The sequence below is a fragment of the Amblyomma americanum genome, chromosome 1, assembly GCF_052857255.1.
Source record: "Amblyomma americanum isolate KBUSLIRL-KWMA chromosome 1, ASM5285725v1, whole genome shotgun sequence".
Lineage (NCBI taxonomy): Eukaryota > Metazoa > Arthropoda > Arachnida > Ixodida > Ixodidae > Amblyomma > Amblyomma americanum.
This window is the reverse complement of record NC_135497.1, coordinates 300,038,960-300,183,138: the sequence shown is the minus strand read 5'-3', so window position 1 is coordinate 300,183,138 and position 144,179 is coordinate 300,038,960. Positions and strand designations below refer to the sequence as shown.

The 144,179-nt window shown below is 47.5% G+C and overlaps 2 protein-coding genes and 1 non-coding gene across 4 annotated transcripts in view; 1 reads left to right on the top strand and 2 right to left on the bottom strand.

Moving 5' to 3' along the window:
* LOC144115288 (UPAR/Ly6 domain-containing protein crok-like) overlaps positions 1-18,573 on the top strand; it is a 52,700-nt gene extending 34,127 nt beyond the window's left edge. Inside the window, exons 2-3 of the mRNA XM_077649612.1 lie at positions 2,159-2,320; positions 11,111-18,573. Coding sequence (XP_077505738.1) covers positions 2,159-2,320; positions 11,111-11,319 — 371 coding nt within the window. The 3' untranslated portion in view covers positions 11,320-18,573. The remainder of the gene's footprint in view (positions 1-2,158; positions 2,321-11,110) is intronic.
* Positions 7,948-8,021, bottom strand: TRNAP-CGG (transfer RNA proline (anticodon CGG)). The gene has a single exon. It is a non-coding gene; the product is annotated as a tRNA-Pro (tRNA).
* Positions 18,574-55,665: 37,092 nt separating the features above from the next.
* LOC144115287 (uncharacterized) lies at positions 55,666-126,706 on the bottom strand. Of its 2 annotated transcripts, none has more exons than XM_077649610.1 (9): positions 126,008-126,706; positions 99,685-100,537; positions 98,789-98,954; positions 94,700-94,817; positions 91,545-91,726; positions 69,893-70,066; positions 68,757-68,879; positions 58,909-59,211; positions 55,666-57,007 (listed from the first exon to the last, which is right to left on the bottom strand). In XM_077649610.1, the coding sequence occupies exons 1-9, from the start codon at positions 126,013-126,015 to the stop codon at positions 56,985-56,987; spliced, it is 1,950 nt and encodes a 649-aa protein (XP_077505736.1). In that variant the 5' UTR covers positions 126,016-126,706; the 3' UTR covers positions 55,666-56,984. The 2 variants fall into 2 exon arrangements, with proteins under 2 accessions (XP_077505736.1, XP_077505737.1); XM_077649611.1 differs by having other exon boundaries at positions 69,893-70,063.
* Between the last annotated feature and the right edge of the window lie 17,473 nt (positions 126,707-144,179).

Genomic DNA, 144,179 nt, shown 5'->3' with positions numbered 1-144,179 from the left:
TCCTTATGCGCTAGTGGGTCAAATGGATTTCGCACAGCAGAGTGCGCTCTGCATACTGCGCGTATTGTCAGCCGCTGTACGACCGACGCTGTAACCTTTGGTTTGCGGTGTTTTCAGTCCAAAGCGTATACTTGCCGGTTCTGTCGTATTGCAAGTTCGGTAACTTCGGCAGATACGCGATGCAAGTTTGGCGCATTTCAATATCCGCTTCGCTTGAAGTTGTTTCAAACCGTTCGGACAACTCATGAGCGGTTATATGTCATTACGGACTCTTGCATACACAATAACAGCACGCGTACACAGTGTTTTAGTTACAGGAGCGCAATAAAGTTGATCCGTAGCTTACGCTGCTTACGTTGGCAGCAGACACGGAAAGTTTTAATATAGGTATTTTCCGTTTCGGCTTCAAAAGCAAGCGCCTATAGGTGCCACTTTCAGAGCCCGCAAAAGAAAACCACTAGTGGCTAACAGTATCCGGGTTGTGAAAAGAAACAGTTCGTGCTCGCTCTACAGCTTTTATTGTATTATATAACGTGTGTTGCATGCGATGCCACGAACTGAATTTTTCTTTTTTTTTTTACTGGCAATATCTCATGTGGTGCGATCATTCGAGCCCTGCCAGCGCACCAATTCCCAGCTTGCCCTTGCCATGTCAACATAATGACGCCTCTGGTTTTGCTTATCGGGACGTCCGAAACGCTAAACAACTGCAAGAGCAGGATAGGCTTACTGCTTAGGCTTTATGATTTGAGCAATATTAGACGCAGTGAAAAGCTGATGCACCGTTTACTGCCAATTAGCGTCAACGCAGCGACAAATGACGAGTTCGCCTTGAATGGAGCTCGCATCCAGATTTTACGGTGGATTTTTTTTTCAAGTGCGCGAGTAGATCCTCGGACATACGTATAGCCGGGCTATTATGGGAACGGTCAGACAGTGATGGCGTATGGTGAAGTACGGATAAGATCAAGCACGCCAGAATGAAACTTTCCAATATTGCCAACCCCGGCTAAGGCGTGATCACCGTCGAGGATCACATCACCTTGGCAACTTGAGCAGGGCGAATGTGTCGTGGCATCGTGTTCTAAGCGCTTTGTTGCCTTACCGACAGACTGCAAGAAGCGGTCTGCTGTGCCGGGAATTCGTCTGCATCCGCAGTGAGATTAGATGGCACCGAACGGCAACAGAAGGTGCCGCCAGAAGGGATTTCACCGAAATCCCAAGTTCTATGACACATTTTGTTAAGTGTCCATACGTAAACGCTCGAACGTAGACAATCCGACTTGCGCAAGCTTCCAAGCCTGTTTTCTTTTCTGTCACGTGTTTGCTTGCTTCTTTCTTTATTATTCCTCTAGCAGATTCAAAGCTCCACCGTTTGCCCTGCTATGATAGCCCCGAGGTAGATGTTTAGACCGTTGTGTTTCGCAAACGAAACTTCTCTCGTTAACCTGTCGGGCAGTGAGACGATTGTCCAGGGGGGCGGCAAAGTGTATGCTCTGAAAAATGTGTCATGTGTAGCCAGCGGACAATTTTTGGGTATCTTTTGGAGGAGCACGTCTTGGTTTTGTTTATTTACGCAATGCAATTCTTACATTTCTTTCATCGACAGATAAAATGGGGATCGATGAGATTTTCGCACTAAACATTGATCGCTGAGAATCATAAAATGCCCTTGTCAGCATGTTAGAGAACGGAATGCCATTACGTCACGTCTATCGGCGAAAAGCTTTTCCGTTGGTTTCTTTTGCTCGAAACAGTAGTCACTATTACAGATAAACAGCGATGAGATAGTCAGAAATTTGCATGTACGCATCGCAAAATTTAATGCCGTTATGTCAGCGTCACAAGTCGCTCCCAGCCTGGCTACTTCCACTTAATGGTACATAAACCTGTTTATACGCAATGTGCGAAGTGCAGCATGAGTTCTGACTCTTCTTAACTGTCCTGAGCACGTGATTTTTGAAGCCGGCATGCTTACTTAAACGGTACCAGGAGAACAGTGTGCACCATGTTAACTTACTGCTTGATTTATTGATTCTATTTGCAGTAGATAGCAGAGGCAATCGCCTCGTTACTGAAAAGAACTAGTAGACGTGACATGCATCGTGAAAATTATTTCCGAGTCTCTTAACGGCGCTTTCGTGCGTACCGTGTCCAGGCTGGGCCATCTACTGCTGGCGCTGCAACTCGGCCTACGACCCCAACTGCGCCGACCCATTCAACAACATCACCTCGGACCTTGTGAACTGCGACATGCGTGTCAAGGACCACCTCCCTCCGGGATCCCGAGCGCAAGTCTGCCGAAAGATCGTTCAAAAAGGTGAGTGCCGAGCGGACCTACGGAGGGAATGTCGCCGAATGCCGTAGAATGAGAATCTATTCCGAGTCTGGGTTTTAAAAGGCTTGGGGCTTACTCTTAAGATCAGGTTTTCGGGCGCTAGGATTTGGGGATGAGAGTTGGCGCGTAGGCCTGCTGCTCGCATTCCTATACGACACGAAACCGTTCAGTGCCTTGCACTCGGTTCTCTTTATTATGAGAATTTTTAGGAAATGAGCGTATCTGAAGGGATCATACCGCCGGCATGACCATAGTGGAACAGCTAGTAGGTGTCAATCTCTTAAGTTTGGTTTCTCGTGAGTGCTTTCCAATCGTAATCAGCAATCTGCTGGATACACTTGAAGAGAAAAAGAATCTGCTGTGAAGTGAAGTCACATATTTGCACTGTTTTTCATCGGTTTCTACGTGTGCCGCTGCTCTTAGTTGTTTTTCGTTTTGCATCCGAAGAACCCCGCGTGCTTATGCGTCTCTGCTTCATTAAGTTTGAAGCTGTTTAATTATCACCACGCGAGAGAAAGAGTCGACGTGGGCAACACTTTTATCCCTTCCAGTTTTTCGCGCGTACGGTCTTCGAATTTCCACCGTGTTCGCTTGTTTTGTCGAAGGTTCAACGTCGCGGCCTCAGCATACTATTTATGTGCGAGTAGTGGCGTGAGGCCGCAGTGTTCTGTTGCAAATTCTGCCCGCCGCTAAGTACATTGGACCTGGAAGTACAATCTGCGGGTTGGGATCGTATTCTGCCTCCTCAGAAATGGGTTGTTGTAAATTGCGCCATTCACCTGAAAAGTTTTCTTTTCAATTCCGTATTTATGAAGCGTCTGTGTGTGAAAGGGCAGTATAATAGCCATTGGGTTTACACAACTTCATCTGGTACAACCAACGTTTTGTGCTCATTTTAGAATTTGGTGTAATGTGTAATGTGAGCAGCTATATCAGTTTTAGCTTACATGAGCATGTAAACTAGGACAGTGTAGAAACTGCAACTCGTTGAAACTACATCTGTTGATCAAGTTTGTTGGAGCCCCGGCCATAGTGCGCGCTGTTCCGCTCACAATGGTTCACTGAATGTGCTGTGTATTGTATGGTGAATAAAATGTGCCAGCATAAAATGAAATGCTACTGAAGCGGTGGCATTGTGGTAGAGTACGCCACCTTCCAGTGGTAGCAGGTGACGTGTTACATGGCATATTTTATTCACCACACAATACACAGCACATTCAGTGAACCATTGCAAGCGGAGCAGTATGCTTAGGCCGAAGCTCCAACAAACTTGACCAACAGATGTAGTTGCAACGAGTTGCAGTTTCGACAGTGTCCTAGTTAATATGCTCATGTAAGCTAAAATTGATATAGCTGCTCACATTACTCATTACACCAAATTCCAAAATGAGCATAAAACGTTAATTATACCAGATGAAGTTGTGTAACCCCAATGGCTATTGTATACTACACTTTCACGAAAAGACGTTTCATAAATACGGGGTAAAAAAACTTTTCAGGTGAATGGAACAGCTTACAACAACAACGCATTTCTGCGGAGGCAGAATATGATCCTAGGCGCCCAATGGCAGTAATGTAGGTTGACGAATGAGAGTATAGTACTGCTTTCAAATATCTTAACTTTTTTGCAATAGCTTCTGAAAAACGACTTGAACAAAAGTAAAAGTGCAGCAACACAGCAAACATCTCCAAAAAAAAAACAGGCATAACAAGAATGATACTTGGGGAAGGCACGTCTACATGTAATAACACTGCATGCATATTTAAACTTGAGCGGGATATCATTTCATTTAAACACCTAAATAAGCAAGGAGAAACTGATGTACCTAACAACCTGGAAACCCACAAAAAGAGTGGTTTTACAATACAATAGCATGAGGCAACACAGTGAATAAAACTCACAAAAATTGACCTGCTCATCCCACGCACCTAGCGAGTCAAGACTTAGCATTATGCATCAAGGTTCTCCAAACCTTTACATATAGTGCACAGTCTCAAAATGGTGTGCAATGGAAGAATTGTCCTCGCTGGAATGATCTATCAAGTTATCATGCTACCTGGACAAGCTGCAGACGATAATCTGGAAGAGTTTGAAACAAGAAGGCTTCCAAACCTCAACAAAAGGATGGTGAAATCCTGTTTCGAGCTGACCTTAGCTGGGTGTAATCTTGTCCCCCGATGGTTCTTCGACAGCCCCGCTAGACGGAACAAGTTTGGCGGTACCTGTGGCACGGGCTCTAATTTCATCAGCGCTGGCTTTGCGACCCGTGGCCATGACTCCATAAATGCATCCAGCCACAAACACCAAGCCACCACCAAAGAAAGCAGTCAGGCCATGGCACAGGGCCACAAGTAGCACACTGATCACTTAGCTAGCGAGCAAACCAAACGACGTGGCGTTTGTAGAAAGTGCGAGTTAAAATATGCAGCGAAAGCGGAATCACGGTGGAAATTGAATTAGAAAGATTTTCAGAAGTTGTGAGTTGCGAATTTAATGAGGACACTATTTTCTCTAGAGGCTTGGTGCGCGTGTAAAAGCAAATTCTAATGCAAGTTCATTTGTTTTCAACCGGCATGATTTAAAAATTGCGCTGCACAATTCCTGCGTCGTACCAGTCTTTAACTGAAGCGGATTAGTATATAGAGCTAGTGTGTTAGTTAACTTGCCTCTTACTTTTTCATTTGCCGAAAGACCTCCAAAGAAGTGGCTGATATGTCTCATCTTTCTTTGGAGTGCTTGTGTTTGCAGTGCATTCAGAGAATGTGCCTATAGGCCAACATCGTGTTTACAAACAAATGGAGAGTTCGCGGCAGCCGGACTTGCCTGGGTGTGAAAAGTAGGCTTAGCGCCCACAGGAATACTGACTGTTGCGTAACTCAGAAAAAAATATAAAAACAATTCTCTCGGCCTAACCGCTTTCTTGTTCCAGCTCCAATTTTGCGTGGGATACTTGACGGTCACTTTTGTTCTAAACTTCGTTTGGATAGCGTAATTGCCTGATTCGGTCAAAATGTCCATAGTCTGCGGTGACGGCGGACTTAAAGGGCAAGCTTTCGCAGCAATCGTACCCGTGGAGCCATCTGTGCCCACCGAAGGAACGAGCACTCTACCACTGCGGCTGCGGCGAAACGCATCGTGGAGAACGCGGCTGCGCAGTTGGTTTGAAAGTGCTTTCTCGGCCGCTCATTAAAATTGGGCGCAGAAAATGCTGTTGCGTGCAACTGCCCCCCTCACCGCACCTTGCGTTTCTCGCATGAGTTTCTCCGCAGCCTCTCTGCACGGAAGTGGGCTCTTCGTCTGGAAGGCGCATGATGGCGCTACCGGCATCATTACTGCGAAAGCTCGCAGTTTTGGTTCTCCGTCTCCACAGACGATGAAGATTTCCGATTAATTTTGACTGAATCAGGCAAGTACTCCACCCAAACGTAACATAAAACAAAACTTACCCCCAAATTCTACCTTTGTGCGAATTTTGAGTGCTAACGAGCGGGCGGTTAGGCCGAGGGAATTTCATTTTCGATTTTTTTATGATTTACGCAGCAGTCAGTACATGGAAGCAAACGTTTGCAAAGCAGTTTTTTGATTTCACAGTGAACCTATGAAGTCGTCTCTTCGAAGCTTGGCGTCGTGGACAACCAAGTTGAACCAAACTTTACCAAAGAAGACGGCGCGACAGACTAAGACAAAGGAGGCACACAAAACGACAGGACCGGCATCTCCTTTACGTGCCTCCTCTGTCTTCGTCTGTCGCGCAGTCTCTTTTTGTAATTCTATTGTACCAACTAGCCCATACAAGAGTTGCACTTGACCACCAAGCTTCTCGTGCAGTCTTGTGATTTATGCCGTGCAAGATACATTCCCTCACAAATGCTGTCGTTCAAGCGACAGCAAGGTTTACATTGAAGGCAGCCCTCAAACAGCACAATGCACCTACCGCGCGCTGTAGCAGACGACTGACGCCGTCATTACACACATAGGCGGCGCTGGCTGACGCCGGAGCCGCAGGCGGCCTGATGATGTATCGTCTGTTGCGCCGTCTGCTACAGTGCGTGGTTCTCTTTCGTGCGATTGCCATGGCGTTTGAGAACTGCTGTTTCCAGACAATACTGTCTAGGCTGTCTAGTTTGAGCGACTGTAATAATGAGCAAGTGAAACGCACGCAGCAATATGTCGGAATACACGAGAAGCTTGCGCGATTCCGCGGGAAACATGCAGTGGATAGAGCGCGTTCTGGAGATATAAGTCCGGCTTCACAACGCACATTTATTGTGCCGTTTTAAAAAGATGGCTTCGAAGTGACGTAGCATGCTTACACAGTCTTCAAAGCACTCACCAACTGTTAACAGCCGCCTTCACAGGTACTCTGTGAAATGAGAAAAATCTGAGTTTTGCTTACATAAGGCGCCCGTGTGCTGTGCGATGTCAGTGCACGTTAAAGATCCCCAGGTGGTCGAAATTATTCCGGAGCCCTCCACTACGGCACCTCATTCTTCCTTTCTTCTTTCACTCCCTCTCTTATCCCTTCCTTTACGGCGCGGTTCAGGTGTCCAACGATATATGAGACAGATACTGCGCCATTTCCTTTCCCCAAGAACCAATTATTATTATTACTTACATATGTTTCAAAGAGCCGCTCTCTGGTTCCGTACTGCCAGCCGGGAATCATCTCCACGCGCACGTAACGCGGAATTTCAAAAAAAAAAATACATCGCCTTCGAAATGACGTTCCATACTTGTACACTCACTTCAAAGATGAACTTTGTTATTCTTGACGAAGGGATGATATCACAGGTGCACTGTTAAAGCAGAAATATGCTTTGAAAACTTTTGATTTCATGTATTCCTATGGGCGCTAGCCCCACTTTTCACCCCCAGTAGGCTCCAGCGTCCGCAAGTGCCCCCTATGTTTGCAAACGCGGGGTTTGTCTGTTGGTTCAATGCTTTATAAGTTGGGCATGCGTTTTGTTTTGGGATTTACTGTGGACTGAGTATTTATGTGGACCCTTTGATTTGCTCTATACAATATAAATACGACTTGAACTCAAACGCGTTTCCTCAGCTGGGCCGATATTCGGTCTTCGACCTCTCACCGATTGGATAAAGTAGCGGAAGCAGTTCTGGAGCTCATTTGCACCACAAATAATCGTAGGACTAGCCGTCAAAATAGTAACACATCAGTCGCTGTCTAAATGCGCGCGATGAGGCCACTTTATTAATTGCTGTATATAGCATCTACACAGAAGGCAAGGCTGTATTAATTGGTAGACTCGGAGGCGTGTCAGTTCTGGAACAATCGCTTTTGGCGTCAAAACAACTTGAATGGCACCGCAGTTGTGTAACAGCTGCGCTCACAAGCAGTGACCTTTTATTCCTATATATATATATATATATATATATATATATATATATATATATATATATATATATATATATATATATATATATATATATATATATATATATATATATATATATATGCAGGAAGCCAACAGTCACCGAAACCATGGTGCACAGGAGAATGTTTCTACTGTGTTCTTAAATTTTTTAATGCTTCGATTAATCTGTCGCTTAAAGAAAATTAAGTATAAAGCAGCAGAAAAAACAACCATGCCGCCGGTGGGATCCGAACCCACGACCTCCGAATACCGCGTCCGGTGCTCTTACCAACTGAGCTACGGCGACGGTTGTCCAATCTGCTGCTCTGGTGGGTATTTATGTTTATTGGGTGTAAGCGAACCTTGAGAGTGTTGAAAGGGTATATATATATATATATATATATATATATATATATATATATATATATATATATATATATATATATATATATATATAGTTTGTGACTATGTTGTGCTTTTAGGGCCAAAAAAATGAAACGGCCTAGCAGCTACGCAGGGATTCAGGCTTTAGGTGCCCACGCGCGGCGACGGAGTTCCGGACAAAAATGGCGTGACTGCACCACTGCACTTCTTGTTGCTACTGAGAGCCACCCCTGGTGCTTCACTCAGTCGGAGAGCACTTCGAGTCCCTGGGGGGATGGAAGTTACAGTGTGGGCCCTGAGGACCATGAAGCTGGCCAGTATCGCATCTAGACGGTAGTATGTAGACGGCAGTAAGGAACACTGCATGTCGCCAGAGGCGGTAAACGAGTAAGTTGGAAGAAATATGACAGGGTTGGAATTAACCAAGTGATTTTGTTAAGCGGCGTGTGTTAATTGTGGTGTGAACTGATTTGGTGAATGATTTATTCGAGGAATGTCTTAGGGACTTATGATAAAACTTGGCAAATATTGACCACCACTGGTGCTGCCACATCGAACCTGGCAATGAAACTGAGGGAGCGGAAAGCAATGTCGAGTGGTGCATATCTGCTAGCATTCAGTAATGTCGACCTCAGAGTGACGCCCACTAGTGTATCCGTGTGTGAGCGCGCCCTCTGAGAGCCGCTTTATTTTTCACAGTGCACTTTGTTGGTTTTTGTACTCTTTACCTTTAAATAATGGCTTCACAATCATTGGTTACCTTGAAAACAATTGTTTAGCTCTGGGTGATTCACTCAGCGTCTTTCTTTAGTTTACCATTATTCCCTTTCGTTTAAGAGGGGGAGTAATTGCGTGATTCTAATATCCGATAATTTGGCAAAGTAGAATAAAAAGTATATGTAGCCACAATTTACGTCTGCTCATTGTTATAGCAAATATGTCTGTTCCAACTGTTCTGATGTCGTAGGTAGCAAAACTGGGTTTTCCCAGAGCTGCCTCTTTTCAACCTCAACAAACATGTTTCACGTGCGGTTTAAAAGGACATACCACGTCCATCGCTGTGGTTAACTGCGACGCGGGTGATCGCGTTTTACGCAAGTCTGTGCATGGCATAAATACCTAAGAAAGCAGTCGAAGGGGCAGCTGCTGCCGTAGTCAAGTTGGTACTGCAGCCACGCTCGACATGCTGATCGTGTATTCGTGTTCCATCGCGGTATGTCTTTTCTTATATTTGTCAAATTATCTCCCATCTCAAATGATTGCTTGAATTATCTCCCTCTCCATTAAAAGGAATAATAACAATAATGTTTTCTTACGCGTTCCTTGGTTTCAACGACAGTTTGCTACTTTCGTACGCATCGTAACGAGCCCCTCATTTCCCTCGTTCTTGTCGGCCCACCTTCCTGCACTGCGACGTGAAATGTAGTGCAGAGCCAATGGCTTCTGGGGTTGGCTTCTCTGCAGCTGCAATGCTTGTCACGCCAAGCATGCGCACAGCGTGCTTAGATAACAGGGTTACGCGAATGGCGCTGCTGCATATTATGCAACGGGAATGAAAAAAATAAAACGGATCACAGCGTCGCTAACGGCGCCGGTGACTTCATTTTCTGGATTACCGACCTCGGGTGAGTAGGTTGTGGACAGAGTGTGTGTGTGTGTAGGGGGGGGGGGGGGGGGAGACGCAAAGCTGGGGAAGAGTGCAGTAAAGCGTGCGTTTACGGCTCTGCGCGGCCCTGGCCAACGGTGCGCCTCGCTGTGCAGCCACAGAAGACCAATGATTGACCTGTTCGTCCGTGCTGCTGCCGAACTCTTGCGCCCTGCAATGGTCTCTCTCGCGTGCTGTGGCCCAAGCGCGGCGTGTGGCCTGTTCGCTGGAAAGTGTTGTTCATTAGCTTAGTTCTGTGGCTCTTTTGAAAGTAACCTTAGTTTAGCTTCACTGCATCAACGCGCTATTTGCGGGAAAGCCCATTTTTGAAAAGAAGGAGGAGCGCAGTTTTGCCGCGGTCTTCGGACGAGTTTATTATAGTGTTTGGTTATACTAAGCGAAGTGAACCGACCGCTGAACGACAAGTGAACGCTTTTGATGGAAGCATAAAAAATTACGTTTTCAGAATGCATCATTCTGGCACAAATGTAGCAAATTTTGCCTGTGAAACTGCTCTAAATATTTAGAAGGCGCAGTGAATACTACTGTGAATAGCAGTGTGAGTAGAAACTGTGACAGCACTGTGCCTTCAGTAGGAATATACAATATCTGGCTTAAACGGAGATATGTGTGCAAGATGGCGTACTACTCAAGAGGTAGTAACCTTAAAGACTCAGAAAAATTAACAGGACTAAGCTGTTTTGTAAGATAATGACAACATAATTTCAGCTTGGGAGGCGGGAATATGTCTGGAGAAGCTGAAAACCTTTACAGTCTACCGAGCCTCTCTACTCGACAAGGAGCATATGAAAAAGAACAGGCAGATACGCCTAGTTTACGGCCATAGAAAAATTATGTACCAATGTTCAGTAAAAAAAAATTACTGCATTTCATGAACAGTGCTAAGTACACTAAAGGAAGTGCGAAGTTTTCAATATTGTAGAAGAAATTCTTTCAGCATTCATTTGAATGCTTTATAAGTATGTGCTTCGCTTCTTCAAAGTAATCAACAGTGTACTCGTATAAGTTCGATAACCTCTCGCTGCTGAGTCCCCCTGAAGTTATTTCAAGTGCTATGGTATTGTTGATATAGGTAAGCATCGGTACGCGGACACATGCAGTTACTGATATTATTTTGCGTAGTTTGATATAGGTGCTGGTTAGAGAGAGGCCTCTGGAACGTCCTGGATTTGTGTGTTCTTTTAAGTGCCTTTAATTGCCCCGGAAATTCGTTTTTGTTTTCATTTCTTCTCCTGTCGAGCTGTTTGTTCTTCGCGTATATATTCTTTTCTCGGATTGCTTGCTGTCTAGTGCCTCTCGTTTGCTCGCGTGTCTAAGCGTGCCATTTCCTTGCGCGCATTTTGCAGTGTACAGCGACTTCCGCACGGTGCGCGACTGCGGCTGGCTCAAGGACGAAAAGGAGGGCACCAGCTGCATGCGCCGGGCCGGCACCTTCAGCGTGCTCATGAAGTACTGCAGCTGCGACAAGGACGGCTGCAACAGCGCCCGCCGGTCTTCGGCCTCCTCCCTGCTCATGGTGGCGCCGCCGTTGCTGCTGCTGCGCCTCTTCAAGTAAACCGCCACCACGTCACTTGCAAACACACAGCGTCTTCGCTACGGGACTGCCATATGCGCGCGCCACCTACGACGACGACCAGACCGCTACGTGGCGTGCCAGAGCAACGCGTGCTGTGGCATGCCATGAGCTGGTGTGGCGCGGCGTATCGGAACGAGGACACAGTCGCACGATCTCGAGAGTAGGCAACGCCGCTCGGAAATGTGCTGTTCTTCCCCACTGAATCCAACTCTGACGGATGCCTCGATGCTGCACTGGGGACTGGGGCGCTCTTTCTCTCTCTCTCTAGGCGCGCTTAAAGCGCACCCGACTCGAAACATGGAGCCCTTCAACTTGGCTGAGCCGCAAATGGTCAAAAGGCGGCGTAGTCTGTCGTGAGTTTCCCCAGGTTAGCGTTAAATATCGCGACTAGTGCGGATGCCGCGCTGCTCTCGGCGACGGGCCCTGGTGCATGCGGACAGGCGCGGCGGCCATCTATAGTTGTGGGAGACCGTGTGCGTACGTTAAGCGGCTTGTCGTTCTGAGCGCAAGTGTTCAGCCTGCATGTGTTCTCGGACGGTTTTCTTCTGTTCTTAACTGCTTCTACTGACGCTGCCTCTCACTTTGCGACAGCACGCCGACAAGCAAGAAGAAATCTGAGCAGCAACGAACTAGTCCTTAGCACTTCTTCGAGTAAGCTGATGTATGGCTGTGAAGCACCTTAAAAAAGGTTTTAGGGCGCACTGCATAGGCTAGAGGACGCGTTGTGAACGAGGGGCAGGACTTAGCCACATTGTCGCCGCGTAAGCCTCAGTGTAGACCACAGACGTTCGTTCGAACGCTGATGCGTTGAACTATTGCGACCGGACAAAAAGTGTGCTGTGTTCTACGGCAAGCTGTCAGCGTGTTGCCTAGTGTCAAACATGGCGCACGAAGTGCGGGCCCCACGAAGAAACGAATGTTCACGGGAGGGTGCTGCAGTTATCCGCGCAGCATTGCTTCTCAGCAGTGCTGTCTGGATGGCGAGTTCTGCAGTTAGATGGTCTCCGCACCTCCTACACTCATTTTTCTTCTCTCGCCGAACGAACGCCCGACACTTATCTGCCTCAGCCTCTACATAACACCCTTCAGGCGAAGCCGGAAGGCTTAAGGTCTTGCCAGGTCTGAAGAAAAGCGTGGAGTCTGTCCTTCCTTACCGTGAATGATCCACCACTGTTTGGGTTGCACATGAGGCTTCGGGGCTAGGTTTGGGTCTCACGGTCGGGTCTGTCCTGATGAAGGGAACAATTTTGCCTGAAAACTGCCGTTCTGTTTCTCCTCTGGTGCTCCCTGTGCCGGACGATGAATCTCACAGGTATTCGAATCACATTCGAATGGTGTGAAATTCGTTCCCCGAATACTCGTTGCTCGATTGCCCAGGCATCCGAAAACGAAACCAACGAATCGTTGCAAAACGAAAGGGGCAATGTTGGCGAGAAAAAAAAAATATGAGAGACAGAATTCTGCGCCGCTTCGGTTTCCTCAGCTGGTGCGGCGCAACCTGCAAGACAGCAGTAGACTGGCGACCCTTTCCTATATTTAAGTGTCACCTGTTAATGAGATGGTCGCGGCAGTCGCTACGAGAGCACTTGCTACGCAAGTGCGGAATTTGGTTCTTCTTTCAGATGAGTTCACTATGCATACTTACAGAGGTACGTGCTGGTGTTGTCTTTCTGTACGCCCTCTAGTGAGCGCGGAAGCTTTTATGCCGCGTCCGGGCACACTCATCCTGTCAAGCCCCGCCGCCGCCGTGACACCCTTGCTGCGAAGTATCCCTTATGCATGCAGCATGCTTGCACGCTACCGCTTAACTGTCGCGGTTGGCTATTTCAAATCTTGGTTCATGAGTGGTTAGCAAAGACTTACGTCGTACAGCGATGCTGCGCGGTGACGGGAATTTCCATCGGCGTGGGAGCATCCTTCGCTGTGGACGTTACCGCTCAGAGCTGTATTTGGCGTGATATCGGGAGAATCTGTAAGGTTCCAGCCTCTTTCAAAGTCGTACGAACGCAGAGAATGATATAGGAAGACAAACTGCTTTGACTTGCTCCCGCTAGGGACGCTCGAGTTGGCCGTGGGGGTGAAAAAGAAGCACTCGCGGTGCAAACCGTACGTTAGCTTCTCGTCGGCTTCCTCAGGGCGCAGTTGCAAATCGATGCGCATTTTATGCGTGGGCTCAAAGAGTTAGCTCTTCAGAAATGCGCGCACAGTAACTTTATCCACTTGCGGTGGAAAAGAAAAGGTCGCTGGTCACTGGTCACTCAAAACTCCGGTAACCTGTGAGAAAAGTGCACAAAAGACTCAGGTTGCCTCCTTTAATTCCGAGCCCCATTAAAGCTGGGGCGACACCTGCGACCGAGGCTTTCCGGTAGAGGCGTCAAAGCTATTTTGAGTCTTCACGGCGTTCAGCAGGCTGGGACCTTCGGAACTTACCTTTTCCCGCGCGGAAGCCGCGAATGCGTCGGTATTGCTCTGCTTGTACATAGTGTGCATAGTTTGTGGAAGTTTACTTTTCTCAGTGTTCATAGAACGCAGCACGTTCCTGTGTGGCAGCAGCGCCGCTCATTGTAGATGGACGCGCAGGGAACGTACGTCATCCGTGTTAACGCCGCGATTGCTTTCGCCGTCTTCGTTTCGAGGCCGGCGCACGGTGCGCCCGCGCCAGCTTCCACACATGCTCACATCGCGCTGTAGTGCGGCTTCAATCATGTTTCTGCAAGCACAATGACATACGCCTGGCGTCGTGTAGATGGCGCCACTCGCGGTGCCCTTCTACAAGGAGCCGGGAACACTGACCCTGTGTTTACGCGGGTGTGTAGCATGCGAGTTCTTTGTGCGTTTTGTTTATTGCTGCTGCTCCAATCAATCTCCGGTCAGGGGAGACAAAGTTCACGTGCGTTCCTTTTCGAGTCATTTTGAACAATGACAGGTCTGTGTTTTGTTTTGCGGGGGAAGGGCTCTGTTGCCGACGTTGTGCTGTAAAGACTTAGGAAACACGTAAGCGTGTCATGTGCTGAAAACATTACAGCCTTGTACCTGTGTTTCTGTGTTCGCCGAGAGTTCTTCTGTGGTGTGTATCAATGTGTTGCTCATTTTTTCAGTAATGCATCGCCGATTATAGGACCAAACTAATGTAATCTTTTGGTGAGGACAAGTTTCGCCGTTCTAGTTCTGTGCACTGTGAGGACGGAAGCGTGTACGAGTCTTGTCGTTCTGCTTGACTGACGAGAATCTGAAACTTCTGCGTATTATTGAATGTGAAAAAAATGACATGTTTTCTTACGTGTCGTCTTTTGAGTCTTGTTGTATGCTAGTGACTGTATTCATTCGCGAAGTAACTGCATTCAGGGGGTTATCGTTCCACTAACGTTTGGTGACTGGGGAATGTCCGCTGCGTTTCTCAGCTTTCATTTCGTGTGAGTCCCAGTTCCTATATTTTTTCTTTGTATTGTGCGTACACAGTCCCATGTTATGTTGTCTGGACCATTACACACGCGCACACACACCGCCTTCACAAGCGCTGTTTCATTGTGAGCGTAACACGCCTAAAGGAAGCGCGATAGGATGTGAGAGGTTACGCACTGTGCATGACAGTACTAGGCGCATTCAGGCATAAGTGATCTAGCGCATTTACGAGTGATTTATTTTGTGCGACAAGACCACCATATGAGATTTGTACGGGTGTATCGTTCTGCTAGATAATCGCGGGCATAGCGCGGAACTTAAAAGTCTAAAACTCCCGTTGAGGTGGTTACTGAACTGATGTTCAGGATCTTTACAGAAGCACAAGCCAGAAGCGCTAAAGCTGCCCGAGTTTGCACACGATCCACAGCACGGCGTCCACAGCGTGCGACTGTGTGCGCAGCCGTACGCGTCCTAGCTCAAATATTTTGCAAGCATGCTGCTTTGATGGCCCGTAAGAATGTCACGAAAAGGCTACTCTCGAGGTCATTACACATAGCGCTTTCTCATAACATGACGCATTGGTTAGTACACAACGTTTACAGCGTACCGATACACACTTATTGCACGTTACCGGGGAAAATGTGAGGCCGAAGCTGGAAATGGCGTTAATTTGTCTCTCTTTTTTGCCTTTCGTGCGACATTTCTGTTCTGTGCAGGTATTTTCATAATCGCGTCGGTTCGGGCGCCGTGTGCGTGTCGCGAACTGGAGAGGCGTGGGACGACTGTGCAATAGCTATCGCGGTAATACATATACGCTCCGCATCACGTTTTTCCTTCAAGGTAGAAAGCGAACACGTGAGCGATGAGAGGGTAAAAAACGAAGTCAAATATAGAGACGTGACAGCATACGGAGAGGCAAGTTGAGTTAGTCCGCCAATACGTTTGTTTGAATGCGCGTTTCATAGTGTACGCTACTGTAAAGCTTCTTTCTTGCACAGAACGGAAACTAGGAGGAAAAAAAAAGTGCAACGCTCGAGATGCATCGGTTGTGACGTGCTTGTACACCTTACTCCGTTGCGCGCGGTCGCTGATGCGCATCGTGCTACGGACGTACGAGCTTTGCTAACAACCGTGGCACGAAGCCTGGAGTAACAAGCGAGCAGTGCACACTGTTCTCGTTTGAAAGAGGCCAACAGCCTGGTGACCGTGCGCCAAGTTGTCTCCCAACAACGTTCAAGTTTGACGTCTTTTATCATTGTTTTTCTTCTCTGTAAGCGAGAAAAAGTTGCGAAAAGCTTCCCAAGCCTCTTGAAATTCGGTAGGCGTACAGGTGAATTTGTGCGTCAAAAAAAGTTATGGTTAAATATGGAAGACGTCAAATTCTTGAACAAAGCAACCGAGACACGTAATAATCCTACCTAATCACTGCCCAGCTACCTTCGCGAGCTGACCCAAGTAAGGCGGGGTCTGTAGCCACGATAATAAAGCGATTGTGAGCACCTAGCAATATACGCCGCACCGTGCTTTCGTCAACTGCTTCACTAAAAAAGGTATTTATAGTCGATGCGTGTGGCTAAACGCGAAAGTCCTGAAACTGTTTAGTTTCCGCTTAGTTTTGGTCGCATAGCACGCCGTTACAAATGTCGCGCCTCAACGTCTTCGTGGTTGTTTCGTCGCACCAAATGAGCGTGTAGTCTTCTAGGGCAAGTTTAGGAACTCATCTCAAATAGAAAAGCAGGACGTTTTTTTTCCCTCTTGCCGAATGAGTGCAGAGGGCCAAGACGAAAGAAAAAGGAGCTGTCTACGAAATGTATTTGTGTTAGCTTAAACGCGGCCCATGTGCTCTGAATCACCAAGCGTGTAGAATGCCAGCTTGCTATAGCAGTTTTTTTTAGTAGTTTCTCAAGAGTGGATGCGTCTGTTTCTTTTCTTAGTATTTGTTTAACTGGATCGAAGCAACTCCAAATTATCTATTATACTTAGCTTCAGCATTTCGAACTAGTGTCGAGGCACAGGATAGATAACCGCGTACCGTAACCTCTGGATGCAGAAATATTGGCACTATTAGTTATAAACGTGAGGATTAGGCTGATGGTCGTACTGCTTGCACTGAGCGTAGTCTTGGGTACGTAAAAAAAATTATTGTTGTCGAACGTGCAGAGAAAAGTGGTAAAAAGATAGAAAAAGAAACGCACACACACAGAGGCAGGAGACATTCCTGGCCGGCGTTAAAGCAAACCTGCTAGGTGTAATTTAGTGCGTAGTCGGGTCATTTTGCCTAACAGAAAACCAACACCGAGAGACACCTTCGCTTTCCCACAAATGCAACAGGGTTATATTTTTGCTTTCGCAGCAGTTTCGTTTTTTTTTCACTTTATCTGAATCCGCTACGCTGGAAGGGCGACGCGTGTGCGCTCTCCAACAGTGCACTATGTTCACAGAACGAAACTGGTGGCATTTAAAAAGAAGTGCAAAAAGTACAAAAAATGAATGCTTCATTCCGTCCCAAAGTGAACTGCATACTCTGATCTCTGCTCCTGAGCTTTGAGTGCGTCGACGGCCTATCAGGACCAAACGTCTGGATTTTTTTTGTTACGATGCGCTACATCGTTGACACGCTCACGCAAAGTTACTTGCTGGTCTTGAGTTTCCTTTATTTTCTTTTCTTCTTGAGACGCGTGCGAAGAAAAAAAATATGAAATGTCTTCCCGGCGCTTCCGGCCATCACTGATCACACCGTATTTTTCTGTGCATGGCTTAAGCGACGCCAGCGACGAAAATTTCTCCCAAGGCTGCGACTTTAGCCCGAAATAAGGGCTCGGTCGATTGCATTTGGCGCACCGCGACATTTTGAGTGGTGAGACGAGTTACCAAAGTGCAATACAGTTTGGCACTTCTTTTGATAGGAATCGGAATATGGTCGCGAGGGACGCCTTGCTGTATGCGTGCGGATTCACTCATACCACCTGGTTTTTATGTTCTTTTTTTTATGCATAAAATACGCAAGTTCGACTAAAACAGAGCACAGGCAAATACACTGTGAGGTGCGGTCATTTTGTTTTTCAACATTCAGGCCCATCCTCGAAGGAAATGCATTCGTATTGTATACGATTTTCTGTTATCGAAGAATAGCAAGCTTACACACACAGAACGCGGTGGAAGTCCAGCGAGTAAGATGAGTTATGCTTTATTTTACGAAATATTCTTGACTGTTTTGCATTCGTGAGCTTCGCCAACTCGTCGCGGTCTAAAACCAAACGTCGGCAGACGTATGTCTCAGTCATTTGGTCACACTTGCCTAGGGATGAATGTTATCTGTGCATTGTGAATTTGACCATGTCAGCGCAGTCTAGCTGTTGTTGTAATTGTTACTGTATCGGAGAGGTGGGGAAACGCTGCACACCGAGTGCTGATGATAAACTGCAAACTGATTCGCGCATCGAACGGACCAGTTAAACGCGCAGTAGCAGTATCGAAGCTTGTCGCTTTTGTCAATGTCTCTTAATTTGTACATTCGTTTGTTTCTTTTCTGCTGCTGCTGTTCATCGCGTAAGAGGACTCAACAGAGGAAAAAAACACAAGTAAAACAAAACGCGCCTATTTCAGAGAATAGAATAACCAGAGCAAAGGGGTGGTACTATTTTTTTTTTTTGCTCATTTTTTGCAGCCGAAATGTCCTCACGGTACGCCACTCTCTTGTGTTCTCTGAGCGAATTCTCTGTGTGCTTATGAGGCTAGCAAAAAAAAAGTGCTACAAGTGCACAGCAATGTACCGCAATTTATGCTATCGATTTGTGTTCTGATGGTGTAATAAAAAAGTCATACATCAGCTTTTTTGGCTACTTCATTTCGAGTGTTTGATGGCGAGAGCTCGCGTGTGCGCTGAAAACTGCTCGCTGTTTTCTTGCTGTGTAATAAACATTTCTGTTTCTTTAATTTTGGGAATCCAAGGGAGCACGACTAAGAAACTTCAAGTCGTGATGGATGGTTTTATCACGCCAGAGAAGGCCACTTGATTGAACCAAAAAAAAAAGTTTTTCTTTGAGATATTTGCAGTTCGCGTAGCCAACTGGACCTGTGGTGATTTCCATTTTCTTGGCGTCTTCCAGGGGCACACGGGCGTCACTAATTTTGCATTCTGTCTGTAATTGCCGTTGGATGAAGGGTAACCTTGTATAGTGCAGAGGAATCGAAACAGAATACTGAAAGGTGACACCTGCTTTTAAGCTTTAGTGTGCACGCTAGCGACCATTTCGCTTCTTTAGTTAATCTTCATTTTAAAACAAAATATGACAGACTATTGAGGGTGGCAGTAACTGAAGGTCTAAAGACTAAAGCACTAAGCCATAGGTAAAACGTTGCAGCTGAATGTCTCGCACACTCACCATCACGAATGGTCCGCTGGTTTACATCGAATAAGGGACGCAGGCTGAGTCCTCTGGCAAGGAATGAAAGGAACCAACACGTGTTCTCTTGTGAAACGGCGTTGACGTTGAAGTCTCCATAGAAAAGCAGTAGTCGATCCTCGAAACACGCACGAATTCACTGCCGCTACCGGTGAGCCTTTCAAGGTGGTGAAGTAACCACCGAAGCAGCAATGCGTCTGCTGCCGCCGCCACAATTAAAACCAGTGCCCTCTGCGCTGCGGCTAGGATCTTTGCTAGAATACGTCGGGGGTTCTTGCCGAGAGCTGATGGTGATGATGTCGCGGTCACACCCTTTACAACTGATGGACATCTGATACCGGAGTCGGACCAGAATGTAAACATAAAGTAAAAAAAGTAAAAAGAACACGGACAGAGGCACGGACACCGAAACCGCGGTTTTCGCGAAGTATGCTTCATATGCATCTGTCGGTGTAAAATGTATTTTTGCGATGCATCCGTGTGCATAAGAAAGCGCTGCTACCCTTACAGCTGACGTATGCGCAATCCGTGTGCAGTTAACGTGCATAGAGATTCAGAAAGTTACGCTTAGTTGCAGCGCGCTGCTGGCAATGCGAGTTGTGCGATACGTGGGCTTTGCTTGTGTGGTCATGTGTGGTTACACTCAACACTCACGCTCTTTCATACCGAAAGGAGTCGCGTAACACCGCCGGGAATTTCTCATAGGAGAGCACACTGTGCAGCTATTGGAGAAAAATTTCTAATATCCGGAGGGGCACAAGCGAAAAATATTTGCTCCAAGGCACTTATGCAATAAAAAAAAAACGTTATTTGTGCATATGCATGCACCTATCGTTTGCTGCTTCAATCGTTCACTTGCGTATAACCCCGGAAACGTCCTGTACTATTTTTAAACTCACGGAGACGGCTGGAAGTCGAGCGAAATGCTTTCGGTAAAGTGTCGAATTTTCTTTAGGTTGAAAATTCTGAACTCTGGACATTTAGGCATTTTTAGCTCAAGCGTAGCAGTCACTTGATGAGAAAGCGAGATTTATTGAGAAGAGTGGTATGGTAGTATAATTACAAGTTGGAAAATTGGGCTACCTCTGAATGCCTGAAAACACTAAAGCTACGCATATATACTCAGGCGGACACATCAAATCAATACCGAAATTCCAAATCATTTTATCATCCACTGATGAAGCAGTGCGCCCGTAGGAATGGTATTTGGTTTAGAGTGAAAGCTCAGGTTTTGCGGTGAGGGATCTTTACCTGGCCTCTCTGCCAGCTCGCTCTTTGATTTCGGTTTTTAGAAATATGTTCAGAAGTGCGATTTCTTAGGCGCTCTGAAAAGCTCATATTTTTAAGGCAGAAAAGAAACGGTACTAGATACAGTCGGTATCGTGCGTGATACGCACAAAATTACAGGATTGCACATGTAGAATGCACCGAACCATCACTTGGGAAAAAAAATAACTAGGGAGACTCTGGAGTGAAATGCTAGTCTAACGCTTACATTAATTCGAGCACATACGCGCTGCGACCTGTGAAATACTATGGAACCTTCTGCGGACAGGTCTACTTAACGCTGCCCTGACTCTGGGCCGTGGCTGTGACTGCGCTGTTGCGATGCGCCGCCCTCTCACAAACCGAAAGCTGCCTGTGGGCACACGTTTGCCACGGGGCCTTCGCCGGTAAGTCGGAGGAACACCTTCGCCCGCTGCTTCCGTACAGCGCCGAAAACGACTGACAGCACGACGCGCTGCCGGATCCTCTGCCAGCGATGAAAAAAGTAAGTGGGAATCGCACCTCGCAGAGATCGATGCATATTTCACAGATGACATCTCAGACCTTTGGAAGGCAACGGCACATACCCAGTCTCCGAACGACAGACAGACAGACCAGAGCAGCGGCACTGCTCACATGCGCAACCAACATGATTCGCAGCTGTACAGGTACGTATACAAGCAGGTTGGGAAAACTTAGTTCGCTCCCCAAGAGCAGATTTACTCCTGCATCGCAGCTGGTAGGAGCAGTACGGGGATCATGCGTCGAGACAAGAAGCGCTTAGAAAAAAGGAGCGCTTCTCACTGATGCTTGCAGACTAACGTTTGCTTCTACACCAAAGGCATTCCATTTCATTTTGCCTGTACCTGTACGTCACAGGTATGGCCGTATACCACGCCGGGTGAACAGAACACTTTCCAGACACTACGAGGTTTCTCATTAAGCACTGAGAACAGCGCGCATCCGTCGACGCGAACAACAAAGCTATCGATCGGGCTTGGCCACAATTTCCCTCCTTAACCCCAGAATCCCGTAGTGATACCTCTGTGATGCTTGCTCTCGCAAAAATTTTGGGTAGAGCTAATCATCCGCGGCGTCTTCCAGCGCCTACTGCTCGGTGAAGCTCGACGCCACGAGTAACTTTTGCAACAACAAGGCAGACAGAGGTGATTTTATGCAGCAAGGCAGAAATATAATTATGGCCACACTAGTGAAAGCCAACAAATAAACTGAAGTAAAAAAATGCGTGAGTAGAGATTAAAGCTTTCAGTGTGTGGTGCGTCCTCTCTTTGTCTCTGTTGAAAGTTTGAGGTACATTACAGTGTAGCGTTTGCTGAAAACAAAAAATTGAAGAATGTGATAAAAAGAAACAAAGACACAAGCAAGGACAGCTATAACCTTTGCTTTCGTCACAGTGCTTTTGGAGGGCACAGCTGTCTCGCTGCAGTGCGACAGTGAACAGTGAATGCAGAGAGAATTCACAAAATTTGTCACCCCTTCCTGCGAAACTCGAGGAATTATTTGCTTGTATAGAAAGAAATATTGTATGCTTTTATGGCACGCTTACTTGAAATGGATAGAGAGACGGACGTGGTGAATTTAAGGCATTTAAAGAAAGTTGTCTTTATTTGCTATACAACAGTTTTACTGACGCGCAGATGGATACTTTAAAGCTACCTTGCTGCCATGCAGTCACTGGCAAACATTCCAAGCAACGGCAAAGTTAATTTCCTTCACATTCGGAACGTGAATCATAGAATTACCTATTTTAGTTTTTCTATAAAAAATCAATTCGTATACAGCCGGCAGGAATGACCAAGTAGGAGATTTTACTCTCAAGGGAATAAAAAGCAAATAATACTGTTTTTAGAGTCGAAGTGAACACTTTGCGATCGCAAGTACGAAAGCTAGAAAAATTAGAGATATAATTTCGACAAGCTCTGCAGACAACACACCTTGCTTGCGATATTCTGCAATAGGGTTGAAAATAGCTAGCTCGTTTGAAGTAGTTAAGACCACAACAACGTGAAGGTTTTTGATCCATTTCTTGACAGGAAAAAGACGGAATTCGGGCCGAGTCATAATAGGATTAACTCGGCGTTGTGGTTGAAGCCACTACAACTCTTGCTTCCCGTAAAAAAAAAAAAAGCAATGAGCTACTGTTATTGCTCACTTTCGTGCTTAATCGGTATACGGGTGCACGATCGTTCTAAATTTTCAGTAAAGAATCCAAAGCTCAGTGAAGCTCAGAATTGATGCTCAGTGTATTAAATAGGGCACTTTCAAAATTACTGGAAACGATTCGAATATGTTTGTATAATTGGCACAATGTTCGATTTAGGCTCGGCATAGTCATCTTAGACTTTTTCAGAAACAGAGCCGACTCCGACATTGCACAGCATGCTTCCGCCGTCGGCCTTGGCGGGATGTGGTGGCGTTCAAAATGATCATATATGGCCTCCAAAATTGGGCGATTCAAACCCTGTTTTAATTTTCCAATTTCCGAATCCATGACTCATACGCAGCTCTTTTTCTTCCCATTTAGTAAGATGTGGCGCTAATCTATTCGCTTTAGTCGTCTGTATAGTAGGGATCCGTGTTACGTGTTTTGACGACTGTAATTAGAACTCCATAAGTTATAGCGCACTAGCGCAGCGTCACCGCCAGCGCTTAGCGGTGTTCGCAAAAATACACGTGTTTTGCAAAAATATTCGTGTTAGATTGTATCACTATTCGATTCCTATTCGATTAAATTATAGTGACACTATTCTTATTCGAAACGTTTTTAAATATTACTTGCACACCCCTAATAATGCTTTCAGCTGCATTGAAGGACATGGAGCGTGGCCACTTCTCTGCGCAGAAAGAGAAAGAAAATAATGAGGAAGGTAACATGCCTTAGAATGTAAAAATGTTGGAAACGCATGAATTGTAGAACTATACGGCATACACTCTAGAAAATCTTTTTATATTTTTTTACGAAAATATTATCTCTTGAGTTAGAATCAGCTCTGATTGCTTGTGACTGTTCCTGCTTATCAGCACGCCCGAGTTTCTAAGTACCGGTAACATTTTTAACATCCGCAAAATCCTACATGCCTCTAGGCTGCAAACAATACTGTATTATTTAGTAAGAAATGGACCGCAGCGGTGACCAAGTCGTTTGAGCATCTGCCTCGTATGCGGGAGGTGCGGGGTTGGATACCTAGTTCCGCCGGGTACTCCTCGTTGGTACAAGAAATCTGAACGGAGATTTTGCATTTCGGAGAAAACCGAATATGCACAAATTCATACCTAGGCGGGGAGCACTGGAGGCCGCAGTACGTAGCATAGTAGTTTACCATGCTCACCGCTGCTTGCAGGCATTCCTCCATCTCTCCTATGTTTCCAGTAGTAGCCCAGATGATGATGTCATCGGCGTACAGTGCATGCTGAACACCGCCGACACCCGCCAGCTGTGCCGGGAGGTGTATCATGGCAATATTAAAGAGAAGCGGTGACAACACAGCGCATTATGGTGTGCCCCGTGTTCCCATCTCAAACGGGCCGTACTCGGTCTCTTGTATGAGTAAATAGGCCAAGCGGTCTGTTAAGAAATGCTTGATGTAGTTGAATGTACGAGGACCGCAGTTGGTCTCGCTAAGATGTTATAATATGAGGTATGTTTTAATATGCGTCACACTCGGGTGGTCTATTCTAGGCTCCAAGTCTGCCTAAGGCCAGGTCCATGTGACATGCTCTAGTGTAGGTTTACCTTGGCACCACGGACATTCGTTTGCATATTGTGTAGGGAAAATCTTGTGTAGTTTGTGCAGGTGCGGGTAGGTACCGGTTTGTAGTCTGCGCCAGTCTACCGTCTCCTCTTTAGTTACCCTATTGTGTGGGGCTGGGTAGCCCTCCACTACGGCACCCGTTCCTTCTTTTTTCTTTCACTGCCTCCTTGATCCCTTCCCTTACGGCGCGGTTCAGGTGTCCGCCGATATACGGGGCAGATACTGCGCCATTTCCTTTCCCAAAAAACCAATTATTATTATTATTATTCGAACCAGCCCACGGCGGCAGCGTTTCGGTGGAGGCGATAGGCAATAATAATAATTGGTTTTTGGGGAAAGGAAATGGCGCAGTATCTGTCTCATATATCGTTGGACACCTGAACTGCGCTGTAAAGGAAGAGATAAAGCAGGGAGTGAAAGAAGAAAAGAAGAAAGAGGTGCCGTATTGGAGGGCTCCGGAATAATTTCGACCACCTAAGGATCTTTAACGTGTACTGACATCGCACAGCACACAGGCGCCTTAGCGTTTTTCCTCCATAAAAACGCAGCCGCCGCGGTCGGGTTCGAACCCGGGAACTCCGGATCAGTAGCCGAGCGCCCTAACCACTGAGGCACCGCGGCGGGTCGAAAGGCAAAAGGCGTCTGTGTGCTGTGCGATGTCAGTGCACGTTTAAGATCCCCAGGTGGTCGAAATCATTCCTGAGCCCTCCACTACGGCACCTCTTTCTTCCTTTTTTCACACCCTATTTTATCCCATCTCTTACGGCGCGATCCAGGTGTCCGCGGATATATGAGACAGATACTGTGCCATTTCTTTTCCCCAAAAACCAATTATTATTTTTATTATTATTATTCCAACCAGGCCGCGGCGGCAGCGTTTCGGTGGAGGCGAAAGGCAAAAGGCGTCCGTGTGCTGTGCGATGTCAGTGCACGTTAAAGATAATAATAATAATTGGTTTTTGGGGAAAGGCAATGCGCAGTATCCGTCTCGTATATCGTTGGACACCTGAACCGCGCCGTAAGAGAAGGGATAAAGGAGGGAGTGAAAGAAAGGAAGAGAGAGGTGCCGTAGTGGAGGTCTCCGGAATAATTTCGATCACCTGAGAATCTTTAACGTACACTGACATCGCACAGCACACAGGCGGCTTAACGTTTTGCCTCCATAAAAACTCAGCCGCCGCGGTCGGGTTCGAACCCGGAAACCCCGGATCAGTAGCCGAGCGCCGTAACCACTGAGCCACCAAGGCGGGTGGTCGATCCCCAGGTGGTCGAAATAATTCTGGAGCCCTCCACTACGGCAACTCTTTTTTCCTTTCTTCTTTCAATCTCTCCTTTATCCCTTCCCTTACGGCGCAGTACGGGTGCCAGCTCAGATATGAGACAGATACTGTGCGATTTCCTTTCATCAAATCCAATTTTCCAATTTTCAAACCAGGCTGCGGCGGCAGCGTTTCGGTGGAAGCGAAACGCAAAAAGGCGCCCGTGTGCTGTGCGATGTCAGTGCACGTTAAAGATCCCCAGGTGGTCGAAATTATTCCGGAGCCCTCTACTATGGTACTTCTTTCTTCCTTTCTTCTTTCAATTCCTCCTTTATTCGTTCCCTTACGGCGCGGTACGAGTATCAGCTTAGATGTGAGACAGATATTGTGGCATTTATTTTCAAATACCAATTTTCGCACATCGAGCGCCTCGCGTAGAGAGGATGTGCCGTGCGTGCACAGTGGGTGCCCGGTCACTGCGGCATCGCCGGCAACGAAGAAGCTGACGACCTCGCGACCGCCGCACATCAACTACCTGCCAGCGATCTGCCCCTTGTGCTGTAGGACGTGCGTGTGGTCATCCACGACCATCTCCGAAAGAGCACCCCGACCCACGCATCGCAGGAGGTGAGCGCATCGCAGGAGGTGAGCGCATCGACAGTATCACCGGCTGTCGCGCACTTACACGGTCGCAACGTGTAATGATCCTCCGCGCGCGCATTGGCTGCGTGTGGCCCGCGGGAAACGACGGGAGCGTCACGGAATCGCGACGAGTGATGTGTGTGACGGATGCGGTGCAGTGGAAACACTAGAACACCTGCTCCTTCACTGTGCCGCGTTCGCCGAAGCTCGTCGCGATATGCTTGCAGCCTATAGGGCGCTGGGAATACTACCAGGCTCCCTGAAGACGCTATTGTGGCCGCAGGGCAGTGCGCGCACCCGTGAGCGAACCTTGGTGAGCCTCTGTGCATTCCTCGAACACACGGGCTTGACGTCCGTCCCGTCTGTTCTCCGTCAGGTAGTTACACGCAGTGACCGAACGCTCTGCGAGTTCTACCTTGAGCGATTTACAACTGGACGCCCCACTCCAGTTGTAGTCAACACAGTGCTGTGCGCGCGTGTTTTTATTGCTCCATCATGAACTAATCACGCGCACAACCTGGACACATTTCTTATTGTGTAAATAGTTTGTGTACATTACTTCTCCGCCTATCCTCTCCTTCTGTCCCCTCACCTCTTTCATTTCATTTCTCCATTCTGCCTGCTATCCTTTATTTTCGCTGCCCCAGCTCAGGTGCTTCAGTATCGATTACAGATGCCGGGGCTAGGAAAAATCTTTTCCTTCCTTTTTATTATTATTTTAATAAAAAAACCACTTACTAATACTACTTTTCTAACCACCCGCCGCGGCAGCTCAGTGGTTAGGGAGATCGTCTACTGATCCGCAGCTCCCGGGTTCGAACCCGTCCGCGGCGGCTGCGTTTTTATGGAGGCAAAACGCTAAGGCGCCCGTGTGCTGTACGATGTGAGTGCACGTTAAAGATCCCCAGGTGGTCGAAATTATTCCGGAGCCCTCCACTACGGCACCTATTCTTCCTTTCTTCTTTCACTCCCTCCTATATCCCTTCCCTTACGGCGCGGTTCAGGTGTCCAAAGATATGAGACAGATACTGCGCCATTTCCTTTCCCCCAAAAACCAATTATTATTATTATTAATTTTCGAACCGCGTATTGCTATGTAAATAGTGTATTTATCCCCTCTCCCCCTATCCTTTCTTACTGTCCCCTCATCTCTGTCATTTCACTTCTTCAAACTGCCTGCTATCCTTCATTTCCGCTGCCCCGTCTCAGGTGCCGCCGCCGTATTGGTGGCAGATGCCGGAGTTAGCAAAAATCTTTTACCTTCCTTTGTTTTTATTTTACATTAAACACTTAATTACTTCCAACCAGGCCGCGGCGGCCGCGTTTGGATGGACGTGAAACGCGAAAGGCGTCCGTGTGCTGTGCGATGTCACTGCACGTTAAAGTTTCCCAGGTGGTCGAAATTATCCCGGATTCTTAGATGGATGGAAAAAACTTCATTTCTTACAAATTGAAAGTGTTCTTCACCTTTACCGGTCACTGGGCGCCGTGGTCGATCCTTGGTCTAGGATGCCGCACTTGACTGCTGCCATCGTGGCTCGGCGTACGAGAAATCGTGGTGCTTCCTCGTCCGGGCTGGCTAGCAAGTTCTCCCACTGCGTCACACTCGAGTGTTCTATTCTAGGCTGTAAGTCTGCCTTAGGGCAGGTCCATGTGACATGCTCTAGTGTAGGTTTACCCTGTCACCACGGACATTCGTTTAGATATTGCGCAGGAAAAGAAAGTTGCCGCCACCGTCTGGAAGATGTTGAAGTAACGAGCCTTAGCTGTTTGGTTTTCTAGAATTGATATGAATGAGATTAAGCGAGGTATACCAATGGAAACATGAATTTGTACGTTTATTTTTTCATATGATAATATTGGCCGACATCTTGTATTTCTAAGTGACGTCACCAATCAATCACCAATTGGGTTGCTATATCGATTTACTATGGATCCGCCATCTTGAATTCCTCGGACTTCGAAACTTCACGCCGAAAGGTGGTGGTTGCAGACCCCAAGAAATCGAGAAAAGTGATGAGTAAGAGCTAACGCTCTTAAAAACCTAGTGCCATGGCGCTCTTTGGCCGCAGATGCCCTTTCGTCATAAAAATTTTTCATCATTTAGTAAGATATTCCTGAAGTTCGAATGCTCGCGGAATCCGTGTAGGCATTTTAATCTGGTATTCCATTTTTCTGGCATCTGAATAGAGAAAAATGGGGGCTGGGCATAATGTATAGATAGCAGTTTATTTCATCTAGCTAGTAAACTCCGCAATGATTTTGCATTTTAACACCGCGTCTGCCATTTTAGTACGGCATACGCACTCTTTTGTTGTGCAATGCGCATCAGGGCATAGCTGGTAAATACATTCTCTGGAGTAGTGAAATCCCTTGAAGTGAATGAATGAGTGAATGAATGAATGAAAAAAAAATTATTCGGGCTCTCACGTACAGTAAATATCTACTAGGTGGGGGAGCGTCGGAAAAAAGCTGATCTAATCAGGTTGACATGGCCCTCGGTCCGCTATTTTGCAAGAAAGTGCAAAAAGAGACAGAAAAGAAAAGCCCTCGGTGAAACACTTAGTATCGATTCTTAACAAGAAAAAAATTAACCGTGTCAGTAGTACAGCACAGGTAAAGACAATTAATTTGTTAATTTTGCAGATTGTTTCAGCGCTCTCATCACTCCTTTTTGATACAAACATTTTCGTTATGTCCGTCCACGACGTCGAACCTCGAATGATTTGGCCATGCCATGTTGTGCCGTAATATAACGAATTGCAAATTAGCATTTCATCAGAGAGCGTTAATGCAAATCTGAGCTCAGATAATGCTTAAGCTACAGAGGCGTTTTTGGTTGCAATGAGATAAGCACGATTATCTCAAAGTAATGAGCTGGAACAGAATACGCCCAACGATTTAAACCTGCTCTCCACGTTAATTGGCGTTGTTGCACATTCTAACGGGAGTGAACTGACAAGGTGCATTCTTCTGCAAACGAGAAGAGTCTTTTGTTTAGACGAGTTTACTTTAAAGTGGTTCTGGTCCGACAATTTGCTAGTTTTTGTAAGGTTGCATTAGCGGCGTTTACATGAATTTCCCGGTCACGACCAGAAAACAATATTGCCTTGTCACCTGCATATATAACGGATTTTTTTTGTGTGTACGCTCAATGTTTAATGTATTATTAATGTAGATGTTTAAAGTAATGGACCTAAAACACTTCCTTGCGTATCTCCTAATTCTATTGGCTTAGCAGGTCGTAAATTATTACCGTTATAGACTTACTGATGGTGTTTGCTCGAGTGATATTTTTGCAGCTTCAGTTTGTGGCCCCGATATTTGTAAACATCTCAATTATTGATAACCTAGCATGCGACACCGAACGAAAAGATTATATATCACGATTTTGTCTGGCGCTGCTTATGTACCTTCATCGCTTCGCTTGGTTTTGTCGGGAAATGAAATCCAAGCCAGGAGACTGCCTTTATCGCTGCTATTAGATGGGTTTTGCGCGTGGAGCGTATGCAGTACACAACGGATATTTCTTTCAGCGGTCAGCAACGCGCGTACAAGCGAGTCCACTCTATACAGGATAAAGCAATGTTCTTCGCTCCGTGGGCTCGTCATCGCGTGCGTGCAAGAGTGGAACAGGATAAATCAAACGTGCGTGCGTAGCGGACACAATGTAGTACAGCGCGCGACGATGCGGAGAAGGAAAAAAAATAGCACAGGAAAAAGTTGCCGTTTATTGAGCCGATCTTTCGCGCCGAGCAAACAGTCGCGACGGGGCCTTCGAACATCGAGGTGAATGGCGGGAATACATTGCCACACAATATCGAGGGCAGCCACTTCCCACGTGGCCGCATCGTCTCGATTCAGTGATGGTGCGTCCGAGTTGCGCACGCCAGCCAATTTCGAAGCAGGAGCGGCCGCGAGCAAACAGCGAGCTGGGTCGCTCGGTGACGTGGGTAGTTTGTTTGCTTGTGTTCTGTGCTCGCAGCAAAGATTTGACGACAACCTTGTTGAATAACGCAAAGGCTACCCGGTCCTATAGCGTTGCTTCATGCCGAGGACGACCGAATGTTTGGCAGCCATGGAGCAGCGACGTGTTGCACTGCCAGGTCAGCTTTATTTCGACTGCTGTGATTATAGAGTTCCGAGCATTTTTGATAGCCGAGAAAGCGACTAAGGATTTCCGGGGATTGGCTCGTCGATCGTAGCAAATCAGCTTGCTGTGATTGCTGCATAGAGCGGCAGAACCAGCACTGCGGCTTGCGCTGCTCATCACAAAACAAGAGTCATGGTCCCATGAACAGACAGACAGAGACAGACAGACAGACGGACGGACGGAGGGACGGACAGACAGACAGACAGACAGACAGACGGACGGACGGACGGACGGACGGACGGACGACAAACAAACAGACAGACAGACAGACAGACAGACAGACAGACAGACAGACAGACAGACAGACAGACAGACAGACAGACCAACGCACACTTATAAAACGTTGTTTTATGCTGAATATTTCTGGTCCGCAGTGATCAGAACGCGTCAGAACCTGAAGGCGTCAGCGATTGCAGAGGCTCGCGCTGATGGCCACTGCGGCGGCGTCATCAGGGGCACGACTCATGCATGACAGCGGCCAGCAAATAGGCCACCAGGCGCGGGGTTGTCAAAATAGGGCGCTCGTGCGTAAACTGTAGGTTTAGCCTACTTTGTTCGGAATGCGGGGAAAAAAAAAGGAGAAAGCTTACCCAGGAAAGTCGTTGTTACAGAAATGGTCTTGGGCTTGGACATTTTTTTTTTACTTACAAGTTTGAACTGAAAATTTACTGGTATGTATCGCTAGCGCTAACAAAGTTGATACCCACAGGCAAATCGGATTATCAGGAAGAAAAGGCCCCCATTTACTCTCAGCAACCGCTAAGAAATTGTAAAGTATTGGGGTGCTTGTATTCCGAAGTCAACATTCACTATCCGGGATCCTTGCAGTGTTGGCAGAGCGCATGATAGCCCGTTCCGGCGCTCATGAGATGCCTCCACTTGCGGTGAGTGTAGAAAGTGCATATTTCAGGAGCTGTGTCTGTAACGACCGTGCCGGCGAAACTGGGCGATCGTTCGAGGCACCTTGGTCGATTCCCATCCATCTTTCAGGACCAGACTTTGCAGGGAACCTTCCATCGCTCGCGAACCTTGTTGCCCTGTATGTCTGGGGCACGTTGAACTTAACATGGTTCAGCACAAACTTTCCCCCTTCGTGTCGCAATAAATAATAGTGACAATGGCTTTGCGATGAAACCGCTTGATTTGACTCCTGAAGAATGTTGTTCAAAGAAGGTGCGAGCGATACCACAGCCATCAAAGTGGATGCGAGACAGCTGATGGTTATTGCGCACATGAGGAATGGACTCTCAGTATATACATTATACTCCGAATGGGAAAAAAAATTTAGTAAGCGAAAGAAGACTGCTCTCGTTAACAAATGTAAGAGTGACAAATTAGATTACCGGCAACAGATGTAACACTGTCCGGGAGTGTAGCGAAGGCTGCATGTGTTGGCAGAGCTTTATTTTCACCTGCCTTCCTCTACCCAGCATATACCAGGTGTCCCAGCTAAATGTAACCAAGCTTTTAAAAAATACAGATATCCTGGCCGCGTGAAACCAACTGATGGTCGCTTGCAGTCGCGTGATCTAGTCGGCAGTATTTTTTCGGTCTTCAAAGTTAATAAGTTCAGCCTAATAAGCTAACTTTTTATTTATTGAAATGAGGAACAGAGTGTCAGTGGAAAAGTTGTAGATTGCTTTTAAAGACAGCTGACTGAAACGTTTGCAGCAAGGCACCGTTTACAAAAAGTAGTTTTTTAACTGCCTTAAGCCATTACTCGCACAATAAGAAAAAACTTTCACGTCACATTCATGCCACTTCAACGTACCAAGGCGCGTCTTACAGAACAAAATCCCATTTTTTCCGAAATACTCTCCCCTAAGAGCCTTTGCTTGCACATTGGGCCAGAGGGATGTGAGCCAGCAGCTGTTCACGTGATAGTATTCTTTTAAGGCCAAGAAATACAGCTATGTAAATGGTACCCTTATGGAAAAAGCGTTGCTAGCGGTTTTTCGAGACGACCTACAACTTTTCTATTGACACTTTGTTCCTCAAGTTAATGCGAGTAATCAAAAGATAGTTAATTAGGCTTAACTAATTAACTTGGATGATCGAAAGATTACCGCAGACTAGGCCACGCAACTCCGAAGAACCCTCAGTTGGTTTCACTGGACTCGGACACTTCGTCTTTTTTGAAAGCTTGGCTACACTTAGCTGGGACGCCTAGTATATATTCAGTGCACGGGACAGCATTAATAAATCAGCCAGACCTTCCGCGTTGCAACCAAGATATAGTAATGCATAAGGGCCGAGTTGAGGGTAGGGTGAACGAAGAGATAATAGAACCAACGCTATGGCACTTTCGCGATTGTTAAAGCATGGCGCTAGATAAGATGTGGAAGCTTGGGAAGTTCGTTCTACTTATGGTTTGCACTGAGTTAATGGCCTTTCAATTTGTCAGGCGCCTGAAATACCAGCATGTGAAATCACAATCCGATAAATCAGCGCTTACTACATAAGACATCAATACCTTATCCAATGACATCAGTTGTAGCAGCTAGGCAGCAAAAAGCGATTCGCTCTCACGGTCTACCGCTTTCAGGCTGTGCACATACCTAACCGGATGAACCAGCGCAACCCTCGTTTCAGCTCAGTACGTGCATAATATTTTTACAAGTAATTCTCGCCGTCATGCCGGTAAAGAAATCTCACGGAGGGAAGGAATTTGAACCTCAAAAAATGGAACTGCTGGTTGAGCGCGCTGCAGTCATCTAACAAAGGTAACGATCGCACTGTGGGAAAATTGGCATATTTTCCTTGGTCGCGCCGAAGCCGTACTCCAGTCACTGAACTTGTTGGCTTTGCAGCGAGCACGTAGCGATGCTGCCTCCCTGTCTTTCCTTCGTTTCTCATAGCGGATCGCAAATTCATCCTTCGAGGTGGTGCGGACGTCTTAGATAGCCATCAGTGGCACCTTTTTATCGCTTCAATTTTTTGTTCTGTCCTTTTGATTGCGCCGCGTATCTACTGGCTGCGGTTTCTGCAAACGTACATAGCTTCAATCGACGTACACTCCGTTCTCCTTTGCACGACTTCCAAGTTCATTCCCGCCTCGCTCAATTTCCCGGTTCCTCTCTCTGTAGAAAAAAAAGAAAAAAAAGACAGCCAGATAAAACGTTCTCGGCCAGAAGACATATGGAGCCCACGGCGGCACTCGCAATTGCGAAACTAGAAGTGTCGTTTCGAGAAGTATCGTACAAAGCTACGCGCGGCGCTCGTATATATACATTTACACGGACAACGATAGTAAGCTTCCTCACACACGGCCGGCCGGTAATTTCGAACTTGACCTTGCACCAATCGCCGCTCATACGCGCGCATTCCCAGGGCCTCCTCGCGGATTTCGCTAGCCTTGAGAAGTTAATTTGTCTCGAAAGCCGAGCGCGAGCTTCTCCCTGGCGCCTCTTTAATGGCCGCGACAACCGACGCGAGACGAGTGAGCGAATGACGCCGCTGCCTCCTCTCTCTCTCTCTCTCTCTCTCACACTATATATATATATATATATAGGCTTGCTTTAGCGGCCCCCAGCGCCACAAGTTGAACTCATTATCGCTCGTCGCCGAGTTGTTTGCATACGCGGCTCGTTTCCCGGCACTAACGAGCGCGGACGTGCGCGGGCACCCGTCGCGCTTGCACTTCAAGAACCTTTTTGTTCATTCGCTGTTTCCCGACGATTCCGCCTTTCGAGGGAAGGGGGGACGCTGCAGCAATTCGAGACGGCTCTATTCGGCCCGGTGCATTACAGCGACGCAGCGGCTTACGCTTGTTATGGTTTACTTATCTTGTGAGGCGCCTGACAGCGATGGCTTGATTAAAGGAACCGAGCGAGCAAGAGAGGGGGAAAAGTGTGGGCTATGGGGATGAGTACACTTTTCGGAGATGGCAGCGGCTAATCCGAGCAACGCATGTAGCGTAGACCTGTAGGCCTAAATGATGCACACAGCATGGGGCTAGTGTTAGACAACTTTTGATGAAGACAGGGTAAGTATGAGGGTTCATTTTTTAAGGTTTCGAGCGCGCAATTTGTAGTAGAAAGTGACAGTAAGAAGAGCGCGCTGCTAATGGCTCTTCGTTTGTAATGCTAAGCCGTTGTCACTGAAATATGGTGGAAACTATAGGGCTCGCTATGGGACACACCGCTCTTTTCGGGCCTCTTTTAAAATACAGGAACTATGTTCGTGCATTAATCCTCTAAAGTCGGAGAATATAAACCCTATATAGTTCAGATACTACAGCCCTTCACCAGTCCGTACACTGGAGTTTCTTTCTCTCATTTCGATCCCAGCTATTATGCAAGCTTAGTTCTGGACTCTGTGTGGCTGCGTACACCCTCTTGAGCTTTCAGCTTGCTTGCGCAAATAAACGAGTTCCGCTGCAAAAAAATGCTGAAAATCGTTTTGCCAACACTTAGAATTAACTTATATAGACGGTGTATTAGTTGTCAGGAATAAATGCTAAAAAAAAAATGTGTACAGTCTGCTGATGAAGTTTCCCTGCCAGCATGTCTTTCAACAGAGCGGAATTAAGAACGCATGTCTTGGCGGTACGGCTGGGTTAATTCGTTTGCACGCAATTGACAGCAATGAGAAAAATCCTTCTCAGTGTATTTAATGTCAAAAATCAGCCAATGGCAGCGATCACTGCGCGCCTTTGCTAGGCCCGTGGCCCGTCTGGTCATAGGCGCTTTGACCTGGGAACTTTTGCAGGAGGTGGCACCCATGTGTCTCACGAAGACGAAACTAACGGAGCTTTGTTAGGTAACTCTCCGTAATTTTATTTCGTAATTGACGAACCTAATTATGTAGCCCACCTGCAAATCTCTGCGACACACGGGATATTCGGTGTGCATTTCAAAGTGGGAAGCTCGTAATTTGAATAGGAGGGTTGAATTTCCAGGCTTCTCAACAAGGCACCTCTTGTCATGTACCGAATAAGATTGCGAAAAGCATGAAGAGTGGGAAAATTACGATGCTCAGGGGCGCTCCACACGTTGCCCCGCATTTGCGCAAACTTGGGTCGCACGGCGGTGACGACCTCTGGTAGAAATGCCACGTGCCTGGGCATTGTTAAACATGCAAATTGTTTGCATAGTCTGGCGCCTGCTTGGTGCTTTGAAACAACTATAAAAATAGACTTTCGGCGGAGACGTATCTTCAAGGAAGCAGCGCCATTAGAAGACGCTCCTTTGCTTTTTGCACCTCTTGAAGGTAAAAATAATATCGCATCTCACGAAAATAGTTCAGTTAACTCAATGCACTCCTCGATTCTCTGTTTAGTTTTTTAGCAACAAAAAAGAAATAAAGGAGAGATCGCTGGAGCAACCTAGAGTGAAAGAAGCATGGAGCGGATATGTCATATAGATTAATGACTTTTAAGGTTCAAGTTGCTTACGCACGACGGTGCTCGAGCTCTTAGTTTACATCGCTTGGCGTTAATTCCAGGAGCTGTGCCAAGTCAAGGAGCCTTTATAATGCGAGAGGGCGGCTCTAATGAAAATGCCAGCCGTGTCTCCGTAATGAGCACCGAGGCTCCCTTCTTGCAGGTGTAAAGGCTATATACTCCAAAAGATAACCTTGTCGAAGCATTGACATCATGTTGCGTAGACGACCTGGCTGGCAAGATATTAGCTGCCATTCTTGGAAAAATAAAGCGAACATAGTTCGAACTTGAAGAACATGAAGCCGAATCCAAAGAAACATGATGCCGAACTTACCCGGCACCATTACGAAGTTCTCCTTCCCAATGGGGCGCAGCGAAATAAATAAACAAAAAAACTTACCCTACATTTAGCCCCAAGCGCAATTCGAGCCAGCGCTGGCGCAAACGGTGCTGTTTTGTTTTCGGATGCCTTAGACCACTCGGCCATCGGCGCACCTTATACTCTTGCCCCACGGGTATTTCGAAGGCCATCGAATCGGTTGTCGATCGACTCAGTGGCCAAGCGAACATTTCTAGACGGGCAGCTCCAGTGGTCATCCAGTTAAGTCAATGGAATCAGCGGAGCAAGGCGGAACTGTATCGAGATTTCAAAGGCTTTGGAGCGGCTCCAGCGTGCACAATCGGACGAGAAGAGTTTGCAACAACGCACTGGCGAATAAAATCAGAGCAGTATAATCGCTGATAATTTTAGACCTTCAATATGCAGAACTTATTTTTCAGGAAAAAAAATATAGGCAGGGCTCGGAAATGCAGCAGTAAGCATATTACATTGTTGCCAGCGATATAAAAAAAAACTGTCGACACCAGCTTCCTCAGAAGTGCACGAAAGCTTTAGCCTGCAGTCACCGCCCCCCTATACTTCTCCGTGACAAAAACGTAGTCCTCTATTGAAGGTTTTTTGTTAATAAGCAAGGAGCTAACAAGTAGACAAAATTAAGCTCAATATCATTTTGATGCCTTTGGCTTATTTGATATAGTCAAACATTAAAAATCTGATTTCACTTACTTGTGTGATTTGTCAGCGCAGTAGTACCGGACGCCGCGGACCATGGCCCATTGCTTTCCAACTGCTGTTTTATAAAGTTGTATTTGACTGCGTACAGTATATAGCTGGTTCAAAACAACAAAATTTGTTTCCAGATTGATTAATATTACTGCAACGAATAAGCATTTTTCTTTTAACCTTTTCAGGTAAAACTTCTAGTTTGACTCCAAGCATGCCTATAAAATTATTGATAGGGACGATACTGCTACAACACATTGTTGTGAGATGATGAAAGCTCTCGACGGCGATTGAGCTTGCCGTGTAGTAGTGGTACTACTCCTTCGAGTTCGATAGCGATTTACAATCTTGAAGGCTCTTCACTCAGAAGTCTTCGAAAGCCCCCCTGTGCGAACACAGGACGAAGAGAGGAACGTACGACACAGGCGCTGACCGAAAACTGATGTTTATTCGAAAAGGTGCACACACATATAAATAGTCTCGCGGCAAGCTGTCAGCTGAGTCAACGTCAGAGGCGGTGTATAGGGCCGGAAAAAGCGATAACTTTTATCCCGCAACTTTTAGCCCAACTAGCCCGCAACAACACCCTCGTAAACTTCATTTCTTCCCCCATGTGACATGGGTATAAGAATTTCAGAAATGTTTATTGTTATTTCATGGTTTTACATCGCATTTTTTTATAAAGGAGGGGTCCCAGAACTGAGCGTTGTCATGCTGTCGCCATGTATATGCTGTTGAACCAAATGGGTCAAGAGGCAGAAATGGTCGCTTATGTCGCTAACTGGAGCTTCAATGTAACCACGCACGAAGATGAAAAGGTGGTAAAAGCGTCGCTAAGACCAATGAAGAGCGGGCGAGCTCTATGACGCGTTAGACAGCGAAAGCTGTCCAGCAAGAAATCGAAGCGATTGAACGCGGTAAAGGAAAGCAAACCCGCTGTAAAGCTATGAAAATCAGCTCATCACGGAGGCTCCTCAAGCAGCAGAAGCTGCATTTTAACCTGGCCGATTCCCGAGCGCGGCTAATACCATCAGTGAACCGTCATAGGATGCGTTACACCTTGTCATTTTCGCCCTGCCATTTTTATCCTCAAATTTTCGTCCGTCCGTCCATGAACACCACTAGAAATCCACCCAAAATAAAATACACACAAAATAACTTTCGATCCCACCGGCTTTCGAACCTATTTTCGGTGCGCGACCAGAAGTGTATGTGACGCTACAAATAACTCGGCTATCGCCGCAAACACACATGCGCGTGCTTCCAGGTGGCACTTTCACTTGCTGAAATTAGTTGTTTACGCTGAACGTTGCGAAGCGACCGCCTCGTACTAGAAAAGAGGCGCGCAGAAACGAAATACGGATCCAAGCGACACAAAAGTATTATCGACGTTACTCAAGCGCAAAAAAAAGAGGTTGGCCGCGTTGATGACAGAACAGGAAGACGGGGGAGGAGAAAAGAGGCTCGTGGGATAATACAGCCAGCCCCACGGACGCCACGACAAAGCAACTGCGCTCTTATTACATAAAAAAACGCGCAGAAACGAGGAGACACGCAAAAGCAATACCGGCGCTCTGACCCACGTTACAAAAAAGAGTCGTTGGCTCCGTTGATGAAAAAAAAAAGACGGACGAGGAGAAAAGAGGTTCCTTGCGGTAATAACGACGGTGCAACGAACGCCAGGATGGAAGAACACAGAATTTATGGCAGAAAAGCAGCATAAACAAAATAGAAGCGCAGCCAAGTGACACAAATTCGTTATCGAGGCTACTCAACCGCTAAAAAGAGACGTTGACCGAGTTGAAGACAGCAGAAGGAGACAGAGCAGAAAAAAGGTTCATGAGCTAATGTAACGAGCCCCACGAACTCCAGGACGAAGCAAAAGCGTCTTCATAGTAGAAAAGCAGCGCAAATAAACGAGGACAAACACAAAAGCAAAATCAACGCTACTGAACTTCAAAAAAAAAGGATGTCGAGCGGGTTGAAAACGGCTGAAAAAGATGGAGGAAAAGAAGTTCATGGGGTATTTCGACGGCCCAACGAACGCCAGGAACGAAGCAGCTGCGCCCATATTGCATAAAATAAGCATGTAGAAACGAGGGGAGACACAAAAGCAATATCGGCACTTTGAACCGCGAAAAAAAAAGTCGTTGGCCCCGTTGATGAAACAAAAGATGGAGGAGGAGAAAAGAGGTCCGTGGGGTAATGCATGTCGGCGGCGCAGTGAATGCCAGGATGCAGCAACAGCGTACTTATGACAGAAAAGCAGCGTGAAGAAACGAGAAGCGAAGCCGAGGGAGGCAAAAGCATTATAGAGGCTACTCGTCGGCGGCGCAGCGCACGCCAGGATGCAGCAACAGCGTACTTATGACAGAAAAGTAGCGTGAAGAAACGAGAAGCGGTGCCGAGTGACACAAAAGCATTATCGAAGCTACTCAAGCGATAAAGAAAGGCGTTGCCGAGTTGACAACCGCAGAAGGAGACGGACCAGAAGAAAGGTTCGTGGGGTAATGTAGCCGGCCCCACGAACGCCAGGACGAAGCAAAAGCGTCTTCATAGTAGAAAAGCAGGACAAATAAACGAAGAGACACAAAAGCAATATCGACGCTACTGAACTGCGACAAAAAGGATATTGGGCGTGTTGATGGCCGAAACTATTATTATTGATATTATTGACCGCTGAAAAAGATGGAGAAAAAGAAGTTCATTGGGTAAGACGACGGCCCAACGAACGCCAGGAACAAAGCAACTGCGCCCTTATTGCATGAAAAAGCGTGCAGAAACGAGGGGGGAGACAAAAGCAATATCGGCGCTTTGAAACATGACCATAAATAGTCATTGGCCCCGTTGATCAAACAAAAGACGGAGGGGGCGAAAAGAGGTTTATTGAAGTAGTAATTACCGCGCAATGAACGCCAGGATGGAACAACACCGCATTTATGGCAGGAAAGAAGCGTGAACAAAATAAAAGCGCAGCCGAGTGACACAAATGCGTTATCGAGGCTACTCAATAGCTAAAAAATGACTTTGGCTAAGTTGAAGACAGCAGAAGGAGGCAGAGCAGAAAAAAAAGTGCATGAGGTAATGTAACCGGCCCCATAAACGCCAGGACCAAGCAAAATCGTGTTCATAGTAGAAAAGCAGCCAAATAAACGAGAAGAGACGCAAATGCAATATCGATGCTACTGAACTGTGAAAAAAGGATGCTGGGCGTGTTGATGACGGCTGAAAAAGATGGACGAAAAGAACTTCATGGGGTAAGTAGACGGCCTAACGAACGCCAGGAACGAAGCAACTGCGCTCTTATGGCATATAAAGGCGTGCAGAAACGAGGGGAGACACAAAAGCAATTTCGGCGCTCTGAACCGCGAGAAAAAGAGATGCCGGCACCGTCGTTGATAGCAGAACATGGAGGAGAAGACAAGAGGTTCGTGGGGTAATGTCGACAGCGCAACAGACTTAATAGCTGAAAACAGAAACGAGAAGCGGAGCCGGGAGACACAAAAGTATTATCGACACTACTCAACTGCTAAAGAAAGGCGTTGCCGAGTTGACGACCGCAGATGGAGACGGAGCAGAAAAAAGCTTCATGGACTAATGTAGCCGGCCCCACGAACGCCAGGACGAAGCAGCTGCGCTCGTATTGCATAAAAGATCGTGCAGAAACGAGGAGAGACACAAATGCAATACCGGAGCCCTGAACCACGTTAAAGAAAGAGTCGTTCGCCCTATTGATGAAACAAAGACGAAGCAGGAGAAAAGAGTTTCCTTAGGGTAATAACGATGATGCAACGGACGCCAGGATGGAACAGCACCGGATTTATGGCAGAAAAGCCGCGTAAACAAAATAGAAGCGCAGCCGAGTGGCACAAAATCGTTATCGAGGCTACTCAACCGCTAAAAAGAGACGTTGACCGAGTTGAAGACACAGAAGGAGACAGAGCAGAAAAACAGGTTCATGAGCTAATGTAACCAGCCCCACGTACGCCAGGACGAAGCAAAAGCGTCTTCATTGTAGGAAAGCAGCGCAAATAAATGAGGAAAGGCGCAAAAGCAGTATAGACGCTACTGAACTGCGAGAAAAAGGATGTGTTAATGGCGGCTGAAAAAGACGGACGAAAAGAAGTTCATGGGGTATGTCGACGGCCCAACGAACGCCAGGAGCGAAGCAACTGTGCCCTTATGGCATAAAAAGCGTGCAGAAACGAGGCGATACACAAAAGCAATTTCGGCGCTCTGAAGCACGAAAAAAAGAGATGCCGGCACCGTCGTTGAAAGCAGAACATGGAGGAGAAGAAACGAGATTCGTGGGGTAATGTCGACGGCGCAACAGACTTAATAGCAGAGAACAGAAACGAGAAGCGGAGCCGGGGGACACAAAAGTATTATCGACGCTACTCAAACGCGAGAAAAAGACTTTGGTGGCGTCGATGAACATAGAAAAAACGAGAGGTCAGAAGAGGCGAAAAGAGCTTTATGAGGCACTTACGCTTGGCGCCACGAAGGCCAGGAGGACGCAACAGCGGGCTGCAGCTTCTGTCGCTGCAAATCGACAGCTGACCTGCCTTCACAAGCAGCGAGTGAGGGTTAGCGGAGCGACGAGGGGTGAGAATGGCGGCGCCCTTAGGTGAACATCAGTCTCTGGAGTAGCATTTGCTTTCCGACTGAACGAATGTTTACATAGCCCACCCGCATTCACGTGCAGTCGTGCGCGAAACTGGAGACCACCCGAATGGCGGCGACTGCGATGTTTCTGCATGCGTGGGCGCCGACAGGCCAGCATGTCTGGTCAGGCATACTATGCATATTTTGAAAACAGGCGCTGCACCGTGAGAAAGCGCCTGCACGCAGTTCTGTGAATTCGCGTGGTTTTCCCACTTTGGCGCAGGGGTGTAGTACTTAACTGCCAATGTTGCTTTACCTATTCTCCAAAAACTCAGAATAAATGGTTTCATGGAATAGCACCGAGAGCCAACGAAAACTGATGTGCGGATCTGATCAGACTGTGCAACACGACTTTCTGACTATGCACACGGCACTCGACGCACAGAACGAAAGGACAGAGCGAAAACAAACGTCTAAACGGCTACTTGCTGCTCCAGCTGCCCAGCCCGGTCGGGGCATAGGCCACGTGTCATGTGTGCCGCCAAGGGATGCGTACTATTCTCGGGGACAGCTTTCTGTGGATATGCAGCGGGAGCTACGAGCGCGCGCCGCCAGTTTAAACGCGTATCTCTCTCCCTCGTGAGAGAGGGATAAGAGGGCGCTTGTGAAAGCCTTGCGTCTCGCCCACGTAGCTTCCACTGCATAGCCACAGAAAGCTGTCCGCGGGTATAATGCGGGGTGGCCTGTATATGTTGCACCACACCATCGAGCTTAATAGCGTTTTCGAAATTCTAAAGCTCGTATGGCTATTACTAATGGTCAGCTACAAGTCTCTAATTATACCGGGTGTTTCAACGAACACTCAAAAATTTTCTGTAATAAGCTTTCGGGGTGAAAATATGGCTTTTGCGGCATAGTGCTACCAGTGTTGGCGGACACCAGAAAATCGGTTTTCATCTTTTGTAGTAAGCTGTTTAACTAATTTTTAATAATTAACTTTTTAAGTAGTAGAGTTAGACTCCTAGTTTCAATTAAAGATTCGTAGCCGGTCATTAGTAATAGCCATATCAATTTTTATAATTTCGAAAACGCGATTACCCTTGGCGCTGTGGCCCGACAAAATTTGGCTTTTTCCGACTAGTTACGGGCACTGGAGGGGTTGCTTTGCCTGCATGCTTTCGAGAGCGCATGGATTTTCGCACGATACAGCCAGATTTTGTCGAGCCACAGCGCCAATTGTAATCGTGTTTTCTAAATTCTAAAACTAATATGGCTATTGCTAACGACCGACTATAAGTCTCTAATTGTAACTAGGCGCATAACTATACTAGTTAAAAAGATAATTACTAAAAGTTAGTTAACCAGCTTACCACATAAGAGATTCACCGGTTTTCTGGTGTCCGCCAACATTGGTGGTACTATGCTGCAAAAGTCATATTTTTACCCTAAAAAGCCTATTAATGCAAATTTTTGAAAGTGTTCGCTGAAACACCTGGATATAGGCGCCTAACTGCCACAGTTAAAGCGTTTAATACAATTTAGTAGACCATGTTACTACCTAACATGAGTGACCTGCTTTCTGACGTCGGCCACCACTCATATTACTGCGCTGCAAAAGCCACCCTTATTCCTCAGCAAGCATATTTTTGAAAATTACGGGCCGGTTTCGCCGAAGCACCCTTATATTAATTAGTCTGACAAAACGCTGTAACTAGTCCAAGCACCGCAATATCTTTTTCACAGCGACATTCAATTTCGGGCACCAACACTCGTGCAAGCTTTCGAAGAGCCTTGAATGGGCCTCTTTGCCTCCTTCGAAATCGTGGATGCGCCGGTGTTCCTCCATTTCCTCAGACTTCTAAACTCGTTCACCGGATGAAATACGGTGTGACAAATGAGAGGCAAGAAATACAGCGACCACTATGTGCAATTTCTATGCCTGCGACGAAAAAACCGAAATGTCTTTATGCTGCATGGCACAAAGATGTCACCTAATTTTGGCATGCTCGTGACTTAATTCTTGCATTTTGATGAAGTCCCTGTTTACAATGAATACCGAGCCTTGGCTAGCACCCCACTACACATTCGCAGTTCGCTGGCCCTTGGCTCATTTGTGTGCACATCGTGTTGAATGCTGTCGCCTGGTCCCTGACATCTTCCGGCATCTCCGTTGGGAATGTCAGTTTGCATGAACTCTGGCGGGAGGCTGCCTACTTTTCAAATTTCTCAGACGGATCCCTCTTGCATTCAGAGGGAGCAAAAAGTGGAATACTGTGGCGTCTATCATGTTGGCAGTTAGAACGTAATGGAACAGCCACACATGTATGTGTGTTGATTGCAAATGAATTTCTGAATAGAACATTGTGAAATGTGTCCGTCATAACTGTACGCAATGACAGCAGAGTAGGAATTTTATATAACTGTTACATGCAGATATTTTGCTACTATATTTCTTTTCTTTTCTGAGTGCGCTCCTACACGGCTCTTGTGATCAGCTTCTGGGGCTATATGCCCCAACAGAGGGCGCAGGGTGGCTTTCCAGCTGCATCAACGCAGCTTTTTGTCCTCCTTTCTCCTTCGTTACTTATGTAGCCGTGAGAGAGTTAATAAAAGACTTCATTCATTCATTCATTCATTCATTCATTCATTCATTCATTCATTCATTCATTCATTCATTCATTCATTCATTCATTCATTGAAGTATGACAGGAACATACACAATATCAGCGACGACCTGACACATTCCTTCGAGTACCGGAGCAGTGCTTTGAAACCATCAGCGTCGTTGCAGGTTTGGCCCGTTGTTTTAGCGCTTCCGCCCTAAACGGCGTGCGGTTCTTAAACGTGACCTATGGCAGAGCCAGTGACTTACAGAATGGTGGGGAGCGTCCTAATTCCTCAACGTTGATCATTCGGCAAGTTAGCTGTTCAGGGCAAATTTTCTGTACGCTCACAGACACGTGCACACGGTGCTAACGCCAAGTTTGTGTTTTCTTTTTTTTTTATTTCCTACGAGTGGTGGCAGCCGCCCGTTGCGGCCATCATTTCATCCTCTAAAGCAACCCGTTGAATTCGGTTCGATCACTCGAAAAAAAAAAAAAGGCTCTTAGTAGCAACATTGCACACTCACAGTGTCTTCTGTTTATCCGGCGCCAATATCTTCGATTGTCAGACTGTAAGCGCCTGTCAAGGGCGCTTTGTAGTCACTCCTAGGTGTTGCATTTCACCTCAGGCCTCAATCTACACCACTAATAACAAAAGAAACCTGGAGAAGGGACTTTCACTTGCACGGACCCGAGCTGGAAGAGATGAACCTGCGGTGCTATCTTCGCAATGCCTGAGAAACAGCCCAGCCGTGTGCGTTCAGAAGGATGGTGCTGAGTCTGCCTCTTTGGCACTCCTAAGGACTGGCCATTTGAAGAACCCGGAGTATTTGCATCTGGTTTGACGGTTAAGCAATCATATATCCATGAAACTGTAAACAGCATCGCTACCTGAGTGTGTAGAGAGGTTTAACGACCAATTCGTAACTTTAAAGCAAAGCCCCCGTTTTCAAATTTCCTTTGAAGATGTTTAAAAATTCTTTTTAAAACTATTTTGCGTTAACTCGACACTTTCTGTTTCTCGGCAGACTTAGAGGCTATGCAGATAGGAGCAGTTTGGAGTCGAGTACTGCAAACAGCCGCATTCAAAAAATAGTTCCTCAAACGTCTAGTCTACGGGTAGGGTGTTTTTTGCGCCGCCTCAACAGCACTTCAACTATGTTGTCGCCTTAGATCAGGGCGCCGCTGACACTACATACTTATTTCTGTAACAATTCGCCGCACGGCTCCTCCATCACACCTCTCCAATTGCCGCCTCGATGGGCGCCACGGCACCCCTAATGCTGTTCCCACCGAATGCATGAGTTGTCCGTCAGGTAAATTTGAGAACGCAGTTTTCTGGGACAGTTTATGTAAGGTGACATTTGCGACTAAGATGCCAGAGGATATCAGATACAAGCTGACAGCTTGTGAAGACAAATGCGCTCAGAAAAGAGCGAGTGGCCGGCGAACTGCGAATGCGTAATGGAATGCTAACCGACAAGAGTCAGTCTTTCTCGTAAACAGAGACTTCATTAAAATTCAGAAATATCGTTCCGAGTGCTCCTAATTTAGGCGACCTGTTTGCGGAGTACATTGCGAAAACAGTATAGTGTCCTCGCTGGAGGAATGGAGTTAGCATGCCTTACGGTCGCGGTATTCCTTGTATCTCGCTTGTCGTAACAATTTCATCCCATGAATGAACTCGAAAATCTGGCAGAATACAGGGACGCCGGCCTCGTTGATTTCGGACCAGACAAAGCGGTTTATCAAAGCTATTCAGGCCATCTGCGATAACGATGTCATGTTAAACTAAATGCTCTTACAGAAAACGCTTTTCAGCGCTTAGACGAGTTGCAGCTTTTTTAGAGAGATTTGTGCCAGACTAATCAATGCTAACTCTCCTAAAAGGTTCCAGTGTATATCAAACACTAGATTGTATAGGACGTAGATTTCTCCTAATTCATATACGTCCTACATTGGCGATTGGAGAGCTCAGTAAGTAACAAACATATAAACTGGCACATACAACATCATCGACCGGTGAGCTTTATAGAGTTCTGTTGGCACTGCGGTTTATAACATCTGTACAATACGAGCGATAATTGGTAACCTTCAGTGACACACAGGCCATGCTAATGTGTCTCTCACAATAATCGGCTCAAAAGCGCTCCATTATGCTCGCGTATGGGGCGTTCGAAGAAATTGTCAAGTCTATCGAAACGCCACGTACAGTAGCCTTCAGATCTGCTCACCGTCTCATTCCTGGAAACTCCGAAGCTCACGTCAGTCAAGCTCATGATAATATCAGTTCTTACTTTCCATTCCTGTGAAGTGAAATGCAGCATGTTTGAAAATCCCTCTGCGTTGATGTGAGTGGAACAATGGAGTTTGAGCTAAAATCTAAAATTTGCAACCTTTATTGTATAGATTCGTCAAGACTGTTGACCGTGACCGGGAAGTGCCCATGCGAACCATTTTTATCTTTGAGGAATTCCAGTTCTAAAAACACATACAGTCTCAAAAATACATTTAGTCCTATGACTGACGTGATTCCTTCAAATAATTGAACGGTATCAACATCGAGCGCCTGCCCTGAAAGCTTGCCAGGCATTGCTCCACTTTCTGAGAACACCGAACTCAAGCTACGGGTTGTGATTCTGAGGAGCACACGTCTTTAACTGGCAGCCTCAGTGATTACTTTATCCCTTCATTTCCCCTTCACACCCTCTGTTCCCTTCTCTCAATGCATGCCTCTGAAGCACGACCCTTAGAATGGAATTGTGTCACGGTGGACTTCAAATCCCTCGTTGAGTTTAACGACAGCGATCGTGGGTTGAATTATAGGGCGAGTGTAACCTTACGAAGGTTTAATAGCAGCGAAAAACTTTAATATGGCGAAATCATTGAAAACGCTTCGCAGATGGAACCCCTTTGCTGGAATCCCATTGGGTGCGGTCACCTGGGCTTCGCACTTAACCACCCATCGCTCGCCAGACTCAGTCGGGTATGTCTGGTGGTCTTCTCATGAGGTGTGGGTGAGGTGAGCAGTGAAGAGAGGGATACCCTGGTAGTGACGGACCAGGTGAAACATAATGTGTCGGTCTCCGCAGAAGGCGCATGAAAGAGTGCCAGAGCTAAGATGGGTGTAAGAGAGTGGTATGGAGGGAAGCAGAAGTGCTTAGCTGCTACCGTTAAGAACAGTTTTTTGTTAGAGACAAAATATTGGATGTGGTGATGATAGCGTTGTGAATATAAGCGGTGGACTGCTCAGAAAAAGGAGGCAGAGAAATCTTCTTTCAACAGTATCTGACTGTGTGCGCTGTTTCACCAGAGGCCCGGTGGGTTAAGCATAGGGCAAAATTGTGAGTGCTCCCAATTCCGGAAAACTAGCATGGCCACTCACCCAGGCCAATCGATGGGTACTTGTTGCATGTGAAGGAGTATGACAAGTATCAAATTATTGTGCTGACTTTTATAGTAGGCAAAAAATGCGGTGCCAAGTGGGCCCGAGAAGTGCGCAAGAAAATTTTGCACATATCTGCGTTAGGGCGCCTCTGGTATGCATTTTATTATTTTATTTACGTCACGCTGATTGTCGTACTGAACCGAGTGATCTGAGCGCTGTGTGGCCACATGGAAAACCTCCAAGTCATGTATAACTGCAGTAATCACACCATGATGCGGGGCCGGTGCCCCGTAAGCGTGGAGGGTGGGTGCGCCCGTGGAGTCTACGCGGCAGATCTGTCGAAAACAGTGGAGGCAGCAGTCCCATCGATCGTCGCGCCGGTGAGGACACATGTTGCGAGGAATCGCGGCCACGAAAATTCGCAAAAGCGTGGAGGGTTAGAGACACACACTGAGTGCACAATTTGGAGCCGCGTGTAACCAAGCGCACAAAAAATCGCGCCGTTCTTGGATCGTCGACTGCAACCGGCGGAATTGAGCAGTGCATTGAGCCGCGTAAAGTTCATCCAGGCTATTGGTCTCGCCCGGAGCCTCCAACCGTAGTAAATTATAGGCGTGAGAACAGAGACCCAGCACAAGTCTGCTTACCCTGCGAAGGAGTTGCTCCATTCGACCGTCCTCTGTGCAAGTCAGACAAACGTTAGGGAGGTGGTGCTGTCGTCTCGAGTGATCTACACCCGTTTCTCTTTTCACTGGCTGGAGTGAATCGGCACTACATTCGAAGCATATTTATGAGTGATATGGGCATCATATTGCTTGGGTCAAGCTGCGATTAAAAGCCGAGAATACTAGCAACACCGATTCTAAGAACCTTTTTTAATGCTGTCGGTGTAGCTCGGGAGCAAGTATGTGACGTGATCGATAGCATGTCGTGCGTCTAGAATTTCATTTATATATCTCACTTGAAAATTTTTGCTGTTTCGCTGGGAACCACGCTTTCAATGTCACGGTCATTTCTTGACTCAGCTTTCTGTCGCTGAGCATATTAGTTCGTCTCTAGACGCCCATAGTTCTTTCCCAGCTGCCAGTAGTGGCTACATGCGGCGACACCAGGCAGGAGTTCTCCGCGCGCCACTTAATTGTCCTTCCTCAAAAGAGGACAACCGCAGCGAGTCCTTTGAAAGTCACCTGTAGCCGCTTCTGCTAATCTAAGCACAGCCTAGTTCGACTTCGTACGCATGACGTGACTGTATGATATTAAGGGTGCAAAGGCAGATAGAGGAATAGGATTCCACTTTTAGAAGCCACACAAGTACACGACTCGTGTAGCAGGAGTTGATAGGAACTGCTAGGAGAAGAGCACGCACGTTACTAGACGGCCGACATGGTGAAACAAGCCAGGATCGAAGAGCCGTATAAAAGATAATAGAGTGAACAAAAATATCGAACAGGAAATGTTTTTATACTACACGCTCCGTGCTGCGAATTAAATAAATAATTGCTCTAAATAACTTCTTACGTACAATCGCTTCTGTATTTCATCGTGCAGACTTGCTTTAAGCATGGCTACTAATTCGTGGGTGAGGATAGAAGTTTTTGCTTTATGTCAGAAACACACATGCAAAAAAGCGTTCTTTCTGGATGATTAAATAAGGTAAATCATAGCAGAAACATACGCATTAAGTTTCGAACAAAGAAAAGGAGACTCTTGCTACTTCCAGGCTTGTCTGTTCACACCAGTAGTGTCGACACGCGCCCAGCGTGTTGCCTCTGCCGTAGGCGCGCGCATCTTATCCGTAGCAGCAGCTCACCACAGCCCGTCATTTATCATCGACTATCATCCCCTTCGTGCATACCATGCATGGAACAACTCGTCTTCCATCAAAGCAACAGGACCCCGTCTGCCTTCCTCCTCAGTATGCCTCTTATCCTCTTTCTCCTTTCGCCTAGCTCCTCCTCAAAACGGGTAGTCGTGACCACATCAACAACACCCGCGACCGTCCATCTATCACTCTCCGCAGCGTGGACCTTCTTCCGGAACGGTACACACTCAACAAGCAGCGCACGCGTATCAGGCCTTTCATCTGGCCGCGCCATTTTAAAGCCGCCGCCTCGCACGCGCGCGCACATACGAGATGTAGGTCGCACATATCCGCCGACGCCGTCAAAACAATGCTCTCGGAAGCTGCGAATCTTGACAGGCCGCCTCCGGCCCGTCCGCGGCAGCATGCACGTGCGAGAAGCGGCAGGCGTTTGTCGCTGCTGCGATGCCGTGCAAGGCCCATTTCGCTTGTGCCGCTGCTGCGGAGGCGGCGTGACGCGAGAGCACACAAAGGTCGCCTGCGAGCAGAGAAGAGCCGACCGAGGGTGTCTGCGAGTATTGGGGAGGTCGCCCGGTAGTGCACCTACAAACCCAAATTCTTAGAGGGACCTCCGGCGCTTGATGTCCCGGTGGCAGTGGAGCGCGCGCTGTGCATTGCATTCCTCGAGCTGTCACTCGCTAGGCCAGCCAGCCGGCGTCGGTGCGGTTACGTCCTCCGAAGTCCTTCCAGTGCTGTCCGCTTGTTCTGCCTGCCAGCTGGCTGACGGACAGGCTAGTAACGTCGCTGCAGGAACGGACACGCAGTGAGCGACGATCGTATGATCGCTAAAATGCGGATACCCTTGCACGATCCATACCGCTTTACTGCACGTTGCGACCTTCTCGGTGTTGCGGGACTATAATATATGAACACGGAGAACAGACTTTTCTTAACGGCAAGTCATCACCCTTCGTGCTCGTGTCACGGTGATCCTGTCTTGCGCTATCCGCATCACGTTACGGCAGACTACCCCGCCGAGGTGGCTCAGTGGCTTTCGTGTTAGACTGCTGCAGAATAGAATCCTCACCGTGGAGGCCGCAAAACTTCATGATGTTTAAATTAATCCGGAGCTTTCCACCACGGCGTCTCGTATAGCCAGAGTGTCGCCTCGAGACTTTAAACGCCATAAGCCACAACCGTTAGAGAAGAGACGCGTCAAATGCGAGAACACCCATTACGGTCTTTTTTTACGGTACAAAACATATATAAAATAACAGCAGCTACAGTTTCAAGGCAAATCCACTGCGACCGTGCTAGGCAGCGCCATACAGTCGTGCGAAATGCGCTACTTCATCACGTGCTCGTCGGGTCCGATGCGAGAAGGCACATGCGCAGTCTAGTGAGCCTCCATGCTTGCTCAAGGTGCCTCTGGTGAAAAATGCGTGTTATAAAAAATTGACGAATGCGCGCAAAATTTTCGGCACACTGCATGAGCCGGAGGAGTCAGCTAAGGTGTGAGCGGGACCGCTTAATTGCTCGGCATTATTTCCCTTTAAGTATAACGCGGGACGTTCTGTGGTACTGCTGACAGCATTGCCCTTTGCGTTTTTGGATTTCTGTGAATGCCAGATTATGAGCACGTCACTTTAAATGTTTTAATCGACCAGAGTGAAGCAAGCAGAGCTCGTAAACAGTATTTTCAGCTTCGTTGTTTTAAGAGTTACTGTGTAGGTTTTAGAATTCGACGCACTGAAAGGTGTCGAATGTGTCAAACTTGGAGGTAAAGCATACGAAGTCTTTTTAGGCTAGCGTTTGAAATGGTGACGTGATCGGCAATTGAAGCCACCACTGCTTTTAGGCTTCTCCTCAGCGCACAGCGCCGAGTGAGGGGCGCATGACGACATCATCTGTGTTGTCAATACATTTCCAACACAGAAGCACTTGCTTTGAATGAAAAAAACAAGGCCACCGAAGGTAAAGCCCGTGAAGCGTTGTTTGGCTGCATCTAACGATGCGCAGCAAGGTTTGGGCGAAATCAGAGGAAATTTAAAATATCCTCGTCAGTGTCGTCATCATCGAGTTTCTCGTAACTTCTCCGTTGTTGTGAGGAGAAGCATAAGCTTTAGTCGGCGATTACGCCATCATTTTAAAGCTAGCGACAAAGGAGTTCGCATGCTTGACCTACAGCGTATATGGATTTGAATCCTTGAATAGCGCGGAATTCTGAAAAAGTGGTGCGGTTGCTCTTTAAAGACACCTCCGCCGGCCAGTTGTCAGCTTACTGACAGCTGTTACACTGTTTCCACGTCGGTATCAGCCGGGCCTCTACCTCAATGGTGCATTCTGCATACCATTGCATCGCACACATCACAGCGAAGAGTTGCCGTTGTCCCCCCCCCCCCCCCCTCCCTTCCACTACAGTGCCTCCTATCCTCATCTTAACTCTCGCGAGCTCGTGCGCCCCTCTGGCACTAGAACTACAAGCGATTTACAGAGCTGTCTCCACATTCCACATAGTTCCCCTCTACACCGATTCCCTCGCGGCCCTCACACAGCTTAAGACTGTTGTTCTCACATTCCAAACTGCACAATCCATCTATCAGCTCTGCACACAGTGTCCGTTTACTGTGCGCATACACTGGATTCACGGCCGTGCTCACGACCCGACCTGCATAATATTCACGTAGATAAAATGACACACCATGACACCTCAGACGACCCGCCACCGTGCCCTCGTCCTCCAGATCCGTTCTTGTTCCATATATCCCAATCAAGTTCTGCGCCAGCGAACACGCGCACTACTTCCTTCGTGTTCACACCCTCTTCCCCGTAGGCTTAATCGGGAGGAAGGCATGAATGCGCCGAGTTCTCGCAGGGGTAGCTCTGACCTCACCTGTCCGTCATCAGTGCCTTGACAAGCAGCCGCCAACGACTGACGAATGCCCTCACTGTGGTGCTTCAGTAGACCTGTGCAATGTGCGACACTTGTTGCGAATGTGCCCCAGTCACGACTTTGTGAGAAACGCTTCCTCAGGGAGGCGGGCCTTCGGTGGAACCGCGAATGTAACAGCGAAAAGTGGACCGCGGGCAATCGCTACATCGGCAGCCTCCCGGAAGAACTGGACGTGACTTCTTCTTTCTCCTATATTACCTTCCTCCTTTCTCAGCCTAGTCCTTGGGGCACACTTCTTCGAAAAGTAAAAAAAAAATGTGAGGCACTCTGTGCGAGGTGTACATTGCGTTCGCTCGGTCACTGACTTCTCTAAATGCACAGGAACATGCATGAGTGCTCGTCAGTCATGACGTCTGGAGTGTAATAGGTACTGTTCGGACTGACGTCAGCTTTGTATTGCCTAAAAAAAGGCCTGTAGGACAGATTATTAAAAGTTATTCGACTAATTCATTATATTACCGGAACACCCACCGAATCGCCGTTCGAGGCACCACCATTGTGAAGAAAACGAAGGATAAATAAAAATTCGCTACTGACCAGAAGTTTAAAAATGCATAGTTTTCCGTTTTCCTTTGCCCCTGCAGTATTGGTTCCCTTCTTCACTATGATTTAAGCACTGCCTGTGCTTAACCCTAACTCTCATTTCGTAAAATTGGCTAGAAATCGATCATTAATACCCCCCTCCTCATTTTTTTCCACCAGCGCAGATTTCTACTTTCATATCTCAAGCATAAAATCAGCAAAAAAAAAAAACAGATATTAGCGCTCTCAACAACTGAAGCTGTATTTCGGGGGTTTTCAACCTCAACTTTAGAAGACCGGCAGGATAAACGTTTTTTTTTTTTTTGCTCTTTTCTATAATGTAAAGCCATTTAAAGTTGCTGAATGCGCGATTGCAGTTATTAACTCACGTTTTTAGCAGCCATAATAGCTGGCTGTGCCACACTCATCAGTGAGGATCGAATCTATGTACACTCATGAACAAAAGTTTCCGGAAGGCAGGTTCGCGTAAAAAAAAAAATAGTTCTATGTGGTCGTGTAGAGCAGGTTCCAAAAAAGTTTGAAAGATATGGGCACAAGCTTGCACCATACTCGGGAAAAATGCAAGGTGACTTACTAGCGAGGTAACGTAGAAGTAAACTTTTTTCCATGAATCAGCGTCCCGAAAACTGTTGTCCACGACTGTACACATTTAACAGCCACGTTTTTCTTCGAGCCATCTACACTCGCGCCCTTCGAGCGCGGGCGCGGCCTGCCCTAATTCCGAGAGTACTTTCGGCGACGTCTAAAACATTCCTTTATTCCCAGTGCATTTACAGCATTTATTTCAACTTATTACTTGTGGCGGCTGCGCTTTAACGGGTTTGCAACTATTTACGTATGCTGAGCTTGCAAAATGAGCAGCAAACTTCTAAAGGCTTTACTCCGATACTCGATGTATGCACTGGAGTGCAGCGCGCGTCTGCTTTAGATACAGCGTCTGCCACTAAAGGCAATAACTAATACAAAACTAAATACATTAGTGACGTTGCAACAACGGCGCAAGGCAGCAAGTGCAGCTTACATCGCGTTAACACGAACCGCGAGTCACATAGCGCCGCTTTTGCAACAGCTTCCCAGTGAAAATGGTTGGCAGAAAGCGAATATCAGCGAAAAAGCTTAGAACGTTCTCAGCCAATAGAGCGACCTTTACTAAACATTGAGCTGTCTCAGAAGCAAATGTTCACTGTGTACGCAAGAAGCGTTGTTATTTATTCGGCATGTCCAAGCACGAGATGAGTTTACGCGTTGAGTGTTACAATTCCACGCAAAGATATCCCATTAACGTGCGAACGTTCCACCACAAAAGCGCCGTCCGATCGATGCCATTGCCACGACCCGAGAACACCTGGCGGGTGCAGCTCGTTTGTCGCTCACCGTTCGCCTGGCAGGTGCTTCGGCCTACGGAACAAACAATAAACAGCGGCTGTCGCTAGTGGAGGAATTCTTTTTCGCGCCTCTCAGCTCACGCGCTCGCTACAGTGCCTCCGATTCAGCAGGAAAACAGGCGCTGGCACCGATGCTTCCCGTACCACAGTAAACAGGAAGCGTTTCCAGAATACGCCGGCAGCTGCTGTCGCTCCCACAGCGCACGACCCGACGTCTGCGCGATCCCGACGGCGCCTGAAGGGGCTCGCGCGAGGAGAAAAACGAATCAAGAAGGAAATCCTCGATGCACAACGGGGGTAAAACGCTAAAACGGTGGACGGATCACGAAGCCGCTTGCCATCGTCACGGCTTAGTACCGAACGGCTTCGCGATTGTATAACGTCCAATTAACGACAAAACGAACAAAAACGGCAGTAGTAGAGTGGCCCGCGCGCCTCCGACAAAGCAGGAAATGATCGACCGGCTCTATTTGAGCGCTTATGGCTGTGCGCGGGAGCCGTTCGCTCTCGCCCATCCGTCGTGAGGTATCGCTCGGGGCTTTCCTGGGCCGCCGCGCATTAGTGCCACCGGAATCGCTCACTCGCGCGTCAGTCTCCGCGGCGCTGGTTATACACGAGCGCGCACCGCTAACGCCCGCGCGCTCAGCAGGCGGAAAAACAGGGACTGTATAGGTATAAACGCGCGGGTGTTATGAGCCGCGCTGGTGGTTGTAATGAAAGTCGATACCGGAAGTGAAAAGCGCTCTCGGGCCTTTTCAATCGAGGGGAATCTGAGGCGCTCGCGCTCTCTCCCGAGGCCTCGTCGATATTTCCGCCTTGTCCCGGCATGGAAGCACACCGACCGATATATATATAACACGACAGCCCCAGATATACGGCGGCGGCTGCAATGCAAGAATCGAGCCGCGTGCACGTCGTGTCGCCGCGAAGAAAACGCGGCGAGCTCGAGTATGAAAGATGGAAAGAAGAGGCAACGGAACAAAGAAAAGGAAACGCTGGAGAGAAAGAACAAACGGCGCACGTTCGGGAAGACAAAAAGAACGAGGAAATGTCGGCTCCGCCGCCGCTTAGTAACTAGAACTCTCATTCCGATTGTGCCTCCCTTCTCTGACCTCCCCCCCCCCTTCCTGCCACCTCCTCGCCCCCACCTTAACCCGGCTGATAGGTTGCGCAATGGCGACATGCTTTCGTGGAGGGTATGTCGTTGTTGCGCCCCCTTGCCTTCCCTCGGGGCCCGAATCGAGGACGACGCAAAGGAGCCCTCGCGCTTATCTGTGTTCGAGTGGGCTGCTTGGAAACGCATCGTTGCGTCAGTGAAATAAGGAAGCGACGAGCAGGTCGCCCGTGCGGTGAGGCCCCGAGTAAATTAAAAGCCGGGCGGCGACGGGCGCGAGTGCGGCTTTCTGGTCGACCACGCCGCCAACTGATTGGAAGGGTTCGATGACGCGTCCTCTCGAGCTGCTTTCACAACTGGCGACAGGCGACTCGCAGGGCACGGCCTCCTGTGGCGCTGTGTCGCGCATCAGTTAGTGAGCGTTAAACATCAGGCAAGCAGCTGTTAGCCGTCGACAGTCGCCGTCTGGTTCCTTGAGAGATTTTTCGCTTTGGGCCTTGAACGCACGAGCTAAGAATCGTCTGCTGCGGCGCTGTCAGCCGCGAATGACAGCGCCGCACAACAGGAAGGACACAGACTACTGAAGTATCACGGGCTTTTCATTCGTTTTTATTCGCTAACTTTACGACGCGTGAAAGGCACTTGGATCAGAGAGCAGAAATGACAGTTCGGCGCGCGATGCGCGCGCTAGATTTGATAAATAGGTTACTACGACTTAAATGGAAAACCATACAGAGAGAGAGAGAGAGAGAGTGCGAAGGCGGGCTTCCTGCGCTCTCTCTTTCCCTCGTTTCGCACGTGTGAAAGCTGCCACGAACACAATGGTCGTAACATGCACAGACGCTCTAAAGTAATTAGATTTAATCTTTAGTTTCATGAATGAAGTGTCCCTCTAACATGTACTAACATCCTGGTAAGAAAAGTACTTAAGCCAAGTGATTGCTCATTTCTGAGCGTTATACCTTTCGACAAACAACAAAGTGAACGTAGTTCTTTTTTTCTTTTTCAAACAAAATACAACCTGAGGCTGCTGTCACGACGGGTGCAAATATTGCAGATAGGCAGCACCTTGATGACTAGAGACTACAATGAGCATTCAAACCGAGCTTCGTTGCTCAGTTCAGATAAACAGACACAAATACGCCTCAGCTCAATGTAAACTTGCGAAAAGACTGAACCAGGAAAGCGCGATTTGTCTGCGAAAACGAAAAGAGAACAAGCATTCGTCGCGATAAAGCAATTATGCGATGGATCTATAGCGCGGCGCAATGAATTCAATTCTGCGCGAAGACCGCAAGATACCAGCGGAAGCTCGGTTTGGTTGGTGCCCTTGAAACTTTAGCGTCAGCCAGCACGGGAGCAACGTTGAATGCTGACAGGCCGAATTTAAAGCGCACATTAAAGAGAGTATTATCCACACTTACTTTTTTTTTTTTTGCGCTGCCGCTCTACATACATCATTCTTCGACACGCTGTCATTACAAACCGTTCACGACACCTCGGCGACGACTGTTAAGCGGACGAAGAGGGGGCAGCTTTGAGATGCGAGCTCCAAATTAAATCAGGCGTCGCGCTCTGAGTAGCGAGTATTTCGCCTGCAATTGTCCGGCGATGTCAGACTGCGGTATAGAGAAGCAAGTACAACGCGTTAATATCCACTGAGGGTAGGAAACGCGTGCCGCCAACGTGCCTCAACAACAAGGGAGGAAAACATAACAAGATTGAGAGAGATAAACACGAAATAATAAACTCAACAAGTCGCGACGCGGCAGCGATTGAAATCCTCGCGGTAGCGGGGAAGGGGACGGAAGTGGCGTTTGATTCGGCCGGACTGAGGTCCCTGCCGCCTCACGCCGTCGGCTGCCGCTGTAGCGTTGCCTGATCATCCGCCTTCGAGCCCGGGATTCAGAAGTCCGTGCCACCGTCTCCTGCACGTATCAAAGAAAGAAACAAAAAAAATAAGCAATAGATTCAAGTGGCAGTTTGTTTTTAGGCATGCCAACGGTGGCATACATGCATTCAAATGTAATGCGGTGTGCGTCGCAATTTTTGTATTGCTGTGTATCCTACGCGGCGAGTACCTATAAAACAGGGTCAATCAAATGGCTCTTTGCGCTAGCTCTATTAGTGTATTGTGATTCAGCGCAAGTGTCCGCACACTTGTATAGACGGCTTGAGCCGTGTACGCGTCGTATAATGACTCAGTTAACAACTACCACCTCCAGCTGGGATCGAGAAAGCTTGTCTGTTTCAGAACGCTTTTGCTGAGTGTGCGGACTTATTGTTTAACGTCCCATCGGGCGCCATTTTCTCTGCGCAGCGTTCTGCTGCCTTTCAGAGAGGGACAGAATCGGCGACGTGCCTTGCCTGCGGCGCTGGCATGCAGTGCTCGTCGTCCGTTTCGCTAGCCGCTAGATACAATGCCTGAGGAAGCGAGCGAAGCTCACAACAAAATGCGCCTGGTGGCACGTGAAATTGCGAGCCCGCGCACTCAGCACGCCCTGCGAGACAAATAGGCTTTCTCGAGCCCAGGTGCCAACGAGAGGGATTAACAACAACAACAACTGAACAACTCCCGGCTGAAGCCCGACGTGTGTGCGGACGTCTGAATGAAAGGCGCCTGCAGTTATCTACCCGAATAACCATGCCCCCTCGTCGCTACAGTGCCACCACAAAAAGGCGCTTTTGTGAGCCGGAAAACAAGCTTGGAACAATGTACAAGTTTTTTCGTGCTTCAGTACTTTTGAGAAGATTGAGGAAGCTCACGAAATATACAGAACCTTAGAACCATTGGTGAATATTGCAATAAACAGTGTTTTAAAAATGCAGATGCCATAGAGCGCGCTGCCCAATCTGTGCAGGGGCAGATAATTTCCCCTCAGTGCGCGCTCTGTCTTTAAAGAACTCTTCTTGACTCGGCTGGGTTCGAAAATTCATACATTAACAGCTTCATGTTATCTCAAACGAACACTCTGCGAAGCCACTAATCCAGCATAGAATCAATGGGATGTCTTGATCTTTTGTCGATATTCCAAGTGAGTTCTTCAGTTTAATACCAATAATTTTTTTTTTTACTATTCTGTTCGCTCGGTACTATCCTAAAGCAACATCCACATGCATGCGAAACACTACGGACGGCGAGATTTGCGCCAGTTCAGCAGCGAACAAGTATGGAGCATTGTCTGCCGTCCTTGCCCGTTCACTGCTTCGCGATCAAAAGCCATTGTTCTGTTGCGCCTTCCCCAAGCGTGCGGCGAGAAAAATGCGCGCGCAGCACGTTTTCTTCATGTGCTGTGAATATTAATCCAAGGGAAGGGAGCAACCCCAAGACCTCGTTTGCGGTTTTACATTTCCCGCATACCGGGCCCCTACGTGGACTCTCACCAGTCCACAAATGAGGTGCATGTATTGTCATAGATTATAAATGCAGAAGCAAACGTGATCGGCCAGAAGATCTCAGTTTTCGTCGCCTTGGTGTCCAGATATATTCTTTTATTCCCTATAGTTGGAAACGTTTCTGTCAAATTCATTGCTGCAGTTAATCGCCTAGACATACCGCTGTCTTTAGAAATGGAAGCCAACCATACAATTCGTTGTTAGAGGGCAAGATTTAATAAATGCCTATTCGCCGTTGCGCGTAAGATTTACAAGCTCCAGTCAAAAAACAAAAAAAAAACAATGCCCATGCGCCGATGTCCCTGAGCAGTTAGGGTACAAGATTCACACTGACGGGTGGCAGAGTTTCTCCGCGCCATGAAAAGAAGTGCATATAGCAGTGCCCCTACTCAGGCTCGCAGAGCATGGAAGGGGAGCTGGCGCAAGATCTCACCGGTGTTCTCCCCTGTCATGGCCTGGAGCATCCTGAAGGACCTGGACGGGATGCTTCCGCCGGTGTATTTGCGCGGATCCGGCTCGGCCTCCTGCTGCGAGGCCGGCACGCTGGGGTGCGGGAACACTTTCTCGGGCACGTGCCCCACCCCGCTCTGTCCCTGCGGCCCGCAGTAGCCGCCCGGTTCGGGGCCGCCCAGCTGGATCGTCATCTGCGTCGTCTTGCGTGGCTTGGGGCCCGCTTGTGGCTGCTGCTGCTGTTGCTGCTGACGCTTCTGGTCGAAGACAGAAGGGGCTACGGAACCTGCGCGGAGGAAGGAAAGCTGAAGCTGCGCTAAAGGTTGACGTCGAAGTGAAACAATTTTCATTTCATTTCATTTGATTATGTTAAAGACCCACGAGGGGTATTACATAAGGGATGGATGCATACATTTTGGTAAGCAAGTGTTAACACAACGAAATATGATTGGTAACATTATTGGAAAACTTGGATGAGCACGTGATGGCTGCGATGTCGTTGGGTAGGTCGTTCCAGTCTGCTGCAGTACGGGAAAAAAAAAATATTCGGCAAAGGTGGTAGTTCGGGCACGAGGTCGGGAAACTTGAAAAGTATGAGTGCGATGAGATATGCGGGCTGGAGGGACGATATGGGGTGCGCGGCCGAGTGAACTATGGAAAAATTTATGAAACAAGCAAAGGCTGGCAATGCGGCGACGAGATGATAAGGGCATTAGGTCGGATTCAGCTTTCAACGCTGACACACTGATGTCGTAAGAATATGATGAATGAATGAATCTTGATGCTCTGCTTTGGACTGATTCGAGTGCATTTATAAGGTAAGCTTGGTGCGGGACCCAAATAGGTGAGGCATATTCTAATTTTGGTCTGACAAGGAATTTGTACGCTAACAACTAACTTCACATGTTTAGGGACTTGGCGGAGATGACGTCTTAAAAATCCAAGTGTTTTATTAGCGGATGAAATGATCTTCGTAACGTGTGTGCTCCAGGACAAGTCGCTACACAAGGCAATGCCTAAGTACTTGTATGATAGAACCGGGTGTACAGGGACGTTAGCTATGACGTATGGGAAATGAAGTGAGTTGCGGAGATGCGGGAAGGACAAGATTTTACATTTCTGACGGTTACGTTCCATTAACCAATTGGCACACCATTCCTTAAATGCGGTTAAGGTCGTTTTGAAGAGATGTTTGGTCAAAAACGTTATTAACCTTGACATGCAGATGGTTTTTGTCTTCAGCGCGGCAAAGCAAATGGCTTCCGGTGGTTCGCGTAGGTTTGTGACGACACCTTTGCTATGCTCTTTCTGAAGAAGCTGCCGATATGTCTCATACGTCGCTGTAGCGAAGTGAGTACGAAGCCCGTGGAAGCGATCAGACACTTCGGGCATTGTGGACATTCATTGTCGCACGATACTTCGCACAATACAGCGGTAGACAAGCGTAGTAAAGGAGCTCACAACAGCGTCAGGTGCGGGTGCAGTGTTTATGGAATCATGTCGCAAAGTATGTATTAAAGAGAGTCTAGGTATTCTCTGGTGCTCAGCCCCTTATGATGAAAGAGGACTTTTGATCTTCCACACAGGTGCGAATAGTGTTTAGATATGGTCCTGCAGTGGCTAACCGAAGTATATTTTGAAAGTTTGCCGCGTATCCGGCAAGAATTTTACGCTTGTCTTTTTATTTCTTGAGTTTTCGCAATTTTTGCTGAGAAAAAAAAGACAACGGAAAGTATGCATTGCAGTCGAGATAAAACCTCAAGCACCCCCCCCCCCCCCCCCCCCTTCTAGATACAGGACAATAAATCCTGTAGCCCGATCCTCCAGGACCACTGAACGCGTTTATAGTAGGTTTATAAGATAAGCAATGCAAACGGCGCGTAGAACAACATTTGTTAGAAGGGAAGCATCTCTTGCATGTAATTTTATTTTTAGCCGCCTTCTCGACAGTATTCTTTGTTTCTCGTGCTCCAAAATCATGATAACTTATACACCTTTCGTTTTCTTTCAGGTTCTTATTTACATCGGAAGCGCCGACCTGAGTGATGAAAAGAATCGTGGTAAATGTTTGCGTTTGCTCATATCGACATCGTCAAGATGTCTACTGATGTCGAATGCTGCAAGCAGTTTCCTTCGAAAAACAAATTACCTGACAAGCCTTTCAAAGTTTACGCCGGTTTAAGTGATGGTTGCCAGGTCCTAGTGAGCAGATGTACCAAAGAAAGGAAACTTGGAGTAAATGCCGCACATTTTAGTACTTCGCTATGAATGGGAAGACCACGCGAATACAGTTAAACATATCGGGGTAACTGTACAATGTAGGAAGAAATGAAAACTTTAGACAGTAGCAGGTATAACTCTCGCGTTTAAAGCACTGTAAAAGCTATTCTAGCAGTCACCTAAACGATCTGATGAATATGCGGTTTCATTGCGGCCACAGTATTCTACTGACAAGTTTATTTATTTATTTATTTATTTATTTATTTATTTATTTATTTATTTATTTATTTATTTATTTATTTATTTATTTATTTATTTATTTTTATTAGTATTTCTTCAGGATCACACAGGAGAGGGTCGAATGAGATGTGCAAATAAAACAGGGTGAACAAAACCAAGATAAGGAATCCTGATAAGTTGCGCTGAATATATTCAAAGGGAACAAAATAGTGGAGTTATTTTCTCTCCAGTCACGCAGTAAACAAACGTGTGCGCAACCTCCTTTGTGTCGGTCTGGGTTACTGGTGGGATATAAAAGGCTGGGAGTGGTGTATTACTAGAAGAAAGAGTGTCAGTGGAAAATAAAGAGTGTTTTGTAATTGTACATGCATACATGTATCTCTCAAATTCTTTACCTGAATATATCGCAAAATCTTAAACACCTACAGAGCTGCGCTCAAATTTCGTATTAGAGAGTAAAGTAATCGTCCTTATTATTTTTGTATCTACGTACGTGGAACCATTTGAATCCAGGCACGAGAGATGAACTCAGAGAACCCTTTTAAAAAGGACGCCTCCGCGTTTACCGTAAGCGCCAGTGGGGCTCCGGAACGTGCGTGTATCCGCTGTCTTCTCTCGCAGGCATCGGCGTCTTCAAAAGCTTTAAAATCAGCTGAATTGTCTACATAATGACTTCTTCATCATTACAGAAATGGCTAAAACTGCCATTGATGTTCTGTACCCACTGTAGACTCAAGGAGTGGGGATATAGGACAGAGCAGAAATGGCATAATTATAATCCCCAGGGAGGGGTCAATTTTTTTTGTGACATTTACTCGTGTTCGCCACAAAAAAATATGCAAATTTTAAAGTTTTTCTCCCGCAATATCCCGACTTGCGACTGAATGAGATATTGCTTGAGCTCTAAGAGGCAACAAGTTACTACGCCTAGTCGTGGGCGTGGCGAATGTAACAAAATACCTAGCCGCAAACAATTCTTACATAGACGACACCAACACACGCCAATACATCACGTGAAGCGCAACACGGCGCCATCCATGAATGAAGACAATACTCTGTTTTTCCTGCCATTGTTTAGGTCGAAGAAAATTGCAACAACCCTCCTTTTTTTTTACAAAGAAAACTTTACCTGATAACTGCAATGAGTTGCTATTGCATCCGATTTTGAGCAAATTAACAACGACTACCATAACATGAACCGGAACGCAGATATGAAGATCTGCGTTGAAGGAGCCGCGGAAATGTCCTGGCCCTAAAATTTGATTGATGATGTTGATAGCATGTCGTCACTGAACCCGAATCTGACCAAACGAGCTGGCCTAAATTAGCTTGTTTTTTATACCATGATTAACATTCGCTTGTGCTTGGCTTAGTTTCGATGACTGTTGGCTTTCTTCATATCTACGTCATAAGCAACTCATTTTAACAACCCTTGTCTGCTCAGTAGCTCAACGAGTCCCTTGGTTCTGGCAGTCTTGATGTCATAGGTTGCATAACAGGGTTCTCGCACTGCTTCCGCCCTCGCTGCTCGACCGTGTTCTTATGTGACACTCGCGGTAATACAGAACGTACTACGTCCGCCGCTATGGACGAGGGTGGCGCTGGTGAACTCTCAAGGTTCGCTTACACGAAGCATAAATACCCCGAAAAGCAAAAGATTTTAACAGCCGCCGATGTAGCTCAGTTGGTAGAGCACCGGATGCGATATTCGGATCCCACCGGCGGCATGGTTGTTTTTTCTGCTGCCTAATAAGCAATTTTCTTCAAGCGACAGATTAATCGAAGTACTATTCTTCCATTGATTGACACTACAAATTAAAAAAAATAAATACAAACATTCCCATATGCACCTTGGTTTCGGAGACTGTTCGCTTCCTACATATGTTTCTCAAACCAGCCACTCATTTTACTTGTTTTGTCTTATAATATATATATATATATATATATATATATATATATATATATATATATATATATATATATATATATATATATATATATATATATATATATATATATATATATATATATATATATATATATATATATATATATATATATATATATATATATATAATGTGAGATGACGTTGACAGCGCTTTGCGGGCATTGCGCCCGCGTTTCGGTACAATGACGTTCGTGCTTAATTTGTCGAAGATACCGCGGTCACCATAACACACGTCTGAGCGGAAAGTAACCGGCGCATCCGAGTTCAACTACATACGAATGATTTCACAGCGCACGGCCGCCTCTCTGCGATCACCAATTGCTCACAACTCTGGCCATGCAAACGCGTGCGAAGCATCAAACAGTGGCGTCCACATTTCCCTCGCCTTCGCCCACAGCGCGCTTTGCAACAGACTGTTACAAGCAGCCCGAGTGTACACACAGCCAGGCGCCTGCACACTTGACCCCAATTGGCCAAACCACTTCAGTTGAAGCCGCTCTGGCCACCCACCACGAATCGTGATGGGTCCGCGTAAACAAGAGAACGGCCGCAGCAGTGTTCACCGCCCCCGCGATATTTAACGCGGCGAACGCTGAACACTGCGGAGACGCACGCGGCGGGGCGTTGTTCGCACCCGCACAAAAGAAGGCTGCGCGCAACAACGAACTCGTTGTGCCACGTCGCGAAAGGTGAAAAGGCAACGACGCGTTATTTCTGCCGGCCGAGTCAATGCGCAGGCACGCGCGGTTCCAGCTTACCCGAGTGTGTGAGGGCTGCAAATTACATAAAGACAAACTGCAGCGAATGGGAAGCACTAGAAAAACCGAAGAGACAGAACGGTCTTGGGTGACCGACATAAATGGCGCGCAGGCGCGGAGAACGGCTGAAGCGGCGGTCAGGCGCGAATAGCCTTCCCGATCAAACTTCTTGGACAGCTTGCTTCCCCCCCCCCCCCCCCCCCCCCCCCCGCTCCTTTTTCTTCTCCGGTTCAGGCGGTCGGAAGGGAGACCGGCGAACTGTGATGGGCGCCGTCCTTAGCCTCGATTCGCCGCCGCGTTAGTGCGCGCGCCGAAAGACACCCCGCTTGGAACGCGAAGCAAACAAAGAAGCCGTCTTGGAGAGAGCGCCGTCTTTGCGCGGCCAGAACAAAAGACTCCTCGCAGCGACTGTTTCCTCGCGCCGAGAGCACAGAACGCGGAAAAGCGAGCATGCAAACAAGCGGACCACACAGCCACGCGTACGGCAAAGGCAAATACGCGTGCGGGCGGCGCGGAGGAGCTAAGTGGCCGGGGCTTGGATTCAAGAGAAGAAGCAAAATAAAGGGAACGACACGAGAACGGAACGCTAACAACGCCGCGGACGCCGAGTGTGCTTTACTCTGTTCCTAAACTCGTCGCTCTTTTCTTTACACCCAGAGATCTGCCCTGAGGAAGTCGAGAGACGTTAAGCCGTGGCTGGCGCGATTTTGTTTCGTTGGGAGCGCTTCTGCGTCGCAAGGCTTTGGTTAAAACTATAGCGCCGGCGTGGTCGGTCCCTGTGGCAGCTACAGCAAAGGGAGTTCCTATTATAGTCGCTAGTAGACGTTTTTCATCGTTGGGTGTGGGCGTTTTGAGCATGTATAGGCAGCTGCTTTGCGTTACAGGTCGGCATTTTTTATACCTCCGCGGCCTCCCACGCATAATAAGACCTGTGCTCTACCGGCTGCGAATGCTATAGTCATTTTTTCGCTATATATATGAAGAAAAGTTAAGTAAGGAAAAGAAGGAAAATTTTGCCGTCCGATAATTTATGTTCCAGTCACAGCACACGGGCAGAAGCACCTGCTTTATTTTAAGCACGGCGTAACTAGAAAAAAAAAGCTCTGTAGTCTTTATTTTCGTTTCTACAATACATTTTTGTACACTTATACTAGTCGATAACGATTTCAAGCGGGAGTTGAACAGTGTTTTTTTTTTATGTGTTAGTTGGGTGTGTTTAGAAAAAACAGTAATCGAATTCCCGTGACAATTTTTGTTCCCAATAAACTTTTTATATGAGATGGGCAAACGTGTTAACACAAACAAAAGAACCTTATTTTTGGCGGAAAAAACCGTCGTAGTATTTCTTTTAAAATTTGTCTAATTGTAGAGAAACAATATCGTATTGAATTATTTGGTTCAAACTATGAAATAAAATGCATAATCCAGCCCATATTTCTTTCTGCTACCATTACTGGATATCACCCGTTAAAAAGATTAACAGTTACGAATTCAGTCGATGAAGTGACGGCATACAGTCTGGTCAGGAATCATGGTCATGAAGAGTACTGGTCACTGGCCAAGGCCAATAAAGATGGAAATTTTGACTTTTCGGGAGCATTACTGCTCCCATGTTCACTAGCGATATAGATATAGATATTGATATAGATAACGAAGAAGGGAGCCGTAGAGCTCCCGAAACGTCAAAATTTCTATCTTTATTGGCCTTGGCCAGTGACCAGTACTCCTTATCAGTTACGAATTCACTTCACACTAAATACATGAGGTGCCATTTTAGTTACCACAATGGCAAGATCTCAAGAAATGATTTGAAAGCGCGTTCTTGCTTGTTAACTTCGCTAATGAGTCAAAACATGGATAAGTTTGCTTTTTCGCGTCAATAATGCTGGATAACGGCAGCCATAACATTGCCATATTTATACGGTGTTTCAACGTAATTTGGCGCTGGATCATATTTATAGAACGCTTTGGTCCAACTTTCGAATGCTTTTTATCAAGTACCGCTTTAATGAAGCTTAGACCAAACATGTGCAAAATTGTATAGTTCTGCTTTATGCTCGTGGCACTCCAAAAAGAGCTCAGAAAGGCGCTTAATTCGCTTTCTGCTGCTGAAGAGGTGTCGTTTTCACCACTCACACACACAAAAATGTAATAGTAGTGACTATGAGGAGCTAACGGCCACATGAGGGTCGAATAAGACGGTTAAAAGGCTTTGACTTCTTCAACATTAAAAAAATAACTTTGAACGCAGGCCACAAAATTACTGCCTACAACAACACAGCATCTATCCCAGCGAGATCTATGCATAAAGGAAGGCAGAGCTTTTAAAAGAAAACAGTTAACGTTTCCACTTTGCTGCGTATCCAGTAGTTGGGTTAAAAAAGCAGTTATTGTTTTCCCGTCCATTGCCATGTCAGAGAACTCGACATGTCTCACGAGTCGGCACATAAGTGCCTGACTCTGTCCAAATCAGGTCAAACCTTCTCAACAATGTTTATATCTATGTGCAAAAGCATATATATATGGCAATGACAGCGCCCCTGCTTATTTTAAAAGCAGATATCAGTTTCACGAGCTCCAACACGAGAATTGCCAGGTTACAAAGCCGATGTTTCCGTTCACGGGGTGCTGCAAAGGATAGTGCGACGGCTATGTCGGACTAGTTAAGAAATACTGGACAACTCATTCTGTCTTGGAAACGAGAGCATAAAAACAGCCAGTGGCTCCGAAGGCGCTCTCGAAAGACAGCTAAATGAAATCAGCGTTAAGGACTTTCCTCAGAAAACGATAACAGCTTTCAGGGCCTTCCCCACCGCCAGCTTACCCACTTTCAGGACAGGACCGAACAATGGAAAAGAGCAAAGAAAGTGTGTGATAACCAGATTTTCCTCATGTAAAAAATGATATTCAATCTAGCTTTTTATGTGGCCTATACCACAGTTTTGGAGTGGATGCAGTTCAAGCCTAGTTTACGGCCTTATGCCGGACCATTAGTTGCGACATGAATGGTTCCCCTTCACTTCGTAACCGAGTTTACGGAATACAAGTTATGCGCCTGAACGATCTTTTTATTTGGAGACTTTCGTACTTAGACCAAGGTATCTTTATCTAATACCCTGAAAATGAAATGGTTAGCTCAGTGTGTGGAAACTTTTTTTGACTGACTTTGCAATGTAGGACAATCTTAACCATAATGCATTATATACATAATGGAAGAGAGCGTCAGTGAGCCAACGCGGGCTTCGAAAATTAATGCTCTGAGCAAAGAAACTCCAAAAAATATTATCGCCTTGTTGTACCCGAGCCAACTCTGGCTTACGTCTCAGCTCAAAATGGCTGACCAGTTTAAAGTTGACATTCGAAAAAAATCGGCGCCCTAAAATGCATGAACAATGATTTCTGTAGAGAGTCAGCGGTGATATAAAATTGAAACTAAAAAAGAATAAACACAAAAATATATTAAACAATGCCAACATTAAATAAACATTGAAACGTTCACCAACGGAAGGTCATAATACTGTTTCTTGTTTTGACATCAGCCATACCCTGAGAGAGTAGGAACCTATTACCGTTTGAACGCAATAAAACGGAGCTAAAAAGCTAAATAAATCTAAATTGTTTCGTGAAATTTTACCGTTGTACCAACTGAAATGGAACCGCAGGCTGTCACTGCGAACTAGAAATACGGGCCATTAGTATCTTTAACGGACAAATTCAGCAGTGGTAACTGAACTGGATATAGCCTGCATTGTGCATATTTTTTTATATTTGAAAACAAAATAATCCAACACATTATTGTTCCTCTAAAACTCTCAGGTCCTACATGTGTTTCATGGAAATTTTAACGGAAATCGATGAAGAACGCCGAGTTCTTGCTCCGTTATGTGCCATATTATTCTCCTGAAAAGTAACCTGCTTGGAATGCTTAACTTTTTTAATAAAGTTTGTTGTTTTTTTGCCGCAAAATGTCAAAAGCCAAAAATGTTTTATGTGGTGCCTCAAACAGAAAAGCCTTCATATGATTATGGATGAAATATTCTGGCTTGACCAAATACTTTGTTTTATTTTGTACGGATCCAAACTTGCGATATTGTTGCTTTATTAAAAAGAGCCAATAATAATAATAATAATAATAATAATAATAATAATAATAATAATAATAATAATAATAATAATAATAATACATCGCAAAAGCGATGTTTTCCATCTCTCGTGTTATACGATTTTTTTTCAAGTAAACTGCAGCATTTATTTTTGAAAAACTAACGTCCATTCCTTCGTGTAGCCCTATTTTTTCCATCGCATATAAAATTTAATTTAAAGCAAACAACGCTCTTCGGACCTCGATTACCGTCCTTATCTGAGCACAACCACCTACGTGTGCAATTTACAGAACACTTGTTCACAGTTCCTGACTCTCTTTTGTGCACTAATTAACCTCCTGGATGTGGGTACAGTAGCTGGGACCAACTTGCCTACCCACTCTTGATTGTTCGGCTCGTTCCGAGTGTCAGCCGTGCTTGATTTGTGTTGTGGTTACTTTTTTCCCCTTTTTAACTTTCTTTCTATGCCAAAAGTAAGAGAGGAACGAATGACCCGAGAAGGCGCTGCCTGCGGCCACCGACGTCGTTAACCTACGTCGGGGGGTGGAGGACGCTCACTCACCGTCGTCTCCGGTCATCTCCTGCAGCATCTTGAAGGAGCGCGAGGGGATGTTGCCTCCGCGGTAGCGCGGGTTGATGGTCGTGTCGTCCAGCTCCTCCGGGTGGTTGCAGTACTCGCGGATGTCTGCGCACGCCGTCAAGCGCCACTTAAGGTCAGTGTACAGGAAGACGCGCGCAGCAAAGTCCAAAACGAAGCGCCGCCGCAGCGCGTTATGGCGCAAACAGTGCCGCCGAAGAGAGAGAGCAGGCGAAACGGAGGGAATTTAAATGACTCCGTTAGCTTCCAGCCTGGACTGTTCCCGCTGGTCTACAGCTTTCTTGCAGAGCACATAAACAATTTTGGTGAGGAAACCCGTCATTTTGAACGCAGGACTTGCGATGACATTTACCGCCGCTCGACAAAGCTTTCCAGGCCTCCACACCCAAGACCCGAGGGGGCGTGTGAAGATGCAGCGACGCATTGTTGTCTGCCACTCGCTGCTTTTTAAATTAAACCTGGCAATGGGAATTCCCGCTATCGCTGGTGAGCTGGCTCGAAGGAATTGACGAGGCCGTTTTACCAAGAGACGGATTCCTGGTTATCCATGGGCACGTTGGCCTGGGAACGTTTTCGACTTACTGTAACGTTCACCGTACAGACAAATGCGCGGTCAGGCTTCTTCGGAGTTGTTTGATTTTCTCAACCAAAAGCAGCAGCGACAAATGCAACTTATTATGGGATCTATCTCGCTCTCCTGAACTGTACACAGAGGGCGTCCAAAATTTCAAGACGATGCGACGAACTTTCGCGGCTGTCTGACAGCGAACTGCAGCTCGTTTACTGTTTATGACAGCTAATCAGTTGCAGTTCGGTCTCACACAAGACGAGCAGGAACTGCCACGTCGTCGTTCGCATTAAGAGAAGTCACGCGCAGTGACGAAGCGTGGTTGCCACTCTCTCTCAGGGAGACCGGGGTGGAGACGAAAGATTCGAGGCTACTTTATAGGCCACAGCTTTGTGCGTCTTTCTCGAAGTGTGAATAGCGTGCATCCGTACTACTGGGCGATATCCTCGATGTCACGTTGCCTCCGAAATGTGACGTGCGGGTGAAGGGCACTGCTCGCGAATTCATGCACGGATGCTCAGGAGTGGCAGACCTGGGGGTGGCTCCTGCTGTTGCGGCGGGTAGTAGTACTGCTGCTGCTGCTGGTAAGGCTGATCGTCGGCCCCGGTCATCTTCTGGAGCACCTGGAAGGAGCGCGAGGGAATCTGGTCCCTCCGCAGGCCGCTGAAGCGCATCTCATCCTCCTCGCGTGGCTTGGGTGGCGCTGCTGCGAGAACGGCAGAGAAACGAGGCTTAGAGCGCCAGGCGTGTGGGCCAGTGAATGAGGAAGAGCGGGCGAACAAACGGTCTCAGTCTTTGAATGCATGAGTGACTGAGTAAGGCAGGGACTGATTGATCACGCGGTTTGATAGGCGCATGAACGAATGACGATGAAATGAGAAAGTAGAGGGCGCGAGGGCCGTTGTCGAGACTACGGTCGGGGTGTTTATATTGAACAAAAGTGGATAGCAAACGGGGCATGTTGACTGAAAGGTTAAAGACTGAACGTGCATAAAATAGAGAATGGTAAGGCGACAGTGAGCGAGTGACTGAAGGACGACTGGAATGACAATGGAATGGAGGAAAGAGTTTGTGGGAAAATCAGCTGTTGAACACCCGGTCGTGCTATTCGAACATAAGCGAAGTGTTCACCATCGAAAGACCCGATCCTGACGCAGGTCTTGACTGCGTGTCGAAAAAAAAAGTAGTTTTCCTCATCCCTGAAAAAGCAAAAACGGAATGTGCACCTGTGAGAGTTTTTTTTTTTCGAAATCTAGAGATGCTTTAAGCAAAAAATCAAGGCGACTGCAAGAAAATCTCTGAACCTCATCGTCTTTCCATTTATAGCGCAAATGGTAGCAATGTGGGCGCCGAGACCTACTTTGTTTTGAAGACCAATCATACGAATAGCGCCTGCGAACTAACTGCAGCACACGCGACTAGGTGAAAAGGTTGAAGAGTCAGCATACATTCGGGTTCATGGACGAGGACGAAAGGAAGACGCTAGACACGACACGAGCGCTCGTGTCGTGTCTGGCTTCTTACTTCCGTCTTCGTTTTTTCCACTACCTTCACCACGAATCCGATAAAACTCGCCCAACTTTCCACCTTATTACATACGGGTTCTGCACGAGCATATTTCAGCACGTGTAGAGTGTGTGCTTGTGGGCCTGGCATTGAAGACGTAACGAAAACTTGTAAATGCATCACGCGCTGATAGGTTCGCTCTATCGACGCTGTAGCACATCATGTTTGAAACTTTCACTCGCTATCTTTCCGTGTACAACAAGATACAAGTAGTACTTTTGAATAGCTAGAGATATTCATTCACTGAAACGAAGAGCTTCCGGACTGTAACGCGGCTATTTAGGCACGGATAAGCACTGCCGAAAAGAAGGCAAGCGCTTTACACGTACGATGAGAAGGAACGCGAGAATCTAACAAAAAATGGAGAAAGCGCTTGTCGACACGGTGGATGGTCCCCAACCATCAGTACAGGGCATGAATGAATTGATTTGCTCGGAAAACAGTTGCACAATACCCGGGTGGGGGGGGGGGGGGGGCACCTTAGTCTTTCTTCTGAAGTACGGGCAGCATAATATCGCCAGCCAATCAGGGCCTCCAAGAGAGGAAAATACTTCCACAAACTAGTAACTTAACCACCGTAACTTCAGCAGTGTTCGCGAAAAGTATTCCTTAATGGAGGTGCCCTCGTGACGCAGTCGCCAACAGAGTTCCTCCTTTCCCACCGCGGACAGCCACGGCATAAGCAGCCCTCCGCAAGAGATTGTCATCGTGACTAGGTTCCCTCGCGGCCCTTGGAAGTGTTTACACTCGTCGATCGATGCGTCCCCCTCCAACACGCTGCTCTGCATCAATGCACCGCACCACAATGGCGTATTGTTTTCATCCTCCGACGTGCGTTCAGGAAGCCGAAAGGAAGAACTGATCTTCCATACGACTGTCTCCGCGAGAACTGCCGGGATGAAAAGATGCTTTTTTTTTTGTTCCATCGTGCTGTCTGAGCCTGACAAAGACAGGAAACGTAGGGTATATGAAGACTTGTAAAGGAGCCAAAACTACAAAACCAGCAGATTTGAGACTTGCTTTTGTGTAAGCTATTTTAAGTCTGTACCTTTCTTAATTATGGCCTGCTGGTAGAATGATTTTTAGTTCAAGTTTGGCAAGCAAGCAGTATAGCTAAGACACGCATGCACTATCGGGCCCGAATCAAATGCGAACGCCTCCCATGCAGTGGACGCAGTCACTTCGTGTTTTTTTTTTAAAGTTTGCCTATAGTGAGAAACAAGAATGGCGCGTGTCTTCTCGCAGAAAGTCCGGCGGTTTGTACAGCCTTTGCGAAAAGTAACCAGGCTGCATGGCTTGCTTCTCATTCGAATAGTAGAGCCCTTAAGGCTTCCCTAAAGATAAAAAAGTTCTTGAAAAGTAAGGACAAGGGTTTGATCCCTACCACACAGAGATTTAGAGCTTGAGGGCTGGCATTATAGCTTCAAAATACGAATGAGAAACAAGCCGTCTAGCCTGGTTACTTTTGGAAAAGACTGTACTTTCATCAACCGGTTGGACACCATGTCGTGCTGCACACGCATACAAACGCACTAGGGCGTTCGCGTTTTAACCTGGCTTGGTAGTGCATATTGTGCTCGCGGTTACTTTCTCGTGAAGTACAGGGTGCTCATGTCTGTGAATGCGCTTCACAGCAAGAGCGCTCTTTGTTAGCACTTGTCCCAAAAAGCGCTTCCGCAGCCGTAGAAGCACAAACTTCTCAGAAGGTCATAATTTTTCCGTGGCGGTCTGGTAATGCTTCGTGGAGCGCAATGATTTCGAAATGACACCCGCCTTGCTTCTTTACCTGTGCAGTGTGCAGGGCTGTGCAGTGCGACAATTATAAGCCACCCTAAAAGTGAGCAAATACAAAACACACGGGCGACGAGCTTTTGTAACAAACATAAAGGCAAATATACTGAATCGAAGGCACCGGAGAATAAGACAGGGTGGCTAAGTGTTCCAACCATTACACCTAGAGTCATATAAACTTAGTGACAAGTCATGAAATTTGTATGCGTACAACGCGCGCTTCCAGTTTTGGACCTTGCCTGATCATCCATGGCCTTGTGGCTAGGCTCCCAGGTATACAAACAGTGAGCCGTGTCACTGCGATAGCGAAGGTCGACAATGCATATATACTCCTGTATATGCCCTCGATATATTTTTTCAAGCCACAATGCGTTTAGAAAAGAAATAATGGCTATTGCTTTGTCCTTCGCCGTGCGAGTCGGCCTTTTAAAGACGCCAGCCCTATCGCCCATCATGCGGCTGAATGCAACGCGAACGCTTCGCCCAAGCACGCGCATGCTGGTATAACAACCCTTGCGTGATTCGGCGCGTGTGAAGCGGTGCCGTACGCCGCGTGCGGGACCTTTCCTCCGGCTCCCACGTGCACGGATGCAAACACCGAGAGGTTCTGCAGACGTATCTGCCTTCACATCTACGGCGGAGGGCCGAGGGATAAGCAATGCATACGTGCTTCCACAGTCAACAAAGAAAGGGCTCCTGGATTAGTTTCGATCCCCCCTGAGGTTTTTCTTACTTTTCTTTCTAAGAGTTGGTCCCGAGATATCAGTTTATCTATTTAAACACGCAACCTTTCGCTTCCAAGCTAGCTCTTGCAGGTCCTCCTTCGAGGAGGTAGTCGACGGCGCGTAGCACAAATGAGCAGCGGAGAGCCATAGGCGACACAGCAGCCGGGCAGACGGAAAGATGAAAGTTGTACTTCCTCGCGGAACACAAAACTTTAATCGTTACATAGACCTAAATGATAAAGCAGCGAAGGGAAAAAAATTGTCCCTCGTTGAACTGCAGTTATCTCTCGGGATGAGCATGAATTTAACGGAACAGAAAGGAGCATTAATCAAAGCATGTGCTCGGGTGTGTGCGAAGCAGCCGATTCAAAAAAAGAAAGAGGACGAGAGAAAGAGGTTGGCGTCGAAAACGAGCTAAGCTTTTGATCGCAGGCATTAATTTCCGCCTTTTCACTATCCCCGCTGCCGGGCGTTTAAATATTTCAGAGCGTACATCTTCTGCTCGAACCCCTTCATATGTGATGAGCATCCGAGAAAGTCTTCGTTTAGTTATCATGCAGTTTTGTAAGCACGCCGACGACAGAAACAATCGCTTACCGACAACGCTGTCGAGAGGAAACCAAATGGCGGGTAGCCGTAGTTTTTCTTTTTTTGCCCACTGTTCTCCGCCACCGTCTGGTGGTGCGTAAGGGGATATCTCTCATCCTCCATCGCATCCCATTCGGCAGCAGGGCTCAAAGCGAACCTGTCGCCGCTCGTGCGACACCTAAAACGAGCGCATCGCGGGCATTTCGCGCAGCGAAATGCCAGCGATGCGTTCGCGCGAGCCCACACTCGACGCGCAAAAAGACGACGCGCGCCGCGCACTGTCGGAGGCGAAAGGGCGTACTCACTCCTCGTGTACGGCTCGTACGGGACCACGCGGACAAGCACTTTCTCCATACCGGCGGCTCGGCTGCTACTTCGCGCGGCACACTGCGTCGCCGCCCGCACCGGCTCCGAGGCGGCCGCCAGGAAGAGAGTAACTTTCGCCCGCGCACCAAACGCCCGCAGTGTCCCCCGCTTCCCTTCCTCGGCTGCTTTGCGGACCGGCGTGAGGAGAAAAAGCGAAAGCGGCGCGCGCGGGACTTGGCTCGGAGCGTTTGTTGCCTGCCGTCCCCCGCGGGCGCCGCTCTCCTTCCCCCTTTCCGCCGGGCGCGTTCCACATAACGGCGGAGCGGAATGATCGGCTCCATCGGCTCGACGACGCAACGCCGCGGGCGCGACGGCTGCGCTATGGCATGTGCCCATACGTGCACCATTGCGGGCTTCGGTCATCCTGCGGCCAGCCTCCGCTTACGGTTCCGCCCGCGCTCACATGGGGGAAGGAAAACTACGTTAAGCCTCGAACAGCGGGCAAGAAACTGGCACAGCTCGACACGCGAATGAAGCGGCCACCTGTGATTCGTTGAATTTACTCGGAGTAAGCTTTCTATGAAGGTGCTTCTCGCGAAGGCAGACGCTCCGCGGTTTCGAGATAAGTTCTGCGATACAAATTCTTGATGAATGCTGATACTTTTGCTTCGACTTCTTTTGCCGTCTGTGTAAATGCGGCAATTTCGTTAGCAGTAACCTCGCGGTTGCATTCCTAATAGAGGGCGGAAGGTAGACTTCTAAATTACCTATAGTGCCACATAGTCTTTTCTTTAGTTTCGAAAACGCAAGTTTGAAGTGTTAATAACAAGAACAGAATGCCATAAAATAAGGAAAAAAAAGCAGTTGTAGCGTCACCTGGAGGGAACTAGTACAATAATCCATTTCGATTTCCTTTCTGGAAGTGACATTTTAGTAGCGAAGTTCTGACATGAATTGAGTTGCAGTGCTCTGGTTGTATTCACAAAATTGCAGTAGGAAGTTTACAATTGCCATTTTAAATTGAATCATGCGCTACTGCATTTCTTATTCAGGTTTAGATCTGGCTCTGTCACTCCCAGGACTTCTGTTAGGAGACTCCGCCAACTGCGAATTCACCAAGCTGTAATCTTCCTCGGCACCCTTTTAGGCGCACTATTTCAATCTCTCTTTGTTGTTGTACAAGTTTCGTTATTTTATCCCAGCTCGAAGTCACGCGCCGTTGGCCGCGCATAGTCGGTCCTCTCGCGCCAAACACGCGCGCGAGAAAGCGTGTTTGTACTACGTGAGGAGCCTGAGCGCGCCCCAAGTCGAGCGAGCGCCAACTCTCTACGATGGACGCGCATCCGTTCTCGAAATGCAGCGCCTTGGTTTTCTATCCGTTTCAGCTGCTTCCCATAAAGCTTTCTTTCGTTCTCTCGGTTTTTTTTCTTTTTCTTTCCTTGAAGTATTTTTTTGGAGCGAGTTTCAGTTTACTCTTCTTTTTTTTTTTTTTGAGCTGATGGCAAAAATTCGAAATCTCTTTGGCGACATGCTCCGTGCACATTATGCGCGGCTGGAGCGATGACGTGTTATCGCTCGTTCTTGGTCAACCTGCGCCAGATTACGAGCCGCTGCAGACGCTGCGTGCGAGCCAGGTAGGCACATACTCGCTGCTAGAAAATGAAAGTATTCGTGTGCGCGGGCACGTCGGCTGCAGCGTAATGGGCACATTTATTCGCTGCAAAGCCGCGGCCGGAAGTTCTTTGGCGCTGGCAGAGCGAAGGTGGTACAGCGGCGGATCGTGGATTTCTAGGAATGGCAAACGGGAGCAATGGAGGACGCCCAGGGCTCGTGACGATTGCGGCTCTGGAGAGATGCGTACGCCTTGGCGACCGGCAGCATTAAGCCAGGACGTCGCAGATAAACGAAGAAGAAAAAGAACTTCAGAAGAGCCATAGTGCGCCCGTGCACACGATACCTACGCGTAACGCCCAAACACAGGTGCTAATTATCTGTTATTTTGGCCTTATTAAAAAAATACATCTGGGAAATTTTGAAACCTTCCTCTTCGCTTGCAGCTGTGCCTTAGCATCTGTGTGCAGCAGAGAACTAATACGTGAACCTGAAACCATAGAGTACAATTATAACTCAAGAAAACTACTGACCGACTTGATCGAAATATCAACGTTTCCTGCAAGTTCTGCTGAGAATTATACTGCTGGTGACGAAAATTTAAAGGCGAATCAGACATTCTTATCGATGTCGTTTATCTTTTTCCTGTCATTGGTTATTAAGAAAAACATATCAGATTTGATTGCCTATTGTGGTAAACCTAGCGTGAAATGGTGGTTAGCAGACGAAAGCAAGGAGAAACAAATCAACAGCGTAATGAAAATAACTCGCTATGATTACTGCTTAACTCGCTCTGTATAGGTACTATGGTCATCTTGCTAATCAAAACAAAATCGTAACAGAAGTGGAGTTTGATTACAACTGATAATTTATTGCGTTTACTTAACGATGCGCATCAAAGCGGATGGTATAGATATAAACGCTGTGCACTGCACAGTTGCGTGGGCTCAGATTTGTTACAGGCACGATCCTAGGGCGTGGCATATAAATGACTGTGGTGATCAGGGGAGACGCTTTACGGCTTGCAACGCCCGGTTGGGGCGTTCGGAATGCGTGCTTCGTTGCATCTGTGCTGATCGAATCTCGCGACGACCTTGCTGGACGATTACGATCGCGCTGCTGTTAGGACTACCTCTGGCCTTACAGATGTCTGCGTCGATAAAACGGCTAACCCCACTCATGATAATTCCTTCTCTCCTCAGCGGACATACAAGCAGCACTTCAGAAGACGGGACAACTCGAGCGTTGCTAAGAAGAAATCTTATCCGGATACAGACAAAACGTCACAATATGCGCTAATTCGCTGCTCTTGCACACTCGGCGGCCGACTACGAAACCCGCGCGACCACGCACCGGTAAAGGTCTGCTTCCGAGGTGAACAGCTGTAAGGCGAGGTAAAGTGCTCTGACCTTTTTCACGTCCAACCACCCTCTCCCCTCCTCAAAAAAAAAAATTAAACCCAGAGAGAGAGAGAGGGGGAGAGACCGTGGGAGGGGGGGGGGGACTTAAAAATATACTATGCGCTGTGCGCAAAGGTACCTTCTCTCAAAGACTGCAGTTCAATGTTCAGCAAGCGGAACCCATGTATGGCGAATATGACGGTTGATCAAGAGAGCCCTTTCTGGCCAGGTGCACGCATAGATGAGCGCTGGGTGTGAGTTTTCCCACCGCTGCCGTACAGGGAGTCAAAAGACGAAATGTGGAAGCACGAAGAGCGGCGCTCAGACAGTGGGCATTATCGAACAGATAGCAAATTTGCCTCCAGAAAGCTCCTCCAGAATAAGCTCCGGGAAATTCAGACACGAAAATGCGTTGCACCATTTGCATTTGCTCCTTACGAGTTCGGGTTCATTGCCAATACGGAGAGAAAAGGATACGGAGGCAAGATTAATTACAGCTGTCGACGATGCATGGCGTGTAAAGGACTCGGGTGCGTATTAGATGCTTGGCAATGCTTTTGCATTGTGCCTCGCGCATCTTCGATACGCAGCTGCAAATAGAGAAGCGCTGTAAAGAACTGCGCGTTATCCGTGATGCACAGCATATGCAGATATGTGGATTAGAGGCAATGACAACATTTGTCCGAAGGGTTACTCCGCGATGCATATGCGCCGCGCCGAGTCAGCGAAGAACGCCCATAGTACAGGCTGTCCCATTACCTTCGCGTGACTTCGTTGAGTCAGTGGGCGCCGTCAATGGCCGTCAGAAGAGAGGCGTTTCTGCCAGCATCGCCCCCTTTCGCTTTCGTGACATCGTCTATACGTCACCGAACGACAGCTAGCGAAGCTGACGACAGTGAACTGCTGCCTGCGGCTGCGCTTATACCGTGCAGCGGCATTTGACGTTCCGACGCGCACAACCACCGCGTTGCATGGTTCGAGTGCAAAACCGACGAGCTATTTTGCATCTGTACTAATTCGCAGCTGTAACTGAGCCATGCTGATGAAAACGAAAAAAAAAAAACGAAGCGGCTAACGACGACCGTGCAGTGGAGTCACGCATATGGGCCGAAGCTGTGGCGACACCAGTAGCGACGCTGCGCTTGCCAGTGCGTTTTGCCCATGTAGTATACGTATACGTCTAGCATGATCCGGACTTGGAACGAAGACCGCCTGTGTTGGCGTGCGAGTAGAAGCAGTAAAAGAGCGTGCTACTCATTAAACCTAAATAGAGCACTGATAACATACGAAAAACAAAACGCAATACATCATCGTAGAAAAAGTTTCAAATAAGAAGAGTGCAAGTCCACGAGCGCCGTTCGATTGTCTGCTCTCTCAGTCTCAGCTTCGCGCTATTTTACGCAAGTTCACGGCGCGCTCTCGTCTTTGAAGCCAGCAGTTTTATTGGCTAAGGCTGGCGTCAAGCTTGAACTGAACAGCGCCTAACTCACTGTGCAACTGTTTTCTTCGCGAACATGGAGGTCTCCCTCCTTTTTTTTTTTCTTCGTCAACATTTTTTACAGACATTGGTGTATTTGCGTGTAACGAGGGCAGCTGCGTGGAATTGGAAAGATGCGGTTTTCGTGCTCTCGACGATGCATTTTCAGCACGCTGCACGACCCATGCAAGTTCGTCCGTATACACTTCAAGATCATTTCCTTGCCGCTAAATGGCACTCTTTTTTTTCTGCTCGTGTTGATTGCCATCGCGAGTTTCATTACGCTGACAGAAGAAAAATTACAGCACAAAGATAACAGTAAATTATCTTATCTCAGCTTCGCAAGTAATATGAACAAGTTGTGTGTGTTTAAAAAAGAAAATTCTTGAAATTACATTTTTTTTATTTCCGTAATACCCTGCCCCGCCTCCATAACGGTTGTGAAATAGAAGCCAGCTGAGCTCCACAGGGTTTAAATTTTTGCTCAATTAAGGCCATGAGATAGCAAGCAAAACTCTTCTGGCAGCATGGCACAGGGGTTTTTGCCGAAGGCTATCGAAGACATGTAGTACCCTCATGTAATTAATACCTCTTCAATAGGGCCTTTGAAGTAGTAATAAATAAAGTGCTGTACCTTAAATACGCTGGCGGCGCACTATAGAATAGGTTTGGTTTATGGTTTATGGGGGTTTAACGTCCCAAAGCGACTCAGGCTATGAGAGACGCCGTAGTGGAAGGCTCCGGAAATTTCGACCACCTGGGGTTCTTTAACGTGCACTGACATCGCACAGCACACGGGCCTCTAGAATTTCGCCTCCATCGAAATTCGACCGCCGCGGCCGGGATCGAACCCGCGTCTTTCGGGCCAGCAGCCGAGCGCCATAACCACTCAGCCACCGCGGCGGCTGTCACTATAGAATACGGCAACTCTGACAACAAGTATTTGCGAGTATGTGGTGGCGAATGTCACACACGGGTCTGCCGCTCTTTTTGCAGCCACTCGGCTTCGAAGCTTACATAAAGGATAGGCGATTGTTACGAACTGGATAATTTGTAGGGCTTGCGCAATTACCGTTGCTCGACGGTTTTAATAATGGACACTCTTGGCAATGCAGGGTCAAGCTTCGAATTTCGCGAGATTATGACTCCGTTATTTTTTGCATGACTTCAAAACTTAATCAGAAAGCGAAGTTTGCTCTCTACGAGAGGGGTGGGGTGGTGGGGGGGGGGGGGGGGGACACGCGGATTGTATGATTGTCTTCAGGCGCAGAGCGCACGTGCTAGATCGACAGGACCGATCGATTCGCGACATCACCGTCGAGGATTTCCTTCACTAAACCCAATCATGCCGGTCCTAACGATCACTAACCTGGGAAAAAGCGGCCACTGAGACCGCGAAACTTTACAAAGTTAGCCCGTCGCTCCCGCGCATCGGAATTCTGCTTTAGTTAACTTGTTTCAGCTCATTCAGCAAGATACCGGCGTCGGTCGACCTTTTAACCCGCATAACCCCTCCAAGCCCGGAAGAGCTCGTCAATTACGTGGTTCAGTTCGTCTTCCTGTGCAGCGGAAGGCAGGGGCACCACAAAAGCCCGGCCTTGCGCACCCAAGTTTTCGGTTCTCGCTAAACAATCCGCACGGTCGGGCATGTATGCCTTCCGCCGCTCCGGAAGTCATCACCATTACGACCTCTGCCGCGGTCTGCAAAGGATCGTGAAACGCCGCCGCGTGTTACTTTTTTATCAGGCTGGCGAGAAAACGAGCGAACTACAGCGGACGCTTCCAAGGCACGTGGACCGCTGCCAACCAGTGTCCACTCCGTGTTCGCGCTGAGGTGAAGGTGCCTCTCGCAGGCCGGAGAGAGAGAGAGGAAATACAGTGAATTATATAGCGCGCATCGAGCGATACAAACGCCGTCCGCGTCGTAGTCCTTGCGCAATGAGAGCCCCTGGGCACGCGGAAAAGAGGAAAACGTACTCGCACCGGGCAGGCCTGTACGGTAAAATGCCACGCGTGTGCTCGGCGGCTTAGGGCAACCAGCGAGTGCGTGCCTAGATTGCTCTGCACGTAGGCGACGGGATAAGATTAAGAGGAGCTTCGCGGAAGAATAATTGGCGCCATGCGAGGTGGGTGGTGCGGCGCGGGAGCAAGTCGCGAACGCGCGCCGCCGTGACACTTGGTATTATTTACCACCCCTTCTTTTTGTCATGTTCTTTATTTGGTTTAGCAGCAAAATTGCTCGAATTGAATTTGTCACCCAATATATTTTTTCTTCTATGCAAGAACTTGTTTTTCCTCTGGTACCATTGTGCACGCGTTTGACCAAGCAGGAGCAGCGAGTAATGGACTAATTTACGATACAACTCGACGCAACTTTCTATTTACAGCACTTCATGTTGTTTTCGTTTAGTCATTTCAATAACGAGTTACAGGTAGAGTTGATGTGCAACAGCTTATGTCGTTATTAAAGATGCGCTAACACCACCACGACAGTTTGCAGATTAGGTACGCTTGCAGCGCGCTGTAGATTTTATTTAACAAAAACAAAGCCATTGTGAGAAAATGAATCCGGTAAAAAGAATGTAAGATATGAAGTTTTCAGCAAGAAATTCAGTTCAGATATCGCACATCGGGAGTGAAAAGTATCGAAGGGCAAACATGAAATATTTGTTTTACACATTTTTGTAAAGCCAACAATGCAAAGAAAAGCAAGGAGCTGTAAGTTTACCAATAACCGTTCACAACCGTTACTTGGTTATTTTACTGTCCGTTCTAGACTGAATGAACTAAAAGCTAACTCGGGATAACACGGAGAGGGTGCGAGGATGATAGTATATCACCAGCCGCGGCGAAGTAGGAACGCGAACCTGTACTGTGCGCAGCCGGGTGACGACCAAGAAGCTCTCTCTCGGATCCGACAGGTGACATCCAGCTGGCCTCAGGCGTCGCGCTCATTCCCCAATCGACTCTTTCGATAAATCTATTTCACGCTATCGTATGCTAACCGAGCTGATCGTAATTGGGAAATAAAAGTGGAGCCCACTTTGATGCCGATATTTCTATTAGTATAGTTGGAATGATGCTACTCAGGATCAGCAGTCCAGAGAGCACTTCATGATACGCCAGTGCAGCGACAGAGGACGGCTAAGCTTTCTCATGTGCAAGCGTAGGGCTAAAGACGTTCAATGACCTTTGCGAGATGGTGCGATGTAGGCTGCGCTGCCGCTTCTTCCGACAAACAGCGATGTCCGTCGTGCCAAGGCCCCAATCTGTACTCGCACGGGGAAGTCGCGTGCGGAGCGTATACTGAAGCGAAGAGAGGTTGTGCACTGAATTCATGTCCATGTCTTGCACATGAATATTCTTCGAAATAGATCGCCAACCTATCTGCCGCGGCCACTTTCTCGTATCGGCCACGTGAGGTTGCTTTCTCATCTTGAGGCATCCTGAGTCTGTGTTTAAAACAGACTTGCATACTTCTCTTTAGCAGCATCTGAAGTGACCTACCCAGCACGCGTGTGGTTCAGACACTGACAGCAAAGAAGAAGGGAGGGCGATGATGCTAGCATATCGATTTGATTGAAGATGGCGGAAATACTGCTATGAGGTGTACGGGGCTCTAGATTCGCCACGCACCAGTGTCTTCAGTGCAAGTACTCAAGGCTCGTCACTCCTGGCATAAGTAATGAACGACTTTGATTTCTCAGTAGCGAAGTCAGCAACTGGCGAAACATTTTTGTTGACCGGGTTGTGGACTCGGGACAACAGCCAGTCTAGCGGAGTATCGACTTTCCAGCTGGGACACTCATGATGCCAGCAGTGGCATCGAGAGGCCGATTCAGTCGGCATAACGAGGAAATGGAATGACGCCTTAGCCAAACGTATTGCAATGGAAACATCGGAGCAAATTTTTTTCTTGATGTGCCAACACATGCAGTTCTTCCTCCTCCGCAACACAGTTTAAATGCGTTAGCATTAGAACCCCCATGTCGGAAAATCTGTCCCTCCGTCTGTCTGAAGCCTCTGTTGGCAGGTGGCAAAGTGGAGGGAAGGAAACCCCTTTCTCAGGAGAAGTGGACGGAGAGGGTAAGTGGGACAGGGAAGACGATGAGAGGGCTTGAGGTGACGGGTGGCGGGTGAGGGAGAGTGGAGAGAGGGATACTGCGCGTGGCACACTGTGGATGCTGGGTTCGATCGGGATAGTAGAGCCGGGATACGGCTTGTCAGACGGTGTTTGATGGACTCGATCACGCTACCTGCTCGCATCGTCTCAACTCGTCAGCGGCTGCTCCGTCGGGAGGGGGAGGCGGGAATACTGACACAAAAGAATTGCAGCAATTCCTAAATTCGTATTTATTAAACCTAAACCACTGATTGGGTGCATGTGTTCTTGCGGGGTTTGTGCATTACTGTCAAATTATTTTTGCATGTGGTACAGATATTTCTGTCTGTTCTGTAAACATGAATTTTATCCTTTATTAATGAGGTGTACTATTTTGTATTCATCCAATGCCTTTGTACTGAATGTCAATTATATTTCGCAGCCGGACCCAAGAAGTGGCCACTGGCTATTTTGTCCGACAGTGCTCTGCGTATTCTTTGTACCGCATATGATGCATATGATCAAGTCACCTCAAATTCGAAAAAAATACAAATGCTAACGCATACACTCTAAACAGAAAGGAGTAAAAAAGGAGAAGGCTGTCCCCTAGATATTCCTTCTATAAAAGGGAGTGTGCTAGACGACACCTTACTTTTTCTTTACTCCCATATAGGCGTATTCGTGTTAAGAATGTACTTTGCCGCATGAATCGCATTGATTATCTGTACTTTTTTCTTCAGACCGATTGTTGTTCTGTTATACACTAACTGCATGTTCTTCCCCATGCGTAATTAGGTTCCTCATTTATTGTCGCGCGCTCCTGTTCTTCTCTAGAGCCAGTATGTTTATTGTCAAATGCTAGTTGCGCCCTCTTACCCTGATGTACCGCCTTTGCCTCAAGTAGCTAGTCAACGTGGTTTTCTTTTCTGCCGTATAGTAGCTAGAGTTCTTACGGCACCACTGAAGACCAAAATGTCTCCTTACCTTACGCAGATTTAGAGCTTGCGGGGTGCCATAACTGCTCCACTAACATGGCTGAGAAACTAGCTGGCTACTCTTGGCAGAGACGGCACTTGTGCACGCGACGAAAGTAGCTCTGATTTTTTTTCTTCGCGTTGTGGTAGCGAGGGCTGCAAGTAAGCAAACGGGTCACTGAGAGAAAAAAGGGTTAGGTCGTGTGAGGTTATGAAGAAAGGAATAGAGCCGCAAATGCATCACTCTGGGCGGACACCTAAGCCGTGCCGTGAGGGAATGGATGAAAGGGTTGAAAAGTGAATAGGAGGGAGAATAGAAGTGTATACGTGCACACCATGCGTGGTCTAAAGTGTACGCGTCGCGAAAGAGCAGAGCGACATGAGATTTAAATTATATTATTTTTCCCGAAGTGTGCACTGAAGAGAGCTCAAATGAAAGTTGGAATGGTTAATTCTGCTGATAAAAGCGCTTGCCATCGCGAAACTGTGTGGTTTCTCTCTCGTGCAGACACACTAGTTAACGTCGTACTCTCATCCTTTGCATGAGTGGGGAAAGAGAAGAAAAAAAGAAAAATCGGAAAAAGGGAAGAGGGTGTTAGTGAGCGAAGCAGCCTTCTTTTACTTTAATTTCTTTCACTCAACTTCTCCTAATATTCTGACAACCTTCCAGACAAAGAGCAAGAAAAAAAAACGACAGAAAAAATAGCGAGGAATTATAAAGCACGCGTACGCTCTGTGAGAATTCCGTGCCCGCTGGTGTGCGGTTGCGTTCTAGCAGCGCAGAATCACCTAAACGTGGTCTCCATGAAGGCCGCCACAGGTCGAGGCACCGCACCCTCTTTGTTTCGTGCTTTCCATGCGAACCGACTCCTGGCCTCCAAGTTCGAGATTATCACAGCAGTGATAACCGAATAAAACCTCATCGGTACCCCGTAATTCCCCTGAACATTTTTCCGCTGAAGACTGCGATATGCCTACAGCACCCACCGGAACTGCAGGCAAAGGCCGGCCTAGTTTGCATGAAAATGTAGACCTTGTGTTTCGATTACAGGCCGGCGCTAATAGGCAAATAAGAGTTTGCTCCCATGGGCGAGCAGAGGGGCGCTGATGCCGCCACAGGAGAGGCGCGGTAGGGTTGGTCCCCTATAGTCCTAGTGCCAGAGACTGACCGAAAGGGACGATGTATGTACGAAGCTTGAGCCATGTTTGTAATGCAGGCTTCCTGTGACGAGCTTCTCATGTCTCTCAAGTGCCCCATCGAACTGAAATGCGCTAAAACATTCCTATACCAAAAAGGAGCAGGTAATATAGCACAGCAGAGTCTAACCAACGAATCACACGAATAAACTGCAACAAATCAATGCGCCTGTGAAAGCTTCTGTGAATTGGCTATCGGGCTGTAAATTGTCGTCATGGAATAGGGGAGCATTCCAATCCTGCTGGCGAATATTTCACAGTACCAATAAATTTAAATAACCACACTACGCTTGGACATACAGAGCAAGTGCAGTGGGGAGAGGGTCAAACGAGCGCGTTTGTATCTTCATTCACCAACTAGCCCGTCAACATGCACTCCTTGATTTTAAGCCCTTGAAGGCTCGGCTTCAAATGGGAAGACGATCAAATACAAAGATATGTAAAGCGTCGAGGACGACAAAATAACCAAGTTACTTATTAATGATCGTCCGCTTATAAAGTTATATTCTATCGATTGATTGATCGATTGATTGATTGATTGATTGAGTAATTGATCGATTTATAGGGGGCTCCTTTTCAAAAGGGCACACCCATTCATCCCGGCGACATGCGCGCAACAATGACCCGGCCCGATCGGATCGTGAGGTGCGGAAGCCTGCATGCACGCACTGCGTTCCGCCACAGCCTCGCTGCCATCCGGACACACGCGCGCGCTGAGCAAAATGCGCCCACTGGACGGATTAGGGAAAGTGGACGCCGGGAGTTGCGCAATCGACGCCGCGCACGCAACCGATTGCGCGGTCGCCGCGACGAGTGCATTGCGGCCGTCCGCGTTCGCTGTTCGCGGCTCAGCGGAGCAGCAGCGGGCGCGCCACGGTGGCGGCAGCAACAAGAGGCCCGCGGCGTCCCCTCCTCCCCAAGATAGGAGAGGAGGAGAACGCCGCCGATTCGGCCGCGTACACCGGCGCATACCCCATCCGACCGCGGACAGATTATCAGATCAGAGCAGGGCGCGCAGTGCGAGTGCCAGCGCCGCCGCCACTCCCGCGCCTCCATCAGATTAGTTATAATGCGGTGCTCGCGGTGAATAACGGGACGTCCCGCCGGCGAATGCGCCTTCCGGTCGTCAGCACGCGGAGGGAACAGATTGCGTGCCGCGGAGGTGTGGCGATGCCGCCGCCGGCGAAGCGCCTCCGATTGGGAGCGACTGCCGCCGCTGTTGCGCACGCACGCGTTCTCGGTTCTCACTCTCTCTCTCTCCATGAGCGGAGAAATAAGGTTGCGGCCGTAAACATGGGCGCAGCGCGGTAGTGCGCTTTGGGCGAAGAGCTAAAGCCTCCGCGTAGCGAGCACACCCGCCCTTCGGCTCGGTAACTGTGGCCAACTGGGAAGCCTGTATTTACGCGAGTGAAGCGCGGCCGAAAAAAACACGAGAAGGAAGTGAGGCGTGAAATTGAAGGATAGAAAGCGAGAGAAAAGAAAGTGTAAAGAAGTCTAAGCGAGGTTTTTCAACTCACGCTAAACCGGAACAATCGAATGCCATACGCGTGCTCTAGTTTGTACGGGCGCCATTATACACCGCTGGTTTTCGAAAGCGAGGGGCTTGCGTAGGAATAAACCGAAAACACACTCTTGCGCGCTCGCTCACATACACATATACATGCATAAAGGAAAAAAGAGAAATGACAGATCCAATACGTAATGATTAAGATTACGGTAGGCATTCATACCTCTAGATAATTCTGGCCTCGCCGTGGCTACTCAACGTGTCGAAGGTTAAAAATGCATCAAGCGCCTTTGCTTAAAACTATTTTAAGATACTTTTTTGCAGCTTCCCTTCCCGCTCACGCCGACAGTAGGTTTGCACCGGACTTGTTCTATTCGTCATATCTGGCGAAGACTACACGCTGTTCTTTACGGGCGTTAAAGGAATTAAGGAAACATATCTGTTGCCTGTTTGCCGCTCGTGCTTTCATGCAAGAATGAAGCAACACTGTGTGCAGCGCCACACTCGTCTGAACGCCTACTGGCGCATAGCATAGTGCAACTTCCTGGTGCGCACAACGGGCTGTGGCATGTCTTATTGTTTTCCTCTGTTTTGGGCGACCGGACTTTAAAGTCATACTGCTTCAGACGCTGCATGTGCGTTTCTGGCGAATCGGCCTCAGGGAGCCTGCGATGGAAGCTTCCATGCCGATATCGCAGCGGAGGAAGCTTTGATCAGGACGGACAGCCTTCAGCGACACCACCTGCTCCAGACTATCTCCAACATCCGGGTTCTGCGTGCATCTGCTTGAGTAGACCGTGTCGGGAACACACAAAACGGGGGGACTCTATTTGTCATGGACACGTCTTTCATACTTTAAGGCCTGTTACCGCTTTTGTCGCGACTTCAGTGGCTGCAGGGACTGCGGTAATTTTCAGAATCGCAGTAGAACAATCGCAGCCTCGCTTTGGCTATTGCGTAGGGTACAAAAGATTATGTGACGTGAGACAGTCAAGTTATGACCGAAAAAAATGTGAATGGGGTGATGAAAGTAGACAGTCAAAAAGGCAAATTAATTTGAGTCGAACTTGTCCGATGTCGTAGAATTTTTTTTCTTTTCATTACCTGGTGTTTCTGTCACTGTCAATTTGCTCAAGCGCACCTGGAATTGAAATTCAATATTTAATTGGAGTATGGATGCGTTCGTTTGCGAGAAACAGCCTCTTGCGAGTGAGCGTTGGTTCTTCGTCTCTCCCTATTGTGGTGGTGCCGCTTGTTGTAACTCTAATAGCTAAGTTTGAACGTTCACTAACCGACCCATATATTATTGCTTCTCCTGAGTGGATACGCAAGCATGCCGCTATTGCCGCGACAGAGTTTTTTCAAGAGTAGAAAGCCGTAAACATTACGCTGAACGAGCACTCCATTCGAATAAATTATTTCTTCGATCTCATGCAGTGAAATTTGAGCAATGAAATGTCACTCCAATCATACTGAACACCGTAGGTCTATTTCGAACGGCAACATTTGTTTTCGCTCTGTATTTGACTGCACCGCCAATATCCGTGCTTCGACCTTGAATGATTAGTAAAAGTCCTCTATCTACACTGCACCTAGAAATATGAGCTGGCTGCGAATTCACTTGGAATCAAGGATGCAGAGGTGGAGTTGTGTGGAGTTATTGCGTAGTCTGTCGTTCATAATCCCCCCCCCCCCCCCCCCCCCTATCTGTAGATAGAGAGAGTTATATGCTTCGTGTTTCGAAATTTAGGACTCACCCTGACTTTTTGAACTCGCATGAGCGTCAGGTTTTACAAACATTTTAACCGCACTGTGGTCAGCGGTTCTCGCAAGGACCCTAAGGAGTGATCTCATTTTTGCCCAACTATAAATAAGGGAAGACTAAAACAGGGGCGCGATACATTCATGACCCAACAGATACGCCAGTAACCGAGGTATTCAAGTTGGCGCAATTCGCTTTTTTTTTCCAACTTCGTAGCCGTCTTTATAGTGAAGGAATACGTTTTGCTGAAATGTGATGCAATTGATCTCGAACTAACCTTATCGTTGGTGAACGCAAGTAGAGATCTGGCAATGCAGAAAGATCGAGAGGCATAAGAAAAATAAAAGGGGAGCTAACCCGGGTTCTTTCTCTTTTCCTAACATCATTACGTGTCTACACGAGCAGAAACCCTTGTTCTAGAAATGCAGAAGGCTGGGCGGACGCGGCAAGCGTCTATCCTGGAGACAGTCGCGTCGCACGTTGCGACACGAGCCGGCAAGTTTTAGAGCGTACATTTGTTCGCGCTTCGTATGCCTCTATTTTCTTTATGTGATGACAAGGAGTTTCGCTTTTCTTTTTTTTTTGTCCCCTCCGATGTAACCGGAAGAGCGCTGTTGGACAACAAGATTCGAGGGACGAGAGAGAGACGGTATGGAGGAGGGGGAAGGGTGGGGTGAAGGGCCATTCGAGAAACGATCTGCAGGCCGTACATCCTCAAGCATTGTTGCTTTCTTAACGTTCGTCGAGCACCTATCCAGCAGGTCTGGCGGAAACTGCCGGCAGAAAGTACAGCTTTCCCTCTGAGGATAAACGAGAGCGGAACTCATAAGCGAAAGTCAACCGTCCATGGCGAACCCCGAGGTAGATGCACGCTTCCGTCCATGGGCGGAGAGGGACCCCCTCCGGAGCGTTGACCAGCTCTTGGCAAAGGGCTTCGTTTTGTCTCCTCTGTTCTCAAATTACTCTGGGAAAACTGCTCTTGCCCGTTCACTGAAAAAGGCCAAGTATGCTCGCCTTAGTGGACGCTATGCACGGCACGTGTGAGATGGTGTAGATGAGACTCTTAGGCTTAAATACGCTATGCAGAACGTCATTTCGGAGAACAGGAAACAAGGATTTACTACTTGGTGAAGAAAAGCCTTACGGAGCGTACCGTTAAAGTATCTCAGCAAGACAACTAGCATTCGCGACCCCATAGAGTCTTCAGGAGGGTATGCGACGAAATAGGGACAAACTGCTCAGAAGACTGGGTATGTCAATTGTATACATGATGCAATATCAGTAGAGGACGCTCCCTTCTTTTAGAACGGCAGCTGCATGTGGGCCTCTTTACTGAAAAAAGCGCCAGCGTATGCTTTGGTGAGGTCGATCGTGACCTTAACCGAACTGTGCAGCGATTCGTGGCGCATCAGTGTAGTAAGCATGAGCGGCACCTTCGAACAGCGTCAGGGGCTCTGCTGGACACCTCCGCATTCCAGTTGCTGACAGTAATGATTGTCGTGGAGGGAATGGAAGGAGGGAAAAGAAGTGTGGCTGGGTCAAAAACTTAATACGTGCTGTATATACTTACATTGTCACATTCTCTTGGTAGAAATTCTCCTGTAAATATTGTTTACTCTCTATGCGTGCTGGATAATGCAAGATTCGGTCCTGAATCATGTGAAGGTTCGCTTCCATGTACTGGCTATGGGATGCCTATGTAGAAGATGGCCGTAGAAAATTTATGTACAAGATGACTCAACAAATTGTTAACTCAGCAAAGGCTGCACCGTTCGAGAGAGATGGGCATTCGTTTAGGTTGTAAGAAGCTTTTCTATCGACTCAAAGCTTTTGTGTTTGGTCACTGACCTCTCTTAAGCAGTCGAAAAAAAAAAGGTCGCAATGCTGGTATAATCTAGCCAAAGGCACTGGTACCTTTCTTTCTGTTTTGGTGTTTCGAGGTGTTTCTTTTTCGCAGCGAACGGTGAAGGATCCCTACGGACGGGGAATAATTTCGGGGAAAGATAGGAGGCTCAGCGTAAACACTTTTGCTAGAGTGAGTTTTCTTCCAGCAGTGCGCGGGATACGCAAAATGATCAGAGCTAACAAAGGGCAGTGTAGTCACCACCGAATGGCACTTCACATAAACATTATTCACGGCAGGAATTTTTATGGTAGGCTGACCTGGGTACTGCTATCTTTTCGCTTGAGCGCTGCGATGGCCAGCACAGCAAAAACCCTCCCCTCACCTCCACCCTTTCTTCCGACTGAGTTCTTCTTTATCCAAGCGAACGAATCAGCAAGGAGAAGCGGAGAGTAAATTGTGCATGCGTCGCAAACTGCTGATTCTCCGTTCGCTTCGACTCTCAGTTAGCAAGATACACAGTACACCTCTGTTCCCAACAGTCCCGAATGTTGATATTCATGCACAGATGGCAAGGGACAGCGTTACAGCGTTGCTGAGAGGGTTTATGTAGGGTTTCGGCCTGCGGCGGACATAAAGAAGTGAACGGGGGCGAGGAAGGTGCTGCGAAAGTTGGAGGATCTTGACCGAGCAATCAGCGAGGTGAAGGGAAGGTGTTACAAAACGCTCTCGGGTTATGGGCGTCAGGTAGCTTTTGGGGCTGTTGAGGGCGTGAATGGGGCCAAAAGTCAGATGGAGTGAGGAACTCAGAACCGGGATAACCTGATCGAGCCTGGTGCAACACACGAATAACTGGAGGTCATTAAAGAAGAGGTAATTACATGTAGTGGACTGACCTGGGCTGATCCCGCAACCAAGCTAAACCACTTGTTTCCACAGCCAGTAATAAATCACTGGCTGTAGTAATAAGACGGCAAGATCAAGCTGTAAAGCTGTGTACATAAGCTACTCTAAAAAAAAAAATAACAGAAGTGCCGCGTCAAGGTCAAGCCAGCACCGTCTGTGACGATATAAACGCGCTTTAGTCGATGCAAAGTGCGAATCTGGTCGGCTCTAATTGAGGTTTGCGTGGAAGGTGCAACTTTTCGCTTCATCGCTTAGCCCTGCCGTCGGGTTTAAGGTGCCGCTCAAAAGCGACTTGTTTTCACACATGAGGTCGCGTAAGGTACAAATAACTGACAGACTAAAAACAAATCCTGTTAGTGCGTTTCTCTTTCTGTTGTTAATTAAGAAAACAGGCAGTGGGAATGACACGTAAATGGAGACAGGCCTCACGTGGCTCGTATTCCGGTGAGTCCGTGTCGGTGATCTTCTGCAGCACGCGGAAGGAGCGGGACTGCACGAAGTCTCCCGGGTCCGAGGCGCGCTGACCGGCGGCGGGGGGACGGGGCAGCGAGTGCGTCCGGTTTGGGTCCATGTAGCGGTCCTGCTGCTGCGGCGAACCGTCCAGGTTCAGCCTGGAAGCGCCACACATGCCGGATGATGGCGCACGACTCATATACTGGGACGGTGCCGTTCGCCGCATGAAACGGGCAGAACTGAGCACTCCCATTTGACATGCAACCAATTGAAGTAGTGGAATTTCACTAATATTTGTTCAAAAGCGGAAACCAATGGCAGCCACAGTGACGTGCTTACGAGGGGGTAACTATACAGAATCCGAACAAAGTGATCTAGCCTGCTTAGAACCTTAATTTTCTGGAGAAGAGTCAGCTTTCGCGCGCAAATATTCTACATCGAAGCGTTTTGTCTGAGCTCGTCAGTGACCGAAGATCTGGAACTAAACTGCCCTTGGAGCTGTGATCACGTATTTCAGTGACACTTATGAGATGTGCGAAAGATTTCTGCAGCAGAGTACGCTATGGCGTTCGCGATTCCCGAATGCGGCAACCGCATTTTGATTAGTGCGTAATGAACTAACAATTTCTTGTGCCGAGATTTTAGCGTGCGTATACGGAATTTAAAGACACATGACGTACAGCAAGCGTTTCGAAAAAAAAAGAAGCGACCTCTGAAATTGGCTGATAAATGTGATACGCGCTCTCTGTCTTTTTCTCACGGAGTTTACCATAAGCCTTTCGATTGTGAACTTGGCACTCAGCTTTCTTTTACAAGTACTTTTTCGCACAAACTAAATTGTGCCCTCGTTGCGGTGAAATTTCGCGCAATGTTCGCTCTTTACGGCCTGCTTTGTGTGCTATCGCACATACGTTCGAAAACTGTCTCGTTTCCGCGCAAGAGAACTGAACATAGACTCATTCACCGGCTAGCAAACAAAGAATAGAGAAGCAAAGGATCAGTTCGCTATCGCCCGCTCAGAAACCCCGCGGGACACCGCGGGTAGGCCATTCAGTGCCCCATTGAGAGTGAATTGTGCCTCACGGCGTCTCGAAACGGGCACGGCGGGCAATCGGAGATTGGGGGCGGTTGCGTGAAGATCAACAAGGAAACAATGAAAAAAAAACAGTCACAAGGTCTGTGGGGTGCGCACATCATTCCCCCTGCACCAAGCACCGCACGAGGTAAACGTTCTCGTGCGCGGCGTTGTGCAATGTCAGTGGGCGTGCTTTTCTCTCGCTGGGAAGGGAACGAGCCGCTAGAATGTACGGGCGGCGGCGCTAATAGCGCTTCGCAGAAAGTAAAATTAATAATAATATTTTTATTGGGACACGGGCCCAACAACGCAACCGACTCTTGTACAGTCGTTTTCTCAGTCATTCAAGCGGCGCTCTTCAACGAGGTTGCCACGAATGCGCTGTACGACTGCGAAGGCACTTTGGGCATAGCGATGAGGACACATCATCGTTCGAAATCATTAGGCGAGAGTAGGCAGTTTTCGTCTCCGCAGTTTCCCGAATGACACAAGAAGGGTTACTCGAATTGCGGAATTCAATTTTTAGGCTCCTGTCGGGCGAGTAGCACGCATATGCCGAGTCGCTGAGTCGCAGACCACAGCGCGCGCAATCCCTTACAAATATATGTGATGAGTTTGCGATTTCAAGTTAATCATCTTACAGGCCGAGCTTTCCTGGATATCAGCAACTAGCGCCCTCTGTCGGCCGCCAGTGGCGAACACTGCGTAACCGAATGGGATAATTTTTCATTCGTGATTGCGAGAAAACGAAAGCTTCCCGAGAAAGAGTGCGCGAAGATGTTTGTTTTGGCTTACTTTTACTGAGCGTGTCTGAATCTGACATATAAAACACCTCTTGCACTCGCACAGAGGAGTTTTGACGTTTATAGAAAATGAATGAGGTGTTCCTGGACACTGAGAATTCTCGCGGTAAATTCTGATAATCAGCGCCATGCAGCACGTGGTGATACCCATAGAAAATAGAAGCACTTCTACAGGTTTCCTGTGCTTGAGACATCGCACTTACCAGATATTTCTGATAATTACAGAGATGATTTTCCTGTGCATTGTTGATTAAAATTGGCCAGCAAGTTTCTGATTGAGACATGGTGAGTTTTTTCTTGTTGAGATTCTTCTTAATTCGCGATGTATGCTAAGCTCATGATGTATTTGTACATCGCTTTTGATGCATTAAAAATAGTGTTTCTGCGTTTCTGTAGAAAAAACATACCTTGAATGCCATTTTTTACAAGACCTCTTACAAATTACGCACAAACTACAATTATGCTCTCTTAAACGTACTGCAAACATCCACTAAATAATTATACGTGTCACCTTTGCTGAACCGTGCAACAGTCCACAACCAGACTCTTCAATTATTAGAGCAAGGAGCTTCCACCTGCCCTATGAAAGAAGCAAGTAACAACAAGACCGAGAATAGGGCACTACAATGTACAATTATATGTCACAGCGATCACTCTCCTGATTCGAACTTCTCCATAAATTGGACATATGCTTACATATTGGCAATAAAAGGCCTCTCAGTAGGCGCTAGTCAGGAGTTGTCAATAAGCAGAGTTGTCTCAAAAATTTTGGCTTCATGTTCGCACTCTCTGGCAGGTACAAATAAAGAGATCTGACTGCAAAATGTTAGTTGATTTGCATCATTACTACATGAGCAATTGAAAAAAATGCCTGGAGCAGTGCTTTAAAAATATACTGCGCTCATGTCGTCATGCATAATGACATGCGCTCAAAAAACTTTTGTCCCTCAGAAAACAAAATGCAAAATTTAACCAAAGGCATCATTATTATCATTATGTAAGACGGATGTCAAAAAGTTGGATGCAACAGCTCATCAAGAATGTATGATGTCGGTCTGATGTAAGAACGCAACAGATGTTGCCTTTGTGATTAATTTTTGATGACTCGCGATAATTATACCGTAATGCTATCAGAAATTCAACATTCATTTTTGCAAGGGATGGCTTGCTTCTTATGTTTTTTTCGCACGAAGGTTGATCAGCCAAACCTACTTCGTTCCCTATTCATCGCATGCTGGACGACTTCTACGCACCCTTCCATCTGGCGGCTGGGCGGATCTCCCCATCCTTCACCCTGGGCCGCTGCTGCCTCCTGGCGGGCATTGATGCGCCTCTGGATGCGCGGAGACTTGATCTCCGACAGGTCCAGGCCTGTACGAGGAAGTAAAAAATGTGAAGTTAGCGCGTATGAGTTCTCAAAAAAGGACCATTGAAACAGTTCGGACTGAAATGACCTGCAGTCACGTGAGGATCTTTCTTTTGTTTGGGAAAAAGACGGCACTGCAAAAATTAAAAAAAAATGATCTGAAGGGCGGTACCACAAGCTCCATATCTCATGGTCACAGGAATAGTTTAGGCCGCGATCACTGTGTTTACTTTCTTTAGCGTTGCTTAGAGCTAGCTTTACGTGCGCTTTGATTCAGTAGTTTATGAATGAGCTGCGAAGAAAATAGCCGTGTTGTTTAACTTAGCACGCCAAGACGCAGGACGCATTCTTACAGACATGCACACAGCTACATTCTTCTTTATTTTTGTTTTTGCAAGTGTATTCACTTAGGATGTTGTCAGAAACAAGTAGTGAGAGCGCAAGAAAAAAAAACGAAAAAATGGGCACCGCAGAACAGCCTGGTCCTTTTGATTTTATTCAGCAAATATATGTTCGCATTAGAACCAAGAAGATTTGTGCTGGGCTTTTCCATCTGCTCGAACATGTTATGAAGGATTAAAGCTCATGTCCAGAGTCGAGTCATCCGCGCGCTCGCGCCTTTCATTTGTTAAGCTACTCTCACAGCCAGTGCAGGCTCTGCGGAGACAGACGCGTCGAACAGCATGCGTGTGACCTCGGCCGTGATGAGATGTGGCGAGAGCCACGGCGAGAACTGAAGCGCGAGCATCGAAATTAATAGAATATCGCCGTCATGCACCCCAAACCACAGCGCTTAAATTTGGTCGCTGTAATAACTCATCCACGAGCCCTGAGCCGTTCTCAGGATGCATGCGTCGCCCCCAACGAACGAAGGGTGAGTCAGTGCGGAAGTCTCTTCCCTTCATCAATTATCTTTTTTTTTAGCTGTTTACGAGTTTCATCATGTAAGACTCTGCTTTTGATAAGAGACGAGCAAATATAAAGCCACCCAGATCACTTAGAAGCCCACTTGTTTTCGATCACAACGTCCTTAGGTTTTTTTACTTTTTGGCATGAAATGGTGAGAAAAAGCAGACTTTAAAGACAGACTGCTTTAATATTCAAGAAGACAGCTGGTAGTTATTTTTAACGAGCCAGGAAGTGGCTAGTCAGATTTCGCTAGACTTACGTCGCAACAAAAAGCTAAGTACGCGAGAATGTTTTGCTTGAGAAGACTCAAGAGTATTGAATTCTGTACAGCTTCAAAGTAAAAAGGGTTGTAACAAAATACACATAGCTCCTTTTTCCCTCTCTTTTCTTGTTTTTATTGCACGCATTCATTATCCAATTTTTTCTTTGAGCCCGTTAAATTTGAAGAATTAAGATAATTCGCACGAAGAATTTATTTTGGCTAAGAAGTGAACAGGTCGCACCAGAAGTGTACTTTTCCTAACGCTCTGCTGTTATACTGTGAAGAGGACGCTTCATCCTTGGCCCGGCTATTTTTTGCAACAGTTATCGATCGGTGTTGCGCCGTATGGAAAGACGGTACATTTACAGACTACAGATTATTATCTTGAATCATCTTTCATGAAAAGGTCTGCCTCAGCTATGAAAACAGTAAGTATTTTGTGCGCATAAAAAAATGGTGGTCCCACCGCTTATTCTGGTGCGATGGTAGCCTGGTAGTTCAGTTATACTTTCCACCACTGTCCTTGAGTTTGAAATTGGTTTTTCGTTGTAGTACGTACGTTTGCATAATAAAGAAAAGCGAACAATGCGTGGCTGACCAAGCCGTTAAAATAAAAAAAATTAGACCCGCTCCGAACCATCAGGGCGCCTTAAGCTCTGGACCTAAAATAATATGCCAGGTACGCGATACAATAAAACATTTTACTTGACGACCAATCTCGTTCGTTACATTTAAAGTACAGTGTACGACACCACACGTTGAACTTTAAAACCGGCAATTTTGCCCTGTAGTAGTAGGTGCTGGCCCTCTTCGTGCAGATGCCGATCTTGCTCAGTGAGTGAATAAAAATTTACTTTGCTATTTCTAAACAAACCACCCTGGGGGAAGCCCTTTTACAGAGCTGCAATGTCGGCGGCCGCCCTTTGCGCCAAGTCAACCAACCGCTGCTGGTCTGTGAGGGCAGAGCTGGTCTGCCCCTACTTCTAAGAGGATTGGGTGGGGTGAATGATGGGTGGGAAAGAAGGGACGGCCTGGCATTGTCAGATAATGTGGAAGGGGGAGGGCTGGCTCCCACAACAAGGACATGTTCAGGCATTAGGCGAGGAATGACCGTCGAAGTAAAATAGCAGCTTAGGTAATGTGTCAGTCTGCAACAGCCTAACGGAAGTGGCTTTCCGACGAATCAAGGTCCGATGAGGAGGAGGACACCGTCGCCGAGAGTGGCACAGGACCGCCAGATAAGTGTTGAAGGAGAAGGGTTCATCATGGTCCGAGCTTGGTGTCTGTTCCGTGGGTAGCCAGAGGGATAACGTTCAGGTAAGCACATGAGCAAGCTCATTTTCAAGAAAGCCAGCATGATCAGGTACCGAGTCCATGCGATATGTGCTGTTTGAGTGTGTGAGTATGTGTTCCAGCCGGTGGCTGGTGTTACGTTGTGAGACAGCACGAGGTTAGCTCCTACACGCGTGTTGCGAGTCGGTGAGTGTGACTATCGTAGTGTTCGTGTAGGTACATTCGGTATTCAGGAGTGTCCGCTCCATCGCCCGTTCCTGTAGAAGTGGAGCGTCGCGGAGACCGACTTTGGTTGAGGCCTGGAGACGTCTAGCACATGGTTAGCCACGACTTTCACTCCGCGCATGTCGGTGCCAGGAAAACGCATCCGTGCAGAAGACGGGATCTGCCTGTGTAGCCGCTTGAAAGGTCCGGGGTAAGTAATTTGGGGCGATGATTCCCGGCGCGCTGCATGATGAGTTGTGTCCGCGTGCTTAGCTCCACCACTTGTGCTGCGAACAGTGGAGTGCCTACTTTTCTCGCCAATTCCATTTCCAAAATGTGCGTCACCGTGTTTTCTTTTTTGGCCCCTCTTATAACCTTTGCATTCTGACAACCTCTTCTTTCTTTTCTAGAGCTAAGAAGTGTCGTTTCACTGCCACTAGTAATATTAGTAATTTAGCCATTAGTAATATAACGTACACTGCACACGGTGAGAGCAGATATAACTATTAAGCTACACGAGAAGGCAAGGGAAGATATTTATTTTCTATTTTTCCTGCTTAAAAACCGTTAGAAGTACAGTAAGAAAATGGTTAGCGGGAAAGGAGCGATCAAAGGTGGTTCCTCGTGTGAATATATTTTGCCATTTCCTATAAGTGAGAAAACAGGGTTTACCCTGTTAACCTTCATATGTTGCTACGTTAGGCAATATGCACGTATTGAGAAATGCAATATTGTTTCTTTTTTTGTGTTCTCCGCATACACGAGCCTGAGAGAGAGAGGAAGACCTTATGAAAGGAAAGGCAGGGGGTTAGGCTGGGGCAGACTGTTCTGGTTTGCTACTCGCGGAGGCTGCACACGGTGGAAAAAGGTCATAACGAGAGTCAGTGAGAATAAAGAGACCATGGGTGACAGAGCCTACACATATCGGCTGCTAATGAACCTCTTTGTAGGCAATAGTGAAGTTTCGTGCACAGTAAAATTTTCATTGAGTGTTTTGGAGGCGTTTGAACGCTACTATAGCTTTGACCTTATTATTTTTTGATAAACACTAACTCCCTTTGCCGCTAACTTCTTGTCCTTGCTACTTTTCTAAATTATTAACATCTCTTTGAAAGGTTAAAGAGAACCGCCTATCGGCCTTTTTTTTAAACCACTGTTACCCTTTGTATCTCTCTGTTACTATGATCTAGCCTGCCTGCATCAACTGTTTGTCGCATCTTTGAGCACATAATCTTTCTCGTTAAATTGCGCTGCTCTTTTATTCACGTGCTTAAAGTATTGCCTCACCACGGAACGTGAAATACCCACCACCAGGCGTGTATGTGAAGGGCTTCTTGTCTTTGCTGTTAAGCGTGCCAACCAGCTGAGGCGGCAGGTAGCAGAAAGGCTGCGTGCCGTCCTGGGGTCCTTGGGCCGCGATCTGGGCCGGGTCGTAGCCACTTCCGGACGACCTTTGCGCGGCCTTCTCGGCCTCCTGTCAGGCGAGACGGAGAGCCCATGTAGAACACGGACGCAAAAAGAAAAGGGGTTACACGAGGTCACCGAATGGCTGCAGTTTTCCTCGCCGCGCCCTGCTTTATCGAGCGTGTCGTCCGCCATCAGTCGAAGCCCTCGCGCGCGCCGCTCTTCTCGGTGCTTGTCTGCTCTGTAGCTGCCTAAATTCTTTTGCCTTGAGGTGATCGGAAAATTATGCCACATAGTAGAAGACAGCATGGGCGTCTTTGATGAACACCGTGAGATTTATTCTCATATAAATCATCTAGAAGACGGAAAATAATATAGAAGCTGATTGTTGGAACTGCGTCCATTGAGGAGCTTGCTTCCTTAACCTGCTTCCCGACTACTACATCTTCTGATATATAGGGGCGAAATAAACCGTAGCTTTTTTAACTTGACACTTGTAAATGTAAAATACGGACTCCCTTGCATCTCGGCAGTTTTGTGCATCATAAATATTTAACGACAATGAAATTCAGTGCGTTGTGAAGAAATGCAAAAGTGAACTTCGGTTCGAAAATCACAATGCGACGACTCTGATAATGACAAACACAATATTGCTTATATGTCACCAAGGTATGAAATGTGATGGGTTAGAAAATCTCGGATGCATACTGCCCTCATTGAGCAAGGCCAGGAGGAAGAGAAAGGCCAAAGACTTTCGTAGAAATGAACTATTTTCTACCTTTCTCTCTTTTTGCACGCACCTGCTTCTGCCTCCACGTGGGACCACCACCCGATGGCGGCGGCGGGGGAGGTGGTGGCGGCGGAGGAGGGCCCCCAGGGCCACCTCCACCACTTTGCACTGGGGGCAGCGGCGGCGGAGGTGGCGGCGCTGCCGTGTGCGGCGACCCCATCGATGTCTGCGGAGGGGGCGGTGGAGGAGGGGTGGGCGGCTCGTGGCGGAACGGTCCACCGCTGCCGTATCCACCGGACACCGGCGACGACGACGCTATAGGAGGCGGCGGCGGCGGATACGCGTACGACTGATCGTCGTAGCCCGCGGTGGCACACGTCGGTGAGGAGGCCATGCCCCCTAGGGATTGTGCTGGAGGGGGTGGTATGAAGAATGCTCCGGGGCTTCGTCCACCGCCAGAGACGGTGGGCGAGGCGTTGCCCTGGCGCCCACCGGCCGGTGGGGGCGGCGGTATCTGGAAGGTGTTGGGGCTGTAGCCGCCGCTAGACGGCGACGCCCGTCCTTGTCCAGCTGGTGGCGGCGGCGGTATGGAGAAGGAGTTTTGTGCGGCCGGTGACATGGCGCCAGCGGGTGGAGGCGGCGGAATGGGGAACTTGGGTCCGCTCGCGTTAAAGCGGCCGTTGGGTGAGGCTGTCCTCTGGCCCGCGGACGGCGAGCGGCTTCCCCCACTTTGCATGGGGAATAGTCCACCCGTGCTGTAGTACACGGGAGCGTCCGGAGTCTCGGGCGCTGGAGGCCACTGTGGAGCTGACCACTGGGGACTGGTGGGAGTGCGGTTAGATGCAAAGGCCATTCTGTTCGGGTCAGCCGAGCCCCCTGGAGTCATAGGCATGTTGGGGCCAAAGGGTCCGCCTGGCTGTTGCCTGCGAAAAATTTGCATCGAAATGAAATTCGAAAGGAGTAACGAGGTAATTTTTGCGGATATAATGTGTTACTAATAAACTATATGAAAAAATTGTATTGGTCGCGACGAAAAAGAGCACTGCTCTCGCACTGTCGCAAATGAGCGGTCGGAAATGAATGCAGCTTTGAAAAGAGAAATTATGCAGAAACACTCATGTACTGCTGGATTGACCCGGTTGCTCACTGCTGTTAGCAGGTGAACGTCTGGGCTTTAGAAACTCGCGCCCCAGGCAAGTCTTGCTTGAATCAGGACTAGGTGAATTGATGCAGTGCTCTGGATGCGTCTATTTCACTTCCCTTTATAGCAGGAAATAGATGCCCCCTCATTTCCAACACATTGTGATCTCGGATCATGGTACAAGATGTCGTATATAAATTATGTACACATTCCTGTCGCCCGTTGAACAAAATGAAAGACCCAGCTGATAACAGCGTCCCCGAATTACGTTTGTATTGATATGCATGGAAAACAGGCCAAGGCAACAGTAATCAGTCGGCACGGGCGTTTAACGTTCCCTTGGTTGACTAAAATCCCCAGGATAAAAGTTATCGAGATCACGGCGTGCTCTATTTTCTGCTTCCCGTTGATGAATCCTCTTTTTGAGAGACCTCCTCAGCTGGCAAAACCACGCCTTGGAGTCACAGTTTGAAAAGCCTGACTTTCGTCGTGCAGTTCCATCGCCGCATGAGGGTGTCTTATACCCCTGTCACACGGCGAGTTTCAATGGCCATCGAGTCGAGGGTCTTCGAAATTCTCAATCGCCATCGAACTCGAAGGATTTGTGTCGCTGCTACACGGCAAATCTCAATGGCCATTGAAATGGTTCTCGTGTCTTACGCCAAGCTTGTGTGGCGCTACAATCGCTACTTTGGATCTTGCAAAAATAACAAAAATATTTGATAAATGTATACTAAATGCTGAAATACACGCATACTCTTGCACGCACGCGACGGACAGATGCAGACACTGCTGTAGCCACTCTAATAGAAGACGAGCCAAAACCAAGCCAGTCCAACTTCGTCGGAACGCTGCTTCGTCAGGCTTAAGACCTTGGAAATCGCCTTGATATCTGAAAAACAAAAGCTATCTGTCTTTTGAAACTTAATGCGAGGGGGTAAGAATGGGCAAATCGAAAGGGAATACAACAGCTTAGAACACGATATTGCTTTGAGGGATTAGCGACGAAGCTGTTATCGCTGTGAAACGGGCGGGCAGGGTGCCGCCATGTTGTCAACGCTAAGTACGCAAGGAACGCAATGACCGCATAACAAAATTAATGCGCTTAATGCGCTTAAAACCAGTCTGAAACAATTTTAAAATTAATGTACAGACTACTTGAATTAAATTTAGGGGAATAACGTTTTTTCATGCTTTTGTACCGTGAATGTGTCGTGTAGGAAAGTGCGCTTGGCGCCGCTCGAAGCAACGCTAGCAACCTTGGGCAGCGCTCGAAGACCCTCGAAATCTCGATGGAGTTCCGCGCTACTCCGTTGACCCAACAGACTATCGACTCGATGGCCATTGAAGCTGCCCGTGTAGCAGCGCTCGATCGCCTTTGAGTCGATAGACTATCGGTTCGAGGGCCTTCGAAATGCCCGTGTGACAGGGGTATCAGACTGCGTTCGTCATCTGCAGCCTTTGATGCGCAATAGGCCAGCCCTAATCATTGGTAACTTTGCTACCCTCCCGAAGTTCAGTGACTGTAGCGTTCTAATATCGAGCACCAGGTCGTGGGTTCGAATCCATTCACGACAACCGCATTGCGACGGCGATGACATCAAAAGACACTCGAGTACAGAGGTTTCGGTGCGCGTTAAAAAAAACCCCAGGCGGTCAAAATAGATTTCGAGCTCTCCACTACGGCGTCTGTCATCGGCCACTATGCCGCTTTGGCGAGTAAGAACCGCTGATTTTCTCAACTGCGCACCAAAGTAGTACGTATTGCATTTCTGAATCTATCAAGGAGCTGGTAATAACATTATTCCGTGTGCTGAGTGACCGCTTTCGAGTGGTGGTGCTAAGGCTGCAGTGGAAAGCCGGTGGTCAAGGCTGTGTAATGCGCGAAAGTTCGTTTCATACATTCAAGTGACATACATCTAAGTGTTGAGCCTTAAAACTTCCCGAATTTAACCGTATTTAGCCTTAAAACAAATGTTTACTACAAAGTAGTCACGCACATATTATCTAGAGATTGTGCAGTTCATGATAAAGCCCTGGTACTAAACGTTCAGGCCCACTAGCCCGGGACTCATTAGAAAGTGCCAAAATCATAGTGCAGTACTTTCGTTTCAAACCTGAGCAACTTTTTTAGAGCACCCGTAGTTTCGGCGTCGGTGAACCACACGAAAATAACTTTCCAAAGAAGCTAACAAGCTCATTAGACAAAGTTTAAACCCGTTCGTTCCCAAGTCGACCTCTCGCACGACTTTTCGAAGCTCGCGCATGCGCTACAAATTGGCCAGCCCAGTTCGTTCCACTAGTAGGGTTCGCCGCCACCCGTGCGCGCGCGCATACATGCGCCGCACCGCGAGCTGACAGGAGCCGTCATAGCTCGCGTTCTCAAAAACAAGCTGAACGCGCGGTGCGCAGTGAGCGACCGCCGGAGAAGCGTGCACCGGCCGACACGGGAGACGGGGCAAGAATTGACGGCGCAGGCCGGGGAAGCACGCCGCGAATGCAGCGTGTGCCAGATGCGCGCATTTATAGCCGCCGCTTGTTTGAGGCACACAAGGGGCCGGGCCACTGGGTTAACGCGCAGGAAGAGCGGCTCCGTTTCTTTTTACTGTTCGTTACTGTCCGTTTTCTTTTTTCTTTTTTTTGACACTGCGACTGAACCGGGGGGTTTGGACTTCGCTCAAAGTAGTCCTAGAAGCGCGGTATCGCCAGTGACATCGTCCACGTCTTGGAACCTGGTGGGTATAAATATAGAGGAGAACGCCGGGGAGGGTGCGTAGGAGGGGCACGTGGAAAGAGGCCCTGGCACGATGACCGAGCTCGAGGACGCAATCCCGCGACCAAAACCCCGCCCGTTTATCTCAGGAGACGGCGCAGACACGACGCCTGGAGCAGCAGTTGCCAGCGGCGCGAACTCCTGCGCGTTTCCCGGATTGCACTCGCTGACGGAGATATTTCACACGGACGGCCAACCTTGGTTTTGAAGTAGCGCTGGTAGGCGGCAAAATATGTTGTGCGAATGCACTGCCCGTACTTCGCAATTTTTTTTGTTGAAGTCTTGCGCGAACGCCTGCAAGGCCCAGGCCAGTAAGTTTAGTTTATATATTACTAAAACCGGTTGGCTGACTAACCTACACATTAGCGAAGCTTACGACATGAAGAAAAAAAACACAAGATACTGCGTCAACATGCCATCTATCTGCGTACACTCTGAGGAAGTGGTGTTTATTGCTTTCACGTAGCAATACGTGCGCTTTGTTTGGTGGTCGGATTGCCTGCGCTTCCTTCATATTCGCCTTGTTTCCTGTGAATAAGCCTCACTTGTAAGTTAGCGCTCGGCCTGTGTTTCTCCCTCTTTCGTCCCTGTCTTTTGCGCTTTTACCGTCAAGAATGTGTAACCAACACGCCCGTTTAGTAATAGTAATGCAATGTCTATTTGCCAGCTGCAAAGATGTTACTTGAAGACGCATAGCCACCACCGTGTGCACACAATCAGCAACTAGGGAAAAAAACTAATCAGGCTGCGCTGCTAGCCTACGAACGAATGGCTTACACTGACGACTGCATTACGCATTCCTACTACGTCATGTTAAGAAGGGGGCCACAAGAAACTAGGAGCGATCATTTTACTCCGTCCCTTCATTTTTCCACTCTAAAGGCTGCTTAGAAGCGAAAAATCTTGGCAGGGAAGTAAAAGACCTCATTTTTTGTAAGAGCTGGCATTAAGCTGCTAGTGCTCAATGCCGGCCTCTGGAAAGAAAAAAAAAACTCTGCACCTTCTTTTTTTCTCCACATCCACATCCACCGCATTCGCAGTGAAGCCGAGCACCACAGGACAGTGCTGAGATATATAACAAGTTGTGACGAAGGGTGACACCTAGAACACAAGGTCATCACGAATCTGTCAAGACAACATCTTCTATGTTATATTTAAACGGCGGCAGCTTTGTAATACTTTCACAGCCTATTTCTGAGATTCCGCATTCCAAAGCACGTATATATAAAAACGGGGACAATTTTCGAAATGCTGTTATACGCCCACAGGAATCGGTGCGCATGTTGATTGCTCTTCTAGTTCAGAACAATGTGTTGCATTACTGATGCAGAGTAAGGAGTTCGTGAAAAAGCGCTAGACATGAAAAAAAATAAAAGAGCCCGTGTGCATGAGTTCCGTGGCATGGGTTAATACCCCTGCGTAGCATGGTTAAACAAGGTAGTGCTTCTAGAAAAGCCCTGCCCAAATACTGCGAACAGCATTAGCTTTTGCTCACGCGATCAAACATTAGAGCAAGCCCGTACAACCTTCTAGCAACAAAGCCCACGAGGTACAACTTAGCAGCTAGCAAGGGAGGAAATATGCCTGCGACTGCGGAGGGGCACCGGCGCATAGGTGGAAAACTTTATATATATATATATATATATATATATATATATATATATATATATATATATATATATATATATATATATATATATATATATATATATATATATATATATATTTTCAGTGAGACTTGAATCTCAGATGGGAGCAGGAGGCCACATATTGTGGCTACTTCGACTTCTTAAAGAAGCAGGTTTATGGAGAGGGCGGGGGAGGGCGGGATGGCATCCGAAATAGTACGGATGTTGAAAACAATCACATTTTCCCGCATATTGCAGTGTGGTACATAAAAATGACATTTCATTACGCATAACGCTTCAATGCCTTGGCCTTTTTTTTGCTTTTTCAACGTTTTTTTTTCCTTTTCGGAAATCCACAGCATCTTGGTAAACAACCGCGCGAAAAACTGTTACGCTGATGTACACGGACAAATGCATGTTGAATCATTCATAACGTCAAACGCACCGCTTGTTTCGGATAAATTAGGTGACGGGCTAAAGGAACTTGAAAAGGAAAAAAAATACGTTGGATAGTGAAAATAAGATCACGGCTTCCATCTCTGGCTGCTATGGCGGTAGCATATTAATACGGCCGAGACGTTAAAAATGGCCGGAGACTGAAATTCCGGAGCACACTGAAGAACCCCCGCCGGCTCGGTCTAAAGTAATTAGGAAAGTTCCCCCAGTGGGAGGGAGGGGGGGGGGGCGCTTCCCGAACATTGTGTCCGTTCGGTTCGTATACGTCTCGGTGAATTCAATTTTCTTCGCGCCGGCTCTGCCAAGCCTATTCGGATGAGCTCACTGTTCCTCGAGAGCACTCGCAAAGGCAAGCAGAGCTGTCGGTGACATTATTCCGTTCGAACGCAACTTCGTCTCACTCAGCTTTTGGGGCCTCCACGGGCAAACTGCTGCCGCTCAGCGCCACGCGGCCTCGGGTCTCGTTTCGCAAATTGTCCGGCGGACTGGGCGCATGGAAGGCGCGACCTTCGCGGCTCCAAGGAGGCGATAGCCGCAACGAAGTCACGCACTCGCGTGCACCGCGGCGCTGGCCCCTTGCACGGGGTGGCGCCTTGGAAGCGCTCTGCGTTTCGGGCAGGCCGCGTTCCGCCAATGACTCGTAACAACGAGAACAAAACGCCGGCGCTCGACTTCATTCGAAACCAGCGCACACGCGTGCCGGCACGAAGGGCGGCATTAGAGACACAATGAGTGCTCACTCTGCATGCACCTGAAATCGCTCTTTTCACATCTTTTTTTTCTCTCCCTTTCCCTCTCTTTCAGCTCCCCGCCCGCAGCTTCACTTGTTTTTGATCAGCGTGCTTCTACCCTTTAGTTTCCGTTTACTTCTTTCCAGTTTCCGTCCTTCTTCTCAATATTCCCTTCTTTCTTTTTTCTCCCGTCGTGAGTCGAATTCACGACTTTTGCGCAAACTGAAGGCATGGAAGCCGGCATTAGACGCATACACGCACGGCTCAAGCGTGTATAGACTTTGTAACAGCGTGGGTTCGGCCGTGCTTCTTTGTTGCTGAGTCGTTCGCCTTCCAGTCACGAGTAGCGCACACAATGGGGCGCTCCGCGCGCGCGCGCCGCTGCCGGCTTGAATGACGACGTCAGCTCTGACGGATTTCCGCTGCTTGTCACGTCTTGTTTGGGGGCCATTAGCCTTTCCAAAGGGGCTCGGAAATATGAGCAGCCGGCGCGTGAGAGGATGCTTTGTCCATCGACTTGACGTCTGTATGCCGCTGCCTTCTGCTGCGCCGCAAATAAGGAGCCCGGGGAAAATGCTGGGCGCCGATTGAAGGCTCTGCACCGCTTGGAACGCGGCAAAGCTTACCAGGGCCAAACTGTGGCTGCTGAGGTCGCAAATCATGGCACGTTTTTGACGTACTACCTTCCAAGGTCGTCTCAGCTTATACATAGCCGGGGAGCTATTTTGCGATCGAGTAATGCTGGGAGTCAATTGAAACAACTACGGAGATAATGAGATCACGCAACCAGTCAATGCACCACTTTCACCAAAGTAGCCCAGCACCAGGGTTCGTTTCCTATCCATGTTGTGGTGCACAAAAGGCAGCCAATTAGCTCTAAATCTGTGTCAGGGACCTGCTCGTTTAGTTTTGGCAAGGGGGATACTTGTCAATCGTTCTTCACGTGCGCGCAGTCAACATGCGTTTACATTTAGTTTGTGTCTTTTTTTTCTTAGTGTAAGCGTACAATACTTTGCAGCAAATATCACAACGTAAACTATTTTATTTCAGCTGTCCCAATAGCTATGTGCAAAGAAAAAAAGAGGTTAACGTTGTCAGCGGCCTTTCTTCTCTACAGAGTACTCAGGGGAGAATACTTCAAGCATGAATGAGTTCGGAAAACACCTGAGTTCTTTCACAACCGTAATACACACTGAAGAAACAGAACTGAAAACTTCATCCAGTGACATTTTTTTCGTCGCACGTCTACGCGACTATTATGTTCATGTCCGATGCGCAGACCATTTTCCTTTTAGACATATGTTTCAAGAGGCTCATGCTATCCAAGGCACATGGTTGGTCAAAAATCCCCAGTGCACAAGGTCACCGTCGGGGATTTCGTAAGGCATTAACGAGGCCTTCGAAGCTCAAAAATTGCTGGAGGATGAGGTGTAAGGGGTGTCACTACCTCTGTAGCCTGAGAATTTTCGACTAACCATGCACATTTCGCAGGACATCGCCGCCGTAACCAGCAGGCAGCACACAAATCTTAGTTTGCATACGTCTGCAGCAACAGTGCTTAGGTAACCAGTGCATCAGTAAGTTTCTTCCCGTTGTGATAAGTAACGTTATTGGTCACAGGGCTATCAACAGTGAGAGTGTATAAAGGTAATTAGTTGATGGTACACGTCAACTGTACCACAGCAGCGATCCGAACCTATCGGAAGCTTTGCGTTGGAACTGCGCTGGTGCATTGATTTTTATCTCGGAAACGCTAGGCTTCATGGGTCGATTTATGGGTTGGGGAGGAGCGGGGCAGGGAAGGGGGGGGGGGTGTTTCGGGAGGGGCGGCGGTCCGATTTGAACGACATATTTCTTGGGCTTTTTCGTCTAAAAAAATGGGAAATGGGGTTAAGCATAGTTTAATTGCCTGCAAAATTTCTCCCTTGGGAGGGGAGGCACCGTAAGCCCTTATAAATAAGATCACCAGTGTTACTGAAAATGATTTCCTGAAGCTTTTGCATTAATTTACCTAAAATAAAACAATAATAAAAAAGTCAAGTACGACTTAGCCAGCCCGATTTCACTGCTATGTGCCACAATCAGCGTCTGCTAGTTTATTCTTGTACGAACAAACTAGTCGCACCGTCCAAATGAACGCTGGATAACACTGCTTATTTGGAGAAACAGGAAATGATGAGACTACGCGTTGGCAGCGCTAAAGAGCAATGAAAGTGACATTCGTAAAAATGCTACCTTCAAAGCGTATACCTGTTCCCATGAAAGTGCCTAATGATTCGCTGTAATTATCTAATTATCTCTACACTTTTCACAGGACGATGTCCTCAGCAGATCTGAGGTTGCTCCGGTATTCTAAGTTGAATCGTATCCCTAATTCTTCCCGGCTTAATGCTGTTGATTCCTCCTGTATACAGGCATACGCACCTCTCAAAAATTTATTTTTTTTCGACTCATATGAGCCGCGTTTACATGAATGCGACTGAAGTCGACTACAGTCCACTTTTTTAGGGAAAGTGCAAAAATGTCGAGAGAGAGAGAGAGAGAGTAGAGGACGAGTCACTCCTTTAATGCTCAAAACCTGCTTTTTCTCTCGAAAAATTGACTCAGGACGCATTCTGTCGCATCCATGTGAACGCGGCTTTGGAATCCTGTGGTCGCTGTGCAGTCTCTGCCGTCATATCTTGAGATATTTAACACGCTTCCTCTACGCCCACATAAATGCTGGAGTTTTCTTTTGAATGTATAATGCCCTTTCGTGATGTATAAAGGCCATTTATAGGCGCTAGGTATATCCAGCATCTATTTCCATAACCCACGTCATGACAAGAACGTTGTTCCTGGCTGAATACCCCTTTCCGAAACCAGAGTCCCCCCCCCCCCCCCCCTTTTTTTTTGTTTGCAAAACAGCATAAAAAATAGTATCCAAACTTTCATTGCTATGCTAATAACTTATATGTAGGTAGCGCAAGGACAGGAAAAACTGAGCACCTGAATTTTCTACCTGTATAATAATACAAAAACTTTAGCATAGAATGTTCATAAGCAGAGTAAGACTCGAGCGTGTTATGCCCAGAAAGCAGTGGCCGGGCTCCTTTGTGCACACAACGGTCATACTCTGTTCAAATTGTTTAATCTGTCTTGAGAATTAGATAAGCGTTTAGACGCGCTTCTTCTGGCGTTATCCAAATACCAGGCACCAAGAAAGCACTTAATGAATAGAAAGCTTATCTCGGTAACAATGCACAGAAAAAGGTATCCAGCACCGATAACCAGGAGTCCCGAACTGATCTCACCACGTGGGCCTCATTGCCAAACTGTTGTTTCCCGGAGAGGGGACTTAAGACATGGATCCAGGAAATTCACTTTATGAAGTAAGCAAAATTAGACAATATATGGAAATATACACAAAAAATCCAAACGAAGAAGCCAAAAGCTCCTGAGAAGAAAGTCGCAAACGAAATCCTTTCTTTAATTTTTTTGGCGTATTCTAAATTTCTAGGCCCTTCTCCCGAAAAGCTATGTTTACCAGGCATCGAGGAGTTGTTTAGGGCCAAAAATTATAAGAAGGAGAATAGGCAACAACGAATGAGGTTAACCTGGAACAATATACACAAATCCCGATGACAGTGGGCCCCACCAGAAGGGCCAGAGGATGGCGTGTTCGAGACCGCTGATTGAAACGTTATGTCATGGTGTAATGTCTTTACAGCAATACTCCTGAGAGACAAAGCTGTAATAAAAACATTTTTTTTGCCACATAGAGTACTGAAAGTTGTTCTAGTCGCTTGCTCTGCACTCACTCCAAAGATGTAACGCTTCGTTGAAGAGAATACGTAGGCATGAGTGCTCACCTATAGTAACAAAAAACTGTACTAATGAATCTGTGCTCTCTCAGGAAATGGCAGCTTGCAATGCAGAAGGAACAGTAGGGCCACAGCAATATTTGTATACCCTACTGGAGCAGGTGGGCAATCTTAGACACTATTTTATGGAAAGCAGTGCTAAACAGTTGACAAAGCAGAGGTAAGGCGACCTTACTGCGCTGATAACCATTCTTACACAAGCAGGCAGTTTCCGTTTATGCCAACGCACGTACTTCTAAGCATCCCTAGGATGTCCATAGCATTTAGATCATCCGAGTGCGATGCGTTATAGGAGTGCGCCTTTCTCGCAGGCTGTCATGATTGGAACACGGCCTGCTTAGCTATCGTTACTGACCGCGGCAAAGAAGCGAAAGACAGTCATTATAGCCGACGGGAAAAACTCGGCCTAATGAAGAAACCCGGTTGCGGACAGGTCTGTTTAACAGAACCCCTGAACCCACAGTCTTCACGGAGACGCCGCGTAAGTAATCGTCACTCGCATTCATCTGGAAGCAGCCACACCTCACACGTTATTCGATGCTTACTAACGCATTTTTCTTTGTTTCGGTGATTTTTTTTTTGATTGGCAGAAGTACTTGCCTTAAGTCTGATGCATCTGCTTCTGTCGTGATTGCATCTTGCCTTCGTGACTAGTGCGGCAGCTATCGTTTATTCTGCGGCTGCCTCAGACAATGGCACATTTGAGTCTGGAACTGCGCAACCAATCACGACCTGGCGTCAAGCCGAGCACGCAACGAGAAAATCGATTCGACGGCGGGCTGCAACGATTACCAAGGATAACGAGGCGCTGCACCTGCCCCGTTGTCTTTGACGTATAGCAGCGGCCCTAGAGATTACGGCTATTACCCAGCGCTTTCTTTACGCAGGAAAAGGGCGATCTTTCCCTACCAGAACTTGCTCTCGCTGTCTTACTGCTCGTTTCTATTCTCCAATTGTGCAATTTTACAAGCTTTGTGGCTGTTCATTTTACATTGTCCATTTTTTTAAAGGTCTGCGCGAATTTGAGCTTTCTGCCTGATATACTTCCGTGTCATTTTCTATCCTGCTGCAGGGGCTTAAAGTCGCGTGTATTGTTTTCGAGACTGAGTCGCTCTAAATCCCGTTTTCGAATGCTCTTCTTTTTGCCGACATTTTTGCTTTTTTGCTTTCACTTTTTGCACGTTTTTGTGTTCAAAAAATTCCGTTATTGTCTCTGTGTGTTAACGTCGGCAGCCTTGGCTTTCTACGGCACTTAAAAAGACAAAAACGTCAATCGCTTAATAATTATTCGTTATTTGCGTAATGTATTACTGATGTTTGGTATAGTAAGATGTAGTATGTGGCGTTCGAAGTCCAGAAGGTGCGCAGACCTTCCGCATCAGAAGGTCCGGAAGCTGGAGAGCTGCAGATTGTTAGTTTTCAAGGACACCCAAAACGACCCTAATTAACTGCTCAGGAAGTCTTCATAACGTTCATATTGTATTATTAGTACTCGGTATGGTATGGTATGGTATGGTATCATATGGTATGGTATGGTATAGTGTGGTATAATATGGCATGGTATGTGGGGTTCAAAGTCCCGAAACTGAACATGTGCTTTAAGATACGTCGTACGGGTCAGCTCCGGAAATGAACATTTGAGTTCTTTAACATGCAATGACATGGCACAGCAGAAAGGTGTTTTTGCGTTTCGCCCCCATGGAGATGCAGAAGCCGCAGCCGGGATTCGATGCCGTGCCATAGTGCTCAATACAACTTCTAAGCCACTGAGACTCCTCTGTTATATATTTAACATAGCCATTGTCGTAAGTGGGAATAGCTACGCTCCGTACTCGAGGCATGCCAGAAAAGAGCGCATTTTGCACATCTTCCGGAGTGTATGCATTCTACGGTAATGTCCCGCGGACTGAGATGACGGTAAGACGCGGAACGTGTCACGCGCGCGTCCTTTTATGTTTGGCGATCTCCTGTTCTTCAGCGTCCGAGCGGCAGGGATCCCTTCCAGGTCGTCGACTACGTTAGCTCTGAGTGACGTATTTAGCGGCGCGTTAACATAACGGCAATGACCTAATATTGTTGGAGCGGGAGTGCTCTCTGCCTCTAACCTCGTTCTAGATTCTGTCCTAATATGGTATACCATCTCTCCGGTTTCATCGTCTCCATTCGTAAACACTGTACCCGAGTACCGCGACTGGCGCGCAGGTAAACTGATACAGCACTTGAGGCATATCTTCGGCTCCCCCTGCGGAAACAACAACAGCCGCTTCAGGAAGCGCTATGACCTTTCCGCAAGGGGGGGGGGGGGGGGGGACCATTTGCGCCCAACACGCTGTTCCTTTCCCGTTCATCATCAACTATACAAATCGCCAAATGCATGCAATCAAAAATTTTTTTGTTTTTCTCTCTCTGTACCGCTGCGAAGGAAGGAATAGAAAAAAGAATAGAGACAACTATTTCCTCTCACTGTAGGCGCCTTGGCCCAGCGAGGAAGCCGCCACTCAAGATTATGTTTCGCCGCCCTCGCCTCTTACCTCGCAATCCCACCGAATGTTAATGCTAATGTTAATGTTAATGCGACAGCGTAGGCCGAAGTATACACGCGTACAGATACAATGCAAGGAATTACCTTTCTTTGCCACTTAAGCGTCGTAACTCGCTTTGTCCCAAGAAGACCTAAGCATGGCGCATTTATAAATAGTACTGCAGGCTCCTCTGCAGCAGTAATCGCGCTGAGCGCAAACCTCAATCTTAACCATAGACCAACCCCCCCCCCCCCCCCCTCACACACACACACACAAAACAAAACTACCCCGACCTTCGCGACTACATTACATCCGTCTGATCTGACGTCTGTAATTGCCGAAGCGCATTTTGATTCTCAGTGTTCGATCAGCAGCCGGCCCCACTGAACAATTTCATACTTAGGGGATGTTAGCAACCTGGCCACTGCCGCCATTTAGTGCCGCTATGCGACGGCCACTACGTAACCTTCAGAGCATGCCGGTTATAGGAGATTGCTTAAAAACATGTTTAGCTAGTTTAGGATAGGCAGCTAACTACCGGACAAGACCTTTTTTTCAGATGCACAAAGAGTGAGGTGGGTGAGAGCATCAAAGTATCAGGTGTGCTTTTCTCTAAGACAATGCAGTGGGATGAGCACGTAAATCAGGAGCAGGGTGTGTTGCTGGGCGAGTTGGTTTGACAGCGCACTGTGTGTCTCGTCCTCCCTTCGTCTGTCGTCTGCCAGCGCTTCAGTGTTCAGAACGTAAATCATATTTTGAAAAAAAAAATACGTTCTATAACCGGTATTCTTAAACGAAATCGTTACGTCTTCCCAATGTCTGTAAAGCTAGCTATTTACTACGCCTTATTTTCATCCTAGATAAGTTATTCACATTTAGTGTGGGGCGCAACGAGAGAAAAAAAAACCTTACTAGCCTCTTAAGAATGAAAAAAAAAGTTTTACGAGTCGTTAGTGATGTGCCAAATTTTCATACCACTTCATAAATCTTCGAAAACCTCAAGATCATTCCTGTGGCCAATATGTACAGATCTAAACTCCTGCGCGATTACTTAGTCAGCATTAAGAAAGACATCATGCTATTACTGGAAATTTCCCGCTTATAATCACTAGACGACGTGGCTTAAAATACCATAAGAACTGAACAATGGAAAGTGCCAAAATGCCGTACCAATAATGGCTTTCAAATGCTCAAGAATAACCTGTCTCGGCTACTAAATGAAAACACGAAACCAGAAATAGACGTTTCAGAGCTAAAGTTTCGGGACCTCAAGGAGTTGTTTTTTTAATTTACTTGTATTTTTCCAATTAGCCAGCACTCTCGATCTTCATAGTCACAACTTTGTCACGACGCTTTACTGCTCCTGTATTATAAGTGCATTTGTGAGTAACTTCTTGTTTAATTGTATTTTGAATTTTTCCCATGGTGTCTTTTCAAAATTGCCATGTTTTTGTTTCTATAAATGTGTTGCTTCGCCGCCATCGATGCTAAAGGGAACCAAGATTTTTTTAAAGCCGTAACGAGGCGGCTTCTTGACCCCTGTCATAATCCCTATGGCATGTTGTGAAGAACAAATAAAAAGATATAAAAGAAAGATTAATTTTAGTTCATAATTTTATTGTTTTATTTGGTGGGATCGAGCTCGCTCTAACCACCAACTTATTGGAAAACGTGAATTGGCTCGTCCAGTACCGAGATGTAGTTTCATCAGCAGCGCCCTGGCGAGGTTCTAGAACAAATGCTTCACTTTCTGCTTCAGCGCCATAACCGCTGAGACACGCTCGCGGTGGCTCAGTCGTTTTGGTGCTCGGCTGCTGACCCAGAAAACGCGGATTCGATCCCTGCCGTGGCAGTCGCATTTCGATAGAGGCAAAATGCTAGAGGTCCATGTATTGTGCGATGTCAGTGCATATTAAAGTGCCCCAGGTGGTCGTAATTTCCGGAGCCCCTCACTACGGCCTCTCATAGCCCGAGTCGCGTTGAGACGTTAAACCTCCATAAACCATGTTATAGGCTGAAGAAAATATCAGCAAAGTTTATGCACAAACCTAAATCTTAGAAGTCACTCGCGGCAACAGTTGAAAGAAACAAAACGAATTGCATTATCAGGACCGGAGCGCATGGTTCAGCGCAAAAAAAGAAGAAAAAAGCGTAGACATGCCAACGCTTCCTGCGACTGGCCTCGCATCCCATGCAGCATGGGTACTGCTTCTGCCACCACGTATGGCGGCTGCTTATTTGGGCAGACTTCCGAAAGGTTCGAAGTGTTCGTGACAATGAAAGCAGTATGTAAAGGAGCTGTTTTTGCATCCAGTTAGCTCAAGTTCTTCGGTACAGAGTGCTATCTTTTTCCAATGTGCTTCCTTTTTTTTGCCAGTGCTGTGTCCCGGTCTGGGCACTTCAGAAAGAATTGCATCCAGTTTCAAAGCTTAATAACTAGTGCCAGCTTTTCCAAAGGCAAATTTTGTCGCCATACGTGTTAGGACGACTGGCACTACTGGGTGCATTGGCCGTTGAACGTTGGCCAGCGAACAGCGAACAGCAAACAGAAAAATAGCTAGACCAGCTGCTAAAGTATACTTCTATGATGGCGTGTGAGAACTTGAAAGCACAAAATTTAGAGGGAATCTCAAACATGCAGACCTGGAGCGTGCACTTGATGACGTCGCTGAATGAGGTAAATGCCGTTCTGAGTCCCAGTGTCAATTGTTTCGGGACACCATGTCTGTTTACATAGGTCTATCCCGCCAAAAAAAAATATTTCCGCAATCGTATATGACTTTTCAAATGAATAGGGATCGGACTAACACCCAGTACGCTCAACACCAGTATGCTTTATGAAAAGCTTCAGTGCGAAATTTTTGCGAAATTTTTTTTCTTCCTACGTCTATCAGTGCCCCGTATGTGAACCTTCTACATATGGGAATCAACCTTGGTGCATCGTTGTCATATTGCTATATGCTTTATTTCCACGAACAGAACAACGGTGAGCATCTGTGCATTCATCGAGCATACGGTCTTGACTACTCGATGTTGATCGCCAGGTGCCACAAGTGACGACACACTCCGCGTGTGCTACTCTTGGACGATATGCAGCTGGGCGGCCCATCCCGGCTGTCTGTGCATGTGCCGCGCGTGCGACCCATTAGTGACAGGACACTACGCGAACGCGGCTTTATATGCGGTGTTTTGTGTGTTAAGTATTTGCAGGGGTCGCTCGCGCGTAGAATTATTTCGAACTGTGCGGGCACACACGCGCTCGATCGGCGCGAACTTGGTTACTTTTTGTATTTTGTAAATAGTGGACATTACTCTTGCCCGTCATTTCTCGCTATCGCTCTCCTCTGCAGGTCACCTCGCTTACCTTTCCCTGTCCCTTTTACTGCCGTGGGCCGCAGCTCCGATGTTTAACATATTAGACAGCAGTTGCCGCGGCCGCCAGCATCTTTTCCTTCCATTTATGTTTCATTTTATTTGTACAGCAAACCACAATAGATTTCCACGACGATTCTATGCGGCCATTGTGCTGTAGTTTCCGCTAATGTCGGATGGTGGAGATACGCTGTAAGTGTTAAATTACCCTAACACCGCTGCGGATTACATGGGAAGTACCACGAACACTCCTCCTCGGAGTGAAGGCCATATTTAAACTTTGCCCAGACGAAGACAAGTCCTCTTGCCGAAACGTTGGCAAGCACCCTGAGGCTTTCCCCTCCCCTTTTCACTTTGGGCGTGTTAAAGGTGCTGCGAAACACCGCTTGAACGGATGTCGGTTACGCTTCAGTTGGATTCTTTATGTCACACAGATGCTTACTCAAAAAGAATTACGAGGATCGATGCATAGGAACGGGAGTTCTTCAATGAAGAAATTTAAAAATACAAGCAAACAAAATGCTGCCCTCAACTCGATTTTCGCATAGCTTCCCATTCCCATTTCACTCTCCCAATGACGACACGCAGGGCGACCAATCAAAACAGCCCATCTTAGCACGTGGTGGAAGTTCGCACTTCATGGTTGCCTGTTCTCTGTAACTCGTTCATGCCAAGGCTGGCAGCCCCGTTTGCATGGTTACAACAACCATGTGAACGCCCAGCTCACCCAGCGATGCTCCACCGTCACGTCGACGGCGCAGAAGGGAACACTGATCAGTGACGTTTTCTTACTTATGGATCCGAGCGCAAGATACTGCGACGCTGTGACAGCCTGCGCAAAATATCAGACACATTTAGCATAGCGCGTTCCGCTACCGCTTAGCGCCAACCATCGCTCGTCCATCCTAGCGCGCTGGTTGGTCACGGCGAGCAAGGACCGCGCGCTGTTGACGGGAACGTAGCGCCACCTGGCGCCGCCGCCCGGTGATCCTCCACAAGCTGACGATGCGCACTGCCTGCTAAATGTGAGACGAACACATCCTTCCTTGGGACCGAAACGAACGCTTATAGAGTGAAATGGCTCGATCGGATCGATTCCGCAAAGCCGCTCTCAGATACATAGAGAGTAGCCATCAGTGTTTAGTGCTAGGTCGTAGGATGTTTACAGAGAGGCGCAAAGTCCTTCGATGCAAAAAGTAGCCAGTGCCTCTGGTGGCGTGTTTTTGTTTTACTTGATTTATAGTGCTTTTATCTAGGGCAAACAAGCTGGTTTTGTTAATGCAATATTTAACACAAAAACTTGACGAAACGTATCTCTAGTTATTAACCCAATTTGCAGTATATTTACTCTTTGTTCAATCATAAAGCTCGCCCTCCGTGATGCCATATCCGCTGCTAAAAACCACCACTGTATGGTGACACCGTCAGCACCACGAATTCGTTTTGCGAGCTAATTAAAATATTAAAAAACGCAGTATACGCGGTACGACCGATGCTAATAGCATCACTATAGCTCATTCTATGCAACCAACAGGTAAAAAAATGCACTGAAAATGTGTTTCGGGGCCCCTTTAAGAAACCATCAGTCTGCCCTCTCTGTATACCATGAACAACCTTAAGGTAAAACAGAGGAGCGGCGGCTCGGAGCCTGAGTCACTATGCTTCCTGCTATAGACGCCGGCACAAGTCCATGCATCTCCTTTAGCCAATCAGCTTACTCACATTTCTGGAAACTGTATGGCACCCCTGCGAAGCCGGAGCTTGCGGTCTAGACCGTGCTACGCCTAGACTACCCCACGGCAGGAAGGCATCCGTATATAGGACGCGGACCCCGCCGAACGTTCGATCCAGGCGGCCGTCCTGTGCCTTTCACTTGACGCTTCCTAGAACGTTGGGCAACGCTGAAAGCGTTTCGAGTTCCCGACCAACGACTTTTAACTCCTGCAGAGATGCGCACAGATCGTCTAAGAATCATTTCTAAGCGGGCGACGGCATCTACCGCGAGCCCTATCCTGTCACAACGAATGTGGCGCGTCGCGCCAGGCACGGCTGTGGTGACCGCGGCTTTTCGGGAGAAGTCGCAAATGCGGCTCTCGCTGTGAAAAAGCTGCAACGTTTTCAAGGAGTCTCGCTTTGGTCACCTCCGGAGGATAATGTGAATTCATAGGCGGATAAAATTTCTCTTGTTTGGTATCTTCTGTATAAATATTTGCTCCCCTCAAAAGCACAGCCATGGCAATGAAAATTACAGGGACGGGAAGCTTTCTGTGCATTGTAATGGCTGTGAAATAAAGAATGAAAAGCCTTGGAAGCCTTTGTTAGAAGCGTGCAGAATACTAGATATGCATAGGAGCCAGGATGTAGGGAAAATCAATGAAGCGGATTTGATTAAAAAAGCTGGTGCATCATGTGTCAGCGCACCATCCGTTTCACTGTATGTCAAAGAATCAATATTTCTAAGTGCGGCCACCTGATGTCGGCATTTTCAGTTGAATGACGTCACAAAAGAAGGTGTATATTATGCATTTGTGTCAATAAACCATTAGTTGGCAGTGAGCGCTTGTGTTGTCTGCGCGCTTCTTTGTCTTTGTTCGTGCGCACTCCTGCGTGGTCTGCATTGCTTCCATCGTTGTGTTTCGCTGGGTACGAAATAAGCGCCAGTTTTTAGCAACGCTGCTGTTATTTATGTCGCACTAATTGCAAGCTAGCGATGACATGCGCAAGTACCATATGCATAAGCTACTACGAGCTCTATGCCAACTGAAGGGAGCAGCAGCGCCCTCTATTCGAGCTGAAGCAAACGGCCTCAGTGCGCTTCGTTGCGCTATTCATACTGGCACCTAAAAGGTGTGGGTTCGAGTCCTACTAAACTCTATACCTTTCCGCATGCGTTTTAGTTTGTCGATTTTTCTCGTGGTGTGGCCGGGCGGAGGGACGAACAAAAAATCTGCGGACAAGGAGAGGTGAAAATGCAGCCCTTAAATGCAGTCCTGCATTAATAATTTCGCGAAAATCAGGTTCGTAAAGAAATTTCACGTGCCCTCCTGACCATTTAACTCGCTTATTTTTGTCATTTCAGATCTGTACGTCTTGTGTTTGTTGTCTGCCGTCCTCTTTTTTTCCTTCCTCTTGCTACGTTTGCACCACGGCTCTTGTTTACTCAAAATCTGATGCTCGTGTTGCGGCCGGTGGGTTGTGTGGGCGACATATTGGGAAAGGCAAGGAGGCAAAGGCAGGAGGGAAAGGCAAGGAGAGGGGAACAGAGATGATGATGATGATGTGAATGCTAGTCCCTTTTGTAGCGGGTGGTTTCCGGGCTAAACTCGCTTCAATAGCGCCCCTAGCGGGAGCTAGAGGAACTAGCGCTCGCATCGGAGCCACCGTCGTAGTAGCGAGCAAAGTGCGAGATACAAAGGGAGAGAAGCAGGCGCGCAGCAATAGCGCCCCTAGCGGAAGCGCGAGGAACTAGCACTCACGTTGGAGCCAGCGCCGTCGGACCGAACGGCGGAGTTGGGGAGGAAGAGTTAGGGGGAAGCTCGCAGCAATAGAGGCGCGAAGTCGCACACACGCAATTAAAAGGCGAATATTTCAAGCGAATTTGAGAAGAAAGATAGAATGGTACTGCTGACGCAAAAATGCTGCATCACACTGCATGAATACCTGTAAATTTTTCTATTTTTCTTCATTTCATATACACAAGAAGATGCATCGGGACCGCAGGTAAGCAGATTCCATATATACGATACCAGGATGGATGGGTGGATAGTTTTATTGCAGTAAGATGCGCACCAGTGTTCCTGGGAATCTTTTGCGTGCTCAGTGCTGCCACTTTTTATAATTCTTGTGCGGGTTCGAGCGAAGTTAAATGGTAATATTGTTTATAATGTCTCAATGTGTGTATCGCGCTTTCTTCTTTCCTCTTCTTCTGTGCGATAGCTCTAAGAAAAAAGTAACTTCAGGTCTTCAGTATTCACGCGATCCGTCACGTAACGCAATATTTTGCAGTTTGAATTTACTTGACCGGCTCCCAACGTTTTGGACGCAACAGAAGTTTCACCACCACTGATGTAATCACTAAGCAAAATTTGCAATAACAAAAATCCAGATTTATTCAAAGGTTTCACTTGTAATGTGTATCATTTTGGTTACTACCACTCAAGTTAATGCTCATTATTTACCTACGTTAGCAGCAGAAAGTTTATGGGCAGAACGTGATGCACACGTAGACACGCATAAAAACAACTAAGTTGTGCACTAAAATTACGACGTCATATTTTCCATTGGCAGACAGAATGACTGCGTGGCATGAAAGAGCCAGTATACGACTGCCTGTCACAAATGCCAGACTCCAAGTGAATAAGCGCTGTCGCCGCCAGCACTTCCGTATTGATTCAACGATAAAAAAAAAGAAACTGACAGCAGCGACGCATGGCACGTAAATGTGCAAGCATGAAGGGAAGCGGCCGCTGCGTGGCCACAATTTTTCGGTGGCTGTCAGGTTGAGCCGTTGAGCCATGGGCGACGAGTTTCCCAACGGCCAGTCTTCGACGCCAGAACCGATATATCGGCTTCCCCGGTCGGGTCGTCGTCGAGTATGCCGAACTTCGAGAGCTGGCGGCGCCCGCAGATTTGGGCCGCAGCCAACGCAAGTAGACGCCGCCGCTGGTCGGAGCGCGTTGACTCGGCGCCTGTAGTCGTTACGCCCAGCGGCGCAACAGCCGCGACGCGGGGCTGGGGATGAACTTTCGTCACGATGTGGCGCCAGCCTGATGCCTCAGTGTGCATGGAGGTATGCGGAACAACGGTTTTATAGCGAAACTAAAAAGCGGTTAAGGAGGTCCTTTGAGGCGTCTAGGCAATTAACAGGACGAGTAAGGCGGCTTTGTTATCTAGCCAAGGAGTATTTCTGACAAAACTGCTTTAGCTATGGGTATTACTGAAAATGTTGCCCAGTACAGCTCGCGAGCCATTGAATTTGGTCCATTTAAGCGACACAAACTGAGATGGAGCGAGAAGGAGCGCTTCGTGCTGTATAAAAACAGCATAGTTGCGGAAAAATTGATCATAGAGTGTAACAAACGGTGCGAAGATTAACGTGTTTGCAATATGATCCTGCTCGGATATATCAGGAAGGATAGCTGTTGTGGAGCGGGCCCAATAAAAATCCTGTGCGTCCATTAAGCATCTCTGAGAGACCCCATTTCTTTTTCATTCTACCAATTAATTTTATCAGTAGGACGTGTATTTCGTAAGCGCAGACATTTGTGGCCTATAACAATTTTGCTGCTTCTGTTGCTTGTTCTAGAGTTCAATAGATGTGAATGTGTTAGCTAAGTTCTTTCCACTAATTTTACTCTGTCTGCCACAAAGAATGATTGCGATAACCTCCGTGGCGCCCATGCCTTTGAGAGGCACATTTTATATATGTCTGTAAAAAGACCTGGGACCTCGCAACAGTAATTTCAGAAAAGTAATCTGGCAGGAAGAAAAAACAGTGTCAAGAAAAGACATGCACTGCTATGCAGTAAAGGCGACAAAATATTGCCACACTGCTCACATTCTGCGAGCGCCGCCATGCGGCCGAACGGCATGGCTGGGATCGTGTGGAAGCGAAGACGACGACGACGTTCCCGCTCGGACGCGCGCTGCTGGTCTTCTTGGCCTTCGGATTAAAAGCCCCCTTTCGTGTCGCCCTACGTTTGTCGGCGACAATATGAAAAAAACTGTGAAAATAGAAAGCAATCAACTCGTAGCTTTTGCCCTCCATTTATAGTCTCGCTCGACAGAAGCCAACGACATGCACTTGCGAAGGTTATGGGGCGTCCAAGATGGTTGCCACGGTTAGTGAAAGGAAATTTTCTTGCGTATCGATGCCAAAGTGCCAAAGTAACAGCTTCTACAGTCGCATACAACTCAAGAACGAAGCGATTTTTCTCCGTCAAAGGACCTCTTTCCAGCCAGTGGCGTCGGCTGAGTCTCATGAGCCTGCTGGCGTGACAGTGTATGGAGTGGCAGATGAAAGTAGATGGAAGGGGATAGCCCCTTGCCTGCATTGTCAGGCTGACAGGTTCATGAGAATCAGCTGAAGTCATTAGCTGGAAGGGGGGTCGTTTGCGGAGGAAAAGCCGCTTCATTCTTGAGCTGTGTCCGACTGTATGCCTGCAGCTCATGCTTGTACCGACGTGTCGAGTAATGTGCGGCCAGATTGAACATGCTAAACTTTAGTGAACCACCGGCACAGTAAGCGCCATTCGAATTCAGGTTACCCCACCCATACCTATATGCCCCTTTGCGCTCTGCACGTTGTGTCATGCCATGCGTTATCGTTCGCAAAAAATACTCAAAATGTAATCAAAATGTCATAAGCCTTTTTCTGTGCGCTAGTTGCAGCTTACCTTTTACTCATGTATTCTGTTTAAAATCTAATAGCGTCTCTCTGTTAAAACAAAATAAAAATTGGGCAAATCGGCCACTAACCGTTAGAGGGAGTAACCTGCAAGCAAAGACACAACGGAGGAAAGGAGCAGAAAATCAGCACCTCTATTATCTACTATGTTGTGCAGTGTTGTCAGTTATTTTTTGCGCGGTTCCTCTCTACCTCCTCGATGCGAACAACACTTGTGCCTCTGCTCGTTTGCTGAGCGTCGACCCCATTGTTGACGTGCTCGCTTTTACGAGGCTTCGGGCGCGAACTGCCGGACACTTCTTTCTCCTTGGGGCCCTATACCATAGAACGGCCTCTGACGTTAAAAATCAGAATTACAAAGCGGGCTTTTATCTCCGTCCAATGTCTATAGTTAGTCATCGAGAGAGACGAGAGTTAAGTTAGATCCCTAGAATGCATTCAGGCAGAAGTAGCTTTTTAGTGGAGTTATGAGGTAATGACTTGAACTGCACATGCGATACGCCCTCTTAGCGTAAGTTGTGTCGTTAATGCGGTCGCCTAGTGAAAAAAAAAAAACTTTTGTTCAGAAGCTTCCTGCCATGAAATCTCAGTTTTGCAGCGTGCACTGTCATTACTACAAGTGCGCTAATGACACACGTTTTAAAGGTTTGTGTGACATACGCGCTTGCGCATGCGTGCGTGGACGTTTGCATTATGTATTCGAGAGCACATGCAACTCATTAATTATCTCATCGCCCGCTTCTATTTGCCGTCGCGGTGACTCAGCGGTTATGGAGCTTGGCTGCGGACCCGAAAGATGCGGGTTCGATCCCGGCCGTGGCGATCGAATTTCCATGGAAGCGACATGCTACACGCCTGTGTACTGTGCGATGTCATTGCACGTTAAAGAACGCCAGGTGGTCGAAATTTCTGGAGTCCTTCACTATGGAGTCCCTCATAGCCTGAGTCGCTTTGGGACGTTAACCCCTCATAAACCATAAACCAAATCAGCTTCTACCTTTCTATCTCTCTGCCCTCATTTTGCCTTCCTCACTGTGGGGTAGCAGGCAAGAGACGCTTTCCCCTGGCCGGCCTCTCCATCCTCCCTGATATTAAACTTTCTCTCGCTCTCCACCTCTCCCAACAGCGCGACCTTGTCGTGCGTGCTTACATTCTGATTCCAGCTTCTTTGGCAATGCGAACCAATGTACACGTGCCTATGCACGAAACATGCGCACACGGCGGGGACAACGAACACCAAGCAACGTCTATGAGCAAGTCTGTGAGCGCTGTTATGAAGTCTAGCTCCACAATATAGGACGACAGTGTTCCTGCGAAATTCGTACGCGGATGATATGAAAGAAATCGCTTCCTGTTTCCAACAAGTTGCAGATGAGCGTGTGAATAATGTTTCCCGCCCCGGTAGCCACCGACCTTGGTTCTTAGCTTTCTTTGCTCGTGGACGAGCTCTACTATAACCACATCCACTCCGGTTGCTTTCCTTCCATCAAACGGGTGAGTCCGTATTGAATAGAGTTACTACCCCTGCACTTTACGCATAACCACCCACCCAACACATACGTAACTGGGTGTAACCTAATTCAATGGCGCCTGTGAATGTGCCTCCTTGAATCTTTTAAAGCTACAGCTACAACTGCTCTAAGACTCTTCCATCTGTATGCGACTTTTGTCTGCCGCCTATGCCTGGGGCCGCATTTGCAAATGCGTATTCCTATTTTATTGAAATGGCGAACACTGCTGCTTGCGACAACTGCAGATGGTAGAGAAAGAGTGACAGTCGGCGGACGTAATGAGACCGGGGACTTACAGTTCAGTGGTGCAGACAGTTACTCGGCTGCTGCTCAGTACTTAGAGTCGGTAAACCTGAGTGAATACCTTATATGCCTTTACATGCATCCTCGCATGTGCGCGTATCTTCTGTGCCCTTTGTTTCCCTCTCGCTCTTTTTCATGTGAACCATTCATCGCACTTTCCTGCTATGCAGGGTAGCTTAACCGGTCTTCAGTCTGGTTAACCTCTCTGCCTTGCCTTTTTCTTTTTTTCTTTTTCTCCCTGTTTTGACAAAAAAATGTTGCACAGAGGCGATGATTCTTTGAGAAGTGTTCCAGTGGGATCATTCGTTACATGAATGGACGCTCATAGTAAAGCTAAAAACTAGTAGGAACATTTGGTTTTAATTGCCTTGGTTCTTATTATAAATGCTACCATTTCTTTTATTTCGCCTGCTGCTCTTGCATCTCTTATCTCTTGTGCTTTTGGCACCTCTATTTTATATCTCACATAAGCGGTTCTTTTTACGGTTCCTTAGGCATTTTACGTTTCATAGGTGCATGTATGGCAAAGAAATATGATGGAAAGTTCAAGAGTTCGATCACAAGGCCATCGCGCATCCAGAACCGCCTTATAATGACCTGGCCGTATTAGCGATAACATGTAGCTGAAATAATGGGAAGGCATTATCCACCCTTTTGAAATGCCATGGAGACTCTGGCTAGATCACTGCGGATCCTGAACACGCGCCGCTGAGTGCGACGGCAGCACAGAAAGATGCTTTCTCTTCCACAGCTTTCTGCTGGCTTTCTGCCATACGTCTCGGCCGGTTATACTTTCCAAGATGGCCCCTTTCACTGTCAGGCAAAGATGGCTACGTTTCACCTTCCGGCTTAGAGCTGAAGAAAGTGAAAAGGGGGCGGCAGCTAATTTTATTTTTGGCACGCGTTCATCATAACAAACGAGAGCCTAAAATGGTCATGCTTTTCTCCCTCTTCGTGCTACGTCGCAATTAGTGGGCTCTGTGTCCTAAAAAAATAAGAAATAGCCCGGAAATAGCACACAACGTGTTTTAGGACAAACATCACGCGATAACTAAGACATAAGCTAAAGCTGCTGTCAACAACAGTGCAAAAGGAGGTGAGTAAAAGCTAGCTCCTTTGGACCAGAAGTAGCGAGATTCATTTAAATTATAATGAGCTTTGAATTTTGCGTATTCATGTTGCGTCATTACTCAATACCGCGTGACTGACTAGAAGCAGATGAAACGCATCATGCTGGCACTGGTGGAAAACTTCAGGTATGAAAAGAATGAAAATACGAAAAGCAAGAGCCAATCAACCGGGAGGGAAGGAGGAACACCCCACAGTGAAAGTTAGTGTACTGGCTAGCCACTGAAATCCGAGCATAGCTTGTGTCTGAATGTGCTTTCCGACCACAAACCTCAATTCTCGGGCAGCAAGCCTCTTATTCAATGATGATCAGTTCCTATAGACGTTAAAATAGCATGCGTCACGCAGCGTTAGTCCGCACCCGTTGTTTTCGTAAAACCATGGCCGCTCTTCCCCAAGCGCATGTTGATACGCACTAGTTTATGCCAAAACTAATACGTATCAAAACATCCGCTAAAGTGCTGCCCAAAACAGTCAGATCACACGAGACACCAACCCTTGCCGCTCAGAACAGATGTCGGTTCGGCGTTAGCATGTCTGAGAGAAGCAATAGGCTTACCACGACATCTCCTCTTCCTGCGTAGATCCCCCGACAGTGACGCCTGCAATGTGGCCCGCTGCGCTGGTTTCGACTCAAAGAAGACCCAGGAGACAACCGGTGGACGGGCACATGTGTAGCGGCACGCTCCTCGATACGCGCTACAAGAACGATGACTCACGAGGCCCACGTAGCTGGCGGGCACCGGGAGGAAGAAGGGACCAGTGGCTGGTACCGGTTGCGCCTTTTCTCCAAGAGCCGCCGCCGCGGCGCTTCTTACCGAGGCGTAGCAGGCCTCGCTGTCCCGGCACCCCGGTTCGCAACCTTCTTCTCGGATTCACCCGAGACCCTGACCGAACTGCGAAAAAGATGGCGCGGGTGCGAGGGCGGCCTGGCAGGGATGATCAAGGCTGTGGGTGGCACCGAGTTGGAGGGGGGAGGGCGAGGAGGGTGGCACGTCGGGCGTCTCCCCACCGCAGCCAGGAGTGGTGGGCGCGCGCGCACAAAGACTTTCGCGGCAGCGGGCGCGAGTGCTTCTTCTGTCTTGTCGCTCTCGAAAGACGGGCTTCGCCCGGGTCCCGGAGAAACGGTCGGTCGGGTGCTGGCTGCGGCTTGCCCCGGCCAGAGCACCGTAACGCGGCTCCTATTTTTAGCCGCGGCGCGGGAGCTCTCTCCACCTAGCCGGCGGGCCGTGGGTTTCCTCTTCTCGGGACCCGGACTGCCCGAAATTCTCTCCGTGGCAGCGGCTGTAGCTAGAATGGCGGCTGCGCTTTCGCGCGGTGACGACTCCGCGACCCTCCGCGAGGTTTCTTTCCGCGATGCTTTTCGAGATGCCGCGCGGGATACGCGCAATTCGGCCGCAGGACACGTGCGCCGCCGAGACGGAGCGAAACAGGGGCGGGGGGGGGGGGGGGGGGGCGGGGGCAGGAATCGGCCGCGAGACGACTGTTCGCACATTTCATTCATGAGAGTGCACACATTTCAATGCAGGTGCGAATTTACCGTATCTACGCCCTCAGTTTGCGGCGCCCGCTAATTTTTGCCTATTGCAGCAACTGTAGGCCCAAGTTGGCGCGCATTGAAAAGCGGCCGAAAATCTTGATAGCGTACACCGTCCATATGGCTACGTATAGCGTACCGTACGTTTTCGCCAAAAGTAACTGATCAACGGGTTCCGGTTCTTAGTCATGTACCAAAGCACTTATGGCATCCCTTTAGCTCTATATATGTGTAAGGTAAAGAGAACCCTTGTCCTCACCTTTCGGGACCTTTTGGTCCGTAGGAGCTAGTCCCATAATGCCGTAAGAAATTACGGCTGAGAAGCGAACACCGTTGCTCGGATACTTTTGGTAAAGCTGGTACATTACATCCATGACCGCGTTGTTGTAGGAGCATAGGTTATCCACAGCATAGGTGGACACGGAAGAGGAAGATGAAGAAAAAGCAGTAGTACACGCAGAACAACATGACCTCAATAGAATGTATGAGCAAATTTTGGAGCTCCAGCAAGATGATTGCAGGAAAGCGTGGAAACTGCCGAGCGAAGCCCTCCACCTGCCCTCACTCAGTGGCGCTTAGTGTCGCGAGCAGAAGGAGGAGGAGCAAGTTATGACGAGAGGAAAGGCGCTGTAACTGATGCGCTAACCGCAAACTCTGCACTCGGGCATACGAGCCCTGTGGCGCCTAGCTTTGCGAAGAGGGCGACGCAATAGGAGTGCATGCATTCTAGCGTTAGTCTTGACCGACCTTCTCGCATATGACACTGCAAAATTTTCAGCTATACAGCCAGTGTGGACGAAGCGATCACAGCGAGGTATCAGCGTGTTATTCAGTTCGAAGCTTGAGTAGAAACGAAGAAGGGTTCGGTCAGAACATAAGAGGTATATTCGAAAGATTCTTTTATACCTTCACATATCTGGGCATCGCTAGTAAACGGTTGCTGTTGACTCCATATGTTTACTTGCGGTTCCAGAATGAAAAAAAAATTATAGACGATCATCATAATTGATGCAGCAAGGTATTAGCATTAGCGCTCTCCCGGGACGAAGGAGCCACTGCCGGCTGAGAGGTTCAGACCAATAGAGCGGGTAGCGTGATCCGGTCCGTCAGTCACCCCCTCCCGTCGCCTCCCACCCTCTCTTCCTCTCCCCCTTTCTTTCTCTCTTTCATTTGAAAGCGGAAGAGGAATTTTCTCTCTGCACTCTGCCACCTGCAAAATGAGGCTTCAGACGGGGAGATCAACCGTTTTTTCCCCAGAGGGGGTTCTAATGCTAACGCATTAAAATGACGGAGACATTTTGCTATTCTCGCTGATAGCTCAGCCCAGCTACTGACAGCACGCAGCTTTTCATTACCGAAGACGTTTGGTGCTTCTTCAACGTACGGGTTTTGCACAAATATAAAGGTCTTCTCACGATTTACAATCCCCACCGTCGTAGACAAGCGTATTTAGTGCTTGCATAGGCGATGGGAGATGATGCAGGACAAATGTTAGTATGGATCAGCAGCACTGCCGACGCTAGTACTCCACCTGATTCGATGGTCAAAGCGTTTCAATCCAAGATGTGTTTACACGCATCTTGTGTCGAATGGCTGACGCTGCGGGGGATGTGGATGAAGCAGGATTCAAAACAGTCTCTTTGGAACTAATTCTTGTGGTCTATGACTACAAGTTTTCTGTTTGGCAGGGTCCAGGAAATGCTTCACGTCCTATATTATTTTTGTTTCGCGTGGCATAATTCATCGGGAAGAAAAATTATCGCCGGTCAATACGATTGATGGGCAGAGTATGCTTTTGCATTACAGCTCCTTCGGACGAAGCAGCGTCCTTGCCTATCTACAGTGATGCCTCCGTTTAACGACTTATGTTGGTCTTTATCTTTACCTTCTGCATTTAACAAGTATAAGTTGTCCTCCTTGATGCGCTCGCGTTAGCAGTGCCCCATTCGTTACGGAATCTGCGGAGAAATGTGCGTTAGGGACGCATATTACGTGCGACCGTGTGTATGCAGCCTTCCATGTCAAGCGCTTAACGGCGTCTGCCTGTGCTATTCAGCCCGTGGTGGCAGGGTCGCACCCTTGCCGCGGAGGTCACATTTTGTTGCAGGAAATATGTGAAACTGCTTGTGAGCTCGGGGCTTGCAAATGAGTTCACTAATAATAATTGGTTTTTGGGGAAAGGAAATGACGCAGTGTCTGTCTCATATATCGTTGGACACCTGAACCGCGCCGTAAGGGAAGGGATAAAGGAGGAAGTGAAAGCAGGAAGAAAGAGGTGCCGTAGTGTTGGGCTCCGGATAATTTCGACCACCTGAGGTTCCTTAACGTGCACTGACATCGCACAGCACACGGGCGCCTTAGCGTTTCGCCTGCATCGAAACGCAGCCGCCGCGGTCGGGTTCGAACCCGGGAACTCCGGATCAGTAGTCGAGCGCCCTAACCACTGAGCCACCGCGGCGGGTGCGCAAATGAGTTCACGTAGTCGAAATGCGGTGCCCTCCATGGCGACTGGCCTGGTAAGAGCTTCTTCGACTTTGGCTAGGTAAATTATTGTCGATGACGTTTGCCCGTAGAATCACATGCCTTGTTCGCCCTCTTTATGGCAAGTTAGCTCGTCAAGTTAGAAAGAAAGAGAGCAGGGAGGCATAGGGCGGAGCCAAACACGTCGTTATTGTCCGGCACACAGTTCCCTCAAAATGAATCAACACCAGCTAGACCAGCTTTCCATCCGTGTGACCAGTACTCTTCATGAAAACACCGTCCCTAAACAAACTGCTGGTCTCTTTGACTCAGAGCTTAATATTTCTGTAAGCTGCGCAAGCTTCCAAACCAAAACGTCAGTCGAAGCGGCTTAAAGCAGGCATGAAACAACTTGTTTTTTGGAACCGATCCATTTGGTGTTGGTAATGGTTTCATTGAATAAAAATAAAGAAGAACGGGGTGCTGACCGCAGTAACTGCCGATTTCCTGTCGGGCACTTGAACGGCAGCCGATGGAAACTGCATGTGGTAGCATAGCGCGGGATAGACAGGAGGTAGAAGGACAGATCAAGGGAAGTACATATACAAATAAGAACGCTTTTGTGCCGGTGCGTGAGTGTGCGTGCGCATGCACGCTGGCACGCACGCTTACTCAGTGGTGTCCGAAAAGTTTATTAGTAATCGCTTGCAAGCTAACTGTTTGACTTTACCACGCGAGAGAAAAAAAAGGATTTTTCGTAGAAACGTAACCGCAGTTTAACATGTGATTTCTATAGGTACGGCCCAGTCTCTACACTCCTTCAAGCGCAACAATGATCATCAGTTTCTGCGAGATCACTACTTCTCTTCCAAATATATCTTGCCTTGCTTCTTCTGTGAAAGTATCTATATTCCTGGACCTCGTTTCGCGTTCCATTCCGGCTAAAATTTTGTTCTTCAGCCAGTTATTTCGAACTTAACAATCAACAGTTCGCGGTTCCCGTGTAGTTCTGCAGGAGTCCGCATTTTATTATGAGCCGCACAAAATCTTTATACAGTTTTTAATTTTAAATATTGGTTCTCTATCGCTCCGGTGCAAGCCCACCTGGTGTAACGCATCCCTTGGCTCGTTGCAACGCATCCTTGGCTTTCGAATACAGCTGTGCTGCAGCAGAGAGCCGTGCTAAGCTCCAAGTGAAAATTTCTATTCATTGCTCGGTCGTATTAGTAGCACCGAGTGGGAAAAAAAGCTGCGGCTTTTAAGGCCGAATGATAGGGGAACATTTGAATCTTCGCAGCAACTCTGGGCATCTGCTGTCATAAGAGAATCATAAGCGAATTTCATGCTCTGAATTTCTACGCATGTTCTGCAATATTTCCCGGTACTTCTCATGCATCTGCGTTCTATTGCCCGGATCATCCCTAATCAACAATAGTGAGCACGCACCATGAACGTTGAAGATAACAGCAGCGCTTTCCTTATGCACTAATGGGGTGCAAGGAACGGTCACAGCGACCTTGCGCTCTGGTGGGGACTGTGACATTACACATCAATTCTTCCTGTCCGGTGCACAGTTTACACTCGTGCTTGTGCCCTCCCCTAATTCTGCACAAACATGCAGACGAGCACAGCTAAAGGGTTTTTTTTTTAAATAGCGGGCTATACCACTGCCAGCAACGACTTTAAAACACTTAGGACAATGGAAGTAAGTGCAATGTTGATGTCATGTACTCACTGTCCTCGTTCGTGCGAAGCACGGAGGAGACTGCCGTTCAGATCATCGTAGAACACTATCGTTTTTAACGAAGAATGATTATTGAACCGTGGACGCCAATGGGCGCTCAATCTTTTCAGCTGAAACGACACACAATGGTGCGACTGTGAATTCTGCCGCCTGACCTGGAAAAGATAATATTTGAAAATGGGCGCAAATACGCAGCAAAAACAAAGCTTTAAACCTAAATAAATATGCTGGCATTCATTTTGATATCCGCAGCACAATCATTTACCGAGATGAAGCTGTGTATGGTCACAAAGCACCCCGCACTGATGCATATAGGCGTGTTGCATGCGCAGATCTATTGAAACCGCCAATAAATTAGCCGACAGCGACCGCACGGGACCAGCACGTCACAGTCCGCGTCCTCTATTGGTGGAACTCTACTTTGCGTCGAAAAAGCAAAGAAATAGAAAGCAATCGAGGATACGCGTTAATAGATACTCTGAAAGTCGGCTGGCTGCACAACGCGTAAAGCGAAGCTTACAGGTTCAGCAACAAAACGCACATGAGGGAGTTTTAAAATGAGAGGACTCTACAGATTAGGAAGATAGTGGAAAGCGGGACGCCAGTATGTTTCTGCAGAACACTAATGCCCCTCAGGTTATCGTCCTGAGCATGCGCACTGGCACCCCGGTTTCTCCTAGCTCCCTGTGTCCATAGGGTCCCCCTGTATATTCTAAAACTCACTAATGAGGGAAGAAATACAGACCCTCCAAACCTGTTGTCATCAGCTAGCGACATTACTGTAGCGGCAGCGGCTGCAGCTGTCTCCGCTGTCGCCATTCGAAAAACCCGCAGAGGACTCTCGTCGAGCCGCGACTTCCGAGAGGCCTGAAGAGCTCGGTGCGCCCGGGTGCTCGCTTGAAGCTGCGAGCAGCGACAGCTACTTCAGCGAGGCACGCTTGCCGACGCGCTGCCGCACACTTTGGCGGCCCCCGCATAGGGCCACTCCAGTTGTGGAGTGGCAAACGCGCCGCCATCTTTTGTACGACAGTGCGTATGAAGTGCGCGTGCGTGTGTGCGTGCGTGCGTATGCGCATCAGCGTCGCAAGTGGGGACTGCTAGTCTGGCGCCACGTCTGGGAAAGAGAGCCGCCGCGCATTCGTCGCCAGAGTGGAGACACGGCAATGTGTTTTCTGTCACACAGTCGGCCGCCCTCCGCGGGACAGTGGTGGACGGTGTTTGTCCTGCGAGCGAGCCCGCAATGAGGATGCCGGGCAGAAGAATATACATAATAAAAAAGGCAGTGTTCTCGCCTCCTTGGCCTTGCATTATCTATGGCACAAAGAATGCGGCCCCGAAAGAATGCGCTGTCTGTATAAATATGTACACAGAGTGTTCGCCCCCTTCCCGTCCTCCCTAGCTCCGAAGAAAAGAGAGAAAACTAGGCCGGCGCTATGCGGAAAACGTAAAAAACTCGCGGAGCCGTGCAAGCAACGAAAATTTTAAAGAATAAAGTGGGACTAGCATCACATAAAGTTCAAAATGATATTTTAAGTGCTACGCTTGTTCGCTTAATTTCACACATCGTGGGACTACCCGTATAGGTTTGTACATTTATTGTGTGTCTAAATACACGCAAACTTTTTTTTTTTTCTGTCTGTGCGCCTCGGCTGAAACTCAGTTTTGCAAAGTACGTCCCGCACAGTAAACGCTGCGAATTAGCGATTTAACCCAGTCTGTCTTTAAGTATATTGCCGGAGCTGAACTACTTGAGCAATCGCCTTTCCCGCCTTCTGAAATTAGGAAAAAAAACAATATGATTTGAGAAATATGGTTTATGGTGGTTTAACGTCCCAAAGCGACTAACGCTGAGTTACGCCGTAGTGAAGGGCTCCGGAAATTTCGACCACCTGGGGTTCTTTAACGTGCATGACATCGGACAGTACACGGGCCTCTAGAATTTCGCCTCCATCTAAATTCGACCACCGCGGCCAGGATTGAACCCGCGTATTTCGGGTCAGCAGCCGAGCGCCATAAGCGCTGAGCCACTGCGGTAGCCATTTGAGAAATATTAACCCAGCTTAATAATGAACTATATTTCAACTGCAACAGACTTTACATAGGGCCTGTTTTCATGTTATCAGTACTGACAACGTACACATACAGTAGCAGTAGTAATGTACTCTCAGTTTGCAATGACTCCAATTTTTCAGAGCAACCAAGAGCATCCGATATGGATTTTGCTGCCTGCAAAAAGGATGGCAGTGAGCAATACGTCCGCGCACCGGACAGGTAGGACAAAACATTCACTGCATTTTGAGCAAAAAAATTGTGTGTCCAGGAGAAAGATGAAAGGTTTGCTGGCATGAATAACATGGCCGCGGAGTGTTGTTTGTTTCCTTCTTTGTTATTTGTTTTATTTTGCTGCTTACCGCCTGCGGCACGCTGCTTTTTCGCTTTGTTGACTACGCGAGACACGAGTACAGCCAACACCACCTAGACTTTTTAAGGCCTCTCCACGTTTGCGTGACGTCACCGCACTGCGACGGCCCAGTAGGTTCGGCTTCCGCGCTCGCACGCATTTCGCGCATTTCAAAGTGCAGATTATGTCTCTCGAAAAGAAAATTATTTTTTAAATCGTGTTTTGCTTGCCCACATCCTAACCGAATGTTTTTTTTTTGTTCTTGTTTCTTTGAAAGTATAAGCAGTTACATTTTAGCAGACTTTTACTGACTTTATATCAAAGCGCGCATGTGTGAAGATACGTTCGTACTATTTTTTTTTTTATTGAAAATGAACAACGCAGAGGACTTTAACAAATCGTATTTTATTTTCAGATGAGAAACACGATCAGTAGGAGTAGGAGGTAAGGAAACTGTTACAGCACTGAATCATAAAATGCAGTAAGTGAAGCCAACAGAAAAGCTGTAAACAGAAAGCAAACAAAAGAAAATATGCAGAATATATAATAATACAACGCAAAAACTGGTTTCGAAAAAAAAACTAACAAAAACAGTCACAAGCACACAGAGTAGTCAATTCTTCAATGTCTTCAATTTTCTCTTTTTCTTTTGTAGCGTTTTCAACTATAAGTTGATCATTTTTTCTTTTACAAAGGTTATTTAGAAGCGTGTTTGCTGCTGCACTTAGGGCATAGTGCATTACCAACTGTGGAGTGTGCCCATTCTCACACACATCAAAGTCAATGTCGTCGTTTAACACATCATGTGTGAGTGCCAAGAGAGCCTCCTTTTGACTTGGTAGTGCATGAAACTGTGTTGCATGCTGTTCGCTTCTCAGTTTGTCAAGAACTATCTCAGCAGTAAGAACAGCATTTACTATGGCAGGCTGTGGAAATTTGAGACTACCACGAGTCATGGCCTTGACTAACTCCCCACCTTCTACTTAAATTTCATCTTCTAGCATTAAATTTTCTTTGCAAGTCATGCATGACATCTTTTTGAACGCAGCGTGGGCACAATAGCCAGCAGCGTAAGTGGTTGCTGGGAGATTTGGCGCCTTCGCATAATCGTCGTCCGTTACCTCAATGTCAAACACTTCAAGTACTGCATCATTTACTGCCACCGCATCTGTTACAGCCTCAAACTCTGGGAGCTCCAGAATGTTCTGCAGGCGAAGCTTTCGCTCCGACTCATAGACATGTCTTATGGAAATGTGGTATTGCGCACCGAAGAGTTGGCGGTATTTGCCAAACCTCTCTTCCAAGCAGTCTGAAACTTTCCTAAAAGTACATACTCGGAGTTCATTTCATCTAGGCAATACCTAGTCATCTTTACCAAGGTGTCTGTCGTGAGTCGGAGCACACTGTGAGTCTCTCTTGTAAGTATGCCTGTGTCAAATTTGAGAGACTGCCAGAGATCTAGCCACTCAACTATACTTAGCAGAAACTGGATCTGTGGACTTGACGCTGATGTAATCGGTGACTGCAGCTCATCACGAAGTCGAGTACCCTTGTTGCATGTCTTTACATTTACAATGTTCCACCACTTTGTTATTGTTTCAAGGAACTGTGCAGTACCAGACACATGATCTAGCTCAAGTCTGGGCCCATATGCTCGCAGAGCCGCTGCCATAGACGGGCTGAAAATCCTTAGCGCAAGCTTGACATTCTGTCGCTCAATATTCGATGGGTTCAGAGATTTAGACGAAAGTGTTGGTGCTGATTTAATCAGCTGACCCTGTTCTTTCGAGTGAAGTTCTCGAAGTGTTTTAAATGAAGCTGTAAGTATAGGTGGCTTTATATTAGGTCCTGTGGGGCTAGGAAAGAACATGCGTGTTCCAGCATTTCGCTTATTGATCCAGTTATTCCTGACGCATTTTATTAAGTGTACAGGATCAATCAGAAAAAAGTGAGGACGTTTAGAGTCTGCAGGGTGTGGATACACACTCTGAAGTTTGCAGGGGGCCCCAAAAAGTGACATTGTTTTCCGGTTGATTGAGTTATTGTCAGCTATGACTGCGATTATACGCAACCCAACATGATCTAGCTGAGTAATGATGCTATGCAGAATAGTGTGAAGCTGCTGTGCGTTGATGCGCTCTACTGGCAGTATGTGCACAACATTCTTCTGACGCGAAAGCAAGCTTTGCATCATAAAGACATGGGCTGTTTTTGCTGCATTAGAGCTATTTGTAGCCGCACCAACAATTACCCCTCCCTTATAATCAAAATATGGCTGCAGGTGAATTTCGTCCATCATGAGTACAATTTTTTCATGCTCCGTCATTGCTGCGACAAGCTTCTTTGCATACGATAGGAAAAAGTGCCTTGCTGTTCAGCTGCGGGGCTTACGCTGTAGGAGTTACATATACGACGTATTGTAGATTGATGGGGTAATCTAAGGTTTCCGGAACTGTGAAGGAACCTATAAGCATGCGGAGAAACTGTAAATAAAATGCTTGAGAATACCAGCAACTCTGCAGAATACCGGGATGACCTGCTATGCTTGACAAGAAGAAGAGAAACTTACTCTTTCAAAAAACTAACTGCATTGGGTTGTTCAACATCTGCCAGTTCACAATTTAAGGCATCTTCAAGCAGGGAAAGTGCCAACTTAAGCAAACCATCAATTTTTTCTTCATGCTTAGACAACAATTTTCCGTGAAACGACTCTACAGCATCCAGCAGACCTATCAAGCAACGGATATCATGTACTGTGTGAGGGATGGTATCTATGCCATCAATTGTAGTCAGCTGCACATTTCGGTAATGAACTTTCACCGTGAGGTTCTCTAAGACCGTGACTGACGACAAAACACGAGGGACGTCATCAACAGCAAGATTGAGAAAAAGGACGCAGGCAGGTCGAGAAATAACATTCCAAAAATCAGAAAGCTTGATTTGAGGAAGGCACTCCAGTAGAACTTGGAAAGTGTCAATCTTGTTCTTTGCTTCTTCCTCCTCGTGTGTCTGGAGTGACATGGCGATGGCATCTCGTAAAGAAGCTGCTTCAAGACGCATTCTCTTTTCAGTCGGTGCTTCTCGGGACGTAGTGGCGGGCGCAGAAAGGTACGCGGGACAGTTCGGGAATACACTGGGAATGGCGTCGGAGCTGAGACGAGCGATCTTCAATTTTGCCTCGACGACTTTGCCCGTTTTTGAGTCCACATACTTAGAAGTCCGAATGTCTGATTCTTTAAAGTGCAGCTCGCAGACCTGCAAAGCCCAGCGCAGATAAGGTTAGCATATTTAAGATGATTAATTCCATGGGTGCAATAGCAATTAGCGCAGTGAAATATTTCAAATTTAGAATATTTCCAGCTCGCCCACTAGGCCATGTTGTAGCGCATTATGTACACACAGCTATGTCGCGGAATAAATATCACGCTTTTTCGACTTACCACTGAGCGCTTTCCGGGTTCCAAATCAGCACGTGGAATCGCTTTCAACCATTGCCTCCTTCTGTCAGCATCAGCTGGGAAAGTGAAGACGCGCACAGTCTTTTCTCCATCGTAATTCCCGCGGCAGCCGGGAACACAACAGTGTCCTGGCATTTTAACAAATGGCCCAGGAACTGTCACACGCGCACAGCACTTTCACAGACGTTTCCCAGGATTACACTTCGAGTATTCACAGCCCGCAAGGAAGCTTCAGCAAATGACACAGAAAGAAAGAACGGCGGAGGAACAGCATGTAACACACGACCCGTGCAGCACATGTTCAAACACGACGGTAGTGATGTTTACAGCAATCGCGATGTCTCCTTTCAAATGATTGCTTTCAACAATTTATTAGAAAAACTGCACAAAGTAAGCTTTTAAAAGATTGAACAGTTTCCAGAAATGCGAACGAAGATTGTTACATTGAACCAGATCTTTCATGTCTTTTAAAATGGTGAAATTCATTATCTTCAATTTGCTATACGCAAATACGCCTTGGAGTACTCCGCACTTCAACAATTTGAAACAGCGCGGGAGGAGAACGGCGGCAGCGGCCGCCAGGAGGTGCTGCCGCAGCGGTCGGCGGTGGCTGCTCCCGCGTCGTAGTGCGGTGACGTCACGCGTCGGAGGAGAAATCGTGGAGAGGCCTTAAAAGTCTAGGTGGTGTTGGTACAGCGCTCTGTGACAGTGCTGATCGCGCGCCGCAGTTTCTACGTTGTACGAAATTGTTGTCGTAGTTTTAGATGCTTTATCTGGAAAGTTTGCTTCTGGCTTTAAATTGAGCTCACCCGAGAATCGCGAGTGATCCTGAACTTACAGCGCACAAGACAGGACGAACAAGAAAGATGCGACACACACAACGCTGAACTCACAACAGACCTTTAACCCAGGAAATGCAAAGAAAGAAATATTGCAAAACAAGATACTACAAAAGCAAACAAAGATACAGTACATCTGTCGAAAAGTCTAATCTCTTTTCTGCCTAGTGCGAGCGAAAATTTACTTACACAAGATTGACTGGCATTTGAGATAGCACGCCAATAGTCGGATCAAATTAAGTATGCAGTGATGCTCCGCCCACATTCAGGACCACCGCACAGAATTACTAAACAAGAAGGTAATCACAAGAAAAAATTAACAGCACTAGAATTGCGGTAGTCGACTTGTATATTATAGTCAAACGTTGAAAAGCTGGTTTTTCTCACTGCATTGGTTGGCCAGCGCAGTAATACAGGAAGTCGCGGACCGTGGCCCAGTGTTACCAACTGCTGTATTTTTTTTAAATTTTATCCTACTATAGGCAAGCTCTTGCTAGAGTTGTGCGCGATGCTTAAACAGCACGGAATTGTTCTTGAAGCAAGAGATACAGTCTTCACAAGTGGCACAGTGAATCGCTAGATGAGAGAAATGGGAGTTGGAAAGCGACAATTGGTGCTCTGTAATGAGCTTGCTCAGGCCTCTTGCTGTTTGCACAATATAGCGCCTTTCGCAGAGCAATGAGATACGATACGCAACTCCCACAGCCCGAACGACGTACTTAGTTGGCTGCTTTACGACACATTTCGAAGATGATTTGCTCTTTTTTTTTCAGGCTTATTTTGTACCCAAGGGCAAACTCGAGAAAGACTTTTGGAGACCGAAGACACCCCATTCGGACCAAAACCTAGCAGTAATGTTTTTCAAACTATGAGCCAACGTGTGTGCATAAGGGACTATACGGAGAACTTCTGCCCGCCTATTACTCATATCTTCTACGCCGCCGCGCTGCTATTCTCTGTGGGCAGAAGTTCGTTTAATGAAGAGTTTTTGAGGTTCACGCCGGCTTACCCTTCTGTCCACGACATCGTCAGGGACTGTCGTCCCGCTACAATACTGCGGCCTAAACGAGCCTTGCATTTTAAAAAGATTGAGTTAACTTAAAGCCCGCGTCTACAGTGAGGCAAAATACGCATGAAGTTAATGAACACCACTAATCATTTCACCCCATGTTTAATCGCTCCTTCGCACTGCCTACGAGAGGGACAGCTATCTCTGAAACACGCAGCATTGAACTCGAATTACGCTTACTGGCCCGGGCGGCTTCTGAATTTCTCTAATAAGAATCAAATACTGCACTCAGACAAGCAGACAAAAAAAATATAAAGCTTAGGAACGGAAGTCGCGAGCGCCCAGTAGGATTTTTTTTTAATGAAAAATCCTAAAGAAAGAGCAGTGGCTGTTATGCAGTTACCACCGTACCATACCCATGGTTACGCAAGTTAGTGAGGACATTTAAAGGCCCAACGCAGTGAAACTCCTTCAGCTAGATAAAACACATTGCTTAAGTTATAAATTCTCTACTCACTTGGGTACTCAGAAAGTCATTTTAACTAAAGCTTTCTTATCAATGCAGAACGCAAGCAGCCCACCATGTGTAGCTTAGAGCCAGGGGAGCATTTTGACCTTTGTGCTCAAAAGAAAGCGCTCTTATTTCTAGGGGGTTCGAAGTAGGAAAAAATAAATCTCCCCAAAGCCTGTGCTAAACTTTTTTTTGTGTATGTGAAAAAAAAAACAAATAAAAGCGGCTTAAAAATCCGCGCACACAAGACACTATTTCATAACATCCGGGCTTTCTTATTACAAGCGTTTTAATGAACGCCGAAACATCTCTCCTCTGGCACAACATTTCTCGCTCGGCGGCTCTTGCTTTTGAACGCTTACTTGAGCCTTCGTTGCACATTTGTGCTGTTTTTTTGTTAAATTTCATGTTATTGTGTGCAATTCGTGCTGTGATTTACCTTCCCACCCTCTACCAAATCAAACTAAAAATTTAACTCCCGAACGCGAGATTGAAGGCATCGTCCGTCAAAGTTGTCCCCGAATATGCCTTAATAATTAATAAAAAGCGCACAACCTACCGCCAAGAGTACCCTTGCTTCGACCGACAGTATACGGGCTGGCCGTGTTCACTCTTTCGTTGTGTAGAACTTGCGGACAGGCGAACTGCTGTCGGCTCCGAAGCGTCATTACGCCTACCCCAAAATGGCGCTCCGGCAAAGCTTAAACTCTATGCGGTCTTTATGCGTACGGATGAGCTCGTCGACACTGTCGTTTCGCAGCTCTGTGCCTCGCCAGAGTCGAAACATACGGGCCTCCTATGCGCATAATGAGGCGTGGCGAAGGCGGTCTTTAGCAGTGGATATCCAAAAGTTCGCGCTCCTTCGCAGAAGTTGAGGTCGTTACGAGAATTTCACGCTGATGAGGCACCTCCGGTAATTACTGCCTGAGCCCTACTATGTAAACATTCCCTCATTCTTATAATTGCAACTAATTATTGCGTCCCATTTAAATGGGGCTATCTTCAACGTATTTACACCTGCACTGGAGTGTCTACTGAGCAAAATACTGGTGTCGCAAAGATGAAGCCACTCGATTGGTCCCTGCTTTTGACAGGTACAGCTCAGTTGTCCAAGAACTCAGCTGGTGTAAGGGCGCATGTTCGTTAATTCTATGGAGCAAAGGACATGAAAGAGTCTCTCTCAAGATATTACTACGCTTTCTTAGGGACACTAAAGTCGCTGCAATACAATGTGCACTCATACTCGACTAGAAAGCTTTCTATCAGCCTGCAAGGCTGCAAATCTTTATAATTTATGAGCTAGATTAAAATAGCTCTAATGCGAAATAGTACCCGGCGCCAAAGTTAACATGCAGCCTTCGGTCCCTCACTTCTCACCTTTCGTGCCGCCGCGGTGGCTCAGTGGTTAGGGCGCTCGGCTGCTGATATGGAAGAGGCGGGTTCAATCCCGGCCGTGGCGGTCGAATTTAGAAGGAGGCGAAATTCTAGAGGTTCGTGTACTGTGCGATGTCAGTGCACGTTAAAGAACCCCAGGTGGCCGACATTTCCGAAGCCCTTCAATACGGCGTCCATCATCGACTGAGTCGCTTTGGGACGTTAAAGCCCCCATAAACCATAACCAAACTTCTCACCTTCCACCTCCTTACCTTGCAGCAGGCTCGACTGAAAACTTGCGCTCAAGGTTTCCGTAAGTGCCTGTTCGTATTAGAAAAAATCGCACCCATAAAATCGTAGGCCAACTGCGTGTGTGATTAATGTAATATGTAACTTTTCGGACGAAGGTACATACTTTGACCAGCATATACACTGCTTTGTTTGGCGCCGCATATGTTACGTCCTAACCAATTTCCACTTACGCGTCCGAGGGAGCGTTCACGAAGAGGCCAGTCGTTCTACAGCCGCTTGAAAGGCTCCACTTTCTCCTGCGTTGTCAGGGAACGAAAAAAATTGAAACCTGTTTTTTGAGTAAATGAAATGGCGCAGCAATTGTCTCACATATGTAGGTGGACACTGGAACCGTGCCGTAAGGAAAGGGAGAAAGGAAGGTGGAAGTGAAAGAGAGAAAGAGGTGCCGTAGTAGAGGGCTCCGGAGTAATTTCGACCACCTGGGGATCTTTAACGTGCACTGACATCGCACAGCACACGGGCGCCTTTTGCGGTTCGCATCCATCGAAAGGCGGTCGGGTTCTAATTCGGGTACTCCGGCTCTGTAGACGAGCGTCTTAATCCCTGAGCCACCGCGACGGGTGCAGGGAACGTGCAAAAGATGCGAAAAAAGAAGGGAAGTTTAAAGGACGCCTAACCTACAGCGAGTGGAGTGCAGGAGGCGACTAGAAAACGCTTTGAAAGACGACAGACGCATGCCTGATTCAAAGCGTTGTTCTGCGTCATGGACTGCCCCTTTCAATCTCCTTCCCGGCACAGACCAGGCCCTGATTGCACGAAACAAATTAGGCAGTATAATTCCCAGTCTAGCCTTATTCGCAGTTTAAACCGCGGTGCTAGAAGCGGTCTGGACCCTCCGCTGGGCCTTTTCTTTCCTAAAATTCAGCGGAGGGCTTTGACGGCGAATAAGTCTAGACTGGGAACTAGTGCTCTGTAATCTTATTCGAAGTCCAAACACACCCTTCGTTTTGAGGAAAGGAGCGGTGCATGACTGGTTCTCTCTGTAGATGGACGCTTGAAACCCGCAGTGAGAAAATTCTACGTGATGGCTACCGTGCCAAGTGATTGGCCGCATCCGTTGCCATAGCATCCGGCGCGAGCGCCTCTTGCTGATTGGTGCGCGCTTTCAGTCGGCTTTTACTCTCTCCTAACTTCTCGCTGTCGCCGCGCCAGGCTTTCCTCTTTTCCACAGTGTAACGCGTGATGCTGCGTGGTATGACATTGACTCCGCCATTGTAACCCCCCCCCCCCCCCCCCATGTTTCGCTCTTTGACTAAGCTATTACAGCTTTCCCTGTAAAATTGGCCCTGATGAATTGCAGGTGGAGCAATTATGGGTGTTTTTCCGCCCAATCTTGTGGACGTACTGCGTCTCGGATGCGACTGAAAGCCGTCCCGGTGAAATGGGTTTTTCTGGCCACTACGGATGCCAAGTGGAAAACGAAACCAGAAACCCGCGTCGAGCCACTAAGGGCGATCCTGTCGATGGCTCGGACAATTCTAGCGCGATTCCATTGCGACCTGTAGGAATGCTCGAGTTGCCTTGCAATACCAGCTTAGTAAAATGGAACTCTGATAAAAACCCCGCTTCCTTCGTTATCATTTGTTGCTGTATTACATTTCTGTTTACCTTCCTCTCTTATTTCCTCTTCCCGTTTCGACGAGCACCTGGGAACTATGACGGTCATATCATCACCAGGAAACAATTACGCAGTGCTTACCAAACACAGTTCCTGCAAAACACCTCTGGTCAACATTGATGCCGTTGCGCCGTTCGCCACAGGCGCCGAAGAAGCACGCCAACTGGAAAAGCGAATTCGCACTGATGCTTGAAGTAGTTCTTTCGTCCCTATGTAGTTATTTGCTTGCGCCATTTCTGCGCACGTATAGGAGTGAAGAGATTCCGTCCCTGATGCCAGATTTATGTAGAGCTAACCGTTCGCTCTTCGTGCAGAAAGAAGTTCTGTTACCACCGGATGGATACAGATCAATAAAAAAGCATCAGCGAATCAGCAACGAAGTATTTGCATCCTCTTCCTTCCTGCATTGCCGTAGCCTTTTAAACATAAGCGCGACTGTGTTAGTCCGGAAGGGGTCAGAAATGCGTCCATTTCTTTCACACATCACTGATGCGCGCTACATTCCGGCAGCTTTGTGGGCGCGGCATTTGGGCAGGAGCGAGACCGGTAACTAAAATAAGCGGAAAAACTATGGCCTGCCATTGTTCTGGCACCTTGCCTGTCCCCCCATAGCTTGACATGATTGGTGCCCTCAGGGGATCAGGTCTGCAACGGATTATTTTTGAATGTAAGCAACTTTGGGAATCTGGGCCCTAGTACTTGGGAAGCCGTTAGCAACATCACAAAATCCAGCATTGCCGGCGCCCTCCGTTATTGGGCACTTCCGAAAAATAACATGTCCAACTGGACCGATAAGCATACGTCATTAGAAAATTAATAAAACCATTTTAGGAGTATTAGAGAACGTCCTGTGCACAGTGATTTCAAATGAAAACTATACTTTCGGTGAAACGGGCGAGTGATAGCTAATCTGAGCCTCGAAGCAATAATTTCGACCGATTGTATTAATGCAAGAAGCCGAAAAGCAGTTCTCCAGCGCAACCGTGGTTGGCGGCTGGGATATAGCTGGGTGTCTTGATGCGGCCTTAGCGATATGCAGTTGGGATGGAAGGTATGATGACTTCAAAGAAAGAGCGTATTTTTACGCGCCAAAGCTCAAGCTCATAAAAGCTCGACGAACGCTTCTAGTTTGCGCGGCGGCTACCACGTGCTGCGTGACGCTGACCATAAAAGATTACCGCGTGATTTATGAATAATTTTACACTCCGTTTATCTCCTATGACCGTGAGTACCGGTCAGAGCTAGCGCAGGAAGCACGTTGTGGGCCAGATACTGCAGCGTATAGCAAGAGTAGGGCATCAGTATTGTCCGCTTCGCCCATTTTGTCACCCCACTCCGGTTTTCTCTCAACGTCAAATGAAAACATCCCCATCGAGTTCGTCATTTTCGCTCCTGGCTGCCGACAGTTGGCGCTAGAGGTGTGGAATGTTTTCGGAAGCTAGGCATGCACACTTGGGCTACGAGGCGA

Excerpts from the sequence above, each read along its gene's own strand:
- LOC144115287 (XM_077649610.1), bottom strand. Across the intron at positions 70,067-91,544 it reads CTCACCGGAATACGAGCCAC|CAGCGCCACCCAAGCCACGC; the intron begins GTGAGGCCTGTC and ends CCGTTCTCGCAG. Across the intron at positions 57,008-58,908 it reads CATGACAGGGGAGAACACCG|GAGACGGTGGCACGGACTTC; the intron begins GTGAGATCTTGC and ends TGATACGTGCAG.